At 33.9% G+C, this 138,388-nt stretch overlaps 10 protein-coding genes and 1 long non-coding RNA gene across 26 annotated transcripts; 4 read left to right on the top strand and 7 right to left on the bottom strand.

Moving 5' to 3' along the window:
• Positions 1–20,424: 20,424 nt before the first annotated feature.
• Positions 20,425–21,362, top strand: LOC110801733 (ethylene-responsive transcription factor ERF037). Its single transcript, XM_022007144.2, has one exon. It carries the CDS (start codon positions 20,618–20,620, stop codon positions 21,275–21,277), a length of 660 nt encoding a protein of 219 aa, XP_021862836.1. The 5' UTR covers positions 20,425–20,617; the 3' UTR covers positions 21,278–21,362.
• Positions 21,363–35,055: 13,693 nt separating this feature from the next.
• Positions 35,056–41,510, bottom strand: LOC110801779 (ruBisCO large subunit-binding protein subunit beta, chloroplastic). Of its 2 annotated transcripts, none has more exons than XM_022007196.2 (15): positions 41,370–41,510; positions 39,674–39,929; positions 39,436–39,561; positions 39,031–39,168; positions 38,834–38,929; positions 38,480–38,722; positions 38,157–38,391; positions 37,640–37,809; positions 37,473–37,550; positions 36,879–36,950; positions 36,687–36,791; positions 36,494–36,586; positions 36,300–36,392; positions 35,546–35,669; positions 35,056–35,459 (listed from the first exon to the last, which is right to left on the bottom strand). In XM_022007196.2, exons 2-15 carry the CDS (start codon positions 39,911–39,913, stop codon positions 35,446–35,448), a joined length of 1,827 nt encoding a protein of 608 aa, XP_021862888.1. In that variant the 5' UTR covers positions 39,914–39,929; positions 41,370–41,510; the 3' UTR covers positions 35,056–35,445. The 2 variants fall into 2 exon arrangements, with proteins under 2 accessions (XP_021862888.1, XP_021862890.1); XM_022007198.2 differs by having other exon boundaries at positions 39,674–39,924; positions 41,370–41,482.
• A 2,075-nt stretch (positions 41,511–43,585) lies between these two features.
• On the top strand, positions 43,586–59,681 carry LOC110801742 (ankyrin repeat-containing protein At2g01680-like). 12 transcript variants are annotated; one of them, XM_056843274.1, is made up of 11 exons: positions 43,586–43,767; positions 44,814–44,909; positions 45,117–45,431; positions 45,545–45,789; positions 48,460–48,764; positions 48,854–49,019; positions 56,785–57,195; positions 57,359–57,783; positions 57,919–58,120; positions 58,410–58,505; positions 59,017–59,681. In XM_056843274.1, exons 7-11 carry the CDS (start codon positions 57,084–57,086, stop codon positions 59,676–59,678), a joined length of 1,497 nt encoding a protein of 498 aa, XP_056699252.1. In that variant the 5' UTR covers positions 43,586–43,767; positions 44,814–44,909; positions 45,117–45,431; positions 45,545–45,789; positions 48,460–48,764; positions 48,854–49,019; positions 56,785–57,083; the 3' UTR covers positions 59,679–59,681. The 12 variants fall into 12 exon arrangements, with proteins under 12 accessions (XP_056699252.1, XP_056699249.1, XP_056699257.1 ...); XM_056843271.1 differs by having other exon boundaries at positions 44,814–45,431; positions 48,460–48,523; positions 48,603–48,764; XM_056843279.1 differs by having other exon boundaries at positions 44,814–45,431; positions 48,460–48,551; positions 48,681–48,764; positions 48,897–49,019.
• A 453-nt stretch (positions 59,682–60,134) lies between these two features.
• Positions 60,135–61,922, top strand: LOC110801726 (uncharacterized). The gene is made up of 2 exons (XM_022007135.2): positions 60,135–60,355; positions 61,032–61,922. The coding sequence occupies exons 1-2, from the start codon at positions 60,143–60,145 to the stop codon at positions 61,851–61,853; spliced, it is 1,035 nt and encodes a 344-aa protein (XP_021862827.1). The 5' UTR covers positions 60,135–60,142; the 3' UTR covers positions 61,854–61,922.
• Positions 61,923–63,374: 1,452 nt separating this feature from the next.
• LOC110801743 (early nodulin-like protein 7) lies at positions 63,375–65,087 on the bottom strand. The gene is made up of 2 exons (XM_022007153.2): positions 64,807–65,087; positions 63,375–63,941 (listed from the first exon to the last, which is right to left on the bottom strand). The coding sequence occupies exons 1-2, from the start codon at positions 64,997–64,999 to the stop codon at positions 63,574–63,576; spliced, it is 561 nt and encodes a 186-aa protein (XP_021862845.2). The 5' UTR covers positions 65,000–65,087; the 3' UTR covers positions 63,375–63,573.
• A 1,681-nt stretch (positions 65,088–66,768) lies between these two features.
• LOC110801778 (probable inactive ATP-dependent zinc metalloprotease FTSHI 2, chloroplastic) lies at positions 66,769–76,628 on the bottom strand. Its single transcript, XM_022007195.2, has 11 exons — positions 75,031–76,628; positions 73,490–73,662; positions 73,094–73,195; positions 72,832–72,996; positions 72,158–72,298; positions 69,909–70,067; positions 69,717–69,802; positions 69,008–69,086; positions 67,586–67,708; positions 67,353–67,409; positions 66,769–67,237 (listed from the first exon to the last, which is right to left on the bottom strand). The coding sequence occupies exons 1-11, from the start codon at positions 76,343–76,345 to the stop codon at positions 67,013–67,015; spliced, it is 2,625 nt and encodes an 874-aa protein (XP_021862887.1). The 5' UTR covers positions 76,346–76,628; the 3' UTR covers positions 66,769–67,012.
• Positions 76,629–77,729: 1,101 nt separating this feature from the next.
• Positions 77,730–81,314, bottom strand: LOC110801751 (CASP-like protein 3A1). Of its 2 annotated transcripts, XM_056843270.1 has the most exons (4): positions 80,956–81,314; positions 80,774–80,814; positions 80,029–80,164; positions 77,730–78,273 (listed from the first exon to the last, which is right to left on the bottom strand). In XM_056843270.1, the coding sequence occupies exons 1-4, from the start codon at positions 81,049–81,051 to the stop codon at positions 78,058–78,060; spliced, it is 489 nt and encodes a 162-aa protein (XP_056699248.1). In that variant the 5' UTR covers positions 81,052–81,314; the 3' UTR covers positions 77,730–78,057. The 2 variants fall into 2 exon arrangements, with proteins under 2 accessions (XP_056699248.1, XP_021862853.1); XM_022007161.2 differs by having other exon boundaries at positions 80,774–81,309.
• Positions 81,315–83,620: 2,306 nt separating this feature from the next.
• On the bottom strand, positions 83,621–89,591 carry LOC110801758 (nuclear pore complex protein NUP35). Its single transcript, XM_022007171.2, has 4 exons — positions 89,321–89,591; positions 87,950–88,549; positions 87,741–87,852; positions 83,621–84,251 (listed from the first exon to the last, which is right to left on the bottom strand). Exons 2-4 carry the CDS (start codon positions 88,519–88,521, stop codon positions 83,946–83,948), a joined length of 990 nt encoding a protein of 329 aa, XP_021862863.1. The 5' UTR covers positions 88,522–88,549; positions 89,321–89,591; the 3' UTR covers positions 83,621–83,945.
• A 1,222-nt stretch (positions 89,592–90,813) lies between these two features.
• On the bottom strand, positions 90,814–93,564 carry LOC110801761 (uncharacterized). 2 transcript variants are annotated; one of them, XM_056843269.1, is made up of 3 exons: positions 93,320–93,564; positions 92,137–92,193; positions 90,814–91,179 (listed from the first exon to the last, which is right to left on the bottom strand). In XM_056843269.1, exons 1-3 carry the CDS (start codon positions 93,389–93,391, stop codon positions 91,000–91,002), a joined length of 309 nt encoding a protein of 102 aa, XP_056699247.1. In that variant the 5' UTR covers positions 93,392–93,564; the 3' UTR covers positions 90,814–90,999. The 2 variants fall into 2 exon arrangements, with proteins under 2 accessions (XP_056699247.1, XP_021862868.1); XM_022007176.2 differs by having other exon boundaries at positions 92,137–92,199; positions 93,320–93,551.
• A 17,232-nt stretch (positions 93,565–110,796) lies between these two features.
• LOC110779752 (GATA transcription factor 12-like) lies at positions 110,797–112,368 on the bottom strand. Its single transcript, XM_021980437.2, has 2 exons — positions 111,973–112,368; positions 110,797–111,824 (listed from the first exon to the last, which is right to left on the bottom strand). The coding sequence occupies exons 1-2, from the start codon at positions 112,186–112,188 to the stop codon at positions 111,108–111,110; spliced, it is 933 nt and encodes a 310-aa protein (XP_021836129.2). The 5' UTR covers positions 112,189–112,368; the 3' UTR covers positions 110,797–111,107.
• Positions 112,369–136,469: 24,101 nt separating this feature from the next.
• LOC130460044 (uncharacterized) lies at positions 136,470–137,622 on the top strand. 2 transcript variants are annotated; one of them, XR_008919886.1, is made up of 6 exons: positions 136,470–136,547; positions 136,633–136,670; positions 136,775–136,906; positions 136,988–137,101; positions 137,244–137,291; positions 137,523–137,622. It is a non-coding gene; the product is annotated as an uncharacterized lncRNA (long non-coding RNA). The 2 variants fall into 2 exon arrangements; XR_008919885.1 differs by having other exon boundaries at positions 137,244–137,616.
• Positions 137,623–138,388: the final 766 nt, after the last annotated feature.

The following is a 138,388-nucleotide window of genomic DNA, read 5'->3' as shown; positions in this document are numbered from 1 at the left end:
AGAACCATATTTTTAGGCGGACCCAGATCCGCCCCAGATCCATTGGGTCTGAAAAATTCAGACCCATACCCAGATCCAATGGGTCTTATGGGTCTCGGGTCAAAAATGGGTCTAGTGTTATTTGTTTATTCTTAACGTTTTTGTCTTAGAACATTTTTCCGCGCCATTAATTTAACTGATTTACCATCACATATTCACATTCGATACATAAAATATCACAATTCGCAAATTAGTGCAAAAAACTAATGCATGCATGTATCTAATAAGACTATGTCTAATTTCTAATAATTGATCGGGTCCATGGGCCGGATATGGACCGGGTCTGGGTCTGAGAATATTGGACCCAGACCCAGATCCGTTTTTAAACACATGGATCCAAATCCGCCCCAGATCCATTGGGTCTCAAATAATTAGACCCAGACCTTTAAATATGGGCCGGGTCCAACCGGGTCTGGACCGGGTCCTGGACCCATGCCCATCCCTAACTATGATACACTGTAAACATGGTGACCTTAAAAACACAAGTACATGGCATTCATAACAAAACCTTATTAAATGGATCATGTGTTAATGTAACTAGCTTTCAACATGATTAGTTATATCCAAGCATTTTTTTTCTGGTTACAGGATGCATACTATTCACCTTAAAAATATGTTTCGCATTTAATAAGTTTAACTTAGATTCAATAAGCTTGCTTTCTTAAGTTTATTCTCTTGCAATTAGATCTAAGACGTTCCAATCAAATTCAGTTAATTAAGTTCTTTTAAGTTTTAATTAGGTCCAATAAGGTTACCTTTTCAAATTTATTCTTTTACAATTAGGTCCAACAATTTCAATCAAATCCAAACAAATCCAGTTCACATAAGCTAGTTTATGGAATTTCAAGTGAAAAGAACACAGAAATACAATTTTTGTTCAAAACATCAATTAATAATCCATAAAACTATTTGAATTTAACTATTTACCCTTTGTTGTCTAATAAAACTAAATAACATGACTTGAATTATGTTTGTTTATGATATACGGAGTAATTTTTATTTTTTTATTGCAACATTAAATTAAAGAGATATTGATAACCCAAATTCTTATATGAGACTGTCCTCACCATCAACTGGGTGAGACCAGTTCACACTTGCGAATTTAGGTATGTTACTTCTATAGTTTAGACATGTTACTTTTTTATATATAATTTTAGAGTAGGTATTTTTTTTAGTTTAGGTATGTTACTTTTATAGTTTATACATGTTACTTTTTTTATACGGAGTAGTTTTAGGGGAGATACCTTCTTAGTTTATGTATGTTACTTCTATAGTTTAGACATGTTACTTTTTTTTTTAATTTTAGAGGAAGTACTTTTTTTAGTTTAGGTATGTTACTTCGTCTATAGTTTATACATGTTACTTTTTTTATACGGAGTAGTTTTAGGGGAGATACCTTTTTAGTTTAGGTATGTTACTTCTATAGTTTAGACATGTTACTTTTTTTTTAAATAATTTTAGAGGAGGTATTTTTTTTTAGTTTAAGTATGTTACTTCTATAGTTTAGACATGTTACTTTTTTTTATAATTTTAGATGAGGTACTTTTTTAGTTTAGGTATGTTACTTCTATAGTTTAGACATGTTACTTTTTTTTATACGGAATAGTTTTAGGGGAGGTACATTTTTAGTTTAGGTATGTTACTTCTATAGTTTAGACATGTTACTTTTTTTTTTTTTTTTAATTTTAGAGGAGGTACTTTTTTAGTTTAGGTATGTTACTTCTATAGTTTAGATCTGTTACTTTTTTAATAGTTTTAGGGGAGGTACTCTATTGGTTTCACGCTCGTCACACCATCAAGTTGATGGTGTGACTGGTCTCACAGGAGACGCACTGTATTGGTAATCATATCCAAGAGAATCACATACTCACGTTGACCTTTTTCCATTTAGATACTACTCGAATATATCCAACTTGTTAAGCTTAGACAAGGTAAACTCAAAATAAATCATTTTCTTATTTAAACTACCAACCATTTTGTTATTTAATTAAGTTGATTTAATATATAATTGTTACTAATCTTAGTAATATAAATAAAACATACAAAGATGGTGAGCCATGTTTGTAGGATGAATGCTTTTGAATGTCGCCATCACGTACAACAAAACCACTTTCTCTTCTTTACCTTTCTAACTTACTTGAACAACATAGTTTCAACGCTTATAGTTGCGTTAAAACATGAAATTTTAGGCGAAATTTAGCACAATTACTATATCATCACAAGAATTCCTAACATTAATCTACAAAAACAAAGAAAACATTCAAAATAATATATTAAATTAACTCTATATATATACGGAGTATGAGTTAAAAAATACAAATGATCCTTGGACAAATACGTTTATGTTAATATACTCCGTACTCACTTGGTACATGTAAAATCCATTGTCACATCGGTTTTAACATTTTAAAATAATTTAAGACTAATTTGGCCCAATTTGTGACTGGTTTGGGCGATTGTAAAATAGTGTTTTTCTCAAAATGGAGATGACATACTCACATACTTTTTCTGTTTCGCAATAAATATATCATTTTGACATTTATACTCGCATACTTTTTATATATATGTACGTAATAAATTTTATCCGTAGTAATATATTATTTTAATAGCCATTAAGAAATTCAGCCTAATACGAATATCAACGAGTATTTGTGCCAAGGTGGGGGGTTGACCCAATTGCAAAAAAAAAATCCCTTTTCTTTTTACATAAGTTATGTAATTAAACAGAAAAGAAACTAAAGTATACTATAATAAATTAATAAGCGAGAGGGGATTTGACCACCTAACTATATATGCTAAGATCATCCTACATAGTACTCCGTGCATATATACTCCGTATTATTTATTATTTATTATTTATACGATACGAAGTAATAGGAGTTTAACTCGTGAATAGAGTAGATTTTCTAATGTACTTCTTTTCTTTACCTTTTAAAAAGAAATTGAAAAATACTTGGTTGATTCCATTTGACACTTAATTAAATGTCATGATATATCTAATACTGTAATATACTCCGTATCATTTAGGTAAGAGGTGGTGATATGGCGTGTAGGCCCTGTTCGGCAAAAGTAGCGGTAGCGGGTAGCGGGTAGCGGTTCAGTAGCGGGTAACGATTGGAGTAGCGGGTAGCGGTCAATAGTAGCGGGTAACGGTTAGCTGTCAAAGGTAGCGGGTAACTGATATGAGTGTTCGGTAAAAGTAGCGGTTGATATTATAAAATAAAATAAAAGGTGAAATATTATTTAAAACTTTATTATAAATTTGTCAAACGCTACCCGCTACCTTAAACGCTACTAATTTTAACGTTTGATAAAAGCTACTCAACGGCTACCTCTACCGCTAACCGCTACCTAAATCGCTACCTCGCCAAACACTTACAAATTTTACAAGTAGCGTCTTGACTCGGTCAAAACGCTACCCGCTACCTCAAAAGCTACCGCCGAACACGCCCTTAGGGAGTAGTAAATTATGAAGCGGTCTTATATAAAATTTGTGGCTAAGCCTCTGTTATGTTCACCTTATTTCCACTATTTTATGAAAAATAATTTCAGATAAATTCAGATAATATAAGCTCATGAAAAATAAGGGTTACCCAAATACAATTTATAAGTTCATAAGATAATTTCAAGAAAAATAAGGGAAGATCGGGTAAATTAAAGCACCCTAAATTTTGGAGAAAAATATTTTAACCATTTGAGTAATTGACTAAAATTATTACGAAACCTTGGCAAAAGAGGTATTCTTGTTGACTGACTTTTGAAGTATTCATGCACAAATTAAATAGTTGTAGTACGTAGGAAGGAACATAAGTCATTAGGTAACCAAACTCACTAATCGATCACTTATTTACACCTTTGGATTTCTTTCTATTTCAGCAACTCCATTTAATCTATGTTGAGAGAAAATTGTTTTTAGGTATTTTCAAACTAATTTCGGACCAACTTAATTAACCAAATAAATAACCAATTTTTTAGGGAACTAGTAAATCGATAACTGATTTATAACTTTTAGATAGTTTTTGCTCATTTGGAAAGTTTTAGCGGTAATTCTTAAATGCACCTGGTCCACTCAAAATTTATTGTGGACCATGTTTAAAAGAAGGTTAACAACTTGTTTTTTATTTATTTTGGCATGTTTATTAGGATGATTATGAAGAAAGAAAACATCAATATGTAGTAAAATGAGTGCTAGGGGAAATTATTGGTTTTGGTCCACACTAATATTATTGTGGACTAAGTCCACGCAAGAATAATCCAAATTCTAGATGACCATAAAATCGTTCTTCATCTACATTATTTTGGGTGCGAGATGGAATTTGGAATACTAACACCCCTCGAACAGTGGCGGATCCATAATAATATAATAGTGGGTGCACAATGTTTTTTCTCTTTTTAGTGGATGCAAATGGTCAAAATTGTACAGGAAAAACTACAAAATTTTCTAATTTTACAGCAAAAAAATTCACAAATTTGCATTCAAGTGAGGTCAAATAACCCCAAATCTTAAACATTAGCTCCGCGACTGTCTTCGAGTCAGAATGCAAGTGTACAAAGTTGAATACGAGTAATAAATCCCATCTAAGCCACCCTGACTCAGTTTCAGTTAGCACCCATATTATTGTTGAGTTAGAGTTGTACAGTGCAATGTCTTGGTCCAGTGCAAATGATCCCACCTCCAACTACAAATTTGGGAGTTCAATCTTTACTATCGGGATTTCGAGGAAACTTACCATTCTCCTTCATTCTCAAAATGTCTAGGCCGTTTACCTGAGCGAGGTAAAAAAACCGAGTTTTAGGTATCTATACAACTATACTCAGATACAAGGCACCCATTTCTTGGTTACTCCTATCTGCTAAACTAACTCCAACTTCCATAAAACCTACTAGTTAGCAAATACTAAACCACATTCGGCTAGGCATATTTGGGCCATCAAATCAGGCGCAGGGGGGATTATGGGCTGGCCCTTTTAGTAAAATCATAGAACTCAATAACACTCCCAAACAGACAAAGTTGTTCATGTCCCTGAGCCATCTACTAATATAGTACCCGCGCGATACACGGTTTATAATCACAAACGAAAAGGAAAAGAAGAAGGAATCCTAGAATCATCATCTCACTTAAAAAAAAAGTTAGAGTCATCCGCAAATTGAATTATACACCCGGGTGCACGGAGAGCATTGTGCTCCTTGTTCAAAACGACGTACTCCGTAGTTTTAAGCATTATTTACATTTCAAGTAATTAAAAGGAAAACGACCTAGGACTTTAATGACTTTACACATTACTGTTATTGTTGTCAATCCACCTCAAGCTCCGTTCTATTAGACTTATTTTGATTGAACTTATATTATCTGAATTTATCTGAACTTAACTGAACTTAATTAAACTTATCTGAACTTAACTAAACTTATTTTGTCTTAAATAAGTCAAAATAAGTCGAACAGAACAAGACCTTAGTCAAAATTCTGGCCAATTAATCATTAATCATCTCCTAATCAACCGTTCATCATATTTTAATTAATTAATAATTTTAAAAAATATTCAAAAATCAAAACTAATTAAGTTTGAAATACGAAAATACCAAAAAAAGAAAAATCAAAACAAAAAATAAACTCCCTAAAATCGGGAGGAAGTCTTTGTCACAAGTGACTTGTGTCCATATGGACACAAGTGAGTACCAATACAGAATCTGGAGTACTATTACAGAATATGATAGTACCAATACAAATTATGTGAATACCAATAACACAATATGACTTGTATTGATGGTACGTACTTCTAACGTAGTAGTAGTATTGCATTCTTGGAATGCACTTGGTAATTCTCAAATCGAGTTGTAAGATTTTAATGAAATTCTTTAATCACTCGACACTCGTCTGTCACTCTGTCTCAATCTCTCATGATTATTGGAAAATTCAGTCTGACTTTATGACCTTACAAGTTACCAGATCGAATTGCATGTTTTTTGTCATATTCTTGCTAATGGTCAGTGTTAATTTTGAATCCTCAACTCTGCATTGTGTTATTGGCTAAGTTTGATATTCAGTATCAACATTCCTTAACTATTTTATTTATGTGCTTCACTTACCTTCATCCGGAAATAGTAGTTATGTATATTATTTTAGGTTATTTGAAAAATAAAATGCCACATTTCCATGTGCTTCAATATGGCTTTGGTGAGTGGTGGGTGGGTATGGATAATGAAAACTAAAATCCGCCATGGGTACGTCGGGTACCCGACCCATTTATTTCTAAAAAATCTGCAAATTACCCGCTTTAAATGTAACGGGTCGGCGGGTCAGCGGGTCGGGTAATGCGGGTCGGGTATTTTTGAACACCCCTAATGGGTAGTGGATAGGTGGTGTATTTTTAGACGAACCCGACCCATATCCATCCGCCCCGTCCCATAGCCACCCACATCCATCTGCCCCGCTCCATATCCTCCCACCCCCACCCCTCTTTAGTTCCCACCTATTTTTTAAAAATTTCAAATTTTCCACTTAGGTTTTCAAGTTTGTACATTATAATACATAGGCCTTTACTAAGGGACTAATTAAGTAAAACTCTAATGTTTTTCACATGTAGTGGTATTTTTACAATTACAAAAAATTCGGCGGAAGTTGATGTGGAGGAGGGAATGGATAGAGGATATCCAATTGCACAATGGGTGGATGTAGGTGGGTAATGGATATCCACGTGGGTGGTGAAGTGGGTGTAGATTTCAGGTTGTAGCTACGTGGGTGGGGATGGATTTGGAATATGTATCCGCCATGGGTGGTTGGTAGGTGGTCGGTATGAGAAATTTAGGCGGAGGTGGATGTGGAGGAGGGGGTATATGAACTCGCCCAACCCCATTGTCATCTCTAATGGTTTCCTCTTGATGATTGTTGAAAGATTATTGATATGTAGACAAAAACTATGTGCAATTAAAGAGATTGATATTTTATTTTATTGATTTTATGTACTTTCTGAGGAGATGATTTGTTTTATGTTTATGGCTAGGTTGGCTAACAAATTTGGTTGACGAGCGACTTCCTATGTCGATTCATGTTAGCGTAAGGCTTTGTTGAATTGTTGTTAAGGTTGACAGTAATCATGTTGCTAATGTCTATAAATAGCAGGCTTCTTAAAGTTGTCTCTTGCAAGAATTGGGTACTTTAAAATCACATCATTAATTAATAGAGGTGAGCGAGGCGGCATGCTGGCAAACACATCACAGCGCCAAATATGTACAATTTATTTAAAAAAGAGTACCATTTCATTAAAAACGGAGTATTATTTCGATTAAAACATGTACCATTTCATTGACTTTCTTACTGTTAATAACATACTGCAATATTGAATTCCTCTAATTAATAAGAAAAAAATATACTTCTCTCTGTTTTTTTAAGTTGCAACAAGAATATTGTATGTCTCACAAATAATACCCCTTTGTTGGAACTAAAAATAAAAAAAACGGAGGAAGTGCCTGCAATTTGAAATGTGTTTCACTATTTCTTATTAAAAGAGTAAATGAAAGTACGTACGTAGTACAATTTACAGAATAGTTAAAATGTTAAACATATATTCTATACGAGTAATTAATTATTGTACATTTGTGCTAATAGTGAAAATTATGCTAGTTTGTCAAAAAAAAAAAAAAAAAAAAAAAAAAATTATGCTAGTGTATCTCTTTCTCAGTGTACGTGTTTGATATATTAATGATTAGATGTAGAGGACAGAGGTTGATAACATGATCATGATAAACAACAATGGTGTAGTTGATTAAGAAACCAATTACGGGATCGGTCGGTTCAAGTCGGGTTTTCGAGTCGGGTTAATTGTTGACAGCTCTACGTACGAGTAATTCGTTATGGTACATTTGTACTAGTAGTGAAAATTATGCTAGTGTATCCTTTTCTATTGTTCAGTGATCATTGCACCAACAAAGTGTATCCATCTAAGTGTACCTATTTGATATATTAATGATGATGTACAATAATGGTGTAGTTGATTAAGAAACCAATTACGGGATCGGTCGGTTCAAGTCGGGTTTTCGGGTCGGGTTAATTGTTGACAGCTCTACGTACGAGTAATTCGTTATGGTACATATGTACTAGTAGTGAAAATTATGCTAGTGTATCCTTTTCTATTGTTGAGTGATCATTGCACCAACAAAGTGTATCCATCTAAGTTTACCTATTTGATATATTAATGATGATGTACAATAATGGTGTAGTTGATTAAGAAACCAATTACAAGTTTTCATTAGCAAATCATTAGCCACACCTTAATACGTACGGATGGAGTAATCAATAGTCGGCCTCAACATTGGATTTGGACAAATCATGTTGTTAGTTAAATGACCAAGATAGAAGGATATTGCCGAGAAAATCAGTAGGGGTGAATCTTAGACAGTTTAATTAGGGGGCTAGTAGAAAAATTAGTAAATATAATACTTTATAAATTAACATACTCATAATTTGCCACTCCTCCGTTGCAGGTTTATAGTGACGAATGTCCCTCCAAGATTATCACAAATAATTGTTAAGATCCCGAATGGAGATGTTATGGTTCGCGCTTAGAGCTTAATATCTCTAACTCCATCTTCTGAATAGAATATTCAAGGAAGTATTTATATGTTTCGCGGGAAAAAAAAAAAAAAAAAAAAAAAAAAGTGGCTTCAAGTCCTAATTGCTCAGACTTTTGTCATACTCTTCCACTTAAATGGAAAGTCTTAAGTTAATACTCAATAAGACTATTGCTCAGACTATTGCTCAGACCAGCGCTAATCTTGCTCTTAGGGGTAACATAGTCGAACATACGCGTAGTGCAAACACGTAACATCACAAATTAACTACTGCAATTTCTCACAATGATGTCGGTTTTCGGTATTACACAACAACACCTTAACCACTACTCCAATTTTATTTTTGTTCATAATTAGAAAACTAATTACTCTGTATATTATATTTAAATTTGGGGCTTTGTTCTGTAGCTCACCCCGTACGCCCTCAAAACAGCCCCTATTATAACTTGATTCACAATAGGAGCAACGTCATTTGCAGCACCTTAAAAAGAAAGCAATGAACATAAAAAAGGAACAGATTGAAATAATATACTTCCTCCGCTTTTATTTACATGATACAATTGCATGTTTGACACTATTCATACAAACTCATTTGACTTCCTTTTGTGATTTACACAAAAGAGAAAAAAAATAGTTGTGTGGGTTTTTATTAGATTCGTCTCAATAAACATTTTTTAAATATTAAATTTTTTATAATTTTTTTCTTATCCATAATGGAATATATTATGTTTGAATCGTGCATTGGTAAATGTGGCTAAATAATGTGTAATTTAAAAAAGAACGGATGAAGTATATTTTCGCCCTTCCATTATTATGACTAGAAATTTAGCCCGTGCGATGCACGGATTCTATTAAATTGTTAATTTAAAATAACACTCCTATACATACTTGATTTTGGATGAATTTTATTTTAGATTTATTTTTTGATTATTTGAGTGCTTGATTTTGGATGGAGTTGTATATATTAGTAATTAATTAATTAAAATATCTACATGGCACCTAATTAATTATCTACGTGGCACTCGATTTTTTTAATTCAAAAATAAATTAGAAATCTTATTTTTCATTGGCCGAAATCATTAGTAATCTTAGATGACGCTCTAATATTTCAGCAAATATGTCTCATTTATATATATATATATATATATATATATATATATATATATATATATATATATATATATATATATATATATATATATATATATATATATATATATATATATATATATATATATATATATATATATATATATATATATATATATATAATATATATTATATTAGATTAGATTATTACTCTATCACTTTCTCATTAACAATTTTTTTTTTTTAAGGAACTTTCTCATTAACATCTTAGTGATAATTGCATAGTGTATTCATGTATTGCAACACTCACGAAGGTGCATATATATGGTACATGCATATGTTAGTAATATGTAATCATGTATAAATGTTATGGTACATGGAACTCAAGGCATTTTCTTTGAATGCGGCAGACAACGAAATCCAATTTCTTTATACAACAGCACAATATCTTCTTTCACTTTATAAATTCAAAGAACAAAATCTTTTTCCCTTTAATTAAGACCTTATTTATTTATTCATTTTTCATTTTAATTAACTTTTTTAGAACCTTGATTTTAGTCTTTGTTGAAAATATATATATAATTGCCGACAAATCCCTTTACGTTTTGCTTTACATGAATCATGCTACTTAGAAAAGATCTAGGGCCCTAATTAAATTAAATATAAATTTAAATGAGTTGCACATTTTTATTATTTTTTTAACAAAAAGAAAGTAGAAAAAGTGATATTTACTGTACACAATAATGCATATATTTTTTTGGTGAGAAAGATGGGAAATATGCATCAGCAGGGATGTATAGGGCTCCATTCTATTAGACTTATTTTTACTGAACTTATATTATCTGAACTTAAGTGAGCTTATCTGAACTTATTTTATCTGGAAAAAAAACTTATTTTGTCTGAAATAAACTTATTTGTGTGTGAAAATGTCTGGAAAAAAAAAACTTATTTTTGCTGAACTTATATTATCTGGACTTATTTTGTCTAAAATAAGTTAAAATAAGTCGATCAGAACAAAGCCTAAATGTCTTGGCCTAATGGTTAAGATTGAGTGCTTGTGTATAATAGATCTCACGTTCAAATTTTTCTGCCCCATTTATAATTTATTTTCCCTTGTGACTCATTCTTAAAAAAAAAAAAAAAAAAAAAATAGTGCATTAATACACATTATTGAATTGGAGTTTTGATTATTCCAATTTCCAAATGTTTTCATTCTATTTATAGTAGGCCATATGCCCATGCTTTCATAGGGCCCGTTGTAATTTGTCTTACCTTTGGGCTCTTAAGAATAACTTGGCCTTAGGACCAATGTCACCCAAAAGCAATGGCAAAAACAAAAACAAAAAAATAATAGAGAGGGCAAAAACAAAAAGGAATATTACACCTTACCCTCACAAAGGGTAATGAACCTCTCAACACGACCCCGGTTAAAAAACACTGGTACACCTAGCTCTATGTGTACAAATTTTTTAAGGATATATTCCGTATTATAGGTAAGAGTATAATTTTTCTTAAATGCCATACTAGTTACATAAGGATATGTTGTACCAGTATGCTTTAATTTCACAATCAATTAAGTTTGGCCTAGGCCGTTGTAGAAAGGATTTTACCTTTCAACTAAACGGTTTGGGGTTTAATTTTCACTAGGGACACTTTAGGAAATGGCGAGAAATTTACTTAATATATAATTGTAGTACATTGTTTTTTGTTTGTTTTGATGCGAATGGACCACAGGGAGCTAGCAATATAAATTACAAATGGTGGTGGGATAATTCGATTCTGAAACATATCGTACACATGTCCTGGCTCAGTCCAAATTGGCCAATACTTTAATAATATTTGTAGTAAATTGTTTTTGTTTTGTTCTACTACGAGGAGTTTCCACCATCTTCGACGAGTGAATTAATCTCCGACGGGAGTTTGCATGGGTACCTCGATTAGCAACATCCCTCTCAGCTGAGATTTTTTCCATACTTAATGTTCGAACCCAATACCTTAATTAATGAATAAGAGACCTTTAAACACTCACGCTAACCCCGTTTGTTATATTTGTAGTGCGTTGTACTTGTATGAATCATATCACTACACTCTTGCAAGTGCAACCAATGTGTACAAGAGGAGGGAGGGACAGATTCCACGATCCACAATCAACACTAAGTTAGATTCTACAACAACAAAAAAAAAAAGATTTTCCAGCTATATATTTCTAGCTTTAATTGTAGCATTTCTAACTGTATTTCTTTATAAGGTCTTGTTCTGTTCGACTTATTTTGACTTATTTCAGATAAACTAAGTTAAGATAAATTCAGTTCAGTTAACATCAGATAAGTTCAGATAATATAAGTTCAGCAAAAATAAGTTTTTTTCAGACATTTTCACACATAAATAAGTTTATTTCAGACAAAATAAATTTTTTCCGATAATATAAGTTCAGATAAATTCAAATAAGTTCAAATAATATAAATTCAGTCAAAATAAGTCCAATGGAATAGAGCCTAAAAACACAGAACATTTCCAAGTCAAAGAACATGTTCTATCATGATTTCAAAATTTCCACAATTCGTTGAAATTGTTTGATTTCCATGCGGTTTGAGAGCTGTTTATTCGAATGAGTTCCACAATGCGAATTTCTTATGAATAAACGAAAACGCATAGAAATATAAAGTTAATTTTTGGTGCAATATAAACGAATTTCTTAGTTTTGGTGACAGGATGTGACGCAGTCAGAAAATATCAAGAAAAGCAAGCGCTAATCTTTAGAACTTTATTTTATGACGCAACCATCCTTTCTCTGTCAGGATGAAGCGGATTCGAACTTATGACCTATTGGATACTGACCATAAGTCTTAATCATTATATAAAGACCTTATCTATTCTAATATTTTAAAACACAATGTTTGCATGAAGTGATGCCACGTGTCATCTCTGCCACGTGTCATCTATTTTATATTATTTTATTTTTTGTTAAATCATCATTTATATTCATCCTTTTCAATCTTCTCCTTAATTAATTAGATATTCATTTTATTTCAAAAATAATTTTATTTGTTTTACACTCCAAATATAATTTCTTAATACTACAAATGCTTCACGTTTTAATTATTACTTCAAAATTTGCGTATCCTACTTTATATTACATAAATAAATGATGTACCAGAATGTTTAAATTAAGAAACTCGTGCATCGCACGGGGTAAAAACTAGTTAATACATAAAAGTTGAAGGTGAATATAAAAAATTATATATATATATCGCACGGGGTAAAAACTAGTGAATACATAAAAGTTGAAGGTGAATATAAAAAATTATATTCTATATATATATATATATATATATATATATATATATAAACCAGAGATAGTAATATGTAACTTTATTTTATGTGAGTTTTTATTTTTTTTACCAGAAATATATAAACTAGGCCATATTCATATATTTCATATGTTTACCAATCTTCATAGGGCCCTTTATAATTTGTCTCATATTTGGGCTGCTTAGTGCTTACAACAACTCATCTCTTGGCACAAATCATGTGACCCGAAAGGGAGAAAAATATTATTGTGGAAAAAAGTTACTAAAAGCCTAAAAAAAGGATATTCCAATTTCCCATTAAAGAAGGAAAATGACTTCTCCAACTTCTTCTTTTTTATTATTTTTGTTGTCAATCTTCTCTTTAATTTTCGAAGTTTGTCCTTTAATTTCCGTCCAAAAGGAAGTTTGTCTACTAATTAATCGGCTTTCTATTATTTATCCCAGTTTTTTTTGGGTGCGTATGAGTCACAAGGGCAATATATATTACAAGTACAGGCGAGAGATTCGAAGCTAAGACATATCGTAAAATGTTTTTTACATTCACTTTTATATTATCACATTAATATTTTAATCTTCTATCAAAATTTGTGTTCAATGATTATTTTAACCAATTAAATACATTGAGTCACTTAATTTGTCACACTTTTTCATTGGGAAATTAATTTTTTCTCATTTTCCCAATATCAGAATTTTGATAAAAGTGAAAACATTATAAATAAACGTAATTTGGCTTGTTTAAATTAAAAAAAATTAAAAAAAATTCAATACACATTAATTAGCCGTTAAAATGCGTGCGAAATATCAAATGTAAAAAACAAAAAGAAACGGAGGAAGTAGTATGGTCAACTTAGTAAATATCAACTAGCTTAGCTAAAAATCATTTATCGGCTAATTAATGTGTATTGAATTTTTTAAACTAGGGGGTCGATGGCAAGATAACTAAAAATCAAGTCCGACTATATCATTTATCGGCTTACCATGTGTGTTCCGGTAAAAGTTAAAAAATACCGGAAGTATGAAGCACATGCACAATTACATGATAAATTGTCCCTCTATTTTAACATATTATTTCATGTTCTAATTTCTATTGAAAGTCAAGCTTTAGTGATTTAATATTAAGATTGAAATAACTTTTTAAAAATATAGTATTAAAATTTAAGTAATGTGATTCTCGACTCTATTGATTTTGTCATGGTGTAGTTTATGTACACCAACATTAGCGAACGATCGAGTGGTCATTAAGGTATAGGATTAAGATTTTTTTTGGTAAAAGGACTTTTATTAGACAAGATTTATAATAAGCAGTGTTTTATTGGACAGGTTCAATACGCGGGTCACAGTAATCCAATGATAGCCCAATAAATTTGTAAATTAAAGGTTACAAGGTCATGTGTACTCACATGTGCTCACTTTTACCATCGACCCCCTTTTGTTCCATCATAAATTGATCGTCTTTTACCTGACTCGCACGAAATTGGTGGAGTATATCGTATTTCCCAATAACTTATTGGGTTGGGAGCTAGATAGGTATCTGTTGTGCCCACGACTCTAGCCTGACCCGACCTATTCTAATTTAGTACGAAGTTAAATTTGGCTTGGTGGAAAGGTTTACGGTTCAATCTTAACAAAGATACTTTGGGGATAGGGATCCGCTTATCTTCCCCTCCCTCTTCTCAAATTGCCTAGCTCGCTAATTTGGGTTGAGTTAATAGAAATGGAATTTGGCTTGGTAGGTCATTTAATCTTAAATTGATTTCCTAGCTTGTTAGGGGTATAAGTTATTAAATGTTGAACTATATGAGTTTCGACTGGAATGCGGAAGACGATAGTTATGTTGATAAAATGTATTCCGTGTAGGGCTACAATTGAGCCGAGTCGAGCCGACAATTAATGGTATTGAGGTAATTAATCTTGTTAAGAAATGTTAGTGTTCGAGGATGTTCGAGCTTGAACGGTTTCTTTTTAATCGAGCTAAACTTGTTTAACAAAATATTTGTTCGGGCTCGACTTGAACTTGCTCTTTTGTATTTCGAGCTCGGGATCTAAATTGAACGAGATTTAACAAACGAGTTTTGCAACTCATTTTCTTTTTGTGAAGATAAAAGAGAAATTTAAATAGGTACTCCATAAAAAAAAGTTGGACTTTACGACAATATATCTTATAATCTACTACCTCCGTTTCAGAAAGTTCTTTACGCTTTGGAAAATGTGTCCAAAATATGAAAACTTTGACCGTAAATTCTCACTATTATATACATCAAAATATTACATGTAAGATCTTGTTAGATTGGTCTCGTTATTCATTGTGAGCATATCAACTTTTTATAATTTTCTCACATACGAAATTGAATATATTAGTAGTTAAATATTGCATTGTAGACCGTGCAAATAGTAACTGTAAAGAATTTTATGAAACGGAGGTAGTATTACTATATACTAAAAGAGACACCAGGAATGACACGTGTCATCTCCTGGTGCGATTTTTTCCCGCCAAAATATTTTTTTATTTTTGTACTTTAAAATTAGTAAATTACATTACGTTTTTTTAGGAAACTAAGATAAAAATATATTTTAATTACCATAGATGTGTACTGCATAATATACTATTGGAGGAAAGCTAAATCAATATTATTTTTTCCTTTATGATATAATTTTATTTATGTATTAGTATAACTTTATAATCTGATAAGAAATATAAAAAATATTGATAAATGAACTTCTAATGTTAGTCTACTATTAATAATATAATACATGGTAACTGGTAAGTAAGAATGTTAATTAAAAAAATAATACATGGTAAGTAGACTAATATATAAGTTTATTTATCAAGATTTTACTCAATTCAAAATATGTTGTATTTGACTAACTCGGTTATGCTCGGGTCTTTTCGAAAATTAGTCTTGAGTCATTCGGGTTTGGTTAACGTTGTTAGATCGTTCTACATACAAGTAAACGACTATAATTTTTAACTTTGTATAGTAATATGCAAATTTAATTAGTTCATTTGAATATATTTTTTTACACAACTTTGAATTTACACTTTTTCATATATCCTTTTTACTTTCATGTTTTCCAAATATCACAAGTCTTTTAGTTACTATTAAAATAATAAATTATTTTAGTAGTAACCGTGCGTTGCACGGGCCCTAAACTAGTTAATTATAAGATTTTGAGGTATAATATAATATGAACACACATTTCCAAAGGATCCAAAACGTTTAGTTCACGTTGCTATCAAATTCCTATCTCAACTCCATTAATTAAGGAGTAAGGACACAAGTCAATTTTATTAGCTCTTTGAAATAGCAATTCATATTAGTATTATTTTTATTAATTATTACGGAATATTAGGCTAAACTATATTGTCAAGAAAAGGCCGAACACACTTCTCTTGCAAAATTGGTGTTAAAATACAAGTCCAAATAGTTGAATTGAATTAATTTCAAAGGAAATCAAACATATTACAGTTCAAGTTTTGAGCAAAATATCTTAATGCTATGACAAAATGGACATACTAAAATAAAATAGAATTATATATGTTGGTGCCTAACCATGACAAATAATTCAACAATACGTACCAACCTCGTGTTGTGTAATTAGAAATAGTCCAAACATTCCAACGGTAGGATTGGAAACATAGCAAAATATCTAGAACAATAGAAACAATATATGGAGTCAGGAATTTTAAAGTTGAGGTGTCGTCAATTAGTAAAATGTTAATCCCTTCTTGTTTTTAATTGTATCACTTGGACCGATACATTTGGCAGAATGCCAGTGCATCATTTGACATTATGAAAATATAAGAATGCCAGTGCATTATTTGGACCGATCTATTTGTACAAATTATAAAAAGTTGATATTATGAAAATATGGAGTATGTATTGTGACTAATTCAACAACATTTTACATGATAATATTTCATTATTATATACTGGGTTAAAAAAAGTCAAATTTGATATATAAATAGTGACAAAGTTAAAGTGATGCAATTGGGGGGAAAATGGAGGGAGTAGAGTAAGGCAAAGGAAAACTGGTAAGAACAACAAGTTTAAATAAAATTTGTTTTTATTTGAAATATCGGGTGTCCATTCATGATCCAGTGTAATTTCGCCATCGATTATGAAGAGGCCAATAGAAAAGAAATACCGACTTTCCAGTCATGATCTAGTGTGATTTCGCCACCGATTATGAAGAGGCCAATAGAAAAGACGGAAAAATGAATAAAAAGGGACAAGGAAAAGTAGAAAATATGGATTATAAAGGGTAAAAGGATGACACTCCTATAAGGTTAGAAAAAGGTGGTAAAAATGAGCTTTTATTGATGGCAAAATGAGTGTAAAAGTAACGGACAAAATCAATATTGTAAGAAGACCTAACGGACTAATCGATGGAGACGTACGTGTGCGTAGTTGCGTACTACGGTAGAGTCTATTCCCTCTGTCTCAGAATAGTTATTACACTTTTTTGGGCACACGGTTTAATGCGATAAATAGTAGTGTGGTTATCAATTATTATTTTATTGAAAAAGTAGATGTGATAGGAGTTAGTAGGGTATTTTTTAAATTGAATGAGAGAGGGTGTGGGGACAAAAAAAGATTTAGTGGGAAAAGAGAGACAATATAATAATTGTGGGGTCATTCCTAATTTAGAAGTGTAACAACTAACCTGGGACGCACGAAAAAAGAAAGTGTAACAACTAATCTGGGACGGATGGAGTATGTAATTATACAACTATACAGAAATTTTAGGGGTTGTAACTAAAAATACGCTGTACAATTTCCGACTGGGGGGTCAGGTCCACCCCAACCCAAACTAAGATCCGCCATTGCCCACTGTACCATGCTATAGAGTCCTATTTATGACCCTCTATCGCGTTAGTTAACTTGAGCCGAATTCGACATGGGATAAGCGAATTTAGGTTAAGTATCGATGAGAAATCTTATTAGTTAATTGTGGTTACGTAGTTTGAAAAGAATTGAGTTTTGCTTTAGTTGAAATTAAGAACAACTATTAGTACATCGAATTGTAGATTAGTTAATTGTGGATACCTAGTTTGAAAAGAATTGAGTTTTGCTTTAGTTGAAATTAAGAATAACTATTAGTACATAGAATTGTAGATGAGGATGTTAAGGGTAAATAGACTGATAGGTAGACCTGTAAAATGGGTCAACCGGGTGTGGTTATTAATTAAAAAAATAAAAATTTACCTTCGGCTCTTCGGGTTGGGTTAATTCAGGTCGGTCACTTTCGAGTTCGGGTTTATAAATGATTGTTTAAAACCTAAAAATTTCGGGTTCGGTTCGAGCCAACGGGTTGAGCTAGAGATTCTAAAACGCGTATTATATTTTCATTAATTTGTGTAAATAAATATAAAAAAAATATGCGCATAAATTAACAAAATTTCATACACAAGTTTATTTAGTTAAATTCAACCATAAAATGACGTATAATTCAAATCAAAATGTTGAATTTAAAGTTTGTTTTGTATTCTTTTTATTGAATTTTAAATTCTCATATGCACAAAAAAACATATATTGAGTACGAAATAGAATAGGTAATCAGTAAACATTTCTTTAAGTATTTTACTTATAATTAATGCTATAAGGAGTATTATACTATTATGCCATGGTTATTTTAATAGTTAATCTATTACAAAGACATGTCATGCTATGATTTTTCCAATAGTTATGACTTACTTCGATCAACTAATTTTCTAGATCAAGACAAATTGGGGAGTATTAATTACACATGTTACCTAGTTTATTGCTGAAATTGTTCATACGTCAATAAACCTTTTTTTTTGAAGGATCATAACTCATAAGTCAATAAACCTCGTGAAACAACTTTGCAACACACATTGGGAAAGTCTAGTTTGCCCCTCTATCCTTCTCCCTACGGCCTACGCCGGCCATATCCAAATTAGACCCGATCATATTGTGCCTAACCCGAAATAATAGATTTTGGATAGAACTTTTAGACTTGTTTTCAGGCCTGAGCCGATCGATTTAATTTTACTTTTATAGTGGCTTTGAGCAACTTGAATTTTTGTTATAAAATTGGTCATACGTAAAAAGGACCTGAAAATCGCTTTTCTTGGTCTGAAATAGCAACTTTTGCGTAGAAAAATTCGGCGTATTTGGCCCAACCCGACACAATGGGTATAATTTTTCGTGTGGCCTAGCCCTGCCCATCGTTTGATCCGGTCTAACCCAAACTGTGAGAAAAGAAGTGTTAAATGAGTAAATAGGAAAGACGACCTAACGTTTAGACCACTTTTATGCACTGGAACCAATTTATTATGCACTTTAACTAATTAGTTAACCACTGAAACCAATAACTTAAGTCTGAAATTTAATTAGTTAAGCAACGAAACCAATTAGTTATGCAACCGAACCAATTAGTTAAATAATGAAACTGATTAGTTAACCAATGGGATCAATTAGTTAAAATTTTAGGAATTTTAGTTAATAATAAGTTTGTTAAAAAATAATAACTATTCGACTCACAAATTTAACTATTTGTCTTTATACCTTAACTATTTTATTATTCAATTACTCTGTAGTTATGATTTTATTACTTTTAGTTATTTTTCATTAGTTTAGTTAGTATCGAAAAAGTGGTCTAACCGTTAAACGATCTTACACAAAAAAAATTTGTTTGTATTCAAGCTGGTTAAGATTAAGTCAATTTTGATTCAGGTTTAAATCAAATATTCAAGTTCATATTTAAATTACATATTTTAAGTCGAGTCAGTTTTGTCGAGTCCAGAGACAGGTTTTGGATCCTCTAGAGTTCTAAAATAACTCTACAAGGTAGAGTTTGAGCATATCAACCATTGAATGAAAAATCAATGGTTCATATATTATCTTTCCAAAAGTTTTCATATTTTTCTGATCAATATGAGCCATTGATTTTAAAATGTATGGTTTAGATAAAACTATACCTTGTACTCCCTCCGTATTTTTTTAAGAGATACACTTGGCCGGGCACGGGTATTAAGAAGAATAATTAAATGAAATAAAATAATAAAGCAAGTGGGGTTGAATAGATATTTTAATAATTAAACATGTGGGGACCATGTCATTTTGGTGGGTGAGGGTGGGGTGGGTTTATGAAATTATTTGTTTAATAGGATGGTGGGTGATAGGATATATTAGATATTTAGATGTATTATTTAATTAGATGGTGGAGTTGATAAGTTACTAAAGATGGCAAATGTATCTCTTAAATAAATACGGCTGAAAAATGCAAGTGTATCCCTTAAATAAATACCAAGGGAGTAAAGTTTTATTAAAACTCTAGAGGATACAGACTCGATGAGACGACGAGACGTTACCCTATCGGGGAAGGAGCGCGTTTTATTATCTTAAAAAATTCTCCACCTAATTTAGGCTGCCCTAATTAGTAATTTTACTTCTCACACTCTCTCTCCTCTCCTCTCTCCTCATCACTCTCTTAACAGCTTCCCCTGCTTTATATACTCCACCTCCTCAACCTTCCACATTGTTCTCTCTCTGTAATTCCTCCTTCATTCAGACATTTCATCAAACACCTTCTCTGCAACGCACTTAACACTTAACCCTACTGAACACTCTCTAAAGCTAACATCAATGGCAGACGGCCATGAAAGAACAGAGCCTGAGACCTCCCAAAATGATACTACATCAACTTCATCTTCTCAAACCCCTTCTGGGTTACCCAACAACAAGCGGAAGAGAGAGAACAGCAAAGACCCAGTTTACAGAGGAGTGAGAATGAGGGCTTGGGGAAAATGGGTGTCCGAAATTCGGGAGCCAAGGAAGAAGTCTCGAATATGGCTCGGTACTTTTAATACACCAGAGATGGCGGCGCGTGCGCATGATGTGGCGGCGCTTTGTATTAAGGGTAACTCGGCGATTCTTAACTTCCCTGAACTGGCTAAGTCGCTGCCTCGACCGGCGTCGAATTCTCCCCGTGATGTTCAGGCTGCTGCTGCGTTGGCCGCCGCGATGGTTTCCCCGTCGCCGTCTCAGTCGCCTGCGGTTTCGTCTTCGTCGTCGGAGGTTAATGGGCCTGAGGAGGAGCTAAGTCAGATAGTTGAGCTTCCGAGTCTGGAGGACGAGGGTGCTGACTCGGCCGAGTCGATGAGTGAGTTAGTGTTGGTTGACTCGGTGGAGGAGTGGGCTTACTCATCGGTTTGGACGGACGAGATGATGTTGCGTGACTTCCTGTATGAATCGACGGCTGACATTTCATTGGCTGATTACGGGGTAGGATATACATATTACTGATTTAATTGAAAAAAAAAAAATGTTGTTCTCTTTTTGAGAGACTGGAATTTTCTTCCTGTTAATACCAAAAACAAATGTTAGTTTCTTTTTTTTTTTTTTTTTTTTTTTTTTTTAAAGTTTTATTTGATAGTTTGTATAAATATACTAGGATAAATGTGTGTTGATATATTTTTTTTGTGTGAAATATCCATGCAAATGTCCAAATGAAAGCTGAGTTTTTTTTTACAAAAAATAATTTAATTTCTTGTGTTGTTCTTTAATATGTGTCATAGACTCAAAGTATAAGTTTCCACCTAAATTTAGGTCCAATTGTTGAGTTGACTAGTTATGTGTTCATTTAATGTTCAACTAAATTGCCAAAAAAATATCATCCCATGTCAAAAGATAAATAGAAATTGCCCAAAAAAAAAGGTTCAACTAAAATCAAATTTGTGGAGTGGAATGTAGAATCATAGATCACATGTTTGATAATACTACATTATTTTAATAGTAATCCATACTACATTAACTTGAATTTACCAAGACTTGTATAGTTGTATGCATGAGAAAAGTAGGGGATTTTTATGAATCCGTGTGGTGCACATAGAGCATGGTGCATCAAAAGAACATATTTGCATAAGCAAAAGAACATGACACTACGACAAAAGAACATGCGATATAATATTTTACTTTTTTCTTATAAAAATAATATGTTATTTTACTATTTATTAAAAACCTAAATAAAAAAATACCCATGTTCTTTTCTCGTAACTAGATGTTCTTTCAATTATATACTAGTGTTCTTAAGGTGCACTATGCTCTATGTGCACCATGGTCCACCTTCTAAATTGTGGATTTTCATACACATTTAGGAAATGTGCACACGGTAGAAAAATTACTTCAATAAACATAAGCAATACAAAATTACAGAGTACTCCATATAACGCAATAAATTAAATTTTTAAATATTTTACGTATGTTGTAAAAATGACTTGTACGTGTACTCTAAATCGCTAATACATTACACTGTATGAATGTATTCTTAAAATTGCCCTTATTGGTCATTCATCCAAAGAAATAAACATCGTCTAAATACCTATTCCCTCACTTTTTCTTCACACCTACCCCGAAAAAGAGGAGAAAGTCCAAATACATGCCTGGCATGTATTTGCAAAAACATGCCAACCCCAAATAAAAAGGTAAATGTAAATGTTAAATATTTTTGGGGGGAAATGTATAACGGAATTGTAAATTTGTAAAACGGGGTGGTGATTTGGCATTGATGAGTTGGTATTGGTATTACAAAAATGGTATTGGTATTACAAAAATGGTACTAAACTTTTTTTAAATGAAATTCATTTTCCTTAAATGGTACTCGTTTTGTACTAAATTTTATAAAGTGGTATTAATGTCACAAAAATGGTGCTAAATATTTTAAAATGGTATTCATATTACAAAATTGGTACTCAATTTTTCTATATGGTATTCATTTTAATGATTATTGATGGCACGTTGGCAAACACACCTCAGTAACGGGATCCAAGTTGGCAAACGGGGTTGACTATTCAACAATTTCAAAATGGCTGGGAAATTACAAACAAGCCCATGGCATGTATTTCATAATACATGCCTGGCTGCGATTTTAACGCCCTCGAAAAAGAGTGCACATAAACGAGGTAGTTGTTTTAAATTCGTAAGCTATCAGTTTGTCGCAATTAGATAATCATAGCTAATTAGGGCCACATTTGTGGATGTTATTGTTCTATTGTTGAGTTAAATGGACCGAAAACAATACTCTATCCGTCACAACAAATGGTCAATAACCAATAAAATGTGAAATAACTTCAATGTATAAGTAATTAAAGGATTTATTAGTTGTAAATAAAAACAAAATGTGATTAATAAAAAATACGAATACAAATCAAAATGGGACAAATCAAAATAGGAGTACCCATGACAACAACAAAAGGTTAACAATATCTTTAAGTTAAGTAGAATTGTTGAAATTTAGGAGTACGAATATTTAATTATTTTAGGAATTATAATCAATTGCATAATTAAAGGGATTGTTGAATCAATGTATTGCGTAATCATTACGTCTTTATGAAATAAAATAATCAATTGAAAACAACAGTGGACTACCGATATGAATATCATACTCCTTTCGTCTCACTTTACTCGTTTTATTTTACTGTTTTTTCTGAGAGATTTTTGGATCAAATGAACGAGGCCGGGAGTATTAATAAACACCGAAAGAGATGCTATTGATTAAATTTACAAAAGTCTTGTGCGCACTAGGTGCACAATAATTGTACACCAAAATAATTTTTATCCATTTTTTGTAATTTTAACCTAGTTTTGATTAACTTTTATATTAGTAAAAAAAACGTTGATAGATAAACATTTTAAATAGTTAAATGATTAATTTTATACATTATTAATGATTTTGAAGAAATAAGTTTTATTAAAATGAAAAAAATTATCACTAAAAAATGGATAACTTCTACATATATAAGCTTAACTTTTAAACATTTTGAGTTAACTTTTACTCTGGTGTACAATATTTATTGTACAACCCTTGTAAACAAGAATTTGTGTTAACTTTATTACTCCCAAGCTAATTATCAAATTTACTAAACAAAATACACTAATATTGAAGTAAATATTTACGTATTTGATCAGTCAAAGTGAGAGACATATCCAAAGCATATCCAAGAAATGATGGATATCCTTTCTTAGATTTGCATCTTGAGATAACATAGTATACTAACAAATGCATTAGCAACTAACACGTAACAAGTAACAACTATGTGCATTTTTACTAAACTTTCCAATATGGCTAATATTATGATAATTTTGCCTTAACCCTTAATCTGGCCTTAAAACGGTCGTCCAAAATGATTAGTAGCAATAATGTATTACCTCGATCTATTTTTTAAAGTTCTTTACACTCATTGTTTGTACGGATCCCAATGTAATATTTAACTACTAATATATCTAGTTTCGTATTTGAAAAAGTTATAAAAAATTGATATTTTGAAAGTAGAAAATCTAATAACATCTTACATGATAATTTTTTATGTATATAATAGTGAGAATTAGTACTACTACCTCCGTCCCGTTTAAATCTGTTCCTGAAAGTTGTTTACACTTATGCTTTATTCTAACTTTGGACATTAAACTTTACTATCCTACTCCTCTTACTATACAACATTTATCACTTTTCACTCAATTTCTCTTATTTTATTCATTTTTCCTTACATCCACCCACATTTGTACACTCCTTTACTTACTTTATCCATATTTTATTACATTCACCCGTCTTTTTACCCATTATTTCCTTGTTGTCTTAATATTTGTGCAAATAGTAACCGTAAAGAACATTATAAAACGGAGGCAATATAATAGTGTTAAATTTTCATATTTTTAGACACATATTCCAAAGCGTAAAAAACTGTCAGGACCTGTGTGAGCAGTAGATTAGTAGGAGCCGTTGGGGTAGTGATGTTAACACTAAAAAAAAGGAAATGGGGGATTAGCAATTCAGCATAGCATAGCTTTAAGGAGACAGCAAAGCATTTAAGAGGATATGATAACGACTTTTACTCGTTTTGGTAATAGTCTTTCTCTTATTGTCTTTTTTGCCCTCTATTTATCCTTTTTACTGCTTCTATTCTTTTGCGCAGTCTTCTCTTTTTTTTATTTTTTATTTTTTATTTTTTATTTTTTATTTTTTATTTTTTATTTTTTATTTTTTATTTTTTATTTTTTATTTTTTATTTTTATTAAAAGAGTGTTCTGGCAAAACTGATAAATATGCCAGACAGCCAGACAGGAAGGGAAGTAAACAGTAAAACAGGGATTTTGACCAAACAATTACCACCAAACATATTCTTCAACTCAAAGTAAATATCGGAGTATGAAATAAATCAGATTATTCACCGGCTGTTTTTAGAGCAGAGGTGACAAAGACAAACTGAGCTGATTAACATGGGCTCGGTCCGGCCAGAAAGTCTCCGGGTTTTGTGCAGAAAATTTTGGCCCGGTTTCCGGGCCCGACCTAGTCTGATCCGGACTTTTTAAAAAATTGTGGCCTTTGGACAACGTAAAACAACATTTTTAGTTATAAATTTGGCCCAGACTGAATGACTCTAAAATCTCGATATTTATAGCTGATTTTGAGGCGCAAAAATTTGGCCCGACCCGACACAACAAGCATATTTTTATGCCCTTGGCCCGTCCCGAACCCGGCCGACTTTTGATCAGGTCTATGACAAATTAGTCGTATGGATCATTTTCGGACAAGGTAACACTAGTGTATGGTGTACCTCAATAAACCCTTTTCTTCAATAAGCGCTCTAATTTACCTCAAAAAACCCTTTCCCCCCCTAAACTCTAAGGGGGCGTTTGGTTCGAATGGGATAAAGGGAATGGAATCAACAAAGGGAATGAGGTGGAAAAGAATGGAAATCCCTTTGATAAAGTGTGTTGTTTGGGTAAAATTGTGATTTTTATTTCTTCCTTCTCTCTCCTTAACTACACCACACTCTGCCATCCATGGACCTCCTCCGCCGTTCCCCATGATTCCGCCGTTGCTCCCCCTGATTTCGCCGCCGCTACCCCTGATTCCGCCACCGCTCCATCGTAATTTCTCCGCCTTCGCCGCCGCTACACCTTAATTTCTCCGCCGCAAATCCACCCACCCCCCTTTTCGCTGCCGGCCATCTCTGTTCTCACTCTTCTTCTCTAGGTCTCACCACCACCATTAAATTCAAGTTTAAGGTTTTAAAGGTCAAATTCGACCTTGAAAACTCTAGATCTAGGGTTTTCATGTTCGAATGTGACCATCTAAAATCATAATCATGACAAGAGATGTATTTCCAAGGTAAAATACTTTCAAAATTCTGGGATTTGAGGGTTTATGGAGGTGGTTTTCGAATGGTGTGTGGCCGGAATTTCGTGACTGTGTCTTTTTCTGGTGGGTTTCGTTGGGGTTTCGAATGGTCAGGTTAGGTTTTTGGTGATGGATGTCGTTTTTGGGGCTGGCATCGCTGGTGGCTGGGGATGGGTTCAAGTGGGCAAGATATGGTTTCGTGGGTGGGGGTGGTGGTGGTAAGGCAGCGATGTATGTGTTGGTTGGGTGGTCGTGGTGGAGGTTCTGAAAACGTTGGTGGTGCTAGTAGGGTAGTCGTATAGGCGGTGCTGACGAGGAGTTGGCGGGTCTGGTTATGTGTTGGTGATGGGGGGAAAGGAAATGGAAATACCATGGGGGGGGGGGGGGGTAAGGTATCAACATAGAGGATTTTGGGGTAATGAGGGAGGTAAAGGGAATGATAGAAATGGCACAACAAACAATAACAAAGGGATTCATTCTTGTTCATTCCCTTTCCCTTTACTGAATACCCCCAACCAAACGCCCCCTAATAGCCAAACATCCCGTAAGATTAACTTGATTCTCGAATTCCGGTTGTGTAATCACTAGTGTATGGTATACCTAAGAATCGAGCAATTTTGTTACTCTCGTTAGAGCCAATTATAAATGGACTTGTTATGTTCACCTTATTTTCATTTATTTCAGGGAAAAATAAGTCTAGATAAGTTCATATAAGATAACTTCAGGAAAAACAAGGGTTTGCCAAATACAATTTATAACTAAAATAAGTTTTGATAAGTTAAATTAAATTATAGATAAGTTCATACTACCTCCGTTTCAAAAAGATCTTTACGCTTTGAAAAATGTGTCTAAAAATCAAAACTTTGACAATAAATTCTCACTATTATATATATCAAAAATTATCATGAGATATTTTGTTAGATTCATCTCAAAATGTATTTTATAAATATTAATTTTTTATAATTTTTTGCCATACGAAATTGAATATTTTAACGGTCAAACATTGCACTGGAGTCCGTGCAAATAGTAAGGCCCTGTTCTGTTCACCTTATTTCCACTTATTTCAGGAAAAATAAGTTTAGATAAATTCAGATAAGTTCAGTTAAGTTCAGATAAGATAAGTTTAGGAAAAATAAGGGTTGACCAAGTACAATTTATAACTAAAATAAGTTTTGATAAGTTATAATAAGTTCAGATAAGTTCAGTTAAGTTCAGATAAGTTCAGATAATATAAGTTCAGGAAAAATAAGTAGAAATCAGGTGAATAGAACGCAGCCTAACTGTAAAAATCTTTTTAAAACGGAGGTAGTATAAAATAAATTCAGGAAAAATAAATGAAAATAAGGTAAATAGAACGCAACTTTAGTAACTATCCTTGATTGAGGATAATGTTAGGGACTTAGGGGCCGGGTGTTACACTTACCAATAGGGAAATATCAATAATATAAGTAGGCTTCGTTAATCCTGTTATTATACGGAGTATTGATTAATAATTGTGATGCGAGTGCAAAATAAGCACTATCATTAACGTGAGAGAGAATCTTCATAATCTCAATGATGTAATAATAAAAATAGACTTTAACTTATTCATCTTTCATTCATAAGGAAGTACAAAGTCAAATATTACTCTTACATACTTTTTCTTTAACCAATTGGGAATAAATAATAATGGAATTAATAAACAATTCTTGTCCCTATATGTAAAACACATACCTAACCATAATTATTTAATTAAGTTTTTTGATTGAGGTGACAATAAATTTTAACTTTTAAGAGAATGCAACAAAAATCATCCTACATTATTGAAGACTATATATGTGAACAATGTATTTATAAAGGATGTGTTTCCTTCACCTTTTAAAAAACAAGTTCCGAGTCATATAAATTCTAATAAGTTCATATAATTTACAATTAAACCTCATCAGGTTTAATTATAAGTTTGCCTCTTAAGTTTACTATCTTGGAATCAAGTCTAATAAGTGTCAATCAAGTCTAACAAGATCCACTAAGTTTCAATCACGTTAACTTCGTTCCACAAGTTTCAATCAATATAACCCAATAAATTCAAATAAATTCAAATAAGTTTAGGAAAAAAACGATACTTCATATTAGTTGATATTTAATTCCAAGCTTACCAACACATAAATTAACTTTAAACATTATTTTATGAATTATCAAATAAAAAAGTTACAACAAAGTGATATTTACAAAATATACTTAGTATATTAACAAAAAGAACCTATATGACCTGATTTCTTAAAATAGTTAAAATAGAGTATGTAAATAACGCAAAATTTTATTCAGACACTTATCATAAATTACACATAAATTACACTTTTCGCATTTCTTAGTATCCGTATTTTTCATCAAATGAGACACTTATTTAGAAGCGGAGGGAGAAACAAATTGGGAAATGAAAAAGGGAATAATTTTGTTTAATTTATTATCCTTCTGCCAAAAAACAAAAACATCAATGGAATCTTTCTTCTACGATTTCCACTATTGCCCATTTGCCATTACTTTCTGTAAATCTTTCTCCTGAGAGAATCAAGGATACTTTATCTAAGTCTATAATTATTTCACCTCATTTTAACTTAAATTAAATTGTATGGACTTATTTTATACAAAGTTATTTGTGTGTTAAATTATCTAATTTTTTATTTATTTAACTTAATTTTATTAAATATATCTGAATTTATTTTATTTAAAATAAGTCAAAATAAGGTGTAATAAACGAACCCAAGCTCTTCGAGCATATTCCATGTTTCCGTATCATACACCTTGATATATGCAAGAATATGACGTGGGAAAAGTGTAGATTATTAGATTGTATACCAAATTACCATAAATTACTGGACCTTGATATTAATTTTAAAATTAATTAGTTCGGTCCAAACTCACATTGATGCGATAATAAAATTGACTAACTGCAATCACCCAAAAAACATATGCCAGCACACAATCTCATTACAAAATTCGTGGTTTTCCTTAAATCCCTTTAATTAAATAGGTATGTTAGCAATGACAACACAAGTAAAGATGACTGTGGGCCGGGTCGGGCTTGGCTTCGTGCCGAGCATACGGGCCGTGGGCCTAACCGTGTCGGGCCCACGTCAGGCCCACGTTGTGCCGGGCCGGGCCGAAAAGTTAAAAATAAGGCCCAGGCTCGGCCCAAGCCCACGTGCTTTCGTGCCGGGCCGGGTCGGGCCGTCGTGCCTCAGGCTAATTTGACTAAATTTAACGTGCTTTACTGTGTCGGGTCGAGTCGTGCCGTGCCTTGTCGTGCTTTTTCCAAAAAATTAAGGCCCACGGCCCACGACTTGGTGCCCGTGCCGGGTCGTACTTTTTGCGTGCTCGTGCCGGGCCGTGCTTTTTTCGTGCCGGGTCGGGCCGGGCTTCGGGCCGACCCGGCCCACAGCCATCTTTAATATTGACAAGTACATACAATTAAGGATGATGTCTTAATATAATGGTCAACACTGAGAATCTATGTACGATATATCTCAGTTGGAATCTTATTTTATACAGACACCCACATTTGTACTTTGTATTTTCCATGTCCCTACTAAAAAAAAATAGATACAGTTTCACGAATTCTGCTCAAGACTCGCTATTTCACAGAAGGCAAGCGGTAAATGAGAAATTGTCCCATATCACACCTATTTTATACGTACAGTAATATACTTTTTATTTTAAAAAAATACTCTCTAAAATATTCAGGCGAATTATAGGCACTTCATCCATATCAGGCAACACCGCAACCCTCCACCGTCATTTTGTATAGTACTCCGTAGTTATACATATGTTTATAACTTATAATTACTAACATGACAACTTAAGGAGTACTTGTGACTTGGAGGTGGTGTACTTGTAACTTAACCAACATAAGTTGGTGGAGTTGGCGGGAAACTCACCTTGTGATTTGGAGGTCACAAGTTCGAGCCCCATCAACTGCGAAATGCTTGGGAGTGGCTCAAGCGATGACCTGCGGATCGGAGTTGGGCTGGTTAACCTGTGCTAGGTGCTGGTTCAGTTAGGGTCCCTTCTTCTTACCTATTAAAAACAAAAAAAAAACTTAAGGGGTACTTATACGCACTAAATGTATAATAAAATATACGGAGTACTAGACAAGTAGATGTCTCTAACATGATCATTATAAACAATTTTGGTGCGTGAGAGCAATGGGGAATGTAAATCTTGAATGTGATTAACAAAACTATCACAAGTTATAATAATTAACAAATCATTAGGCAATAAGGGTAAGCTATTACTCCGTACGTTGTAGTAGGGGTGAGCAAAAATTGGCCGGACCAAAAAAATGGACCGGACCGGATCGAAGGCAATCGGTCCGGTCTCCGGGTCGAGAAATATCAAGTTTCGGTCTTTGGGCCGGACTGATTTTTCCTTAATAAAATATAATATAAACTATTAAAAAATTTGATTCTCTCCTTTAATATGTTGTAAATATTACTATATTGTGATATATTTTATTTTAGCTTACAAAAAAAACATTAAACAATTGGTTTTTATATATATATTTTTTACTTTTTTACCATATTTTTTAGAAAAAATAAAAAATATATAGAAATAACCGGTCCAAACCGGCCCGGTCCCGGTTTTGGACCGATTTTTCCGGTCCGGTCCGGGTTCATTCCAAGCATAATCGGTCCGATTTTCGGGTCTTGAATTATCAAAATTTCGGTCTTTGGTCCGGTCCGGATTGATCTGGTCCGATTCGGGTTTGGACCGATGAACACCCCTACGTAGTAGAGTGTAGTTAAGCAAGGTAGTAGATGATTAATGTAAAATATGGTTTAGAATATACCACAAATGAGTTACATTAAAATTCTAGCTTAGTTATAGCTAGGGGCCTAGGGTTGATAATATGTGCATGGCCATAATAAATGTTAGTTAGGTGGTATGTTAATGTTGATATGAAAATGACAATTAGGAAGCTCAACTCAATGTGTTAAATTAGTAGCAAATATTGGTAGCTAGCTTAGGCCATTGCAAGTGTCCCTTTGAGACAAGGTTACTATATATTGATGTGGCTTGTTTAAGACCTTACTTTAGTTTAGCCTCTTTATTTATTATGTGAGGATTCATGAGAAGAGTGGTTTCTTGTCAATAAAAAGTTAGTTTTATGATGGTTATTATGGCCCTACTTTAAATTATTGTCCAAAAATGACTTGTAAGATGAAAATGACCAATTATTTTGTAAGTATATAGAACCCCACTTTTTTTGTGTGATTGTTTGAAAGAGTCATGTACGGACATCATGAATCTAAGGGGAACACACTTCATTGCACATCAACAGCTAAATATTAGATGTATTGTTCCAAATAGTAAATACCATGTAAATAATTGAACAATTTTGGTTTTGTGACTTTTGTCATTTACAAATATAAGAATGAGGTAATGTTCATGCCCCTTTTTTTTAGTAGATATTGTTTACTAGGAGATATTTTTTAAAGACCAAAGTTTCACACACATATAGGTGGGCGGCGTGCCCCATATTAGATATGTTTTACAAAAACATATCACCGACCTAAACGACAAAATAGGGATAAGACAAGCATTAAAACATGTGCCATTTTTCAAAGAATTAGATGCCATTTTTCAAAAACATATGCCATTTATAAAAAACGGATGCCATTTTCCAAACAAATCTAATTTTGTCCTTTAGCGTTTGTTTTTAGCCTATTTTGTCGTTTAGTGAGGTGATATGTTTATGTATAAACATATCAGATATGGATTTATACTTGAATATAATACTTCCTCCACAGATAGAGGTTTTATTAGTACGTGTATTGTTAGTGTCGATCATACATTGCATGTTATGAAAGATAAGTTGACGCTATTATTATCACACATGACCCAAACCAGGTGAAGAAAACCAATTCAAGATCACCAAATAATAGGCGTCTTGATGAAGTTTCAACAATAACACATACATAAGCAATAGCTAAACCTGTATTTAAAACTCATATGTATCACTCTAGGGCTGCATATATCATAACCGTTGAAACTTGGCTATATTGTTGAGGTGGATAGTGATGAAGTATATTGTTGGTTTTTTGGGCAGGAAGTACACATGTTCAATTCGATCATTATCAAACAACATTTATTTAATAAATCAACAAAAAGAAAAAAAAAATGATGTTTTTCTATACTTAATCATGTAAGAACAAGATCAATAAAAATACATACCTCTTCCATTTCTTTTTAATTGCACCATTTGAGATTTCACGCTTGCCAATGCACTATTTTAACCACTAATATTTCTCATTGTACATTTGAAAAAATTATAAAAATTTGATAATTTGAAAGTATATTTCGAGACGAATCTAACAAGATCTCACATGAATATATTTTTCTTTATATATAAATCACAAAAAATAACTGTATAAGAACATGTGAATAGTGATAAAACCCAAACGGTGCAATTATTAAAAAATAGTGGAAGTATATTATAGCTACATACGACCATTATTAGAACAAACAAAATATAGTACCATTGATAATTTACTTAATTGATTGATTAAATGTTTTTTTGGTTCTACTACGAAGAGTTCCCACCGTCTTCGGCGAGTGGACTAATCTCCCGCGGGAGTTTGCATGGGTACCTCGATGGGCAACGTCCCTCGCAGTTGAGATTTTTTCCATTCCCAAGGCTCGAACCCGAGACCTTGGTTAAGGAGCAAGAGGCCCTTAACCACTCATGCCAACCTCAATTGATATTGATTGATTAAATGTAGAATGAGTCCGCAATAAACGACGTGTATAATGTAACAGTGCCATTGATTAGAAATTCGAAACAGTTAAATTTACATAACAACCACTTATTTTTAGTACGGTATGATTCCTAAATAGTATAGTGCCATTATAATGATGCCATTTTAGAAGTCACCTCCATATTTGTACGTACTTGAATACTTGATCATTAACTAACCACATATGAGGCATGTTTCTATTGGTCAAGTAATAATTGAAGTCACTTAATACAAGATTAAGACCTTAATTTGTTATATATGGTATCAAATCATGATTTGATCTTGATCACCATAATGAAGGTTTGCGTAATAAATTATATTAAATGTCAATGGCTAATGAATGTTAACAAAAGCCAAAAAACAAGGCAAAAAAACAAGCTTGGTCAAGCTAACATAACAATTATCTCTCCTATCATAAGCTGCTTATTCGGAACCAAATTGAGTTTGACCTAGTGGAAAGGAGAGCACCTTCCAGTCTAAAGATTTGGGAGTTCAAATCCCGTTATAGCCATTTTGATGATGGAGATCCCCTTACCGTTCACCTAATCCCAAAGAGTCTACCCTACTATCACGGTTTGAGTTAACCGCCAGGTTGCCGGGTTCTGGGCCTTCTGGCCCAATAGTAAATTGCTTACTCGAAATCAACTAATGCTCCTACAACTAGCTTGATCATAAATCACTCGGAATCAAGCTTGCGATAACAATGACAGATCTTGAATAATTTAACTATGTACATAACATGTGGGCCACTAGAAGAATTAAACAATATAATATAAAATTTATGTAACTTTACTATTTTAGGAAGGGCCGAAACTAATTTTACACTATAGAATTTTTCGCTTCGGGGGACATGGCTATTGGTTAGCTAGACCGGGCAGAGAGTTTATCCCAACACGCTAAGCTTTACCTAGTGGAAAGAAGAACACCTTTCAGTCAGGTATAAGTTCACAAACAGGGGCATTCGGGGGGGGGGGGGGGGGAAGGGGGAGTCCTTACGACCCTTAGTAGACCTGTCAAACGGGTTGGTCGGGTTGTAAAAAATTATTTTCGGGTTCGGGTTGAATCGGGGCGGTTACTTTCGGGTTCGGGTTTACAAATGCTTGTTCAAGACCCATAATTTTCGGGTTCGGATCGGCCCAACGGGCTGAGAGATTTTAAGACGCGCATTATATTTTCATTAATTTAGATGATAAATATACAAAATATGGGCACAAATTAACAAATTTTCCTACATAAGTTTATATTTAATCAAATTCAACCATATAATGGCGCATAATTCAAATTAAAGTCTTATTACACACAACATAGTAAAAACAACGTGTTTATTATTGCTTAAATTTTCTCATGATCTCATTTTATTACTGTAAATACAATGATTTTCAATCGGCCGGTCCAAAACGGATTCGGTCGGGTTTGACCCATTACTTTTCGGGTTGCTCGGGTTCGAATAAAATCGGGTTACAGGTCACAAAATCTTGTCCAGGATCCATTATTTCCGGGTCGGATTCGGGTCGATTTTCGGGTCGGGACGATTGTTGACAGGTCTAGCCCTTAGCCATCATAAAGAGTCTAGCCTGATATCCTGAGCTCGGTTAATCCGCGGTGGGTTAGGGCCCGTTGTTGTTATAGGAAATCACTTAGTCCGAATTTAGGATCCGATTGACTTTGTAATAGTTAAAGTTTAGTGGACTATAGTAAGGGCCCTAAGGGGCTTAGCTTGGTGGTATAATATGGGGTTGAGTATGAAAGTAAGTCCACTACATTTGCGCGCAACCAATTATATCTCAGAGTGGGTGGTGTAGCTGGTGTTTGTCGTTTTGAGTTTCATAAAGTTATAGTATTGATTTTGAAAAGTGACAACAGAGATGGAAAACTGACTCCGAAAGAATGAAAACTCAAAATTTATGACGACAGCGAACATGAAAATCTCGACCTGAACAACTACAGCCCAACCCACAGACCCACCTCGACACAACCCGAAAAAACAAAACCCAGCCCAAAAAAACACCGAAAGAACATGTTTCGGCCCAAAAAGCCCGCACCAAAATAATGGGTTTGGACACGAGTTTTGTGTAAAATCCCAGCCTGTCACAGCCCAAATATTGATCACAAAATTGCATGGCAAAACAAAATTGAGAAAGTAAACAGTTTGTCTATTTGAGCAGCTTCTAATCAGTTCATCACTTCAAAATTGGCTCTGTAATTGTTAATTTTGTACTCAAAATTGGGATAAGTTAGCTTCACACACTGGTATCACCACCTACATCTGCCTACATCTCAAAACTGCTCAACAAAATAACACCAAAACTCCCACTAGCCATCTCAAAACTGCTCAACAAAATACCAAACACCAACAAGAAACACAACATCTTGTTTCTCAAAATTTCCTCATCATTCGAATTGTGTTTTTATTCCGATCCTGATATTCAACAATCCTTGTCAAAACACATGCAGTTCTGCAACTTTGATGGTTATTCACCAATTATGGTTGAAGATTGTATTCAGAACTGTATACACAGAGCTTAATACCCAAAACCTGTAACAGAAAAATGGTTTAGAAAAGATGAGCTTAATTAAACATGAATGAAATCAGGAAACAGAAGAAAACAAAAAGAAACGTACCAGAGTTGTCCATGGGGTTTTCAGCAGGTGCAAGTTCAGGCTCTGGGATTTCAGTAACTACGGCATCTGATGTGAGGAACGTCTTTGCTACAGACGCAGCATGCTCCAAGCAACACCTTACCACCTGTAAATTGCAACACAATAATGCAGAGAAAGAAAGAAATTAACCAATTTGGCCTTAATTACTCATTTGACATTGGAAATGAAAGATAACATACACCCATACATTACTTTTCATCTATTTCCTATCTTAAGAGTTAAGATAACGACACCTAAGCTAGTAAAAAAAACAGAATTCTCAAAACCCCCCTAGTTTCCCCCTTCACGCATTCACAACCGTTGATTTTAGAAACAAACCATGCATTTCTTTTAAAAATGAAGAGGATCCTCACACGGTGCTTATATTAAGCTTAAAAAACTATAATTATATATATATATATATATATACTTTTTTTTATTATTATCATTACCCTATTGCCTCAAAGAGGCTCCCACAACAAGCGGGGTAAGGGGGGGAGGGGGTCAGACGTACGTAAGTAACGTAACCTTACCCCTGCAATTGCAGAGAGGTTTCCAATTGACCCAAAAGCGATAACTGGACAATAACGGGACAACCATCTTCTACTTCATGGAAAGGAAGCGAAAAAGTTTTAAGAGCCATTTTGATTACATCTCAAAGACAAAAGAACAAATGAATCTTTGGCTCCATCAGAAATGGAAAAGAAAACTATAATCGAAATAATAAAAATAAAACCTTAGCAGGATCGATGATTCCAGCAGCCATCAGATCCTCGTATTTTCCTGTTGCAGCATTGTATCCAAATCTTGGGTCATCATTAGAGAGCACCTGAAAATTATAAAAGCATCAGCCAATACTAGAAGGATTTCTCAATTCCACTGTCACCATCATGTTCTATACAATAACTCAAATATGCCTTGTATTTTGACCTTTTCTATTACAACAGCTCCATTAACTCCTGCATTCTTGGCAATCAGATCCAGTGGATAACTAAGCGCTCTTTTGACAATATCTGCTCCAAGCTGAGAATTTGTATGAATTGTGTGAATATCAGTTCATCTTAAAAGACAGAGATAAAATGACATTATTATGATCAACAATGGTGGATTTGAATGAGAGAACCTTTTGCTCTGCATTTCCAAGAGTTGCCTTTATGGCATCAACTTTAGTTGATAGGCGCAGTAACGTGCACCCTCCACCTACAACTATACCTTCCTCTACCGCTGCCTAATAAGATTATAAGTTTCTGAGTCAGTTCTCGCCTAAGCAAATTAATAGGATGGTTATAAAATCCAAGGAAGTAAAAGAGGATACCTTTGTTGCACAAAGTGCATCCTCTACTCTCAGCTTCCTTTCTTTAAGCTCAGTTTCAGTTCGTGCTCCAACCTGTGGGAATAATCAACAAACATGGAATAACCGAATAAGTGATTTTAGGAAAACTGTCTTTTGGACTTCTTTTTTATCAAGAAGCTGCTAAAGCTTGTAGGAAAAAACAACACATCAAGCAACTACGCGGAATGTGTTTTTCAGAAGCTGTGTACGCAATCTGGATTCAAAGAAACAATTTTTTTAAATTTTTTTTTTTTACTGGGAGCTGTGAAAATCCAGGTGCTGTCTTTAGAAATATAATTTTTAAGGTAGCTTGCCGTTGTAATGGTGTAATGAGAGATTTGCTTTGCGTAGTTTAAGTTGTTTTTTTGAGGATCCTGCTCTCAACCCTTCCTAGAAGGTGGGGGAACTTGGGCTCTGAAATCTGTGTACCTTGTTTAGGAAGAATGGTGTACTGGTGATATGTACTTAAACTTCTCTTTTGGTATTAATATAATCTTTTATTTACCCAAAAAAAAAAAAATAACTGTCTTTTGTGGAAGAAAATTTTGAAACATTTTCAAGCTCATGAAAAGTTACCTGAATAACAGCAACACCACTGGTAAGTTTAGCAACTCTTTCATTTAGTTTGCCTTTTTCATAAGCCGAGTCTTCGTTCTGAAAACCATTGTTATATATACATCAGGTTCAAAAAACTCCACAGTTTAACAACCTAATTAACAACTGAAGTTTAATAAGCATTCTACCTCAATTTGCTTCTTAATCTGAGAAATTTTCATAGCAACTGCTTCTTGTGTACTTCCATCCCCAACAATGGTAGCTGTTTCCTTGGTGAGCACAATTTTTGCAGCATGGCCCAACACCTCTTTACCAGCTTGGTCCAATGACAAACCAACCTCATCTCTGATTACAGTTCCTGTTGATTAATCAGTTAGCTCACTGAAAGATGAGGGAAATTCGAAGCAAAAATTGTTTTTTCACGTAGTGACTATAATAAATTCAACACTAATTTTTCTTTGATACAGTAACCATTTTTTGAATAAAAGTAACCCTATGTTTTTAAAAGAGAATCGTGTCATGATTTATAATCACATTATTCAAGCACACCATGTACCAACGATACAAAGTTATACTTTTTCATAATGATTCTAATAAACACGTCAAATAAATTAGAAACTAGTTGTTAACTTTTTTTTAGGCATGGTCCACAAAAAATTTCGTGTGGACCGGGTCCATTTAAGAATTAGTGTATTCGGGCAATACCTCCGGTAAGGACAGCAATATCGTCAAGATATTGGTGCCTCCGATCTCCAAAACCAGGTGCTTTCATTGCAGCAATCTTAAGAGATCCTCTGAGTTTGTTTACAACTAGGGTTGCAAGAGGTTCTTGCTCTATATCTTCCGCCATAACCAAAATTGCGTAGTTGTTTTTAATTGCATCTTCTAAGACATTAACAAGCTCTCTTGCATTTGTAATCTTCTTGTCAACCATCAGGATCTACATAGCAAAACAACACATTAATCATCCTACCTGAGTAGATATTCGTCACAAATAGGTACAGAGTAATAAACTTCAAGATTTATACCTTACAATTTTCATACTCAACAATCAATTTCTCACTATCAGTGACAAAGTACGGTGAGAAATAGCCACGGTCAAATTGCATTCCTTCAACAACATATAAGCTGTCTGTAGCACTTGCTCCTTCTTCGAGAGTCACTACACCCTTGCGCCCCACTTTGCTTAGAGCATCGGCAACCATATTTCCTATTTGATAGTTGTTTCCAGCACTAACAGCAGCAACATCCGCAAGTTCTTTGTCTTCAACCTGTAAAATGCATAAAAAATTCATCGCAAAAACCAGCAACAGACTTGTGTAGTTGTGTTCAGCTCTCGAGCATCAAATTGACAACTATTAATGGAGCAGGAAACAATTTACCTCTTTGGACATCAACTTCAACTCAGATATCAAACCTTTTGCAGTATTTTCAATCCCTTTGGCTATTTGTATAGGATTAGCCCCAGCTAACACAATCTGAAAAAAATATAATCACTTATCAGTGAGGAAGGTGGTTCGATGCCAAATAACATGCAACTTTCAGAGGCATACAATGATTATATGTAGCATCCTCACACCTTAACACCTTCGTTAATCAAACCTTGCGCTAAGACTACTGATGTAGTAGTCCCATCACCAGCTAAATCATTAGTTTTTGATGCAGCTTCTCTTACAAGCCTAGCACCAATGTTTTCAACAGGATCTTCAAGTTCAATCTGCATACAAAATCAGCTTATTGATGTCAACAAAACTAGAGTAACATTAAAGAGTTCTAAACATGAATATTGATGTCAGCAAAATCAGCTTATTGATGTCAACAGAATCAGCTTATTGAATCTCATCTCCGACATGAAAATAATATATCCAGATTAACGTTAAAGAGTCCTAAACAGCAATGCCGAATACAGCATTTCATAACTGAAAAAGTAAAAATCACAGTAGCATTTCAGCACTAAAAGAGCTTGTTTATTCAGAGTTCATACCTCCTTGGCCACAGTTACACCGTCATTAACGATTTTAGGAGAGCCATACTTGCTCTCTAAAACTACATTCCTTCCTTTAGGACCGAGAGTAACACCAACAACATCTGCTAGCTTATTCACACCCGCCTGATATTTCAAATCAGACCGAAAAATCAACAATGTCAGAAATTAAACCAATACACAATTGCCATCAATCCATCATTATACCAGCAATTCAAACAATACTCCAAATACCAACCTGTAGTTTCCTAATAGCAGCACCATTTTTATTGAAATGCAATCGTTTTGTTGCCGCGTTAATCCTTAAGGAATACCTTTTCCTTGGTACTACATAACTTTGATTCCCTCTTAATGAAGTCGACGATATGCAACTCAAAGAAGACAATTTATGTGATGAGATGAAACTTTTCTTGTCAATTTGGGTTCCAACAGATGTCAAAGACCCGACAGCGGACATGGTTACGAAAGTTGATGCCATTTATACACTGTCTGTCCTGATTGAAGAAATGCAAGTTCAAATTAACATCAAAAAAATCCATAGTAGTGGATTAAACACTTACCATAGTGTGAAATTCAGTAATTAAGAGTCTTAATTGAGATATCTGACCAAATTAGATATGAACAATAAATGGAAACCCAGGATTTTATGACATGGGAAATGTTAATGATGGAAGAAGTGCAAGTTCAAATTAACATCAAAAAATTCCGGTCTCACTCCTCATGAAAAACCCCACTCCATATATTCATAAATATTGGATTGAACACTACATTTATAGTGTGAAATTAAGTAATTAAGAGTTAATTTGAGATTTCTGACCAAATTAGGATATGAACAATAACTGGAAAACCAGGATTTTATGACATGGGAAATGCTAATATAGATTGAAGAAGTGCAAGTTCAAATCTATCTATACCTAATATTTAAAAAGGATAACCATACATGATTAGATGACACGTGTCACGATCATTCTTTCATCCATGGATTTTTTTTTGTTAGATGACACATGTCACCTCCTTCTTTCATTCATGGAATTTTTAATTTAATTTTTATTTCCAATTTTTCGTGTTGTTGTTTGTTATACGAAGCATTTCACAACTTCAACACATCTTCCACTTCATATTCCTCATCCTACATTAATTCATATTCAACCTCTACTACTTCATCTCCCTCTTTAACACTTAATATTAATTCACCATATAATTTATATATTTGTTCAACTTAGAAATTGATCACCTCCATATAAATCATATACTCTAACTAAAATCACAAGCCCTCAATAAAATTAACACTTGAAAAAACGGCTTAACAAACACTATATAATTGTCAGTTCAAAGAACGGGCTCTAAAGCTAGTTAACATAAAAAATTCGGTCTCACTCCTCAAGAAAAACCCAACTCCATAAATTCATAAATATTGGATTGGACACTACAATTTAGTGTGAAATTCAGTAATTATGAGTCTTACTTGAGATATCTGGCCAAATGAGAGAAGAACAATAACTGGAAAACCAGGATTTTGTGACATGGGAAATGCTAATAATGATTGAAGAAGTGCAAGTTCAAATTAACATCAAAATAATCAGGTCTCACTCCTCAAGAAAAACCCAACTCCATAAATTCATAAATATTGGATTGAACACTATAATTATAGTGTGAAATTCAGTAATTAAGATTCTTAATTTGAGATGTCTGACCAAATTAGGATATGAACAATAAATGGAAACCCAGGATTTTGTGACATGGGAAATGCTAATAATGATTAAATTGCATCTTAATTCAGGAGAATTCACTATAAGTTTGTAAATTAAGATTGAAATGCAACAAATAATAATATAACAGCTACATTTAGAAGGTAAGTGGATAAGTTTTGAGCAAACTACGTTTGAGAGAAATGAGGAAGAGGAAGAGGAAGAGGAAGATGAAGGTACACTTACCCGTGAAATTGGAGAGGAAGATGAACGTTGTAAGTGAAGTGAAACCAGGTTTGTAGAGATAAGGGTGGTCATAGGCTCATAGATAACGTTTAAACTTAACATATTGAACCATGGAAGATTCTAGATGAGGTGAAACGGGTCGTCCGGATCGGGTTCTGACTTTAGTCCTCTACGGAGTATCTCTATACAATATTATGTACATGATTGTCAAACTTTGCTTTTTATTGTAGGTACAGTACTGTCGAGTTACTGCATATGCATGTCGTGTTGATCATGTTGGATAACGTCATATATGAAGCATGCAATCGTTGCCTCAGAAGCGCTATCATTTTTCAAGGATTTCAAAAGTGTCAATCTTACAATCTCATTAATGTTGTAACTATTCCAAATAACTATTTAAATATGTTAAGATCTAACCCATGAAACATCACGTGTGAGAGTCCCACATTGATAAAAGAGAAGAGAGTTAAACACTTAATAAGGCCAAGGGGCTACTCCCCTTATTGCCATATGGTTTTAAGGTGGAACCTCATTTGGACTTGTTAAGTGGGCTCTCTCTTGATGACGGGTGCGTCCCAGGCCCGTATTTAACAAAATCCTTTTTTATACGGAGAGTAACAATACTACATGACCTTGCACAACACATTTTATGTTGCTTAGCTACTGAAATAAAGTCACTACTTCAACATGTTTTAATCTAATACTATGACTACATAAACTTTTGAATTAATTAGCTCATGTTGTTTTTACATCTTAACATATTTTCTTGACGTTCATGCAGCATAATGGATGCAATCGGGTCATGGAAAAAGTATTCTCATGTTTCGGAAACAAAGCTTTTTCAAGGGTGCTATCTCCACCAATTGGAGATTTTAATCCTGAACATTCTTATGTTGTTGGTTATATGTGTTGCACATCGATTGAGCGGAGGAGTGCATGTGGTTAAATAAGTATATTGCGAGCAAAAGAAGAAAGTGATACTGAGATTTTGATATAACATGTTAGTTATAACAAGATAATTATACTTAACACACTTTAGTAATTTACTTATGCATAATTTGGTTGATTAGTTGGTTGATTGGTGCCTATTACAAGGCATATTTGTACGTATGTGTTTTGGGAGAAGAGGGAAAGCTTTTTACATGCTGTGGAATAATCGTTGAAATGTCAAAATATTCTACAATTTTAAGTTTTCTAATATGCACGCACGCATCGCGTGCACATAATACTAGTACTATAAATTAAAGGGCGTTATAAGAAAGTTACGTGATATGTGACACTTTACTTGTGAAATTTTTTCGCTCTGATTTGAAATATCAGACGGGTGGTCGGGACCGGGTTCTAGTGCTTTAAGGCGTTTATAAAAAAAATTACGCAAATCTGTACTCCCTCCGTCCCATAATATAGTGCCCGTTTGACCAAAATCACGATTATTAAGGTAAAAGATAATATTGATAAGAAAAACAATAATTATTTGTACTTTTAAGATAAAGCACATATTAGTTGGCTTTATGGAGAGAGAAATTAGAGATTAAAAGTGTGTACATAATAAATAGGTCTAAAAAAGACAAAAAATCAAGCACATAGGTTGAATAAAAGTCAAAAAGTACAATTTTCAAAGTAAAAATTAATGGTTTAAAATAGAAATATGCACATCATTTAGGGACACAATTTTAGGAAAACAGGCACTATATTAGGAGGGCGTCAAAATGGCAGCCAGGCATGTATTATGAAATACATGCCATGGGCTTGTTTGTAATTTCCCAGCCATTTTGAAATTGTTGAATAGTCAACCCCGTTTGCCAACTTGGATCCCATATAGAAAAATTGAGTACCAATTTTGTAATATGAATACCATTTTAAAATATTTAGCACCATTTTTGTGATATTAATACCACTTTATAAAATTTAGTACAAAACGAGTACCATTTAAGGAAAATGAATTTCATTTAAAAAAATTTAGTACCATTTTTGTAATACCAATACCATTTTTGTAATACCAATACCAACTCAGCAATGCCAAATCACCACCCCGTTTTACAAATTTACAATTCCGTTATACATTTCCCCCCAAAAATATTTAACATTTACATTTACCTTTTTATTTGGGGTTGACATATTTTTGCAAATACATGCCAGGCGTGTATTTGGACTTCCTCCTATATTAGAGGACGGAAGGAGTAATAAAAAACATTTACTTTTGAAAAGATCGTTAAACAAAAAAAACATTTCCATTTATTCAGTCATATTTGAACTTATTTTGAACAGAGTAGTGTTGAAGGATCGAAGGACTACACCAAAACCAAGCTCACTATGAAATAGAGTTTGTGAGAAGTTCTAAAAATGGGGAGGAATCTTGGAAACATCTGATATCTCCATTATCACTGAATTCATCATTGTAAGTTCCATTACAAACACTGATTTTATATTCTGAATTTTTGCTATTTTTTTTTTCAGATTTTGTTAAATAGGAGTACTCAACTGCAATTTTGAATTTTGCGCAAGAAGTTTGTGGGTTCTTTAATCCGAAATTGAGTTTATCTGTGAATTCACGAGCGCTGAACTTTGTAATTCTGAGAATTCTGGATGAAAATTCTGTTTATTGAGGTTAATTTATTGAACATCGATGTTAATTTCTTTTAGTAGTTTTTCACTGCGGAATTTGTTTGTGCCAGAAATGTGTTGTTTTTTGGATGCATATTAGGCATGTGAAGTATGATTGATTAATTTTGCAACTCATCATTGTAAGTTAAAGCCTGTTTTGTTGAATATTGGTGTATATTTGTTGAGTTTTGAATTAGGGGTTGAGGTTCTTCACTTTTAGTGTATTTAGGGCTCCGTTTGGTTTGGCTAAAACATTTTAAAGGAAAAATACAATTCCAAACTAGTTTTCCTTTGTTTGGTTCCTTACAAGAAGAGTCATATAGAAAATAAAATGGGAGTAGATGGGTAAAGGTTGAGGGGAGAGAGAAGAGGGAAATAAGGAGTAAAAGTGGTTTCCTTTCCTTTCAAAATGGAAAATATTTTCCACCCATTTTTCATTGTGGGAATTTTCTTTTACGCACCTTGCCAAAACAAACAATGGAAAATGATTGAAAGAGAAAAGTAATTAAAAACATTTTACACCAAACCAAACACTAGGTGTAAAATTTAGGCAGTATGTCAGTATGTGAAGTCTGATCCTCTATTTTTAATTGCTAGTGCTTGGGATGCGTACACCGAGGATGCTGTTTTGTGCTTGATTTGTTGAAGATTGGTTTTGACTTTTTAGGTGTTTAGGAGTAAGTTAACATGAAAATTTTAAAACATAAAATTTATCACAATACTTTGAAGTTTGAAATAGTACTCCAGTTAACATGAAAATTTTCTTTAAGATGCTTGATAGAATAGTGTTTTTCACCTGGGATGTTTCTTAATTCTTATCCTTTCCTTCTTCACTTCCAGCATCTCACTAAGTAGTTTAAGCATTAAGCAGTCTACCAAATCGGGATATCAGATTGCAGCGGAAGTACAATTCTATGGAGCTCCCATTTGGTGAATGTGAAGAAGCTAATGTGCTCTCTTTTCTATTTTGATAAGTCATTATTTGATGCATTCTGTATGCCATTATGTTGCATTGCTACTCTCCTTTAGTATTACCTCTTCCGAATTCCTGTTCTGCTTTCAGTACCGTGATCTCCCCTTATTGGAGCATTTTTCTTTGAGTCATGTCCTTCTCTTTATAATTCGCCATGCTTTGGTTGACAGGTATTTGAGCCAATAGATGTGAATCATTCGACCCGTCTTTGAGGGTCGACGTGACTGGAATACGAGGAGCTTATTTGGACTGAGCATAAAATCAGGAGTATCTGCATTTGTATAGCCAACGTGATACAGATCAGGGAGATCACGGTACTGAAAGCAGTGACACTAAAAAATGCGTAGTGTCAGGCATGAAGAGCAGATGAAGATTAGATTAAAGATAACAAGTTACTGTTTCAGACTAGGGTGTTGGTGAAAGATGATTGTGAGATCGTTCAACACTGAAGGGAAGGTGTCTTTAAGTTGTTGGTTCGTTTAAAGGTAATAGTAAATATCCCTATGATGCTTCTGTTGCAGGATAATCAACTCTTAAAATAATTTTTTCTTCTTCTATAAGCGATTTGATGGTTGAGGTTCATTTATTTGAATGACAGGTAGCTAGTCAGATCATATATTGCCTCCAAGAGGAGGAATTGCTGGTTAGGATGAAAACAATCAGGGATTCTCTCTTCCTTTTCTTAGAGCTTGAACAAGGCGAGACACTCAGTTTAGTTGTGCATGTTTATCCGGAGGAATGGACGCATCTCTTCATGGCTGGTGGTGGAGGACGGGTGTCTCGAGGAGAAAACTTCAGGGATATTTCTCTCATTCTGGGAAAACTTCAGAGGGAAAACTGATGGTGAGTCTCTTTCTAGGCAATTTTGGGTCATTTGTCTTTTTAATGCATTGCACTGAACATTGGGGGCTCTTATTAGTTTGTGCGCCGGCAGCACAGTTTGTTTTCCTGTATACGTCGGTGGAAATTTATACCGAGGTCTCTGCATTTTAGGTGTTCAGCTGCAAGATATTTGATCTGCTACCTATGTGAACTATACATGAATTGAACCAGTTAATTTCACTCGACAGAGTAGGTTATATACTCCGTAACATATGTTAGTCAGGTCATTAGATAGGAGGTTGATATTGGAAAGAAACATTAGTAAAACTAGGCTCTTGATGTACAGAAATTCATTTTCTTTGTTCGATTCCGCTGTTAATTTTAATGGGGATGATAAGATAAATTAGCCTATGTGTATCCTCTGTTTTGTTTCCTTAAGGCGCATGTTATTATGTCAAATGCTCTATATTACAAAGAAAATCTGAAAGACACTGGTTGATTATAAAATTGTCCATTTGCTTGCTATGAGGTGAAACATACATTCACACATACATATCGAGAAGAACCCTCATCTAGAAAATACCCTCTATTTTAGGGGAAGGTGGAGTTTCCTCTGAAAATACCCTAATTCTAAGATGGAGTTTCCTCTGAAACTAAGGTCTAGGAAGAGCTTTGCTCAAGACTTGCTTCAACCTTTTCCTAAGATGAGTGTCTGACCAAACACTGTTTACGAAACATACAAAAACACAGGAGGAGGCCCAACTTTCCAAAACCAACACCCGTTCTAGCAGGAGCAAAACAAGGCATAATTGCAAACAGTAAATACACCACCCAGAAGAATTCAGTACAGGTGACTTATGCTTCTTGATAGATTTTTCCTCAGCCCCTTGTCCTCCTTCGATACTTGAAAACGGATGAACAAAACTTTCGATACACATTTTCACTCTCGTAGAGTAGTAATGCTTGCCGGTAAACTTACATCCATGAAACTCAACCTTCCTTATCCTGTTCTCTTTTGGATTATACCAACCCGAACCATGCTGGGCTCCCGGCAACAACAATTCATGTCGCGCTGTGCGATAAACCAGAGGAACACCGCTTCCATTTGGTACATTGCACAAATTTGTCCAAGATTCTTTCATTCCATACTCTTTCATAATACATAATTCGAGATGAGGATAACTAATACCTCGTGATAGCAAGAGGCATAGGCATCCATTTACCTCTCCAAGCACTATAATGTAGGATTTTAATATGTAGCTTTGCAAACAATACTTTTGATCTAATGTATCTGGCACCGGCACTTCACCCCATTCTTCCTTCGGAAGGTCAAAGTTCAGGATCATTTCCCAAGAATATTCGGGAATCAGTGGATCATACTTGGTAATGTTCCAGTGTAAGTGGTTGTTGGTCGGGATTCCTCGGTTGTATGCTCGGATATACAACTTCTCTTCCCAGTTCCCAGCGAAGTTGTGGACATTGTTCTTGAAATCAGGCAAGGCAATCTCCCTCCATGTATGGCTGTCTTTCATCAAACTATAGATGAGAGCTGTTTTTGGAGTTAAAGATATAATCTTAAAGCAATGGCTATAATTATCATAGCCAAACCCGTAAACCCTGAAGTTAAAACGTTGACTTACATAGCGTGGGTAAGTTGGATTTTCATAGTTCAGCTGGTAATCTTGATAATGTTCCTCGCAATAGTAATTGTAAGAACCATACCTATAGTTTATGCAAGGTAGTAACTTGAATCCCGCATGCTCTTGTTCAATAGCTGGGTTGCAGATAGCAATGTGGTGCGTCCCACTTAAGATCAAAACCAACCCATTGCAAGAGCCAGCAACCACATCTCTCCCAAAGACTACCTTTTTTGTTCCACTTCCGTAGATTTTTTTGTATTTTTTAACGCTATAGAGGGATGGGTTAAAAGACGGAGGCAAGACAAGCTTGTTTATATTGAGTTTGATGTCATTAAGTTCAAGGTAAGCACGATAGAGGGCACGGACAATGGTAGGGGAACCATTTATCGTGACGGTACGATAGATGGTGAGGATTAGAGAGCAATTGTAGGAGTTGACTTTGAGGGACGATTGAGATGGAGTTTGAAGAAACTTGGGTTTTCGATGAGATTTTTCCAGGACCTGCATACGCATTTAAACCGAGAGTGCGATTTTACGGGCAAATGTGATAGGGTTATTATAGTCATTTCCACGGGAATGTTTTTGGATCCCATAGTGTAAAAGTAAAATGGATGGTTCATTCTTTCTTCGTTCAAAAGAAGAAGAGAACTGATTTGGAAGAAAACTGGTATTGATGATTTTGGTGTGAAGCAAGTGTAGTTGAGAGATGGTATTTATTGGTATATGTATAGAAAGATATACTTGGGATCCAAGCTTCACTTTGTCCTTTTCTTAGTTGCTGTTATCGTCAACTTGAATTATGCCAGTATTTCATAATGATCCTGAATGACTTGGGGTTCAAGCATCTGCTTACAAATCGTCAACCAACCTATTTTAGTAGTAAACTCATTCCTTGTTTCTGGTTAGAAAGAGAGGGAGGAGGGTACAGTTGAGAGTTATTGTTAGTTTGTCAACTTTATCAATCATTCATGTATTAATTGTCAACAAAACAACTACATTGAAGTGTAATTTTGACAGTTTTCTTGGGTGTTTGTTTTTTTTCATCGATTAGGTTACCAAGATTGTCTCCAGCTAAAATCACAACCTACTTGGCATTCACAGACTTGTTCGTGAGCGTAAGTGCTACTAAATGCGCAGTCTTAGGTACGGTGACCAGATAAATATCAGGTTATAGATAACAAATTACTGTATCAGACTAGGGTGGTGATGAAAGATGATTGTATCAACATTCAGCATTGGATGGTGCTCTTACTGTTCTCGGTTTGTTCAAAGGCAATCCTAAGGCAATTGGCTTCAAGAACTGATTCAATGGTGTCATAGTAGATCTCCGTATGCTCTATGGTGCCTCTGTTGCAGGTAAACTTAATTTCTTAGAAATTACTGCTGTAGTATTTTATCTATGAGGCATAAGTGAATTTTGTGTTTGGGTTGCTGGTGAATGGCAGATGGCTAGTCAGATTTTTTAATGGTTGAGTTATAAACAAATAGGGATTTCTGCCTTTCTGGGAGCTCAATAGGGACACCCAGCTTGGTTGCACACGTTGATTCGAAGCGTAACTGGTGGTGGTGGAGGTCTACTGAGGAGCAAGTTTCAGGCAAAGCATCCTAATGGTGAGTCTCTTTTTTCGGCAGTTTTTGGCCAGTTGCTTTGAATGCATTGTACTCTACGTTGATGGAACTTGTTAGTTTGTGCACCTGTAATGACACACTGATACTCATCGAATCTGTCCTTAATTCCTGCATGCCTCAATAGGAGTGTTACTGGTATCTCTGTGTTTTAGGTGTTTAACTGTAAGTTATATGGTCTGTGTGAATTGTGCATAAATTGAACTCGACAGATAGATAAGATGTCAGAGTAGGTTACATATAAAATGTGTGATCACGTAATCATACATTTTTATCTAGTGACCTGAGTAATCCCTCATTCTGCTTCTTGATAGATTTCCTCTGCTCCTTCTCCGTCAATACTTGTTTCAAATACACATTGGTTGCTCTGGTTGAACCTAGAATAATGGCCATCATAGTTTATGCATGGTAAGATCCTGAAACTACGCTCGAATGCAGGGTTGCAAACAGCAATGTGATGCAGCCCACTTAGTATCAACACCAACCCATTGCAAGAACCAGCAACCTCAAATCTCTCGCAGACTAGCTTCCCGCCACTACTAGCAAAACTCAGCTGGTTATGACAAAATGTGATCAAAAGAGAGAGAGTTTGTATTGATGATCAAAAACTAATGAATAATTATTACAGTAATGAAGGCCTTTTATAGCTTAATACATTCTAGAAGCTACTGAAATCTGTTACAACTAACTCCTAGAAATAAGGAAGCTATACTAACTGAAAGTGCCAGCGTGGCAACTCTCATGCACTACAATGTAGTACGTACTGAACCAATGCTCAAGCTGATCAATTGTGCAACATGTATAAGCTTAACAGTCCCCCTCAAGATGGAACATCACAAGTTCCAATCTTGGACAATAATAGTTGAAACTGTGCAGATGAAAGAGGCTTGGTAAAAACATCTGCTAGTTGATGTTCAGTGGGTAAGTAAGCAAGATGTAGAAGGCCTTCTAACACTTTGTCACGTGTAAAATGACAGTCAATCTCAATGTGTTTCGTTCTTTCATGAAACACTGGATTCCTAGCAATGTGTAATGCTGATTGATTATCACAGTGAAGGCTGATAGGTTTAAGATTAGAAACTCCCATGTCTTCCAATAAGTTAACCAACCAAGTTACCTCAGATGATGCTGCAGCCATTGCCCTATATTCTGCTTCTGCAGATGACTTAGAAACTGTGTTTTGCTTTTTGGATTTCCATGAAACTGGTGACCCCCCTAACAGCAATACATAACCAGTGATGGACCTTCTAGAATCTGGACAAGATGCCCAATCTGAGTCTGAGAAAGCTTGCAACCTGATACACTCTGAAGCTTTTAGAAGTATACCTTGTCCTGCTGTGTGTGCCAAGTATCTCAAGGTGTGTTGTAGAGCTGTAATGTGAGGAAGTCTAGGATTTTGCAAGTACTGGCTTAACAACTGAACTGCATAGGACAAGTCTGGTCTGGTATGAGTTAGAAAGTTAAGTTTCCCAACCAGTGATCTATACTTCTCTGTGTCAGTGTACAATTCTCCATCTGATAGAGTTAGCTTTACATTAGCTGGTAAAGGGGTGATTGCTTTCTTTGTGATATCAAAGCCACAGTCACTGAGCAATTCTTTGGTGAATTTCTTTTGGCTAAGAATGATACCTTCAGAAGAATAGCCAACTTCAATACCTAGGAAATAGTTCAGCTTCCCCAAATCTTTGATACTGAACTCTTGGTGCAAGTATGCTTTCAAAGCAGTGAGTTTGTTGTGATCTGTACCAGTAAGGATGATATCATCAACATAAACTGCTGCTATATTAATATGACCTTGTTGTTTGTGAATGAACAAACTGTAGTCATGCTTGGATTGAATGAACCCCTGTGTTTCAAGAGCAGTCATAAGCTTTTCATGCCATTGCCTTGAAGCTTGTTTTAAACCATATATGGACTTGAGCAGCTTGCATACTTTGTTATCAGGATTATCAATGCCTTCTGGTACTTGCATATACACCTCCTCTTTTAAATCTCCATGGAGAAATGCATTGTTAACATCCAACTGGAAAAGAGGCCAGTTTCTGCTAGCTGCAACAGCAATCAAACACGTGACAGTTGTCATCTTTACTACTGGACTGAAGGTCTCTTCATAGTCAATCCCATACTTCTGGTTGAACCCTTTTGCAACTAATCTGGCTTTACACCTTTCCAGAGCACCAGTTGACTTTAACTTGACTTTGAACACCCACTTGCAGCCTATAGCCTTTTTTCCTTTAGGTAGTTTTACCAATTCCCAAGTAAAATTCTGATCAAGTGCATCGAGCTCTTTCTGCATAGCTTCCACCCATAGTGGTTGTTTAGCTGCTTCATCATAAGTGAGGGGTTCTGTGATGTCACAAAGATGTGATAGGAGAGCTTGGAACTCTTCAGGATAAGTGTCATAAGACACTAAATTGCACCAATGCTGAGTGAACTGAGCTGGAGAGATTGGTTTTGAATTTAGGATAGATTGAGATGAGTAACATTGATAAGAATCTAGATAAGCTGGTTTTCTGTGTGTTCTAGTGGATTGTCTAGGTGGAAAGTTTGTAGGGGTATTCTCAGATGTAACATGTTCATGAGGAGTAGGTGGAGTGGAATCAACATCTCCAGAAATAGGTGAAGAAATGGATTGAGTGTGAGTGGAGGGTGAGTTTGGAGATGAATTTGGGAAAGGAAATATAGTGTCTTGTGAGGGAGATTCTTCCTGAGGAGTGGAGAGTGAGTTTGTTGATGGGAATATTGTGTCTGGGGAAGAGAAATCAGGTGTATCAAAGATTACAGGAGAGGAAATAGCAGGTAAGTAGATGGCATGTGTATAAGAATTGTTTGGAGAATTGTGTTTGTGATAGAGATGAAAGGGAAAATGTTTTTCATGGAAATGAACATCCCTTGATACAAAGAATCTATTTGTATCAAGTTCTAAAACCTTGTACCCCTTCTGAGAAGTAGAGTATCCCATAAAAACACATGGTGTTGCTCTATGGTTCAGTTTGGTTCTTCCTACTCTAGATGTGGACACATAACAAAGACAGCCAAATGTTCTCAGATGAGATAAGTCAGTAGTCTTTTTGTGCAGTCTAAAATATGGAGAATCAAGATTGATTGATTGCAATGGCATCCTGTTGATCAAATATGCAGCACATAACACACACTCACCCCAAAATCTGGCTGGTACCTTAGATTGAATATACAAAGCCCTTGCTGTTTCTAAAAGATGTTTGTGTTTTCTTTCTACCACCCCATTCTGTTGTGGTGTATCACTACAGCTGGTTTGATTTAGGATTCCAAATTTCAGAAACAGCTTTTTCATATCTCCTTCACACAACTCTTTAGCATTATCAGATCTAATGCATTTAACCATAACACCAAATTGTGTCTGAACCATATTGAAGAAATTAGTCATAACAGCAACAGAATCATTCTTATTTCTTAACAAGTGTATCCAAGTGAACCTGCTGTAATCATCTACAATTGTCAAGAACTGATTACATCCAGAAGGTGTTTTTACAGAATGAGGACCCCATACATCAAGGTGAACCAACTCAAAAGGAGCAGTGGTTTTGATGCTACTATGAGGAAAGCTAACTCTAGTTTGCTTAGCTGCAGGACACACTTGACATATTGTATCCTGTATACAAGTAGTCACCTCACACTTAGGGTTTATTAATCTCAACTGACTAAAGGGAAGATGTCCTAGTCTTAAATGCCAAAGTTTAGCATTGTCTACAGAGCTAGAACAGACTGTATTACAAACATGTTCCTGTTTCTTCTTCTGCAATTCTGCCACATTGTAAAGACCTGACCTCACATCACCAAGAGGAATCAAATTCCCTTTCTGACAATAAACAAAGCACTTATCATGAGTAAATCGAATTTCACACTTCAAATCTTGACACAGCTTGTGAACAGATATGAGATTATATTTGAAATTTGGCACATATAGGACATTCTGTAGAGTAATGTCAGCATTCAAATCCACAGTGCCAACATGTGTTACAGGAATTTTGCTGCCATCTGGTATGGTTATGTATGTGTTGGGTATGTCAACTGGTTTGCAAGTAGAGAATTGGGACAAATCATGACAGAAATGGTCTGATGCACCACTATCTAACAACCATTTAGAATTAGATTGTGAGAGTAAGCATATACCTGCCATCATAGCAAGGCTAGGCTGATTTCCAGAAGCTGGTTGTTGTTGCTTAGCCATCATATCCAAGAGCTGCTGATATTGTTCTGTTGTTATAGTGGGAGCAGTAACAGTTTGTTGCATACCAGATGTTTCAATATCAGATTTGGTGCCAGAAGAGAATGCAGCTACTTTGGAATCTCTGGAACCTTTGAAACCTGGTGGATAGCCATGAATCTTGAAACACCTATCCACACTGTGCCCTTGCACTTGACAATGTGTACAAAAATAACTGGAACCTGTTCTTCCATATTTGTTGGTGTTGCCAGATTGAAAACCACCATTCTGCTGTGTTCTGAAAGTTTTGTTGTTGTTGTTATTCCAATGATCTCCTCCAAAACGCCTCTTTTCAGCTGCAAAAGCTAATGTTTCCAGTTGTTTGTTAGACTGAGAAACTTCTCTGTGTCTCTCTTCTTGAGCAAACAATCTGTATGTCTCAGATACTTTGGGCAAAGCAGGCACCATCAATATATTTCCTCTAATGGTAGCAAACTGATCAGAAAGTTTCATCATAAATTGCATCACCATCTTCTCTTGTTGTCTGTCAAAGAACTTTTTAGTAACATTACAAGTACAATTGTTACAAGTGCAATATGGAAGTGGATGAGCTTCCTCAATTGCATCCCAAACTGACTTGATCTCAGTGAAAAATTCTGAAATACTCTTATCTCCTTGAACAATTTCAGCTAGCTTTTGTTCAAGAGAATAGATCTGAGCCAAAGATGCAAAGCCAAACCTCTCCTCTAAATCAGTCCAGACATCTCTAGCTGACTTCAAAAACATCACACTCTTAGCAATTTTATCATCCAGATTGCCTAAAATCAAAGAACATACCAAGTCATTGCACCTTTCCCAAGCCTTACTCTCCACTGAACCAGGATCAGGTTTAGTATAGCTTCCATCAATGAAGCCAATTTTATTCTTAGCTGAGAAAGCAAGCAGCATTGATCTCTTCCAACTGGTGAATCCTTCACCATTGAACTTGAACGTGACCAGTTGAGTGGAATTCGCATCCGAAGGATGAATATAATAGATGCTTGCAGGATCTTGATTAGGAGGAAGTGTGGAATTGCGCCTCGAAGTCTCTTCATTGGAATCGAAATCTTCAGCAGCCATTTTTCAGAAATAGTTTTGGATCAAAAACAGTAGAAGAAAAACAGAGAAATTGAGAAAATCAACACAATCTGTGAATCAGAAAGAATTTGTGGCAAAAAATTTCGAAGAAAAACAGGAAAATCTTGCGGAATTTCAGAAAAATTGAGCCAAGAATCTTTGATTCTGCTCTGATACCATGACAAAATGTGATCAAAAGAGAGAGAGTTTGTATTGATGATAAAAAACTAATGAATAATTATTACAGTAATGAAGGCCTTTTATAGCTTAATACATTCTAGAAGCTACTGAAATCTGTTACAACTAACTCCTAGAAATAAGGAAGCTATACTAACTGAAAGTGCCAGCGTGGCAACTCTCATGCACTACAATGTAGTACGTACTGAACCAATGCTCAAACTGATCAATTGTGCAACATGTATAAGCTTAACAGGTTAAGATTTGATCACTATAGAATAATTATTACACCCTAAATAAGGCAAGAATCTTATTGGTCCATGGTAGTTTATTGTTACCGAAAATGTGATAAGTAGTTTTTGTTCTTTCGAATGTCATACGGAGTAGGTATTATTAACATTAACGAATCTAGTTCTAACTTTAGTAATTTTATAAAACTCAAACTCTATTACTATAATATTTACTTTTATCTTAGTAATAATACTCCGTATTTGATTATTAATATCATTTGTTTGATTTGTCAGCTTAATCTCCTATCAAACTGTCTACACTTGCTCAATACTTAACTGTCAATCTGCCATTATTTTCATACGTCTCCCGCACTTGGGGCTCCCTTTGTTCGCCAGTTTATTTTTCTTGGGTAATTTACTTTATTAAATTTTTTTATTTAAAAAATTAATGAAATTAAAATATATAGCAGTCAACGGTTTTAGACTTTTAAATTAAGTTAACTAGCTTTTGAGCCTGTTCATAGAACGGACGGTTGTATAGTGGTTGTTCAGATGTCTTTTGAAGTTTTAATTAGTGAGTACTTCTGATTTTTGGTAATATATGAATTAAATAGAGGCGTAATTTGATGGTTGGAAAAATATAAAAATTATATGTTGAATAAATACTGGATGTTAAAGGGGTGAAGTGGAAGAGACTAATGAGTATATTAGATTATTTATAACTTGATGTTGAATAAGGAAAATGGAGTGGAAGAGGCATTAGAAGTTGTAAATCATAGAAACAATAAAGATAAATTGAAAAAAAAAAACAAAACAAAATGATGGATGAAAGGAGAGATGCCACATGTCTTCTAATAATGAGATGCCACATGGCTTCTAATAATCTATGGTGTTCCTTTTTAAATAATAGGTATAGATGGTTCAGAAAATTTTATAGAAAATTTTACATAAAGAATTATATAATTTAGGAAATTAGTATATCTATAATAATTTAGTATATAAGTTAGAAAATTTTACTAAGTTATAGTAATTTAGTAAGTTAGTATATACTAAGAAAAAAAATAATCTCATCGCAAAAAATAATCTCATCGCAAAAAATAATCTCATCGGAAAAATTATATTTTACAAGTTATATAATTTAGTAAGTTAGTATATTTTGAAAAATGTAAATGTAAAAATGATAGTCAAGCGTTTGAATATCTGTCTGCTTATTGCCCTGTCGCATGGACATACAGGTAAAATGATTAATTTTATTCCGTACATATGCAATTCTAGTTTGGATATCATCTTGTAGGAATTGAATTTGTTTTTACACCTTTTGACTTTTGTTCTACAATAATATCAATTATAGTTAAAAAAAGGCAATTTTTTTTTAACAAATACATGTAAAAACCCTTTTCCCTTACAAATAGCTTTGTTTAAAGTTTATTAAACTGTAGAACTCCGTATAATCTTATGTGGCGTGACACATAATTTTAAGGAAGTAAATTAACATTATTTTGTGTGATTAATTTACATTATTAAATGTTTTTTTATCTAGAAAATAAATGGAAGTAAAATATGTACTCGTAACTGACAACGACTTTTAGACGTGTTCATCTTATACTTATTGCTTGATCAGAAGAAAAAGTAAAAATCACCTACAGAAAGCAATCTTAGACCAGACCAGCAAATAGATAAATCAGAACAGACCACGTGAAGAGAACAAGGTCTAAATTAATACAGTAAATGGGTCGGATCTAGGTCTACAGTATTCTTGTGGGTCTAAGTCAACGTATACTTGCTATGTCAAAACAAAATAAAAGTCAACGTATATTTCGAATTCTTTGGTCTTTAATTCCTCCCTTCCTGGCTGTTTCTGAGTTGACAAAGTCTCCTCTTGTGTGTTAAAAAAAGAAACAAATAAAAGACAACTGGATCATTCATTCATTTCAAAGATAACTTCTTAATTGTATATGCTGGTTTCTTAGCTCCCTTGTTGTTTTTTCTCACACACCACAAGTCCACAACACCAAAATGAACTCAGTTGACATCTTTGCAGCTATCATTAACAATGACAGGTTACGATTCGAGCAACTAATCAACGAGGATGAATCCTCCATTGATCAAATAAATGAGCAATCCTGTGATACCACACTCCATGTAGCGTCCAGATATGGGCATGCACATTTTGTGTCTCAAATAGTGAGTTTGAGACCTCTTTTGGTTGAGGCTCTAAATGTACACCGAGAAACTCCGATTCACGAGGCTTGTCGCCGTGGAAGTCTAAACGTGCTGGACTTGCTCTTGGCAGTTAAACCGAGTGTAGCGCATTGTCTTAACAGCAGCAAGGAAAGCGCTATGTTTTTGGCTTGTAAATATGGATACCATCAATTAGTCAAGCGTTTGATAGAGATCGATGTTCCTGTTGATTTATTCTGTCTGCATATTGCCGTGTCGCGTGGACATACAGGTAAATTATTACTCCCTACATAGGCAATTCGGAGAAAAATCGGAGAAAAATACTTTATATTTTTATTTGATGAACTTAACTCGGAACCATTTAAAATTGATATTCTCTTTAGACTTTAAGAGTTTTCACATTATGTTTCAGTATTCATTTCAATTTGTTGCAGACATTGTCCAAGAAATGATAGAAAAATGGCCAAATTTGGCCGAAGAAGCTGATGAAAATGGACTAAACCTGCTACATTATGCTTGTAAATATGGTGAAGCAGAGATAACAGGAACAGTCCTTAATCTGAGTCCTGACCTGGTCCTGTCATATGATAATAATGGCCTCACGCCCTTACATCTCGCAGCAGTCCACAACAATGGAGCAATTTTTAAGGAATTCGTGGCACAAGGTTTCTTCACTTTCTTGGCTTTAACAAAGCAGCATGAAACTGTTCTTCATCTTCTTGTTCGCCATAACCATTATGACGCATTTTTAAGCTTGATGAAACTTCTTAATGACGACTCTAGCCACGACCTCTTCCTCTGCCGCGATCAACAAGGGAACACTCCCTTGCATCTTGCTCTTTCTGGAAACTGCTATCAGGTTCGTCTAAAGTACTACCTATAATTACTACGAGCTGAATATAATTTTTTTACAGGTAAAAGGATGCTGAATGTAATTCTTGGACCAATTAAAGTGCACTAACATATAAAATGCTGCATGTATGAAATGCTGCAGATTGCAGAGTATTTGATCAACAAATCAACCAAAGAACAGCTGTTTGATACTAGAAATGACGCAGGGTTTACAGCTCTGGACATTCTGAACAATTCTGGAGAAGAAGATTTGAGCAAAAGGCATCTAAGAGAATGTCTGTTACAAATCAACTCAAGATTAATTAAGTCGCCTTCTACTGGTGAACCGATCCAGAAATGTGAAGGTAAGTTATGTGATATACACTGTTACCTACCTTTGTTCCTTAATGCTTGACTTACTTATTGTATACCAAAATTTAAAGATTGAATAAAGTAAGAGATCGAGATGAAGTAAAAAAGAAAAAGTGAGTGGTTATAAGATATACATAGTACACTATTACCTACCTTCGTTTCTTATAGTCATCTACATGTAATGATGTGTACACCCAGCTAAGATCTACCATATTCCATACAATCTTCATTCTAAAAAAATGTGTTATTATGTATCAATATTCACTCATTGTTTGTTTGAAGAAATAGTGAATGATGAGCATCCAGAGGACAGGGTTCAATCAAAGAAATCTTCGTCAACTTCTTCAGCTGAAAATGTTGTATCTCAGGACGACAAAGGTTGGTTGCGTTCGGGATAAGTCCTCTAGACCTCTTGCTCTTTTTAGTAAACAAGTTAAGATCACTATTTTGAAAAAAAAATGTCGTCCTAACTAGACCTGGTTATTGGGTGGGTTGGGTCAGGGTTGGTGCGGGGTCGGGTAATGAAAGAGTCAGTTTTAGCGGGTCGATAATGGGCGGGTCAAAACGTGTCGCAGGTCAATAGCGGGCTGATAGTGGGCGGGTAAGGAAAAATGAAAACAAAAGAGTCGTATGCGAATACAAGTGAATACAAAGCTATCCATATAACTTTTTAATATCATAACTATTTTAGTTTTCAAATTATTGTGTTATGAGTTTGACCCTATATGGCTATATTGACCCTGTCCAATACCCAATAAGAACCTTATTAACATGACTCAAACTCTATATCCATTGGGCTACCCTATCCAATCACCAGATCTAGTCCTAATGCTTAGGCAATTTCCATCTTTATATTGTTACATAACATTGTCTGCTATTTTTCTCTCAGCAAAAGCAAGTTATCAAGAGCCCTTATATGAAGCTGTGAAAGCAATTCTCGACGTTCTACAGGAAGATAAAGATCGCCGTAAGAATAGACGAGAGAAGAGGATGCAAGAAATGCACATGGAAGGCCTTCAAAATGCAAGAAACACGATCAACATAATTGCAATCTTAATCGCAACAGTAACATTCACAGCATGCCTAAGCCCTCCAGGTGGATTCTTCCAAGCAGGACCTTACATAGGTAAGCCAGTGTTAGGCGAAACAACAGCATTTAAGGTGTTCTCTATCAGCAATGATGCTGCCCTGTTCTTGTCTCTAGGCATCGTCGTTATACTTGTTAGCATCATTCCATTTCGTATCACACCAATGCGGAAGGTGTTGGCTCTAACGCATAAGCTCTTATGGCTTGCGGTAGCTTTCCTAGCCACGGCATATATTGCAGCAAGGTGGGCTACAACCCCAGAAGTTGAACACCGGAAATGGACGTTCGGAGTTGTATTGTCTATCTGTTGTGTGTTTTTGGTGATAATTTTCGTTGGATTAAGTATTAAGCTGATCAATGACAAGCTGAAGAAGCAGAGAAACCAGCAAATCCTTTCTGCGAGGACGTTTTCAGTGGATTCTGATATGCAAAGTCAAGTTAAATCTGGGTATATCACCTATTAGTGTGAGATATTCTATGTTGTAACACTTCTGACTGTCCACCAACTCAAACCAACTTGAGTTGGTGGGAAACTCACCTTATGACTTGGAGGTCAGAGGGTCGAATCTTATCAGCTGCGAAATGTTTGGGAGTGGCTTAAGCGGAGACTTGCGTAGCTGGAGTGACTAACCTGTGATAACTGCTCGTTCAGTAGGGTCCCTTAGGTTTTCAGTTTGAAATGTATGGCATTCCAGTTACAGGCACAATTTACATGCTTATTTTTGTTTTTGTCTAAATAATTCTTGATTCCTTCCCTATATCAGCTCCTCATTCATGCCAAACACTCCTCATCAGTAGTTTGAAGTGCTTTTTTGTATGAGACATACACAAGCAAACAATGACATGAGTCATAAGCTGCTTGTTCTAGTGAGAGAAAGAATTTCAGTCTTCAGAGTAAAGAGTTGGAGTTAGAGAGAGAGAGAGGGAGATGGGGAGTTCAATCAAGAATAACAACAGCCATAACCATGGCCACAGCCACAGTCAGAGAGGGAATAAGCCGTATGCGTTGGTGCTACTGTTAGCGTTCGGGGCGGCGATTCTAGGAATCATGGTGCTTCACAAGCTCAGAGAGAAACGTATATTTACTCTTCTTGTTAAGGAGAAAGATCATGAGCTCCTCACCCTTCACCTTCTCTACCAGGTTCATTTCTCACTCTTCTTCTCTTTGTTCTTCATACCGCTATCCATCGATATTTAGGGTCCGTACAGTATCACTAGTAGTTTTCAGTTTTTTTATTTTGTAAGTCATGTGATTTATATTGTATCATGAATTAATAATCATATCTACAGTAATCACGTTGGTGTTGAAAACTGGCAATAAAAAAACTAGAAACTACTTTTTATAGTTTTCATATTTTGGTTTTTAGTTTTATAAAAAACAGAAAATTGAAAACAAAAAACGACACAGAGGAGTCACAATTAATTAATTACACATGGAGTATTAAAACTAATAATCTTTTAGCATTTCCGCATGCAATTCTATTAATATCAAGTGTTCATTATAATACTAATGACTTTGTTCTCTTCGCCTAATTTAAGGAAATCCCGAACTTGTTATAATAGCTATACATGTTCGTTGAGATCAAATTTGTCAGTAGAACTTATACCACTATGCATACCGGTGCAATTCATTTAGGGTACAGTATTGAGAGAAAACTATCTTAACTTTTGTTGTATGTTTCCATCAAGAGAAAACACGAAAATACCAGTGCAATTCATGTCGCTTCAGAGTAGATCGATTACTGGCAGTAAAACTCAAGTAAACTGCCCCATGACTGCTTTCATATATATATGATATACATCTGCTTTTGTTGCAGAGAGAGAAAGAGTTCAATGAAGAAGCTCGAAAGAAAGTAGAAGAGATGAAGAACAAAGTCTATTCCCTAAGAACCCAGAAGTTGGAACTGGATAGAAGGGTGTCAGAAATGGAGTCAACAATTTCATCTCTCAACGACGAAAGGAAGGTGATAGAGTTGACAGTTGAGGAGAAAAAGAACAACATTCAACTTCTAACAGCAGGGATTGATTCAGATGCCCCTCAAGTTACTGCTTTGAAAGACATTATAAAGATGAAAAATGCAGAAATTGAAGATCTGAAACTCCAGCTAGAACAACAAGATGACAGTGAATATGATGACAACCGGGATTATTCAGAATTTAGCAGTGATGATTACTCTTTTAGCGAGTTGAATGATGTGAAAGATGGTGGAGTTGATTTGAAGAAACAGTATTCTGGAAATGAAACAGCAGATTTTCAAGTTGAAGAACAGGAGGAACAGAAATTGCAGGAGAATGAAGCAGAGATGAAGATGGGAAACCCAGATGAATCATCATCATCTGTGACTGGGTTTGGAATTGGATCGAGAGTTAGAAGGAGACATTCAAAGGGGAAGAGGAAAGAGATATTAAGAAACAGGGGATTGGGTGATGAAGAACAGCATAAGTTTGAGATAAATCAAGCTGATAAAACAGAGTTATCTGAGGTTATTAAGAAACTAAATGAAACAACAGAGACTGGAAATGATGGGCAATCCAGAAAGGAAGGAGATCAGTTGCCAAAACTAAATCAAACAGGGTATGATGAAAAGATGCATAGCATTGATGCTAAGAATCATGAGACCGGATTGATTACAATGTAGTTGTATCGTTTTGGCTTTCATGTATGTCAATGCATAACTTTGTTTATCAATATTAATAATTATTATGTATTTGCCACACTTATAAAAAGTTTGATATATTTAAAATATACTCCGTACATTCATCACTTATATCGAGAAACAAAACATGCATATATGTCACTAAATACTGACTCGGGGAGAGTGATGGATAGTTCAGTTGGTTAGAGCTTCCATCCCGGTTCCAGGTGATCCCGCCCTTGTGACTCATTTGCACCAAAAAAACTAAATACAAACTTGATCATAAGTTTTATTATTTTATTTCTTTAGATAAGTTAGGATACAGTCTTGAGATTTAGATAAGTTAGGATAAAATGTTTTTTGTCAAAAAAATTGAGACAAAAACAAAAACATTTTATATAATAATATTTGTTTTTATATATGAGTAGAAAATTACGTTCAAAGTAAGTTAAGTGAATAATGCAAAAAGTCAAAATAATACAACTATTTAGAAACGTGTATGTAGTAGATATCATAGTAACAAAATGTCCAGCGCATCTCATGTAGGACCAGCCACACCATCATGTGACGCGCGTAGCTAATATGGAGAAAGTTATTGACGGGTGTTACTTGACTTTCTATGCTAGTGTTACTTATATATTATATTCGCTGTTACTTTTCTTGTTTTTCTGCAGTTTCTTGAATTTCATGTTAGAGGTTCCTTGTATAGACTGATATTACTTGATTTTCTATCCTAGTGTTACTTATACATTGTATTCGTTGTTACTTTCTTGTTTTATTGCAGTTTCATGTTAGAGGTCCCTTGTATATACCGATGTTACTTGACTTTCTATGATAATGTTACTTATACGTTGTATTCATTGTTATTTTCTTGTTTTACTACAATTTCTTGAATTTCATGTTCGAGGTTCCTTATATAGATTGGTGTTACTTGATGTTACTTGACTTTCTATGCTTGTGTTACTTATACATTAATTGTTTTCCCTGTTACTTTTCTTGTATTATTTCTTCATTTCATGTTAGAGGTTCTTTGTATATACTGATGTTACTTTATTTTCTATGATGATGTTACTCTATATTCTTTGCTGATATTACTTTATTTTCCGGGCTTTAAACACGTTGGGCTTATTTATAAGTGTGAACATGTCACACCATCAACTTGATGGTGTGACTGGTCACATATAAGACTTGAGGCAAAATGTAATGTAAAAGCAAGTCAATTAATAAAACATTGCAATTAATGTCAAACCCTAAAACGTACCCAAAATAATCTTGGGTGCATAATTAGGATTCCGAATCCTCTAGAGTTTTAATAAAACTCTACAAGGTAGAGTTGTATCTAAACCATACATTTTAAAATCAATGAATTATATTGATGAGAAAAAATATAGGGAATTTTGGAAAAATAATATATGAACCGTTGATTTTTCATTCAATGGTTGATATGCTCAAACTTCTTGTACACAATAACCTACTTGAAATAGCCTAAACATTAAAATTCCTCATAGTGCAAAACATACCCCATCAAACAAAGAACATTGAAATAGATATCATTGTAAAAACTAGTATAAATAAAATATTTCAATGTCAATTAATAATAATAATAATCAAACTAACAAACCCCTAAAACGTACCCAAAACAATCTTGGGTGCATAATTAGCTACACAAATAACCTACTAGCTAGAAATAGCCTAACATTAAAATTAAAACATAATTAATCCATCAAACAAACAACATTGAAGTAGTAACAACTAGCCCTAGGAATGCTGCTGAGACTTGAAGCCGTGACTGTGGTGAGCCAGAGGTGTATGCCTCGGCCGCCACCGGTGTCGGAGACTCAGCTGCCTGTTGATAATACGATTCCGGTGGAGCAGCCACCGTAGAAGAGTGTGGTGACATGACATCAACGATCAATCGTTGGCCATTGCGGCAGTTATCACCGGTCCCGGTGATGAAGTAGATGAATCCTGGACGTTCCAACTTAACGACGGTGTTGCCGTCGGTGTATGTTGCGGTGGCTTTGCTAGTGTCACAGTGGTAGTAGCCATATTTGTCTACTACTAGAACTGAGTCGTTTTGGTATTGAAAAACTGCACCACAAAAAAATATGTATAAGTTATCAGTTTTTTGTTTTATGATTTTAAAAGTCGTATGATTTACCATAAACTCACTTCAAACAAACAAATTATCAATTTATGACAAATGAGAAATAAACATACTAAAAATCACAATAACATTGTACTACGTAATAAATATTTAAAATAAATGTAGAACATCGCAAAGTAACTTTAGTTGCCAAGTTGATTTTCAGTTTTATTTTTTATTTTGAGATTTTAAAAGTGGTATGGTTGTAACTCAATTTTGAGATTTCAAAAGTGTTGTATGATGTAAAAGACGGTAATAATTACAAATGTTACACCACTTTTATATACATCAAATGAAAAACAAACATACTCGTATAAAATCACACAATAATAAGGTACAAAACACATGTAACATGCATATAACATCGCAAATTCAAGTAAAAGACAGTAATAATTACAAATGTTACACCACTTTTTTATACATCAAATGAAAAACAAACATATTCGTACAAAATCACACATAATAAGGTACAAAACACATGTAACATGCATATAACATCGCAAATTCAAGTAAATTAAAGACGGTAATAATTACAAATGTTACACCACTTTTATATACATCAAATGAAAAACAAACATAATTATATACACACGTATAATAAAGGTTCAAAACAAAATGTAGCATGCATATATCATCGCAAATTTAAGTAAAAGACAGTAATAATTACAAACGTTACGCCACTTTTTTGCATATCAAATGAAAAACAAACATACTCGTACAAAATCACACATAATAAGGTACAAAACAAATGTATGTAAGTCTGTACGTAAATTCATGTAAAATAGTAATTGAATAAAAAGAAAAACATACGTAAAGAATCACCAACATGGAACCTCTTAGAAGCAGCCCATTGATCAAAGAAAGACGTATCATTTCCATCAGGAACACGCCAAGTGACATTACCACCAACATTAAAATTCTTAAACCCAACAACACCTCCTAATTGCACCCCAATCATCACACTAATCATGATTAGTGAAGCAACTCCCATGTTAATCTTCATCTTAAAGAACAAAAATTCTCTCTAATCACTCTCTTAATTATCTTTTTAAGGAATGAAAACTGATAATAATATATGTGATTAATTAATTATGTGATTAAACAAGATGGCTATATTCTATATTTATAGGGGGGAATTAAAAACGGTTTGAATTTTAAAGTTGAAAAAAAAAATGAGAATATTAAGGGACGTGGGAGAAGTTATTAATTAAGGGGGTGATTTTGTTGTTGTTAACTTTGACTTAATCTTTAATTTAGGAAGGAACGTGCTTTAGTGCTTTGAATTTTTACCGTTTGAAATTAGTTTTACCATTCAAACTTTTTTTAAACTACCAACAATTATCTATCTGCTCACCCTCTCTACGAATTTTTAGTTAATTTGTTTAGATAACGGTATAATTTAATAATTTCATTATTTTATTAATTAAGAAAATATGAAGTGACCTAATTTTTGTATTTTGATCTATATTCAAGATTTAAACTGAAAACTAAAACGGGCTTAGCTAGGTCATTTTGTGCCAAAGGTCGTTTGATAACCTTGTATTTTCTCATGTTAAGAGGTCCGGGAATACAGTGGCTCATCGATCTCGTGGGAAGATGAGACACTAAAAGTAATTCTGAGTTTCTGACTAGTTTTGTATGAATTCTTTCCTCCAAAGTATTATAAATTTTGCGAAACTTTTTGATTCATCTTATCAAGTACCTCGGCCAAAGCCAAATCCAATGCGTAAAGTGGGAATAGGTTGTCTCATGCAAAGAATTTTTACTTTAAGGTCTAACTTCACCCAAAAATAATTATACTCCCTCTGTCCCTTAATACTCGACCTGTTTTGACCGGACACGCTTGCCAAATGCACAACTTTGACCACCAATTTCTTTAACTACATATTATAATAAATTATAAAAAATATTAATATTTTGAAAATATATATTAAGATGAAGCCAACAATATATTATATACTAACATTTGTTTTCATATACTAGAAATAAAATAGGGTCAAAGTGAATTATGTAAATAGTGCAAAAAGTCATACCGGATCGAGTATTAAAGGACGGAAGGAGTAAGATCCTTTCTCGCAAATTTTGAGTATAAAAGATCAATTTGACAAATTTGTCTAATTATTATTGACATTAACACGAGTAATATATGTATTTCACAGAAACAATTAACCACTAACAGTCTAACACCTTATAAAGTAGAGATTACTTATTACCCCTTTTGTGACTGCCTCTATCCTTCCTTTAAGCATAAGACATTAAGGGGGGAAATACGTTGATCAACAGACTGAAATGATAAAAAAAAAATTGCTATTTCTCCTTTAATATATAGATTACAACTAGATTAGATCTCGTGCACGCACGGATTATGATAATTATTTTTACAAAATATTTAACTAAATATCCCAAACTACTGCATAATTATAAAAAAATCTCAGCATACTCATTTAAATTTATTTATCTAATATGCATTTTATATATGTGTAATATGTTAATTTGATCGACATATCGAGGTAATATATTTTTCATTACTATAATACCGATTTGACTAAAATATTATCAAAAAATATTTAGCAAAATTATTATTACGTGATATCTATTATTTCCATAATTTATTAACCTTTTTTCCATACAAAGATAGTTTACAAAAAAGTAGAGAATAAAAATAAAATAAAAAGATATATATTTTTGAAAAATATTTTAGGCGGGAAAATTTTACACCAGGAAGTGACATGTGTCATTCCTGGTGTCTGTTTTAGTATATAATAATAGATAGATTGTAACACTGATATTACAGCATTGCATTTCTTAATAAACAGGACTGAATTTCTTTTTCTTTTTCTTTTTCTTTTACAAAATTTATTTCCAAAACAAAAATAGGATAGCTAGTACAAAGCTAAGGCACTAGCACATCTTCGCAATGCTGAGATTACAGAGAGGTGGTTTCCCATTAACCCGTGAAACAGACATGATCAAAGGAATAATAGAAATCCGGAGATCAAAAGAAATGGTTGAATTTTCAGCTTAAAACTTTGCTTGCAATTTCAGCTACTGCTTTCTGATTTGTCATCATTTCTTGAAACTGCTTACGCTTCTCAGCTCGGATGTCAAGTATAGTAGGTGCAATGGGTTCGAGAGACCCGTGCATTTCAACAAGGTCAAAGAATTCTTTCTTTGCCAAACTTTTCTTCTTAACCAGTTCATCAACCACGACATCCACGAGCTTCCGGTTTCGGTGCAAGATCTGATAGCAGCAAACCATTACATACAATACAAGAGCCAACAGATAACCCGACCCGGCCCGGCCCTAACCCGGCCCATTGAACAGGTCTAAAACCACACTATTGAAAACACTATACCTTTTTTACGCGCTCATAACACAAGTTGACTATCCTTTGGGCCTCCAGATCAATGTCCTGATAATTTAGATAGATTGCAGATTAAACAAGTATATACCAGAATCACGAATAAGGAATTTTTCCCATCAAAAAAAGAAGGGAATAAGCAAATTCATACAAGTTTGGATTCAGCATACAATGACAAAAACTGAGCTGAAAATTCAAAACTAAGAGGAGTTGTTGGGAATACATACATTGATTTTTTCAGCAACCCAGAAGTTGTTTAAACCATGATGCTTTTCAGACAGGCCACCAAGAACAAAAGTTCGAGCTGCAGACCGAGCATTATTAGCTGTTTCAGCCCATATGGTGCTCAACTGCAACAGTTCGTTGCATTTTTAGTCATATATACAGCATTTTTTACAGGGACAAATGAATGTGATGCAATATTAAACCAGATACTATTATCGAGTACAGTGGCGTATCCAGGTTTGCAGTAGAGGGAATGCAAAAAAATTACATATTAATAACAAGTTTCTCTCAAAAGAGCAACCTAGTAAAACTAATGAATGAATACAAGTACGAAGTCGTTGAGCTAAATAAAAAACTACTAAATTGTTGGCAGCCTAGATTCGAACCCGGGTCTAGCGCATATCATTAGGCTTCTTTTACCATCAAACCATATTACTTTTTATAAGGTTTAGCTGCTTATTAATAATTTAACCTCAGCCAACCGGGTGTGTAAGTGTCTACCCATGGTACACACTGCATCCGCCCCTGATCGAGTATCATTATAACAATTCTCTATCACATCGATTTTTCCCTCGCTTTTCTTTTTCTCATCTTATTCAAATGTATACAACTTTACCCTTGTTGGCTATTAGGTCAAGCGAACCGAAAATCGACAAAATTAAACCACCACATATAGACATTTGTCACGTGCAAAAAATGTACAGTTGTTAAAGTTCAGGAATAGATAAAACCGTAATGAAAGAAATTAGAAGGAATCTTTTAGTAAAGTTCTCGACTTTGACGGGAACTTCCTGTATTAACGGCCTAGTGACTCAAGGGACTCTCACTTTCAAAGCAGTGTCTTCAAATTTGTAACTTATTCTTCAGAGTAAAATCAATGACATAAAGACCTTTCTTCAAACAAATTACCATACTAACTTGTGCAGAAAAAGAAACTGAGTTAATTTGTGATACCTTGAACAATCATATAATGGACAAAAACTAACTGAGCTGCTCAAGGGAAGCTTTTTAACTATGGGCCACAAAGAACTAATAAGATATCTAGCTAAATTGGCCTTTGTTTCAAATATACTGTCAAGCAACAGACCAGTCAGTTTCCTTTCGGAACAAGACCTAACAGAAAAGTCGTTTTGCACTAACAAGGGTTAGGTTAGGCTAGATGAACCTTGTTGCGATTAACGGAAGTCGACAATTGAAACCAGTCACAAACACTCAAATTAAACCAAGAGAAAAAAGAAAAGATATTTTTGGAAGGCAAACATTAATTAGCAAGGGGGGGAACATCTAGAAATAGACATTTGACAGATAGGGAGATGGGATGCACAATAAGCCGTCTACAGATTTAAATTGGCACAACATAGAGAAATGAGGGATGAGTTTTAGTTTTTCAAGACATCACACCAACCATGCTGATTTTCCCTTACCTGGTCTTCACCGTGCCATATCTCGTCAGCTGCTCGAGATGCTAACTGAACTGTAATATGATCCAAAAGGGACTGCCGGCTGCATACAAGAGATAATAGAGAAGATGAGTTATAGTTGTTACATTTGCTAGCTTGTGAGTTGCACGTAAACGCACGATAGGCATTTTGTATTACTGTTAAACTACCAATGCTTTAACTATTTTTATGGCATTATTAAAGAGGCGTGCCACAGTACCAGAACTGACAAACGGCATATAAAACCAGACAGATTCTTTACTATTACTACTTTGACTTGGATACTCGTGTCGGATATGGGCTATGTGTCCAAGACTCCAAGTGTCAAACTGCTATTTTGTGGAAAAATTACATAATTTTGGCCCAAAATGAAGTATGGAAGTGTCCATACTCACGTCAAATTGTTGACGATCCAACACGGGTACTTCAGGTGAAATGAAGGGTCCAAGTAATATAGTTATTACAGAGTATGACTTAATTTGTTACTTCTCCCCCCTTCACTGATTACTACTACTACTATAACAACATGTTACGACTTCCCCCTTCGCTGATGACTTCACCTACATCTCTTTTATGTGGTATCTCAGAAACAACCTCATACACATTGGCTATTCTGCAGTTCTTCTGTTGTAAATATCAAAATAGAATAAGGACAATGATCACTGCAGAAATAGTAGTTGAGAGCGGATCATACCTCAGCATTCCTTCCTTAAATTTGATATGATCTAGTTTAGAACGAACATAACCAAGTTCCCTCCCAGCCCTAGGAGCAATATTCAGCTGCCAGGAAACAAGAGAAAACTTGAATATGATATCCTAATAGAGAAACAACTTCCTCAATGAACATGATAACTGAAAAATGATGAAAGCAATGTCAGGAACATACAAATTCTATATTTCTAAGATCAGGAAAGTTCACAGCTACTACAGCTTGTGCTGCTTCATTAAGAGCTATTCGCTTCCACATTTCAAGACTCCTATCCTTCCTGTCAAGCATTCCTCTTTCTTCCAATTGTGCAGCTTGTAATAAATCATCTGTTGTTATCTGCATTCCGCAACGAAATCATGAGTAATATTTTTAGAGCCAAATAGTGGCCAACTTCAAACAGCCAGTTGGCCTTGCCTACGTGGGGTAGCATTTCAATGGAGGTTACTGGGAGAGTTGCAGTCAGGTAAATCTAGACAGCTTTGTCAGTGCATTTTGGATTTTAAAAAACATTCAGATGTATTTCTTTCTCTGATAAGAAAATTAAAACCTTTATCCAAAATTTTCAAGTTTGGGGTAATCCAATGGTTTGTTGCCTGTCATTCTGCTTTCTTTCTTATTTGCTCCTGAATATTGCAGTAATATCTTGTGGTAATATCTGTCAAGTACACTCCAGTAAACATGGAAGGCTGCAGACTTGAAACATTGGAAAATCCAAAATGTAGCAAGAGAATGACATTGTACCTTGCTCCGTGTATAGAGAAGCTATGTGTTTGACTGTTTGCATTGATGAATGTGATTCTTGGGAAGATCACAAGTGATTTTTCATCATCAAAATGGAAATTATAGTAAAAAAGGTTTTCAACTTCAAAGTAGTACAAAAACAGAGAACCTTTACTCCATATATTTCTCCTGTTAATCATTTTCAAGGCTTTCATTGTTTCACTTTGGTAAAAATATTGAGTTTAAGGTACGTGATTTGCAATTACTTAGCTTTTCTTTTGAATATGTGTATAGCTACTTAAATTTGGATTCTGAATCTGTTCTAGAGACTTGAAACACTTTTTTTTTACAAGACTTTAAATACTATATAATCTTTACTTTTGAAACTAGCCAATGTGAAACCTAACTATGTTGGATATTATATATGCCTTTTATGTTTAATACGGTTTATGTTTATTTTATTTTTTTAATCTTCCGGGCCCCCTCAACCATCAAGCCCCCTGCTCAAAATCATTTTTTCATAACTTAGATTGTTTTTTATTTCAGAATTACACGTTATGAGTTGTATTGTCTCAACTATTATGTCTTATGAGTTCTCAATTATTATGCATCAAGTTCACTGAACCATAAAATATGAAACTTAATAAGAGGACTTCACGAGAAGGGGATGGAGAGTGACGACGTAGTTTTCCTTTGTTTGAATAGGATTTGGGGAAGAGAAAAGGAAGGAAATGGAAGTATCAATGTCCTCTCTAAACAAACTAAATCATCCCAAAGATGGAAAGATTTGTAGGAAAAACACAACCCCATTTCTCGCTCCCCTCTCCCTCCACCATTCCAAACACGCCATATAAGAGTTAAGGGTCATTGAAGTTGACCCCCTTAAGTCTCCTTTATTTCTAGAGACTATCTACGGTAAAATATTAACATATTTACGTACATACTATAACCAATTTAAATTTTCATAAGCCAGGTTCATGTTATTTCTGCTTTTGGAGCAAGTCACTGTTGAAAACCCTAGAAGTCAAAGCATTGGTTTTGAGGGTCAGCTTTTCTAGGACCCCGAGCTGATCATTATTCATTCACAGAACCCAAATTTGGTTCTTTTCTATAACTATTAGCTAAATATTTTGTCGTGCCTTTCTAGTCGCATCATATACCTTTAAGAGTGTTTGGTTGGGAGGAAAACATTTTCCAGGAAAAGTGGTTTTTCCATTTTCCTTTGTTTGGTTTGTGAAGGTTGAAAAATAGCTTTTCCAAGGATGGAAAATAGTTCTTTCAAGGGTGGAAAACATGTTCCTTTAGTAAGGAAAGAAAACCCATATTTTCATCCCTACTACGAAGTATTTAACTTCCTCTTTCTATCCTCCCCCTTCCATTTCTATTTTCCTTGTCGTCTCTAGCTTTCATTGCAAGAAACCAAACAAACGGAAAATAATTTGCAATCAAGTTTTATTCTAATAAGTATTTTCCATGGAAATTCTTTTTCATTGAAAATGTTTTCCATCAAACGAAACGGAGCCTAGATTCTTTTCCTCTGTGTAAGTTTTTATTCCAGTTGTGCCAAAATTATCAGCTGAATAATTGAGATCTTTAGTATGTCATTTCAAATATTGTTTCATAAAAGCACTGAACTTTATTTCCATGTTCAAACTTTCACTACAGGCCCTCAAACTCCAGCCGTTTCAGAACTGAAATTAAATTACCTCACTTCTGCCATCACGCAACATACTGAGAGCAGCAACCTCGATAATATTTGCAAGCTCTGCCCCTACCATACCATCAGTCATACTAGCAACAGCCATATAATCCACATCCTCAGCCAGTGCTTTCTGGCGAGCATGAACCTGAGCAGAAGACGCACAAGAACAGTAAGTAGGCGATGAAGGGAGAAGTATGTCCAAGAGAGAAACAACTTGTAAAACTTATGCATATGATCTAGGAAAATTTGATATTGTCGGTCCCAACTATGGGCAATTTACTTGAAAAGGTCTCATCTTTTGATTATTTCAGAGCGATCCCAACTATAGCAAGTCCTTTCCAAAAATAGTCCCTCAGTTAAAATTAAGTGTTATACTTCGTATAACTTAATTAAGACTCATAACTCTCATGCAATATCATAGTTTTTAATTAACTGAAGTTAATGGAATAGTATGATATGCTTAAATTAACTTAATTAACAGTTTAATTAAGCTAAAGGACCATTTTGGAAAAACACACCTCAAAGTTGGGACCACTCTGGGATAATCAAAACTTGGGACCTTTTAAAGTGAAGTGACCATAGTTGGGACTGTGAATATCAATTTTTCCTATGATCTAAAAGTAGACTTTGTTGTCGATATCTGGCTTATGAATTCATACAAAAATAAATCTGACGCACCTGTAGAATTTCAATACGCCCTTGAAGACTAGGTTTAGGAATATGTATCTTCCTGTCAAACCTACCAGGCCTGACAAGTGCAGGATCTAAAATGTCTGGTCTATTTGTCGAAGCAATAGTTATCACGTCCCCTCTGCCTTCAAACCCATCCAAGGACACAAGCAGCTGCCATTGATAAAGAAGGAAGGTAAATAACTAATATTATGGTAACTTTCATTTCTCTTCTTCACAAATATAAATGAATTGAGCAGGAAATCTCAACCTGATTTAGAGTAGCATCACGTTCTTGTCCACCTGAACCCTTTATGAGACCACGCTCCCTCCCAACAGCATCCAATTCATCAATGAAGACAACTGCTGGAGCCTATCCAAGTCCCAAACCATTTAAGACATATTATTGTTAACTCATATTTTAATCTAATACCCATTTATGAGTGTTATGACAGAAAAGATGATCACGAAAAGGAAAAAAGTGACAAGAACTTCAGTAAGAATATAAAGGAACAACTTAGTATTCACAACAGAGGATGAGAACTGTCAATATGTTTATGCAAGTACTATAACATATTCTAAGAGTATCCAGAGATGTTAAACTCAGATACAAAAGGAACTTTCACTCAGGGAACGTATAACGCTAAGGTAGAAAAATACTGCTTACATTATCTTTTGCTTCTTGGTAAAGTGCTCTCACACGAGAAGCACCAACACCTACGTATATCTCCACGAATTGAGAAGCAGAAATAGAAAAGAAGTTAACACCAGCTTCACCTGCCACAGCTTTTGCTAACAGTGTCTTCCCAACTCCAGGAGGTCCGCATAGAAGAATACCACCTTCAATAAGTTGATGCAACAAATTATCAACACTTAAACAAAAGAGACAATGTTCAACACTAAATTCACTTTATCAATTAAAACCGACACCAATAGCAAACAAATGTTCCATTTGGTACCTGGAGGTTTGAGTAACATGAAACTACACTGATATCTTAGGTTTTTCCTAGGAAATCCTTATGATTGGAACTATGCAAGACAAACTAAGGAGTTTAAGCCATCAAGAAGAATTAGACAAGGGAATCTTCTACTGACCTAAGACTTTATTCTCTGTACAGAAAGACTGTGTAATTAATAGATGAAGCCAGTCCAATCAAAACCTAGAAGCCTTCTCTATTACATGGAGTGGCCTCATCTACTGTTTGCAGTGACCTCTTTTCTGTTTGGGGAAGTTAAAAATGAGACTCTTGATGTAGTTAAGCAAACACTTGGACTTTTTTAAAAAACAGCATAGCCAAAAAAATTATTTAATAAATAAATCCTCAAAGAGAAGAACAATTTTCTGCCCAAATTCCTCACAAAATTCCCCTGAGATTTTTCATGAATGAATCAAAAACATATACTTCCTCTGTTCTCAATTAAATGACACAATGAAGTATTAGACTGACTTCTCCACCTTCGAAATAAAATTATAGTGCTCCCACTTTCCTACAATAACTGCTTATTAGACTTTTCAAAAATATTAAGAATTATGATTAATTAGTGAGATTTGACCAATAGCGCATTAGCATTACGGAGATAGAGAAAGATAATCAGATGGATATGTGTTCATTAACCAAAGAGCCAATGGAATAGTATGGCGTAATTTTGTCTTTGTAAAAGATCATTTTCTAAGACACAACTATTGAGGAAATATATAAACTAGGAACACAAAAGTTTGGATGTCAAATTGATCAACTTACGACGTTTTTGTTTGCTTTTGTTGTCTGATTGGATACAATCGGACTACCAACCTCTTAAATGTCCAGCATATGATTATTTTGTCCCCAAGATTTTAATCAGGACAATGTTTTCCGGCCAATCCACCTTTAATATTCACACTAGCCCTTTCTAGACAAGTTCTTAGTTATAAAATGCATTCAATCTTCTAGTCCAAATTATTACAAATCACCAGAAGCTTGAAGCAATAGGCACATACATGACTGAGCAATCTGTTCATGCAGTACGGTCTAGTGAATGTGAAAATGAAGATCATTTACATAATGTATGAAAAAGGAATAGAGGACCTCATTATGTAAATAATCACTAAAAATGAGAAAAGGAATTTAAGTCATCTTAGCCCAAATTTAGTATACAACACATAACAAGCCAAAAAAATCAGGTACATATCAAATAGAAAACACAAGACAACTTTTCAGAAAGTCAGACCTGGTATCTTGACTCCTCTTCTGCGATACATTTCTGCATGTGTGAAAAACTTAACAATCTCTTCCAGTTCAAGTCGTATTTTACCAAGCCCAGCAACATCTGAAAACTTCACATCAACATCTCTCTCCAAAAATTGAGGCGGTCTTCTGTTGCGTGCTCGGCGAACACGAGCACCAGACTTCATAAACTGTGAAGCCATCTTCATGTAAGCGTTTTGCTCACCATCTTTCCCCTCTTCTTCATCATCTTCACCCTCCATTCCTTGCATTCTTTTCTCTAGCTCCCTCATTTTTTTCCTTTCCTCTGCCTCGGCCTTCTCAATCTTTATTCTATCCTCATAATCCTTCCTCTGCTTCTTATAACTAAGAACAACGGTCCGATAGAATATGATGAAGAACACAACCCCAAGGGCAGTAGCCACATTAGAATCTCTAGCCAAATTATTCCACATATAACCCATTTCCTTGTAATTCCTCCGAGCTTGACGCAATGACTGTTCTTGCTTCGCCTTCTGCAATTCCCTTCTCTTAGCTCTCTCCTCGATTTTGTTCTGCTGTTTTATCGCCTTCTCCATCATCTCCCTTTCCTCCCTCATCGTCTTCAAATCCTCTCTCCTTTGCCTCTTCAACTCCTCCCTCATCTTTTTCAATTCTAATGCCTTTTTTGACAGTGGCTTTGTTTTGAAAAACGAATTAATCACCCAAAAGGGCACCCTAGACAAGAACCCTAAATACGGAGAAGGAATCTCTGGCTTCTTAACCGGCGGATTATACGCATTCACACAAAATGAATCAATCTTCAACTCATCCCATTTACTCCAAAACCTAGGATTACCCTCCAAAGAGGGCAACACAGTCCTCAAAACCCTAGAATCATCCAACACAACCAGAACCCACTCGGATTTTTGCCTCAATGCAGCATTATGAGGCTTAATTACATGCTTAAGCTTACCCTCCTCCATCAAATTCAATACATCAGTAAAGGGTAACCTATCCCTAACTACAGGCAAATCCTGTGACCATGATTTAAACTGTTCTGGGGTTAATGCCTCTATTGTTTTCTTACTACTACGCTTCCTTTCTGCAACTTTCGCCGCCACAGCTGGTTGTGGCAGCGCAGTTGATATCACTGTAAGAGTGACAGACAATTTAAGCAGTTCCAACCCATTATTACTTTTCTTGTTCTCGTCATCATTTTGTGAGTTTTTCGACAATTGACATGAAATTCTTGGGATTTTACTAAATGGGTATTTATGTTTTTGAGACTTTGATGGATTATTATTGAACAATGGAAATGTCTGTTGAATTAAAGCCATGAAATTAACTACAAATTCTACAATTACCAGGTATTAACAAGAAAGAAATACAATTGAGAGAGAAGGAGCACGAACTTGATTGAGGCGCACCCTGAAAGTTGTGAATTGGTGCAGCATTCTTGGATTAGGAGTAAAATTTAATGGTGAATTTGAATTTTCGGAAGGTTTTAATCAGCTTGGCTTTGCAGGAAAACTGGGTTTAAGGTGAGATAGTGAAGCGAGCAGGTGACTATGAGTGCCATAGCCGTCAATAGAGATAGAGTTATGACTAATGACTATATTGAATATAATGGATTATCTCATGCTACCTCCATTTCAAAAAAATCTTTACAGTTACTATTTGCACGGACTCCAATGCAATATTTAATTACTAATATATCCAATTTTATAAATGAAAAAATTATAAAAATTTGATATTCTGAAAATATATCCTGAGACCAATCTAACAAGATCTTACATGTAACGTTTTGATGTATATAATGGTGAGAATTTACGGTCAAAGTTTTTATACGTTGGACACGTTTTTCAAAGTATAAAGAACTTTGTGAAAGGGAGGTAGTACGATACAATTTATTTATTAATGTTTGGGTGTAAAATTGAAAATTTATGCGTAAAGTGAGCGAGTAGAGAAATAGAATCAGATAAGAAATGGGACAAGTAAATAGACATCTAAAAAGAAACACGGGCAATCTTTTAAAGACGAAAGAGATATACAATTCGGTTATATCGCCAATCAGGTAAATAAGTAAACCTAATTATGAAATTGTATTTACGATGATGGAATGTTTGTTTAGAGGGATAAGGAGTAAGGGATATGAACACGGGGGATAGAAGAAATCTAATGTTTGTTTAGGGGATGTGGATAATAATAAGATGGATAGACACGAAGATAAAATTTGTTGTAGTAAATAGTAGGTAAATTTATTGCCCTTTCTAATTACATTGCACTTATTAACATTCATCTATTCATAGACTATCAAGTGATTTTAGATGATTGAAACATCATATAAACATAGTGAATATTTTGAGCTGGTAGATTTTTTGGGTCTCTATCCCTCGTTAAAACACAATAAACATTACAAATCATGCTTGCGGAATGACATGCTATCATGTTAATGACAAGGCCGAGTGGGACATGATAAAGTTTTGTTGATTTAAACTTCGATCTACTACATTTATGATCTTACGTCATGTTTTATTCACTACATTACATCATGTATTTTTTTTACTTCAATTATTTCGTTGTTATAAATTCTAATGATAGCCAACTTTGACCGCATATTGAACATATTGGAGCTGATTGTAATGGTCATATATATGCAAAGTGATAAAGATCGCAACTTGCAACACAGATATGTTCACAAAAGAATTGGTGAATCAATAGTAAGTAGGAAGTTCATAGTTTCTTCATCAACCCTATGACATTCTCAAGTACATATTGTTCTCTAGAAAAATCAATCCTTGATGAACTAACAAGCTTCACAACACAAAACATTTGAACTAATCTACAATCTCCTTCTCCTTCATATTTTCTAGATAGGATCTTCAAATGATTCAATTTAGTCAAGAATATTGATTCCAAATTCCCAACATCAACAATAAATCACTTAAACAACAAATTATGCAATGACTAATTACCACAATACATCTCCAAATCAGAATCTCATTGTTCACAAGAAATCACAGGAGTTAACTAACTGGTTAATTAAGGGTCAGTAACAGGTTAGCCAAATAACATCAAGAACAGCAGATGCGGCGAGGAAGAAGCAACTCAAGAAGGTGAAAACAATGGAGGCAGCAACGCGATTACAGAAGGTGTGCAAGGGTTTGCAGAAGTTGGGCAGAGCTGTGTGTTTGATTCCTGTTCTGTTCAAGCTTGTTACCCCTGAAGCAGCTGATCCTGCACTCATCATAGCATATGCAAATATCTGCTTCCCAAAAAAAGTGATGTAGAAAAAATAAATCAGTAAATTCAATGGAAAAAAGTTTTATTACTTCTGCAATATTAATGGACGATAATATAAAATATTAGAGCTGATCAACATGGGCCCGGCCCGAAAATTACCGGGGTTTCGGGTAGAATATTTCGGCCCGATGTTCGGGCCCTGTCCAAATTTTTTTTTTTAAATGCGGGTTTTGGACAACATAAAACAACAATTTTTAAGTTATAAATTTGACCCGGCCCGAAATGGCCCGAAAGCCCGCTATTTTTGGCCCAAAAGAACGGGTTTTTGCACACAGATTTGGCCCGAAACTTGGCCCAGCCGACATAATGTGCAGATTTTTTATGGTCGCGGCCCGGCCCGGTTCACCTTTTGATCAGGTCTAATATAACTTAAACAGTTTAATCATAACTTGGTTACATCATGAGTTTATATAATACGAAGTATTAGATTCCTAAACTAACACAACTAGAACCCTAGATATACCAACTTTAACATGTTGAATAACAACGAGTTACTATATAAAGCAAGAAGTATATATAAAAGAAGCACAATGAACATCAATGTGATTGATTACTTATGCAATCTGCAGTTTAGTTCTGCAGTTAGTACAGCAGTTTAAAAGATCACTTATCAATTATGCCCCCATTTTTTATAAGTAAATTACATTCATGCCCCAATTTTCATACTTCCTCCGTTCCACAATAGATGCATCATTTCTCATTACACGTATGCCAACGCGCTTATTTGAACATTAATATCTCTAAATGCGTATAAGTAAAATTATAAAAAGTTGATATTTGAAATCCTTGCATTAATGCGAATTTAACAAAATCTCACTTGACTATGTTTTTTCTTACACAACAGTGAAAGAAATGTTGTCAAAGTTGATTAATGAATAGTGCACAAATGAGAAATAATGCATTTATTGTGGAACGGATGAAGTATGTAATTAGGAAAAGAAGTGACATATTGAGTATGAATGAGGGTAGTTTGGTAAAGTCAAGTGGGTAAAGTTGACAAAAATAGAAAGGTTGCAACTAAAAAGAAACGTTACAAACTTACAACTAAAAGATAACGGAGGAATTGAAGTGAAGTATTAGATTTTTCAGAAATAGTTGCATGGAAATTACATATAAGGAGATGTAGACTAGGATTGAATCTCGTCTATATCATATCATTGCTAATTTTTAAGCCAAAAGCACAGAAATTAGTAATCCATAAGGTTTTTGATTTGTGTTGACTCAACAACAGTCACAGAAACCAAATGCACAAAAAGCATCAAACAGCCAACAAAATTAATGTTGTGTGTTTTCCATGGAAGATAAAACAAAAATGCAATCAAAGGCAAAATGCATAAAAAACACACTAAAATTTTCATGCAACAAAGATGCATTTTCAAATTTCATTGTATGAGGATAACACTACAAGAATTTGCATCTTTAACGACAACCTAATTACGACGGGTCAAAAATTCCGTCGCAAAAGCCTTTTGCGACGGGGCTAACAACCAAACAATGACGGGAATAACCGTCACAAATGTCTTTTACGACGGGTTTACGACGGGATTTCTATTAACGACGGCCCCCTTTTATGACGGGTTCGCGACATGAAATCCCGTCGTTAATCAACGATTATTGGTCTTTCGCGACGGGATTTCCCGTCGTTAATAGTACAATTTCTTGTAGTGTAAGAATTAATTAAGAATAATCCTAAAATCACAAAGATTAAACACTTGACCTGATCACCAGCATACATAATCCATGCATATTTCTGAGAAGGTATAACAACAGCCTTCTTTCGCAACCTCGAAACACTGATCAACAACTGAAGTAATGAATGAGCTGCAGCTGTTGCTGAAACTCCAACCAAGTATCTGTATATAGTTTCCAAAACTCAAAACTCAAAACTCAAAACTCAATACTCAAAGAAAATTGCATAAACAGTTAAAATAAATGTATCATTTTTATCCAAAGCAATCAATTCTGCAAGGTTAATTAATTAAATATCTACTACAACAAAGTTTTTATTTTGTTTAATATTGCTTTCGATATTCATTAGTTACAACGTTCTATTTTCACGTTTGTCAATAAATAATTACTAACAAATATATCACTGAAAAACGCTCTAATTTAAGGAGATTTACACAATTCAACATAAACGAGCATAAAAATGGACCCACTAAATAAATACATCCCCGATTTTTAATACTCGCAACGTTTGTGATTTCTACACTATTCACATATTATACTTTGACCATTGTTGTTGATTTATACGTAAGATAAAACATAGTCATGCATGTGGGATCTTATTAGATTCGTATTAACATGTATTTTCAAAATATTAACTTTTTATAATTTTTTGTTAAAAAGAATTAAAGATATTAATGATCAAAGTTGTGCAGTGTCATGCGTAAAAGTGACCAACGTTGCGAGAAAAAATGAACGAAGGAAATAACTTTTTTTTAAAAAAAAAAGAGACTTACTCAAAGGAATCAGCATAAGACCAGTGAGAGTAAACAGGGAGCTGAAAACCATAAAGAGAAAGAGTTGAAGATTGTTTAGCAGTAACCATTAGAGATAATCCCACCATTGAACTTATTAAGCAAAACACCCTAAGAATTAAATGAACACCATCAATTGTTGCCGGCTTTACTTTCCGGCTTACCGGAAAAGGAGAAGGTGACACTAATGGACCACCCATCTCCAACCCTGCCACCGCTTCTGGTGGTTGTGTTGCCGGGGTTTTACACTCCTCCGCCATTGATTTGTATGTATGTTAGTTTGAGTGTTGTTGTTGTTGTTGTGATGTGGGGTTTTTGGTAATGCAAAGATTAGATCTTTATAAAGAAATTTGAAATAAGGTTTGAGGTTTCTATGTTTTGAAAGGACAAATTGAAGTGGAGATAAAATGTGAGGAACTACTAAATACTAATACTTCTTGTTAGGGAAATGAAATTATCACGCATGGTTTTGCACTTTGGTTTTTTTTTTTTTTTTTGGTAAGTTATCTATGTTCCACTCAACTTGTTTTTGCTAAATTTTGGACACGTTTTTCTTATTAATAGTACTTCAAAATGATCATTACAGTTACTATTTAAATAACACAAATTCTTATTTACAAAGGGTGTACAATATTTATTGTACACCGGAGTAAAAGTTAACTCAAAATGTTTAAAAGTTAAGCTTATATGTGTAAAAGTTATCTATTTTTTAGTGATACATTTTTTTCATTTCAGTAAAAACATATTTCTTCAAAACCACTAATAATGTATAAAATTAATCATTTAATCATTTCTATCAACTTTTTTTTAACAATATAAAAGTTAATCAAAACTAGGTTAAAGTTACGAAAAAATGGGTAAAAGTTATCTCGGTGTACAATAAATTTATTGTACACCTTGTGCACGCAAGACCTTTTGTTTAAATAAATATTAGGATAAAGGGTGAAAATTAGGTATAAAGGTGGGTGACATTATAAAATATGGATTAGAAAAAAAGAGAAATATGTAAGAATGTGGGTGAGTGTAAGAAAACAAATGAATAAAGTTGGAGAAATTGAGTGGAAAGTTGTAAATATGGAATAAGAAGGATAAGTTATTAAATTTTCATGTACAGAAATAGTATAAAAAAATAATGTAAATAATGTTATGAAAAGTGTAGAGAGCATTTTGAAATTGAGGTAATACTTTCATACTTGGATCGTGTTGTGTTCAGAAAAAAAAAATAGGTTTTGAAAGTTTGTACAAGATGTAATACAACTAATAACAAGTCTAAATATGTGAACGAGATTCATCTCCGCAATGCATAAACTTTTATTTGTACTATCTCCTAAGTGAAAAGAGAGGGAGCAAGAAAATGTTTATAGTTAAACATGGTATTCCCTGAAAAAGCCTCCTTTTATTAATTGTTGATTGAATACGTATCAATATGTTAATCTAAAGTGTGTGTATAGAATAAACTAATGAACTAAAGTGCATTTCTTTTCCTTTTTTTATTATCTTAAACACATTGCACTCGTTGATCGACTTGTGTATTGGGCATAAAACGCAATCTAACCACCACCCATTTCATTTCTGATGTCACGTTTTAATCCCTTTCAATAGAAGGTAATCTTTGATACAGGTAACGTACTTTCTTAAATGTCTCTTAAGTCATATGGCTACAATCTATAAGAATAACAATTTTATGAATTATTGTTTGGAAAGTTATTGTGAATTTTGTGATGGCTACAAACTTGTCATGTTTCTAGGGTTCTAGCCACACTCCTTGAAAATGATGATGGAAAAATAAGAGTTGGTCTTCTTTGAGAATCTTGTAGCCAAAAAAGGGAAAAGAAAGATGATAAGTTTGAAGTACTCGTGACTAAATAGTGCATAGGAATCGTTACTATGTTTGTTTGTTTGTTTGTTTAGGAATGGTGATTTGTGCAAAAATGATTCTTTGTTTGTTGGTTGAATTTCAAATCAACAGGGTATTCATGTTCTGCACCTGCTGAAAAGAGATTGGTAATATTGAGTTTTCAGTGAAAAAAGTCTCGACTTTTCACCAGGATTTCACGTTCAACCATATACGTGAGTCTTTGTGTTCATTCTCTCCAGTGTTACCTTTCTTACGTTCATAGGCTACACTTTTATAAAAACAAATAAAATAATTGGAAATACCAAGTAATCTGTAATATGAATGTTGTAAGAAGAGAATAATACAAAGTAAAGTTGTAATGTAAGTCATAGAATGTTATGAGAACTTTGTATCGGTTACGGCGATTCAGTCGGGCAGTGGTGGACCTTGAACAGTGTTACGAGGGGGCCGGTAGGAAAAAAATTAGTAGAAAAAAATTAAGCAATATATTATTTATTATATAATTATACACAGATTTTAGGGGGTAATTAAAATACACTACAAAATTTTCCGGTCGGAGGGGGGCAGGCCCACCCCAACACAAACAAAGATTTGCCCTTGCAGAGTTGCAGTCGGGTCATCTGTCGGTTACGTGTCGGTACAATTGTACGAGGATATTGTGCTCATGGCAGCCTCATGCAGATTGGATGTGTGTTTTTTTCCGGATCAATTCGGCTTTTGTCGGATGTCAGTTGAATCGGTTTAATTTTTGACAGCCATAGTACTATCGGTATTCAAGAAAGCATAAGTCATCGTAAAAGTCAAATCAAATCAGTTCGTGTTGATCTGATCTGTGCATGTCACATCAAGTTCATGTTCCTCTTGGTAAATTCATGTCTTGTGGCCATATCCAGTCAAGGGTTGTCACCTCTTGGTAAATCAAACAAGAGCTTAATTTGTGTACAAAAATGTACTACTATAAGTGCAAGACATACTATGTTGCTTCCATATCTTCAATGGAGCTTTTCACTAAAAAAATTAAACATGCGGAGTAAAACATTGGATAGGCATCATTTTGACATGATGTATAGCCTCTTCAATTCCCCTTTCCAACAATCTAAAATGTGATTGATTTCAATCCAAATTCAAGAACCAAAAGAATGATTTAAAAAAAAGGGTACAAAATACAACATTTTGCCTCGTTGCACATACATTGCTTCTCAACAAAATACTGCTGTAATACAAAATAATACTACACCATAGGTTTCCGGAAAACAGGAGCTTGAAACTGTGTTGAGTTTTGTGGGGGTGTACGATCTAGACACCAAACATTAAGTCCATGACTCGAGATACGACAGATTTCGCTGGCGAAGCAATTGCACCAGATTGCCTAGCTGTACTTGTACCATTCTGAAGATAGTAAGGATGATGACCCGTATTTGACCGGAATTGCTCAGAATTCATACCAGATGATGAAGCGGGTAACGGCATGAATCCTTGGTTGTTGGCCCTTTCATCGAGAGCTTGACGCTGAACTGGATCAACAAGCTTCACTCCCACAATAAGGACTCCGTTAATTTGTGAGCCGTTCTTGCTTAGTGCTTTACGGGCATCAGCACGATTCTGCAAATAAGAAAGAAAGTGGGAGCTGTTTAGATATATGAACCATGCAAGCTAGCCTTAAATGACAGAAAATGGAGGGCACAAATGCAACAAAACACTATCGGCAAATGGTGGGAATAGGAATAAATCTAAGTGTTATTTGGTACGGAGTAAGAAAATAACATCATGACGTCCATGATAATGGAATTTTGTCACAAACGTGGTGTTTTTCTTTATAAGTTTGCATTCCCACCTAATACCACTCCCCAAATGGTAATGGATGTTGAGTGAACTTGCATTGCATGGGAATGGATATTGATTTTCCTTACAAATTTACTTACAAATTCATTCCCATTGATACCCTTTATGGCCAGTTACTACACGGGCCGATAAGAAATGCACCAGAAGCATGGATTGTCTAGTGGAGATATCACAAAAATGGCAAGCAAGAAAATATGCAAAGTCAGCTTAAATCATAGAGATATGCTAAGTGCCAGGTTAGTAGCTTAGGTTAAGTGCTTAACCAATGAAATAGTGCTAATTAACAGAGATTATTGCAGCAATAGCAGAAATAAGGATTAAAATATTTATGACAGCTTAAAGATATTGTATTAGAGATCAGTTTAATCAACTAATACAGGTATTATCACTCCTCAAGGTGATTCCTCCCAACTGTGTTTGTCTCTACAATTCTCAATATCTGATTCCTTACAGCTCATCCCTATTTATTACAGAGTATTACATACTTGCTTAATACGAAGTACTCCACTGCAAAACCGTTTCCTGATTCTAACACAATCCCTTAATTTGCGGCAGGCCATATGTCATACGGTCATACCCATTGACTGAGCTAGTGAGCTGTTTTCCCTTTCCTTCTAGAACACGTTTATAGGATAAGAGGCCTAACTGAATTCCTTGCAAGATAACAGGACATGGGTTCTCAGAACAAATTGCCTGAAGAAAAACTAGTGAAATGAAAATACAATGAAGCGAGGCAACTCAAAGTCTCGAGTTCGAGAGGTCAAATGAAGGCGAGAGAACAAAAACAAACAATTCTCTCCCGATTAATATTGGGATTTTTTTTACTAAAATCCACACCCATCAGTCGCGTGGACCTCAGACAAAGAAATGAGGGAAGAGGGGGGTGAGGGGGAGAGAAAGAAATTCATCAAAAAAAAAAAAGAAAAATGGGTAGGACAAGATAGTATAAGAGGTTGAATCCTTCAAGTCTTCAACAGACCTTACCGATATTATAAGAGGTTGAGTCCTTCAAGTCTTCAACAGATTTTACCCATGAGAGACATTGGCAAAAGGATCGATCAGCCATTGGAACATCAAAAAAAAAATGGGGCTGATATTTTCAGAAACCAACAGAAGTTGAAAAGAAACTTGGGACATGAGATGGATTTAAGATTGCATATCCAATAGCCAAATACCCAGGAGACACTCTGCCTAGTCCAAAGCTTTAAAAGACGCTAAAGTCAAATAAATTGCTGAGGCAATCTCCCCACCTAAAACCAGTCGTAGTTACAGAAAGTAGTGATATCAGTGATATGAGGTTGTAGCCTCTTCCCTATCACAAAGGGTAAGGTTGTACACACCCAAACAACACCCCCCACCCGGCCACCCCTCCCGCCCTCTCTCTTTCTGACCCAAGGTGGGGCCACTTTGACTGCTACATCCTTACATTTGTTATTACAGTACTCCGATTTCAAAAATATAGTCATAATTTATGCGGGGTTCCTATCGCCCGGGCTCCCAGCTACAAATGCAAGCGGAACAAGCAAATATATGTCATCGCAACAAAAAGACCCGGCTCAATATTACATGATATAACCTAAGACAAGGACTTTATGATAGATGTTTTCTATGTGAGATCCAGCATGTGAGAAAGTCATAGAAACCTAAGCAGACAGATAGTACAACCAGCAGTAAATCTGTTAGAAGGCTTTGGCTATGATGCTTAGGTATTGGGCATATTGGCAAAGAAGGAAAAGAATGTTACAAGTAGAAGAGAATTACAGACTTAATTTGGAGTAACATAAGCGGTAAATTCGGGAAAAAAAAAGACTATAGTATACTGCACTTCTCCCACCGAAAAACACTACAGTATTAAAAGTAAATAAAATTTGAGGCTCAAAGGACAGAGAGCTACCACTAAAGACTACAGAATGGCACAATTACAGAGTTGCCGGCTAATGAATAGCTGGATTCTGCCAATGTTCTCTCCCTTGCTAAATTTTCGCTACTCCTCTTCTCTAGTTGTCTATAATACATATCTTCTAATACTCCAAGAAAGAACTGGAAAAAGGCAACCTTAAAGTTCATACATATTGAACAGCATACAGCGGCAACCAATACCTTCACCTTACCATTTCCTACTACTGTTTACCTAGAACCTAACTTACTCAAGAAACATGTTCAACTTCCATGGTCTCGTGGCAATCCACTTATCTACCAGTAATATACTACCGATTTTCACATCGTAAGATTCAACAAAAATATGATCATACCTCGGTATTCAATGACATTATATAAAATAATCGAAACATTCTACTTATTCAAGGTAAGGATATTGTCTAATTAAGGGAGGTTTGACTAGTCCATTCAAAAACAAAGAAAACCACCCAGACGTTTGGAGTTATCCAAGATTCCAAGGATTTGCTAACCATGAAAGTCCTAAATGACCTTGCTCTTCTCCTACTTCATTTACTTTACTTTCCAAGAGTAATCACAACGACAGATCTCTAAATCAATCTATGGAACGGCCAGATTTATATGCTTAAAAGAGAAAAACATCTCCCCTCTTGTAACTATTAATTGAGTGAACACTACCTCCACAAATATCAGACACTAGTATACTGTCCTGTGAACGAACTCAGGAAGACACTAAGAATTGAAGTCACAAGTGTACAGATTTGCTTTGACAAAATACAGAAATCTTTTCCATGAATCGTCACTAATTGACCTATGAGTATTCAACTGATGAAATGACTGTTTTAAGGTAGAATACACAATTACACATCTAAAACGAACTTCATATTTTCCATATTGAGGTGTCCTTAAAATCACTTCACCCTGACTTTTACCTTTTCTCCCTCCATCTCATCAATCTCTTCTGTCTTTCCCAACACTTACTCTTGCATATATTTCTCTTCCAAAGTGTCAAGATTATCTTTGAAAGGAGGAAGTACTAGGCAATAGCTTCTTTATTTTAGGAGGGAGGGTTACCAATAAAATCCACCTATGCTCTAAAAGGCTGTTACCGAACAAGAATTCAATAAGTCCCAGTCATTGCCTCAGCATTCGGTTGTAAACATGATCCATATTATCATGAAACAGACAAGGAGGCATAACAATTGTTAAAATATGGTCGTAGAATATATGTTTTCAAATTACGCATACATACACTTAATAGCAGGAGTCGGGAGGGGGAACAAAATAACCACTAAGAGAAGCATTCTTAACATCACATAAGCAATAATACAAGGTAACACCAGAACTGGATACCTGATAGAGAATGTGCATCCAATTAGCATTTCTTGGTCCTGGAATATGTTTTAACACCACACCACACTTTTCAAACTCCCGTAAGACTAAATTGGTGTCACCAGGAGAGAACCTGTTAAAATTGGTGTTTGAAAGTAAAGAACACTGCATAAACTTTTAAATAGACACCATGTGCATACATAGTAGTTAAAACGAACGTCATAACATACCCATAAACGGTGACCCATTCTTCCTCATTGAGATTACCAGTTGGCGGACTACTCCTTTGCATCTCAGGCCTCGCTACTTCCCTGGGTGCAGGAACAGTAATCAAAGCACCTGGTTGAACGACTCCCTCAACCGGGGAACCCTTTCCTTTCTCTTCTTGGTCACTGGTGCTTTTACCAGTAGACCACCAATTCATACTTGGGGACCCTTGTTGATTTTGCTGATTTGCTGTCAAAGCCATTGATGTACTAGCCTCAGATTTACTTTTAAGCGGTGTTGAGAATTCTCGGCCAGAACTCTGAACAGGAGTTCTAGGATCCGACCTAGGTTCAGGAGACATTGGATAGTCCATAATTCCAGATTCCGGGGTGAAGTCCGACCGGTCTTCTAAAGAAAACATTGGCGGAGGCGGAAGATCAGAACTTGCAAAATTTTCACGCCATAGGGCAGAGACTGCCGCTGCCTGACCAGGAGTTGAAAATTTACCCCTCCTAGAAGAAACAGGTGTAGCTAAATCATTGAAAAACAATGACTGTCTTCCCGATTTAGGAGTTCTTCCCAGTGTTGAACTCATCTTCGGGTAATAGTATTACACAAACCCTCTGCAACCATAAAATTAAAAAATAAAAACCAAAACAGTACAAAATGGAGTAAATTAGTGTATGGACAAAGCAATTCACCTCACCTAAACTGAAATATGAAAACCGATGAGCCTCTACAATGAGCACACAATATGCAAAAGGCTTTCACTTACAGTATATTCAAATTCGATGAAATGAGGACAAGAAATAGAGATCATATTCTTTCTTAGTCAGGCTGTCAGAAGGTGTGGATATCTATTTAACAATTCTCCCCATTTGTAGTACTAAACTCTTTTTAGAATGGAAGTACTTAATGCTTAAAGGTTGATAAAAAAAATCCCTCAAGTTCCTTGTCAGTTCATTGCAAATTCCACTAACTTTTCAGAAACTATTCCAATTGTCGATCAATCCGAAACTAAGCAATAATTTCCGCCAATTGGGAGCAGGAGAAGGGTGGAAATTTCTATTACCCATTTTTTTCCCAATTTTTTTCTAACAATTCGTTGATAACTATCCCATTTCTTATGAATTTCCTTTGTTTTGCCACCAATTGCTTTAAACAAATCAGATACCATATTCTAACTCTAATAAATTCAAATTCCACAAATAATTAAAACCGAAAACATGCATCAAATGAGGTATATAGCATATGAATAAAAGCAGCGAATCAAGGTTTATCAAATTTCAATTCAATTAATATGCGAACAAACAGAAGTAAAAATAACCGCAATTAAATTGCATTTGCACTGAAAATTGAGCTAATGTGAGAAGAAATTCGAGAATAGAATTTACCTAACCGCGAAAAATAATTGGCAGGAGGTGTGAGAGCTAGGGTTTAAGAGTGTTAGGGTTTAAAGATAGAGGCGGAAGAGATAAAGCTCGAAAGCGAGGGAGATATGGCGGCAGCGGTGGTTGAGGCCTTGAGGGTGAAGTTCGGCGGCGTTTTCCGGCGATAGAGGAGGAGAGAGAGAGAGAAGGGGGGAATGTTGAGTGAGTGATGAATTGACGATTCAAACTGATCGGAGAGAAAGAGAGCGAGGGAGAAGGGAATTGTAAAGTGGAGTTGCAAGGTTTTCTGTTTGAATTTATTACAAATTGACAAAATTGCCCACTTCTTTCTAAACTTCACTTTTGATCTTTTTAACCACTCTAGTAAATTTTTGTATTAGAGCAACTCCAACGGTAATACTGTAGTAAATATTAAGGAACTATTAGAACGGAGTACAATAAAATATACTCTGTATAGCTACAAGCTCACTGTAGGAGAAAAAAAGATAGATAGCTTGCAAACTGGGGTAGCTCAAACAAGCTACAAGCTTTATTGAAAAAACTCTACTCAAAATGTGACATGCGTATAACAAAATTTATTTTATATATTTATTTTTATGGCATACTACAACGTGGTATAGGCTTGTAGCTAACCATTGGAGCACCTTGTAGCTAGAAAGTATAGTAACTTAAAATTTTAATGTGGCAACTGGCAAGACAAGCTACGTACGATACCTTATAGCTTACCATTGAGTTTGCTCTTAGACGGTCATGGTTATTGTGGCCACCTATAATAGACTATAGTACTCCGTATTTCACTTATACACAAAATTAATCGAAAAAGTATGAGATAACTTTGCATTTTTTGCTTCACTTGAAATGTTTTTTGCTAATCTTATGAAAGAAAGCGCAATTATACACCGAGCCTAAGAGTGTTCAATTTATGAAATTTATAAATTCAATTTAGATTAGCCTTGATGCCTTGGAGAATTTCAAAATTCATGTATCAAATATTCAAATGTTATGATGGCTCGTTCTTAAAGGATTCTTAAAGAGTTGTTTTTAGCAATAGGCTTCTCTGTTTAAGCCTTTTCTCCTCCCCCCCCCCCCCCCCCCAACACCGTACTAATACGTTTAATTACTCAATCGCGACCAATATATCATTTTCCCTTCTAGATTTAACGTTATTTGTACAAAGTTTGTGTGTCAATCGGAAGTAAGTTTGCTACTTGATGCACACAACTCTTCTTCGTGTTAGATGTCTTTGTGTCTCAAGATGAAAATTGACTATGGAGGAAGATAATAATCGTATAGCAATTACCTAGAACACGTTATGGTTACTTGTGCGAGTCTAGCTAGATTTTCATAGATAAATGAATTAATGAATCGAAGGGGTGGACCTACTAGAGCTTCGACCAACCATTACCGGACGTCCAGATGGCTCTCGAAGGGTACAACTTATATCCAGATGAATCACCTGATACTTGTAATTTTCTAGATTAATACAAGATGAAAAGTAAATTAAAAAAGCGTGGTAGTTTAATTAAGACATAACAAATAAAAGGGCCAATTACATATTTTAGTTACATATACTCCCAAAAATATTTCATGCACTTAAAAAACCTACTAATTATTATTTTTTGTAAAAAGAACTTGAACATATGTTATGATTTTGTTAATGAAGTTTAAACATAACCAAGAGTCTAGAAAGGGGCAGTAACAGGCTCCTTTTGCCTAAGTTCATCAGGGGATTGAATTAGAAGAGAGTTGCATAAGCAATTGTGTGCCTTTCCTAATTTATTCTTTTTTTCAACTATAATACTATTATTAACTCCCATTTCATTTTCTTCTTCAGAAATCTGCTCCATTCCCTCCCTCAATCCCTGTCAACAAACATTATTCATCATCAATTTCCAAAAATATATCCAAAGTTTAAATTTCATATTGAACAACCAAATTAGAAGGGGCAAATCAATTGAATCTCCCCTCGGGTAACAAGATCTCATATAATTATACTTTATCTCATGTACAAATCAACAAATAGATCATATATAGTAAACTTTGTGAATAACTCAAAAGTTCAATTGTTGTAACTAAAAGTAATCGGAGAAAATATATGCTCCATAACATTCAAAGAAATTTTCTTGTCATAAAAGACGGTCTGACATATTCTAGTTCTTTAGACCGGTCTTACATAAGTTGAACAAAACATAAAAAGTAATTGAATTGATATTAAAAAAAGAAGTTTGATAGAAGAGTATTCATAATAAACTATAAAAAAAAAGGAAAGTTTGGTAATATTAATTCAACATTTGACCGATTTTCTTTCATTAATCCCACCTAAGACATATTTTTTAATAATCCCACCTATATTACCCAACGACTTTTATTGGGCTTAAGTGACGATGAAGTCAACGAGATGGTGATGAATTGATGATGATAACTGAATATAACGAGGGAGAAGAGGGAGAGAGAGTACTGCCACGTGGGGACATATTACCGCCTATAACATGTTTATGACATGTTCGGCCCAATAAAAGTCATTGGGTAATAAATGTGTGATTATTAAAAAAAAATGTCATAAGTGGGCTTAATAATAAAAAAAATCGGTCAAATATTGGATTAATATTACCAAATTTTTCCAAAAAAAATGACTAATGTTTATTTGTTTAAGTATGTTTATTTAGAATATTAAAATACCAAACAGCCCAAAAGACTTATCATAGGCCCAATCCAGTTTGACATAAATTGGATCAGCATGTTGACTCAATGCCATTTTTGGATTTATCTGGCCCAATTAATGTTTGTGAAAATGTTTTTAAAAGAAGCTAGAACTTTACCTGAATGAAGATATCTGAGGCATTTTCTTGCTCAATCTTAATTTGTATTGCTACTGCCTGTTCCTATGTGTAAATCGAGTGGAGTTGTTAGACAATGCAAATTTTACAATATATGGATTAATAAGTAGCAAATAAATTCCTAATTTTTTATTTTTTTCTTTCCATATGTAGAATAATCGTTAAATTACTACGTATGATCATATGAAGGAACTCGTAGAATAACCATCAATAAAAAGAGGTAAATCGATTATATGTACATGTACGTAGTGGCGAAGTTAGTAATATCGTTAAGTGGATAAAGAATAAAAAGTTAATTTACTCCAGGTAAGTGCTAAGTTTCAAATATATTAACGCATTTTCCCTTCTGCATTTGCATGCATTTAAAGCGACACATGTAACCGATTTAGGTAGGTGGCCGGAGAAATAAAAAGTAGCGTTCGAGACATTACGAGTAATAGTTTGAGTTATATCTTATATATAATTAAAGGAGCAATTAAACAAGTGCAACTATTGTGTCAACCAAAATATTTTTGTAATCATTAAAAGTAATTTAATGTGTATAATCAAACCGGTACTCATAATTTTTAATTAAACCTAATACACAGACTTTGTAATTAATACAATTTGTGGAAGTAATTGAGTCAATAACTAAACAAAAACCTTAATTGTTTAGGTTATTGAGCCTAAATATAGAATGTTAGTCTATTCTTTACCTAGCTACATGTATATTGAGAACGAAAAACAATCACTACAAGAATTTGTATCTTTAATGACAACAAAATTACGATGGGGTCAAAAATCCGTCGCAAAAGTCTTTTACGACGGGGCTAACAACCAAACAAAGACAGGAACAACCGTCGCAAATGTCTTTTACGACGGGTTAACGACGAGATTTTCCATTGACGACGACCCCCTTATGTGGCGGGTTCGCGACAGAAAATCCCGTCATTAATCAACGATTATTGGCCTTTAGCGACAGATTTTCCGTCGTTAATGGTACAATTTTTTGTGGTGAATATAAGGGTCAATTTCCCCTAGATGCATACATTCATCGACCAAGAATCAAAGATGGATACGGGAACAAAGATATGGATCTGGTATTGTACCAACAAAGAAGATAGAAAGATGATTAAGTTGAGTTTTTAATCCAAATATTAAAAGAAGTAGAAATGTAGAAAATTACCTTAACATGGTTGATTTGTCCAGGGCTCAAGGTCTTAGGCTCCATTTCAATGGCACAAGGCACACAAGCCATGACGATGACGATGACGACGACGACTTAATTATTATTTTTAAAATAATAATTAATTCTAGTTAAAGAGGATCGATATTGATTACCTTCACCTTACAAAGTTATGAGCTATATATATGATATAAAGTTTTTCTTCATATTCTTAACTTGTACGTAGTATATATATATATATAGAGAGAGATTATATAACCTTAATTAGGTTAGTCGTCAATATTGGTATAGTTCTATTTAATTTCCTACTAATTAAGTTCACGAGATACTGAAAATTAAATTGGAGAGAAGGACATTCAACCAATAATAAGAAGATAATAACATATCTAAGGTGTTATGCTCAATTCATTCGATTCTCGTGCCCTAACACACATACGTATGTTTTTTATTGTATGCAAAAGCTATTATATAATTGGTTGACTTAAAAATGAAAGTATATGAACTTCACAAGCCATTTTCACCAGCTGGATGTTGTTTACCCTTTTTTACAAACTTTTTCTGTATGGTATATGTGAATATATGTGATCATGACTTCTACATAAATTTTATGTCACGCTGCAGAAAAAAAAATATGTGGAGAATATGTAATTTACCGACATAGATTTTCAATTTTTTTTTTTTTTTTGGGATGAAAAAATAAATAAAACAAAAAAGGAGACCGTCCTCACGAGAGAAATATAGACTTTTCGATCTAATGTCTATATACTACGTTATTACATTTAAAACTGAAATAACATGTAAAAATTATAATATAAATGTGATGCGTGTCAATATAAGAAACAGATAAGTTAGATAGAGCTGAATGCATATAAACAGATTGATTAAAATTGTAAGAATTTATTTAATTTAAGGTGCTGGATTTATTAAAATGCTTCTTTGGGCTTTCATATTGGGTAGGTTGTTATTATAATCTATATTCTATAAGTGTAAAGGGTATTTTTAGTAATCCAAGAGGGACACCAAAAATGAATTTACTAAAATAACCTCAGATCTTCACTTATATAATAAAGATATTAGTATATACGGGTCATATGCCGGTGAGGGGTAGCTTGATTGGTAGGCGATCGAATCCTCGTGGGGATATGTGGACTATGAGAGAGTGTTGGGCCATTGAGCCTAACAAAGGTCAGTCCATCTTCATGCTACATAATATATCACTTATGCCTTATGGGTAGACATCTATTAAATGGGAGTTTTTTCGCTGGATGAAACACGAACTTATCTAAAATAGATTTTAAGAAACTGATTGAACATGATTGACCTTATAGGATATGATCAAATCTGATTGACCTAATAAGACATGATTAGACTTGATACAATAGATTAAACTTGAAAGAGTCAACTTATGGGACCCGGCCAATTAGAACTTATGGACCTGATAGGACCTAGATTGCAACTTATATGAACAAAAAAGCATACTTACATGAATTATGAAGTTTTTTTTTTTGACATAAATTTCTAGTGTAGTTATATACTTATATGACCATATCTCAAAAACTTTTTTTTTTAAAAAAAAAAAAAAAAAACTAAATAAGAAGAATGATCCTACTGAACCAGCATCTATCACAAGTTAACCAGCTCAGCTACGCAAGTCTTTGCATGAGCCACTCTCAAAGAATATTTCGCAGTAGATGGAGCGCGACTCTGTGACCTCCAAATCACAAGCTGAATTCCCCAACAACTTCAAGTTGGTTATCTCAATTAACTCTTGATTGTAGAATTATCCAAGAGTATTGTTTTTTTGTGTACCAATCGATTCACCCTTAGGGCTAATCCGAATACGGGGAGAGTTCTGAGTAAATAGGTTTCAGTTTCCTCCCAATTGTTATTGTGGGGGATCGAACACGTGGTACTCCACTACTCCCTACCAAATTCAGCTTCAATCACCACTAAACCAACAGACAATTGGTGGAGTATTAACCAAGAGTATTTAAATGAGTACTCTTATACAAATACAAAAACCATCCAGAAAGTCCATTGTCATTAATTAATAAACTAATTAAGAATAATCAGACTCACAGAGGGACATGGGCTGTGTCTATAGGTCTAGCCATGTGCCCACCCAGCCTAGCTATATAAGAGTAGTAGTTAGCCACTTCACCACACCCTCCTCGTACACTTACCGCGGATTTAATTAATATATTAACCCATACTTTAGGTTTCCTTAATCATCTTGTTTAATTAATTAATAAGTAATTACGTTTTCATGTCTTACTTGTTTGTTACATGTACAATTTTGTGTTTGTGTGCCTAATTAATAATGTTAGTAGCACACACATAATGCATAGTGCAAACGAGGAGCTGATTCGATCAATTCTTTGATTGACTTTACATTTGGAGTACTTTGACCATAATAATTTTGGTCTAGTTTAGCAAGTGCTTTGTTTAATTAATCAATTAATTAGGTAATAATGATGAATTTTGGTCTAATTTGACTAATGTAATTAACTAACCATTAGGCTAGAAAATAACGACTTTTAGGTGTAGATCTAGTGTGTTTACAACTTACGTTTCCCAACTATATAAGTTTCATGATTGACAACCAAAATCTATGTTATTTCTATATAGATTTAACAATTAAAATCGTTTTGTTCGAATTGGTTATTATCTGTATGTAAAATGAAAAGTTAGCTACTCCCTCCGTTTAATTAAGATTCATATGGAATAGACAAATATTATGTTTATTGTGTGAACACGTACGTACAACAGTAAAGAAGTTTATTACAATTCTTAATTACTCTAATAGTTTTGAAAGTGTATTCTCTTCCCTAGTTGGATGAAACCTGAACTTATCTAAACTTACTTGAATTTAACTTATTTGAATATTTTGGACACGTGTAAACCTAACTAATCTGGTAGACTTAATTGCAATTTACTGAACCTGGACAGAGCTGATTATAAAAGAGTAGTTTTATAAAACTTGATTGGAATATATGACCCAATAAGAGCTGATAGAAGCTTATTGTAACTTATTTAAACTTATTTTCACTTATTAGACTTGAAACATAATTTTCAAGGTGAAGAGAACACACCCTGTATAAATAATCATAATTCATACTTAAAGTTATTTTATTAATTAATTCAAATTAGTCGAGGGCCACCATCTATTATTAAATTTTATATAATTCTGTTTGACACCATGCTACCTATAGGATTTCGGACTAACATTATATTGTTAAGCACATTGTTACTTGAGGTCCACTCTTATTGAATTTTATTACCATGTGTACATTTATGTAGTTGGGACTTTTATGTTTGATAAAACTAGTTGAGGTCCAACTTAAAAGGGACAGGCATTTTTGTGTCTATATGAAGTTTCTTATAAGAAGGGGAGTGTAAGCATATTATGTGTTACTCACATATGAGTTGTTCTATTTTATACTTCCTCCATTCCTAAATAGTGGCACCGTTTTGACTTTCACGTTTGTCAACGCATAACATTGACCATTAATACTTATAATTATGTATTAGTAAAAATTATAAAAAGTTGATATATTTAAAGTATATATTAAGAAAAACCTAATAATACTTTATATAATAATTTTTAGTTTTAATTATTAGTAGAAAATTGAGGTCAAAGCAAGATAAGTGAATAGTGTCAAAAGTCAAAATGGTGCAACTATTTAGAAACGGAGGAAGTATAATATAGCATTTAAGACGAAACCTCATTTGACTAGTAAGTGAGCTAATTTGATCTCATCATCCTTCATGCATGAGTGCATGCATGGCCTAGTTATCCTCAGTATGGTTTCAGGTTGTGGTACGTACTAGAGATGTTTTCAGGTTATGGTACTAGAGTTAATTATTTTGCCTTGTTTAAGAATCGGATTTGTCATTTAGGATGCGTTCTCTTCACCTTAATTTTTAAAAAAATGTATTAGGTTAATATTTAAGTTCAAATAAGTTGAATCAAGTTCTACAACTCAATAAGCTTCAACGTAACATGTTTTGTAAGTTTGATTATCTCAATTTTACTCTCTTGCAGTTAGGTCTTATCAGGTCTAATAAGTTTCAACCATGTTTGATCAGGTCATATCAAGCCAATTAGATTTAATCAGTTCCAATAAATTCAAGTTTCATCCAGCAAACACTACAAGAATTTGTATCTTTAACGACAACCTAATTACGACGGGTCAAAAATCCCGTTGCAAAAGCCTTTTGCGACGGGGCTAACAACCAAACAATGACGGTAATAACCGTCGCAAATGTCTTTTACGACGGTTTTACGACGGATTTACGACGGGATTTCTATTAACGACGGCCCCCTTTTATGACGGGTTCGCGACAGGAAATCCCGTCGTTAATCAACGATTATTGGCCTTTCGCGACGGGATTTCCCGTCGTTAATAGTACAATTTCTTGTAGTGAAAGAGATCGAACAATTATTATCTTCCTTCAGTTCTATTGTCAATCGATTTCAATTGATTTTGAAACTAGCCTCTCTAGGAGCCTAGGATGTTTACTCTCCAACAACAAAGTCCCCAAATAATTGTCCAATAAAAAGTTGGTTTATTTACAAGTAAAGTGTAGTAAACCCTTTAACTTTTAGCTTCAATTCGTACTAGCTGCTCAAAACTTGCCACTACCCAAATTCGGCAATCGTTGTATATTATGGATCATTAAAATTGTTGACCCAAATTTAGCAACAGAATACTATCACTACAAGAAAGCGCTTGATTACCGACTAAATTTACCGACTGCTAGAAAAGTAGTTGGTAAAACAAAATTTACCGACCACTAAGGAAGCGGTCGTTAATTTACCGACCACTTTGGAAGCGGTCGTTATTTTTTACATTTACCGACCGCCTATATAAAAGTCGATAAATTAGCGACTTCTCCCCCATGTGTTCCGACTAAATAGCAGTCGGTAAAAACCTGACTTTTTCCAAAATAAATTCAACATTTTACCAACCGCTCAAGCAGTCGGTGAAAAGTAATTTACCGACCGCAGACTAGATAGTCGTTAAAATATCATTTACCGACTGTTGGAACAGTTGCTAAAAAACAAATTTACCGACCGCACTTAAGATAGTCGGTAAAAAGTAATTTACCGACCAACCTAACAGTCGCTAAAAAATTATTTACCGACCGTTTTAAGGGCGGTCGCTAAAAATTATTTACGAAAATAAAAATAAACAGGCCACTTTGGGCTTTCTCATCCTAAAACCTAGCCCATATAAAAGGAAACCTTACCCTTCTCCCTCTCCTCTCAGCCGTTCCTCTTCCTTCTCTCCTCTCATATTGAATGTCTCATATTCTCTACTCTTCTTCTTCTAGATTTGAGGTCTATAATTTCAAGGAACAAGAGAGATTTGATGTTTTTTTTTTGGTAATATGGTTTTTTCTTAATTTGTTCTCACTTGCCTTTGATTCCTTCTCTTGCCTTCGATCTCGTTCTTCTCCACTCGTCTCTTTCCTTTTTTCGGATTCAAGGTGAAAAAAATTCGAACAAATAAAAGATTTTCCGGATTTAAATTTAATTTTTGTTGCATTTGAATATTTGATTGTTTTTCTTTTGTTTTAGATATGTTTGGTTCATTTCGCTCATCACCGCACTTGCATTTCCATCGCCGACAAATAATCACCGGAAAAGGTTGGTTTTTAGGTTTTAGTCAAAGAATGGAAGATCACGATTGATGTTTTATGGTGAAAAAGATTTGGGTTTCTGATAAAGAATCAAAGATTGATGTTTTTTAGTGAAAAATCCAAGTCTAGAGGTTTTTGTACATGATTTTTATGTTTTAGTTGCAGATCTGGATTTTTTAAGATTATTCTTAATATTAGTCTTAATTTTTGGGTGGTTAATTTTTTGCATCCTTGTAATTAATTTAATTTTATTGAGATATATAACTCTATTTTTTTGGATTGGATTTATTTAAGCACCCTCTTTATAAAATTGTTATTTTATTTCTATATGTGTATGTTGGTAATTAATTCATACCCTTTTTCTTTGTTCTAGTAAGTTAGTTTTAAAATATTGAAGATGAAATTGGTTAGTGTAAATCAGAATATTCAGCAAATTTAAAGCAGATATGTCTTCACTCATACTCTGCTTTAGTGGAGAATTAGGGACTAATCAACAGATTATGTATATATGGCATTGGGTTGTGCCTTCATGCCAGTGGGTTTGGAAAGGCATATAACGCAAACTCAAATTATTTTGTTTGGAAGAAATCAAAACCATTGGCTGGTTTTCTTTCCAGTTAGATGGTTTTGAATTTTTTTTTTATTTTTTTAATTAAAATTACCGACTGCCAAAGCGGTCGGCAATTTACTAATTTACCGACCACCTAAGCAGTCAGTAATTTACCGACTGCTTAGTTGGTCGGTAAATTAGTAAATTGCCGCCCGCTTTGGAAGTCGTTAATTTAGCGACTGCTTTAGCAGTCGCTAAATTACCAACTGCTATGACAGTCGCTAAATTAACGACTGCCAAAGCAGTCGTTAAAGTGTCGACTGTAAAGGCAGTCGATAAATTACCAACTCCTAAGCAGTCGCTATTTCAGACGGTAAAGTTTAGCGACCGCTTTACAGTCGGAGTTTTCTTAATTACCGTCCAGGTGAACACTGACCGATCTTTTACGACCGTTGGCGGTCGCTAAAACATTTACCAACCGTATTTCGTGTTTTACCAACTACTTTTGGCGGTCGGAAATTAATCAATTTTTTGTAGTGTATTACTTTAAGGGCCGTTTGGTATCGTTTTTTGTTTTCAGTTTTTTACAAAACTAAAAACCAAAATATGAAAATCACAAAAATTAGTACGTAGTTTTCAGTTTTTCGTTGTTAGTTTTCAAAATTAATATGATTACTATAAGTATGATTATTTTTAGTTCATGATTAAATATAAATCATATGACTTATAAAACTAAAAAAACAAAAACTGGAAACTGGCAATGATAGCGAACGAACCCTAAAATAACACGTAGATTCCTATCGGTTGTGGTTATTAGGGGTCGGCGTTCTCTTATCTGATCCTTCCCTCCTATTTCCAAGAATCTGACCTACGAAACTGAGTTGGTTTACCTGTGAGAGATTGTATTCTTAAATATAAGTTAGTATTTGTACCTAAGAAACTTGACTAGTGAGTTTCATTATCTTTCAACTAATTGCAAATTATGGTAAGAAACAAATCGATCACCTAATGAAAGTGGAGTACTACCCAAACCCGGGTCACCAATGTCTACACTTAATCTAATTCATTAAATTATTACCATACATGATAATGACCGTACTAAGTAAAACTATATATTAAAACAATTAGTGGTTAATTAATTAAATTAAATGAAGAACATTTAATTTAACTCACTTACAAAAATATGCATGTGAATTGACAGCAATAATACCTTCTCCTGTCAAAATTAATAGATGATCAGCAATCATCAAATTGTCCTCTTCAGTAATAATTGGTGGCACAACATGTATAATAACATAATGACTAATGTTTTGACAGAAGATTATAATAATATGATTAGTTTAATTAAGTAAGGTTAAAAGGAGGTTTAGCATGTATTAAAAAAAAATGGGATTAGATTAAATTTTACACTAAAGTCTATCAGTTTGTCAGAAAATTAAGGTGGAGGAAAGAGAAGTTTGAAGAGGGGGAATGGGTAATGGGAGCAAGAGGGGACAAGAATCATTTGATTTTCATACCAAATAACATGGAAAGATCCCTAGACAAAAGACACTCAACCATGGCTCATTTTGGATAGATTATCTTATTTTAAATTAATAACTTTACATAGCTAGAGTAAAATTTATAAGAGTACATGAAAAAATAAATATGGATACAAATTTAGTTACGCTTTGTTCTTTTCACCTTATTTTCACTTATTTTAGGAAATATAAGTTCAGATAAGTTCAGTTAAGTTCAGATAATATAAGTTCAGGAAAAGTAAGAGTTGACCAAGTGTAATTTATAACTAAAATAAGTTTTGATAAGTTCTAGTAAGTTCAGATAAGTTAAGTTCAGATAAATTCGGGAAAAATAAGTGAAAATCGGGTGAATAGAACGCACCCTTAAATAATCTCGTGCTAAACGGACTGATTTAATATTTTCTATCAGGTCCGAAATTTTTTTTTCTCAACATTTGAATAGGAGTCACTAAAAAAAATCGTTTTATAGAGACGAGGGATTTTGTCTCTAAATAGTCCAAATCCGTCTCAAAATGATGATTGGAGACGGATTTGAGACTGAAATGGGGCATCTCTGTAGAGGGCGTCTCAAAAAAGTTTGAGACGGATTTTGGCAAGTCCATTACAAATTTGAGAGGAAAATTTTGAAACTCTATATACAATCCCATCTCAATTTTAGTTTAGAGACGAAATTTTAGTAATCCATCTCAAGTTTGAGATGCTTATAGTTTCCGTCTCAAATTCCGTCTCTAATCATCCATAATTTTGTAGTGAGTATATGTTCAGTAATTACTTTATATTCATTTCAACCTGTTTTTTTAGTACAAGTATAACTTTTTATTATATAGATCATTTATTTGAGCTAACATTTTACATAAATTTTGCAACTTTTATTACCTTTCTTGTGAACTTTTGAAGTTAAACCGTCATTTCTAAGAAGTTTGAAGTGAAATTTGAAAAACTAATGGTAAAATTTGCTACTTCCTCCATTTCGGAAATATCGCACCATAATTGACTTTTACTACTCTAACTATTACTTTGACTCTTAATATCTCAAATCGTATGCAAGTAAAAATTATAAAAAAAAATTAATATTTAGAAAATATATATCGATACGAATCTAACATTACCCTAATGTCTAAAATTTCCTTAAGTATGAATCACAAAATATGACCAAAGTCGCGTCGTAGTGTAAATAGTGTAAAAAACAAATGATACGGTATTTCCAGAACGGAGAAAGTATTATTATTTAGGAAAATTTGGTAATATTAATCCAACATTTGACCGATTTTCTTTTATTAATCCCACCTACGACATATTTTTTAATAATCCTACATTTACTACCCAACTACTTTTATTGGGTTTAAGTGAGCGGTAACCGATGAAAAAGTCAACTAGATGGTGATGAATTGATGATGATGACTGAATATATCGAGAAAGAGAGTACTGTCTCGTAGGGATATATCACTGCCTATAACAGGTTTATGATTTGTTAGGATCAGTAAAAGTCATTGAATAGTAAATGTGGAATTATTAAGAAATATGTCGTAGGTAGGCTTAATAAAAGAAAATCGGTCAAATGTTGAATTAATATTACCAAAATTTCCTACTTCCTCCGTCTTTTAATATTCGCAACGTTTGGACTTTTGCCACTATTCATATAATCTACTTTGACTATTCTTAGTGTTTTTTATATAAGATAAACCATAGTCATGTGAGATCTTGTTAGATTCGTCCCAATGTATATTTTCAAAATATTAAATTTTTATAATTTTTGCATAAAGAGAATTTAAGATATAAATGATCAAAGTTGTGCATTGGCATGCGTAAAACTAAGGAACGTTACGAGTATTAAAAGACGGATGAAGTACAAAGTATTATTTATTGGATAATAAAAAGAAAAGGACATTTTGATCAATAACACAGCTAAGTGATACACTCACGTAGCGCATGTGGCAGGTTCCTTCGCCCCCACATGCATGTCTTGGTTTCACATGTACGTAGGTCATCCTCTGTCCATGCACATATATAATTCGATTTTGTCTTTATTTAATTTTTGTGGGGGCAAATATAATAGTATTATAAAATCACAAGTATGTACAATGCAATGTACTTGACATTGTACCATTCTGAGCCTGCAACAAACTAGTGTATATCAATGCATCTATATATGTTTTTATCTCATCGATCTCCTTAATTTGATGTCTTTGCATTGCCTATACTACAATGTGCCTTACATGTACGTACACATTATCAATCCATAATATCTCTAGTATGGTACTATCGAGGATAACACAGTTATCTTATATAATAGAATATCGTACTCTGTATGTAGTAGAGTTATGTTATAACTAAACTATATGATATAAGATAGAAGTCTATATGAATTAGGAAACCTACAAAGAGTAGAATATCTAATTTGTATTATAAATAGAGGCGTATGCCCATGAAGAACAGACAAGACATAATACACAACCCAACATTATATTTTCCCATCAATAATATATTTTAAGAGATACTCATGTTATACACTATATATACTACGAATCGGATACTTCGTATAAGATATTGCATTTGCGTTCTATTCACCTGATTTCCACTTATTTTTTCTGAACTTATCTTATCTAAACTTATCTGAACTTAACTTAACTTATCTGAATTTATTAGAACTTATCAAAACTTATTTTAGTTATAAATTGTACTTGGCTGGCCAACCCTTATTTTTTCCTGAACTTTTCTTATCTTAACTGATTTGAACTAAATTGAACTTATCTGAACTCATTTTTCCTGAAATAAGTGAAAATAAGGTGAACAGAACAAGACCTTAATACGTACGTAATATAGAGTATACTCCGGATATTTTACACAGTTACCCTTACTATAAACATGTGAAAGTGAAATGAACCGATAAATTTCGAATGCGTTATTGCAAATGGTTCACATATCATGATCAATTGTCAATCGTTTAATGCATTTTTGTTAGACTATGTTGGTAGATAATAAGGTTTTCGAATATATTATGGTCCACAACATCATGGTCAATTCTCAATCGTTTAATGTATTTTTGTTGACTAGGTTGATAGATATGAGGTTTTCTAAAAATATATTCGGGCTTGTTTATTTATGACGCTAATTAACATGCTTTATTGGTGTAAAGATTTTGTTAGTACCAATAAAATAAAAGTTTTATTTAGTGATTAGTTGTGTATTGGTAGTACCAATAAAGTATGTTAACGTTCAACATGAACCAGTTTGGATGTTTCTACATGGTTATTTGCGTATTTATGTGTGTAGATCGTTGTAACAGGATAAATTGAGTTAATTTTTATCTAGCGTCGTCAACTATAATATACTTGTAGATAATATTATAGTACAACAAGGAGGTATTGTAGTGTGAGTTATATAAGCTACAAAACAATTATAGCATGTTAGTTGATTTACTTAAATCACTTAATATAGCTAGGGGACACTCATTTTCAACAACATCTTCTCCATCTTTATGAATTGAAGAATCTTGAGTATAGTATCCGATTAATATAATGTGTTAGACATGCTTGCTTGGAAATTAAGATTTTCTCACTTTTCTCATTGCCTATTCTACAAAAACAAAATATCGTATGAAAATATGTAATCATGGAGGATCTTGTTATATTCGTATCGATATATATATATATATATATATATATATATATATATATATATATATATATATATATATATATATATATATATATATATATATATATATATATATATATATACTTTTTAAATATCAATTTTTTATAATTTTACTTGTACATAATTCGATATATTAAGAGTCAAAGTTGTGTGTTTGGAAGCGTAAAGTCAACATAGTGCAATATTTAACACTACAAGAAATTGAACCATTAACGACGGAAAATCTCGTCGCTAAAGACCAATAATTGTTGATTAACGACGGGATTTCCTATCGAGAACCCGTCATAAAAGGGGACCGTCATTAATGAAAAATTCCGTCGTTAACCCGTCGTAAAAGACATTTGCGACGGTTGTTCCCGTCATTGTTTGGTTGTTATCCCCGTCGTTATTAAGTTGTCATTAAAGATACAAATTCTTGTAGTGTAAGGAGCGGATGAAGTATATTTTATGGTAGAAAAAATTGGACTTTTTTATTTATTTTCGTCGGGTCTATTGAGTTCAATTCAGTTAATTTCGACTTGTTTTAGTTCGATCGGATCAATTAAATTTAGTTCAGTTTTGATCTATTATTCAATTTAATTATGTTCCGATTTATTGAATTCAGTTATAAGTCAGTTCAGTTCAATTTAGTCCGAAAAAATGGAATCTTTGAGAAAATGAATTTAGACCTCAGAGTGTATATTGATCAATGTTCATTTCGTTAGGTACAAAAATGGTATGTCAATATCTTCGTGGTGACCACTAATTGTACAGTACGGTAGTGGAAATATAATTCCAATGATAACGTTTGAAAAAGTTTTTAAAAAAAAAATCTAATGATACATTCACGCATAGAGCACGTGATCTCCTTTGCTTGGATTACTAACATGGGGAACCTTAGTTTGGGTAAACCAACTACCCACATATTCCAAACCTAGGAATAATTATCTTTTGCAAAATACATGAAATTTATAATAATTAAGATGATAATATTCTATTAATATAACACTAAACTTGAGTACTTTGTATAAAACTCTAGAGTGGACCCCGTGGTAGGACAGCATATTGTCTAGGATCAGGTGGACATATTTTATGACCCCCAAATGCAACTCTTTTCATATATTTTAATTTTGTTTAATTAATGTTAATTAATTTAAAAAATTAGCAATTACCACTCTATTAGTGTTTTCTGGTTACCTATCACACTAGTAATGGTGCATCATATTCTGATTTTTACTTATTTGAACTGGTTAAAACTTTATTATGTGTAACTTGATCTTGATTAGTTTTTTTTTTTTTTTTTAAAAGGAAACTTGGTAATATTAATTCAACCTTTGGCCAATTTTCTTTTATCAATCTCACATACGAAATATTTTTTTTATAATCTCACATTTAATACCCAACGATTTTTATTGGGCTTAAGTGACCGGTAACCGGTGAAAAAGTCAACGAGATAGTGATGAATTGATGACGATGACTGAATATATTGAAAGAGGGTACTGCCACGTAGGGACATATTACCGCCTACATGCTACAACAGGTTTATGACCTGTTGGGCCCAAAAACGTCGTTGGGTAGTAAATGTGAGATTATTAAAAAATATGTCGTAAGTGGCTTAGGGCGTGTTCGGCTTTAGCGTTTGAGGTAGCGGATAGCGTTTTGACCTAGTCAAGACGCTACTTGTAAAATTTGTAAGTGTTTGGTAAAGTAGCGATTTAGGTAGCGGTTAGCGGTTGAGGTAGCGGTTGGGTAGCTTTTGTCAAACTTTAAAATTAGTAGCGTTTAAGGTAGCCGGTAGCGTTTGACAAATTTATAATAAAGTTTTAAATAATATTCTTGCTTTTATTTTTATTTTATAATATCAACCGCTACTTTTACCGAAAACTCATATTAGTTACCCGCTACTTGACAGCTAACCGTTACCCGCTACTATTCACCGCTACCCGCTACTCAACCGCTACCCGCTACTCAACCGCTAACCGCTACGGCTAATTAAATCGACCAAAGATTGAATATTACCAAATTTTCCTTTTTCTTATCCAAAATTATCTTAATCATCTGATTGATTCCTCGGGTGCTCAAATTTGTGTTAGTGGCATTGTTTTATCCAAAATTCAAGTAATTGACCCATCTTTCCTAGTCAACATACTACATTAGTTAAAGTTATTTACTCTTACTATTTGCACGTAATTCAATGTAATATTTAACCACTAATATATGCGATTTTTTTTCAAAAAAGTTGATATTCTGAAAATACATAGCAAGAGCAATTTCACATTATCGTACATGGTACGGAGTACCATTTTGATATGCTATCTCCTTTTCATAAAGATATTTACAGTTACTATTTGCACAAATATTAAGAGAAAAGTAGAAAATTTGGTTGAATATAATAAAATATGGATAAAGTAGGAGAAATGTGTGAAAAAAATTGGTGGGTGTAAGAAAACTATGAATAAATTAATAGAAAATAATTGAAAAATTGCAAATAATGTGGGGTAAGAAGGGTAATATGGTAAATTTTCATGCCAAAAAATATAATAAAGCAACGTGTTAAAAACATTATGAAACAAACTAAAACGAAAATTGTAAAGAACATTATGTAACAGATTCAAAACAAAAAAATTATTTTGAAACGGATATAATACATAATAGTGAGAACTTACGGTCCAACTTTTCACATTTTAAACAGGCGTATATAACTTTCAAGAACTGACGTAGTAGAATGTTTTAGGTAAATTTTTGTGTTGATAGTATATCCCTATTACTTAGGCAAAATGTCGACATTGTGCTCTAGTTCAAAAGGCATATACTCGCACCCCCAACACCCAATGCATTACTAATATTATTACATTACATTGATAATTTAACCTATCCATATCATTCCATAGAAACCCAATCGTACCCACCACGATGTATCATCCTTAAATAACTCACTAATATAACTTCACTGAAATCCAAGTAGAGGAATAATCATATATTTTTTTTCCCCAAACAAACCCTGAAATTTAATTTCTATTGGCTTATTCTCTTTACTCTTGATAATCCCTAAGATTATTTTATTTTTATTAATTTAGTATTAATTAGTTAATTGGCCTATTATATTAGAGTATTAAAGTGATGATTAAATATTTTTCCTTGGAGTAAGTGTGTACTATTTATGATTATTTACTCCTAACATTAGGACTACCGTCCTCCGTTGTTTGAGCAGCTGCTTCCGGCTAACGAATATCTGTACAAGATTATACTCTTTTCGTCGTCGTTGCGCATTTAATGCGTGCGCTAAGAGTGAGTTTATTCTTAGTCTGAAGAGAAGTCCGGATGGAAATTTGAAGTCAGACTTTTGATATAATGTTGTAATACTACAACAATTTTTGAGATAAGTTTGAAAATTCAAGATCTCTATTCTTTTCTCCAACCAAATCAAATCATGTCACAATATCACACACAAATATAGATATATAAATGAGGTAAGTTTTGAGATAATGTGTAAAAATAGGGTGAAACTTGTGCGAGTCTGAATAATTTAAAAATAAATATGTAGAAATTGTAGAAAACCGATGGGATATAACTTGAAGTTTGAGGTTGATTGTGAGGATACACTCATCCTAACAATAATAAATGACGGCAATTGTAATACATTTAAGCCAATATAATGTAATTTTTAATAACGCTAGTTAAGTATACAGTTTTATAAACGAATTCGTTGAAATGTATACCAGAAATCCGGAACTTAGAATCATTTAATATTTCGATTATCATTGCCAAAGTATTACGTACATTTAATTGAGTCCACCATGAAATATGAAAAGGTCAACACAAAATGAATTGAAAAATGAGTTGAATAGAGTTTCAAGGACTTTCCTTCACTCTTGGTTCCCATATCTTTTTAAATAAATCCCTCCTTAATTCTTCCCCTCTAATCCCAATGCCTTGCTAATCGTTTATCAAAGTCATCAAGCATGGAAACATGTGCTATGATTGTAATTAACTAAAATGAAAATATTGCAATGACTTTAATTTTACCATTCATCTTGCACAGTGTTTGTTTGAAGTGAATTGGGGAACTGGAATACGATTAGAAATGAACGGAGAAAGTTAATTTCTTTTGTAATGTTTAAGAGAATCGTACGTGCAAGTGTTTTATGTCATGTACAAATGAATGTCTTAGCCTATTTATAGGCTCCTAAAGTCCTATAGACATCTATGTGTAGAAAATTCTTTACCTCCTTCAAGCGTGTGTTTTTAAGCTTCTAGAGAGTTCCCACCTCCAATGAACCTTGAAGTATACAAGGAAGCTTCTAGATTTTTACAGAGTATATATCGGGATATGTATGAACGTCCAGTACTGGGTTACGAGATAAACTAAGGCACAAGGTGCTATGCCATCATTAGGGAAACATGACTCATCTAAGTATTGCGCTTGAAGAGTGTCGCATGGTGCGTGACTAGACAAAGTAGTCAGCACGTGACATGGAGTAGTAAATAAATGATTGGGAAATTGCATAAACTAAAATAAAAATAAAAAGCTTTTTATAAAGGGATTTAAAAAGAAAGTGGTACTCCCTCCCTCCCTCCCTTAATACTCGCACCGTTTTGTCTGGACACGCTTATCAATGTACAACTTTGACCACCAATATCTTTAACTACATATTATAAAAAGGATTTTTTGTCATTTAACACCTTAAAAAAATTAGTTTTTGTAATTAAACACCTTACTTATTTTTTATTATATTTAAACACCTTAAAAATCTAAAAATTTATAAATCAACACCGTTTAACGATTTCCATAAGAAAAAAACGTTGATTTTTAACCATGCTATAGCTTCCAAAGCATAATTTGATGGTAGAAGGGGTTGTTTACCACTATATCATGCCTTGGGAACTTTAACATAGTTAAAAACTAATGTTTTTTCTAATAAAAATCGTCAAGTGGTGTTGATTTCTAAATTTTTTTGTTTTTTAAGGTGTTTAAAAACAATAAAAAATAAGTAAGGTGTTAAATTACAAAAACTAGTTTTTTTAAGGTGTTAAATGACAAAAAATCCTTATAAAAATTTATAGAAATATTAATATTTGGAAAGTATATATTAAGATGAAGCCAACAATATATTATATACTAACATTTATTTTCATATACTAGAAATAAAATAGGGTCAAAGTGAATTATGTGAATACTGCAAAAAGTCAAAACGGTGCGAGTATTAAGTGACAGAGGGAGTAATTTTTAAGGAATGGAGGGATAATATTTTATTATGGTAACTCCTAATTCTTGAATTTACTCTGCATTATATATGTCTTCCATATTAAATATATATATGTACCCCGATTCTGCAGTGCATATGCGTATAATGCTCAAAAAGTCAAAATTGGGACAACAACATGTGATTTCAATCTTTCTAAATTCTAAGCACTCTCCTTCCTCTCCCTACGGTACCTTTAATTGTTCTTGCTTACTCATTTTCCAGACTTAGAATCCAAGCTACAATTGTGACTTTTCATGTGAACCAATAATATTAACTAGAATTTACCATTTTAATAATTACTTTTGAATATAAAGAGGTACTCCATATTGTACAACTTATGTACTACGTATTATGTTGTATTTTTTCTTAATTTTATTTTATAAGGTACGATGAAAAATCCTACTGAACTGTTACATCGTATAAGTATTTCCAGCCAGTTTTGCAAGTCAGATTTAATAAAAGTGAGGAGATTATAAGGAAAATTCTCTCCTCCAAAGAGCTTCTAGTGGAGTTTGATTCTCATACCTTGAGGTTATAATGCCAAACTTTGCTCGGTGTATTCTGTTGCATATATGCTTGTTCTTTTAGTACTCCTATTGCTTACCGTCCGATTCTTTCGTAGCAATCGAACAACATTACAACTTTTACGGTGTATTATACAATCGGTTGTGCCAGTATCAATATCAGCCATTCAGCCCGAACCATATAATTGTCAATTGTGTATGCCCCTACCTATAATAGTTTTACAAAACATAAACTCTTCATAGTATTTGCATAATTCAGCAAAAAAAGTAACAAAATATTAACTTAGAACAAGATTAAGAAAAGTAGAAAAAAATAGAGTAATTGGCAATTATTAGAGTACTTGCTATCACTGTCTACCACTAATTATTTTAAAATTTCTCATTATTTTCCCGCATTGATCAAAGATATGAAGAAAAAGGGACAAGGATATACTCATACTACTACTGGTAAAAGTAAATGTTACTGATTTGAATTTAATGAACCCTATTTAATTTTTTTGGGAGGAGTAAGATTTTTCTAAATTGTCAAAATTTAGGGAAGAAAAAAGAGTGGAAGTTTCATTCTAAGAATCAAAAAAAAAAAAAAAATACTACACTAAATTAAAATTCAACCACTAATTAAAGTGATTAAATTTGAGAATTAATTAAGTATGATATGATATCATATCATATCATCTGCCGGTAATCATTTCCTCCCAAATGGTGGTGAATGAAGTAATCCTCTCCACCACCTCCGGCCATCATCATATGGTGACCGCCGCCATGACCACCACCAATGTATTGCTGCTGTTGATGGTGTGGTTGTTGGTGATGAAGTGGTGGTTGGTGCCTTTGACATTCCTTCTGTCGTCGGAGCTCCATTACTTTCCGGTGAGAGTTCGAGTGCTTAGCCGACACAAATGTCGGGCTAGCAGCGGGCCTATACTCAGCCACGAGACGGCCCGACTTGTACCGAACCCCACACGCGTTACACAGGGTTTTCGGTCCCATGGGCCCGGTCCTCCACTGCGGGGTTTTCTCCGCCGCGCAATGCAGGCACCGCCGCACCTCGCCGGTTTCAGGCCCACCACTCTCCCGCCTCTTCGTCAGTGACGGCTGCTTCTTCTGCCCCGGACTCGCCCCACTCTCGGAAGACGAGGTGGCCGGGGAGGGCGCCGACACCATGAGGAGTCTGGTGGACCAGTCACACGGCGGCACCCGTGACCGCTTGCTCCTGGCCTTCCCCGGTACGGTGGTTGTCGGTGGAATTGCGCCATACCTGGCTGCGCCGCCGTGTTGCTGCTGTGGGTTGGTGGGTATGTATTGGAGTTTGTGCAAGTCGTCGGTGGAGAACGATTCCTCCACGAAATTCGATAGCCATTCCAGCTCCGCCATATCATCATACTGTTCACGCATTCCCATAAAAAAAATTAATCAACTTTTCCGCAATATTTGGAATAAATTAATCATAATTTAATTTTTTTTTAGAGTAATAATTACCATAATGTACACTCGAAATAAAACCAAAGAGTAATAAATGTGTTAAACGTACCGGAACGCAAAGGTCGGTGCCGGAAAAGTAAGAGTCAGGGAAAGAAGGAGTGCAAGACACGGCGGAGGAATTGCAGCTGTCGGAAGCGGGAGTAGGGGAGGAAGAATCCATGGAATTTCCGGTAACGGTGTCGAAGAAGGTGTCGGTAATCATTTCATCTCCACCACCGTTAGATAAGTCTAGCAAATCCTCCACAAAAAAATCCGGCGCCTCCATTGTCGTACCTCGTATTCAATAACAAGAGTCTCTGTATTTTATTCAAAAAAAAAAAAAAGGTAAATTAATTGTTGTTACTCAACACTATTGTTGTTGTTGCTATTCTTGTGTGGAGAATTAAGAGTGAGAAAAGTAGGGGTTGGTTGTGAGAGGGGTAATGAGTAATGAGGTAGAAGAGAGTGTTTGGATTTTGAGGGTCTTAAAAAGGGGGGGTCCAAATTAAATTTCCATTTTTTTATTTTTTATTTTTATTTTTTTAATTAGTGTACTACTAGCAAATTAATTTAAATTAATTGGAGTTTAATTAAGTTTAACTGTCTACAGTTGTTCATCTTTGATGGTGAAGGGGGTGGGTTGAGGAGCACTTTTCAATATTTACTAAAATCATTTTCTATATGAAATTACAATTTTGTCCCTCTATTTTAAAGTGAAAATACTCCCTCTTTCCCGGAATACTTGACCTGTTTTCCTTATCGGGCCGTCCCTTAATACTTTCCCTTTACACATTTACCACTAACTACATTAAAATAATAACCCACTATCAACTACTACCTATTAAATTAAATAAGTCAATTCAAGTCCCTTAAACTCTGTGCCGGTCAAACCGGGTCGAGTATTCCGGGACGGAGGGAGTAATATTTATCTTTGCTTTTTGTTTACCTTTGTTGTGATAATTAACAAATGTGTGGTAGTTGTTTGTACTCCCTCCGTATTTTAAAAAGAGATACATTTTGATTGGCACGTAGTTTTATGAGAGTGAGTTGAATTTATTAAAAAATAAGATGAAAGTGGGGGTAGTGGGTGAATTATTTGTTATATTAAATAGATGATGTGAATAAGTGTAGGGACCACAAGAAATAGAGAAATATTAATATAATTGGAAGTGGACAATAAAACATGTCAAAAAAAAAAAAGTGTATCTCTTTTTTAAATACGACTTTTAAAGTAAAGTGTACTCCGTATATCTTTTTAAAATACAGAGGGGGTATTTACTACTCCGTAAAATCCTTTTCTATAAGAAATTACAATTTTGTCCCTCAATTTAAAAGTAAAAAAAAAATTTACTTTGTTTTTTGTTTACCTTTGTTGTGATAATTAAAAAAATGTGTGTTAGTTGTTTGTAACAATCAATACTGCAAAAAAATCGGTTTGCCATGAATTTTTGTTTTTTTTTTCCCTTTCAATGCAAAATGCTTGACTTGATACTCTAGCCTTTCACTTTTTATCCTCCTTTTACATGGTGCTAATTATTTTTACTCAAATTTTGATAGTAATTTTTTTTGGTCATGGTTGTTAAATTCAAATGAATTTGTTGCACACATGTCAAAACAATTCCTTGTCTTGTTGTTATCGAAAGGCTATATTAATTTATAGGTTAGTAGTTAATTAGTTATGTTAATTTATGGTTGTACTCACTAAATATGTTTTCAATATATAGGGGGGAAACTTCTTATATGAAAGAGTATATGTATTGATAAAAAAAAAATCATTACTTAATTACTCGATGATCCCAAAAAATCTTACACTATATGGAAACTAAACTATGATTGATGATTGATGAAATGTAAAATGTTAGCAACTACGGTAAACATGCCTATAATTGACACGACACGAGTATATGACCTTAGAAAATTCAAGAACAAAAAGTACCATGTATAACATAACAAATCGTATAATGTTGGGTTATAATTAACTTTTATGTTATTGATTGAGTTGAGTGCAATGTTATCAAAATTCGGACATGCTATTCCAATTGTGGTATTTTTTAGTATATATATTGAAAATCTCTAACTGGATGGAGAAAGTTGCTCGACCATATATTTATTAGAGCTTTTCTTAGTTGAAAACCTCTAAATGTTTTAAACTACTTTGCTTAGTTGTTGCCTCAATTTAATGTTGGACAAACTTGTTTGCAGTGGCGTATCCAGGATAGATTGTAGTAGAGGGTATGCAAAAACAATTACATATTAATGACAAGTTTCTCTCAAAAGAGCAACCTAGTAAAACTAATGAAAACAAGTACGAAGTTGTTGAGCTAAAAAAAATTACTTATTGTTGACAACCTAGATTCGAACCCCGGGGCTTATCATTAGTCTTCTTTTACCAGCAAACCATATTACTTTTTATGAGTTTTATCTGCTTATTAATATTTTAACCTCAGCGGCTCAGCCAATAGAGTGTGCAAGTGTCTCACTCATTATTTTATGCTGCTACAGTAGATGAGTATAACTCAAAAAACACAAATAGTCGTTATTGATCCATGCAAACCCACACATGTCATCAACAAAATATTGAGCCATGCAAACCCACATATCAGCTAACAAAATACTCCTGTATGGTGTATTCTCTCCACCTTTAAAAAAAACATAAGTTCAGATATATTTCAATAACTTTCAATCGACTCCCAAAACAATTCTAACTTACAAGAGCTTATTATAGTGGGTTTGAAGTCACAAGCTCATAGTACAAATCTTTGTTTACTTTATTTGTACTAGGCCATCATTGGGAATTTGGGATGACTACGTGTCACCGTTCGAATGTTTTGACACCGGATTCGTGCGGCGTTATCTTGCCAAACGGGCGGAAAGTGTATCTCAAGGCTTGTGGCCATGAGCGGTTGCTTGATTCCTAATGGAACTCTTGCCTATTGGCAACAAGAGCGAGGACCGAAGGTCGATCAGAGCGTTATGTGCGCATAGCAGACATAAGCGGGGCCGACAAGAGTGTATTTGTTTTGGGAGACTTTTTTGAATCTGGGAAGCTTAAGAACGAGCGATAATACAATATCAATACAGAATTACCACAACGCTAGTAAATAAACAAAATAATCTCTAGCGTGGAGTATTGGTTCATACTCCTTGCAGAGGTTTATTTTGAATTAGCTAAAAATTTCCAGCAAACACTGGATTGACAGACACACAATAATCATATCTAAAGTCAATAAAATTATTTGAACTTTTTAAAAAAAGTCTTCGTTAAGCAAAATATAAGTGAACAAAAGGTTGAATTCTAACATCAGACCACCATCGAAAATTCGTAATGGAGTTCTAGCTTTGTCCATGTATACAAACAACCTCGATAGTTATAAGGATATTGTTCAAAATTCTATAATATGCAAATATTTATGAAAGTAGAGGTGATATGTAAGTGCAAGAAAGTTGATCAATACGACATATGAAGTAGACCTTACTAAAAGGCGGGCAGAATTCGAGCCAGACCGGGCCCGGAAATCGGTCGGAAATATTCTACCCCGAACGAACCCGGTAATTTTCGGGCCGGGTCGTGCCATGTTGATCAGCTCTAGTATGTAGGGAACAAGTATAAATGGGACAATGAATGGGAGTGTAATTAAGAGAACATTATTAGCTGAAATTCAACTCCTTAAGAATCGATAATTTGCAGGCTTTGTCACACTCCTATGAATCCTATCCCCATTACTGTCCAAGTTTACAGCCGGATTCCTCTGCTCCCCCTGTTTTTATTATTATTCCTTCTACTTGGGAAATGTGCATTTCTTGCTCTTTTCTACGTTTTCTCCCCCTTGTACAACAAATAACATGATACTCCCTCCGTATTTATTTAAGAGATACACTTGACCGGACATGGGTATTAAGAAAAAGAATTGATCGAATGAAATAAAATAATAATGCAATTGGGGTTGAGTTGATATTTTAATAAGTAAATAAGTGGGGACCATGTCATTTTGGTGGGGTGGTAGGTTGGGTGGATTTATAAAATTATTTGTTTAATAGGATGGTGGGTCACATGGTAAATTAGATGTACTCGTATTATTTAATTAGATGGTGGTGTTGATAAGTTACTAAAAATGGCAAGTGTATCTCTTAAATAAATACGGTCGGAAAAGACAAATGTAACCCTTAAATAAATACGGAGGGAGTATTAACAAATAATGTTAGCCTGTTTTCTCAATAACACCTTAAACTCGAAAATACCACTAACGTTATACGAGTTGTTGTTTTTCCCCTCGTTCCCCCTAAGGTGGTGTTTTGTTGAACCACTATCAGGAAAAATAAGTTCATAGTTTTATACTTTATACGTAGTATTTTGTGTAAGATACGCTTATGAAAGTAAGGATTATATATACAAGTGTAATTTATGGATAAAATAAGTTCTAATAAAACTATATTTGGAAACACTAATTGGGTATGAAAACTAATAAGGACAAGGTAATTGATATCGAAAATATGGTGGCTGGAATGAATTGTTTGGTTGGACTACGAGTAAATTTTTGGAATATATTACACTATCTTTTAATTGAGTGGGATAGAGTAGGAGACCCTATTTTTTTTTTTTTGGATAAAAATGATACCTTGGATTAGACCTGATCAACTATAGTCTGACTTGTTGGCTAACTCGACCTGTCCCGAAAAAGTATGGGTTTGGGTAGCCTAAAATATGCATTTTAGACAAAAACTCGAGCCCGACCCGACGAAGCACGTTTCGTCCCGCAAAGTGGCACCAAATTAATGGGTTTGAGCATGATTTTTTGTGTTAAAGTACGGCCCGACCTGAATTTTGATCACCTCTACCCTAAATCAATTTAAAAATTGTTTGGATATATTTGTCGGGCCATAATAGGATCATATTATATTTGGATAATTTACTTTTCCCCAACCACCTTATTATGTTAAATTAAGAAAAGTTAGACTTTTGTTCAATTAAGTTTCAATTCAAGTCAAAACCAGGCCAGAAAAACTCATGTTTAATTTACGTTTTAGCTAGGAGTGTAAACGAGCCGAGCCGAGTCGAGCTTTACCCTGTTCATGTTCATGTTCATTTAACTTATGCGAGCTCGAGCTCGAGCCCGAGCTTTTAACCGAGCTCAAAAATCTGTTCAAGCTCGGTTCGTTTAAAAGATTTTGTGTTCGCGAACTGTTCGTGAACGGCTCATTTATTAATCGATCCGAGTTTATAAACGAGCTTTTTTCATGAACGAGTATTCTTAAACGAGCTTTAGAGTACAACCACTTGAAAATCTAACAAATTATAATCATATCTAATAATAAAAATTAAAGTACATTACTTTATTTGATAAACAAACTAATAATTTAGAAAGAGTCAAAGAGCACTAATTTAGCAATTAAAATTTTATTTCAAAGTATTTTTATTCTATTATAGATTTCAAAAGTCAAAAACATGATTTTTATTTAATTTGAAAAACGTATATATGGTAAAATATGATACATAACATAATTAGACGAATTTGTTCACGAACATAAATGAACGAGTTGTTCATGAACTTAAATGAACGAGCATACCTATGTTCATGTTCAAGCTCGTTTATTAAGCGAGCTTCAAAAGTTGTTCAAGCTCGGCTCGTTTAATAAATGAACGAACATGAACGAGCTTTAAACGAGCCCGAGCCCGAGTAGTTTATTGACCGGCTCGGCTCATTTACACCCCTAGTTTTAGCCCGCTAATCAAACGTATCTAAATAGAAAAATCAAGAAATGTTAGACTTGATTTTTTGTTAATTCAAGTAAAAATCGGGTTAGACAAATTCATGTTTAGTTTACGTTTTAGCCCGGTAATCAATCAAATCTAAATAAGCTTGATCAAAAGGTAGTCGAACTAGGTTTGAACTTTTGAGTGAAACTTTCATAGAGGTGTTGATGGTAAGTATTTTGAGTAATATATTTTTTCCATAAGCTATGATACAAAGTAATCAGTGGTATCGTATTGAAAATACGAGGTAACCCTTAGATTACTACACCAAATGTGCATATGTCATAGACTCATGGATCGTATTTAAAATACAAGGTAACCTTTAGATTACTACACCAAATGTACATATTCCCTCTGTCCCGGAATACTCGACCCGGTTTGATCGGCACAGAGTTTAAGGGACTTGAATTGACTTATTTAATTTAATAGATAGTAGTTGATAGTGGGGTATTATTTTAATGTAGTTAGTGGGAAATGTGTAAAGGGGTGAGGTTGGGGGAGAGTAGATGTTGAATTTTTAATTATTTTTTGTATGGAGTAGGGGGTAGGTGGATTAATAGGGATGGAGTGAGAAATAATATAATATTGTTAGAATATTTCCATTTTTAGAAACATGTCAAGTATTAAAGGACGGCCCGATAAGGAAAACAAGTCAAGTATTCCGGGACGGAGGGAGTATGTCTTATGACTCATACATAGAACATACTCTACATACAATACCCAGATATCGGTTATTAATTTAAAACATAATATACAATTAAACGACAAATGAAGTACAGTAAATGTAAATCGATCCCAAATTTTAAATACAATTGATTAAAATTTTACCAACTAAACTGGTTTAAATCCAACCAAAAAAAACATTGAAATTATCCTCACTAAGGAGCATGAGTCTATAAATAGAATATATTCCTTAACCCACGTTAATGCACGAGTGGTACAGCTCAGCGCCATAGAAACGACGCCAATGATCTCCTCCACTTTCACTTTCACTTTCTCTTTTTTTTTTTTTTTTTTTTTTAATCTCTTTAACCGTCTTATTATGCCACGTAGGATAATGCCACATAGGATTTGGTTCAGTCCAAATCTCCAATTACCTTGGCACTTGGATATTTTGGTCTAGCAATTTGGGTGCATCATTTAGTTCTATCTAAAGCTCAATACGTTAATACATTATCATTATCATCATCATCATCATCATCATCATCATCTTGCGCAATTGCAAAACAAATGCCTATGACACTAGGAAAATATACCCTCCTCCTTCAATTGATAAATTACTAAAAATCTCAAAAAAAAAACTGTGTTAGGGACGGATACTTAAAATGTTAAATTCAGAGTGTGTTTAATTGAATTCAACTCAAAATTACATGGACTTAATACATTTCAATTATAAAATACTGTAAAGTGCGATCTACATATCAAAAGTTTGAAAACGTGGATACAAATGAACAATCTTGGGTGATAAATTCTCAAGAGTGATATCATACTTCGTATGGGCAAAGTTTTTGAATCAATGAAGTCTTGGCCTAGTGGTTAAGGCTGAAGTCTTGTGTACGATAAGTCTCTGGTTTGCACCCACCCTGCCCTGTTTGTGAGGCTTATACGGACATACACACCCAAAAAAAAGTATTTGACATACTATCGTAATATCATCTATACTGATATTTTAAAATATGCATGCCACTTGTCACATTTTAAAACTTTATTAATTTATTTTAAAATAAAAATATTAATGGATTGTTTTTAATTTTGTTTACTTAATTAAAAAACTCTTAATATTATAATCTTTCTCCATCATATCTTAAAAGAGAAAACTTACATGCCACTTGTCATAATTTTATAACTTTAAAGATATATTAATAGTCTCTCCTAAAACTTTAATTAGAAGATACAATGGAGTAGTATTTATAACCTCCATTTATTCATCAATTTATTCATTTCACTTCTCCTTCAACTTTTTCATAAACATCTTTGTTATACAAGCCCTATAAAAAAATGATATTTTTCCGCTTTAAAGGTGACATGTATTGGATAAACTAGCTTCTGAGCCCGTTCAATGAACGAGAAATTATATAGTGGTTGTTACGCTATCTTTTAAAGTGCTATTTTTGTTGAAGAGTTGTGATTTCAGTTGGCTGAAAGTTGAAAAAAATATACAAATTAGATGATGGATTAATATCAAGTGTTAAATAGGGGGATGGGGTGGGAGAGGTTATATGAATTAAATGGTTTGATGTTGAATGAGGAAAATCAAGTGGTGTGTTCAAGCTGTAAAATAATTCGTATAATAAACCACAAAAGGAAAAATTGAACAAAAAAACAAATTAATGGAGTCGAATAGCGATACATAAGATGAATGACACTTGTCATCTAATAATATATGGTCTTCCTTTCTAAATACTAGGTATAGATTAGTTTTCGAATATCAAATCTATATAAACATAATAGTAAAACACACACAACCGATACGTCGGAAGGGATACAAACTAGTTATGTCTCCCAATAACGATAAAAAAAGTAAAATAAAAAAGTTGTTCCGGTAGTAGATTTGGAACGGTTGGAGGACTTAACCTGGGATTGTATGTATCGTATCCGACTGTGACCTGTACAGTAAAATGGGTTAACTAGCCTCGGGGTGGTCCGAGCATCACCCCTCCGATGCTTAAGTCAGTAATGCAGATTGCTCTGCAATTAATGAATGGTGGAATGATTGGTGAGTTTACGTACCTTTGGCAATAAATGAGGATCCATATATATAGGCGGGTGACCCGTACGGATAAAGATCTGGAAGATCTGTACAGCGACCCGTATAGGATTACGTGGCATTACCTACATAATCAGGCCGACTGGACCTAATTAGGTTAGAATGCCGACTGAGACTAAAAGTCTCTGGCTAGCCTTTTTTACTATTCTGCACATAAGGGGTATCCTGCCGGTATACCGATAGGACATCCCGTATAACTAGCCCCCTCAAAATAACTGTAGTATGTTTACAAAAAATCTAGTCAAAATTTAATTAATGGTGTCCCCATAATTACCACAACAATGCAAAAAGGGAACAAAGGTTAGTTAGAAGTAAGTGCTTTGTCAAATGGGTAAAATGTGGATAAGGATTTGACATTTGTTAATTTACCCTTCCATTACTCTATTTATTATCCTCTCACTATTTAAATTACCCCAATCATTTATATTATCCTTTAATATATTATTAGTGGGGAGCCTCTCCAATCTTCTTTGTCCTAAAACAGAAAGGTAGGTTCCTTATATTTTCTTCTTTTCATTTATTTTATAGATTTTTTTTTTGTATTATAATTTTTTGTAAATTTGTTTATAATAAGGGTACTATTGGGGGCCAAGCACGTGACAAAGGTAGAGGTGGGTGTCAGCCATCATGTGACATCTTTTATGGGCTTTTTTTTTTTCAATAATATATATTTAAACTAATTTGTCTATTTTTTTTATTTTTTTATTATTCCTTCTTTATTTTTGTGTCAAGCAAGTTTGTTGCACCATGTTAAGGAAGCTAAGAGCGGTGGTCAAATACACTCTCACCACTCCTCCCACCCCCACTCCCAACTTCTTTGTAGGTTCTCACACGTGCGCCCACTTGTGTAAACCAACGTGGCAGCACGTGTAGAAAGGTCACGTGAAATGGGATTCATGCACGTGACTTAAGTGAATTAGTGTAACTTTGACCTAGACCTTATCAAAATGGGCTCGGCCCGCCCGCTGGCCAAAATATTTGCGGGTTTGGGCAAAAAAATTTGGCCCGAATTTTTAATTTTTTTTGGCGGGTTAGGGAAATATAAAGCTACAGTTTTTAGTTATAAGTTGGCCCGGTCCGAATTTGACCAAAAAGCACGGTATTTTTGGCCCGAAATAACTAGCATGGGCACATTTTTTGCCCGAATCTTAGCCCGGCCTGACATAGCGGGCTGATTTTTAATGTCCCGGCCCGGCCCACCATTTGGTCAGGTCTACTTTGACCTTTAAGGTTTATTGAAAGGGATGGATAGATTTACAAGTTTGACCCTTGAGGGCCTTGACCTTCATATTATGGTTTGATTGAGCCCAATAAAAAGTCCAATCCACTAGCAATTCTGTATTTGGGTATTACAACTGTTGTTAATGAATTGCCAGAAGAGGCCGGTTTACTACAACACCTAACTGGTCTTTTCTATAAGGTGAATTTGATAAATGGACTGTCTATGTGATTTTATATGGTATGTCTTTTTTGTTTGCCCTGTTTGTTATTTTAGTTCGTTTTAAAAGGTTGTCAATTATTATTGTATTTAGGAAAATTTGCCGAATACAACCTAATAAAGTTTTCTATTTGCCAATTACAACCTCAAATTTCTATTTTTGCCAATTACAAACTTAAACTTGTATATCCATTTTAAATTACAACCCGAAATTAATTTCCGGCAAAAATCAGCGGAATGTGATGTCATAATGTTATTAAAAAAAATAATTACACACTTTCTAAAAAAAAAAATTAATCGATAAATAAGAATTAAAAAAAATAAATTAAAATAATCGAAAAAATAATTTTTTTTTACAGATATTATGTACTTCATAATTTTTTTAATAACGTTATGACATCATCTTCCGGTGATTTTTGCCGGAAAATGGTATCGGGTTGTAATTTAAAATAGATGTACAAGTTTAAGGTTGTAATTGACAAAATTAGAAATTTGAGGTTGTAATTTGCAAATAGAGAACTTTATTAGGTTGTATTTTGCCAAATGAGTCACATTGGCAATCCAAATTATAAATTGGAGAGGAGGATTCGAACCTAATACCTATCGTACGCGGATTCTCAATCTTAATCACTAGGCCAAGATCTCATTAGCATTGAACCAGATATATAAAAGTAACTAGTGTGCGGCCTGAGCGTTGCCCCAGGTTTTTAACATTTATTCGGGTTTATTATTTGTAAATATGTGCCTATATAGATGGTGTCGTCTTCGAATTGGCGATGATGACACAAGATTAGCGACCGGTCAACAACCTAACCAATATGAAACCACACACCAGAAAATCAAAACAATCCTCAATCCTTTTTTCCATCGTTAGTTGATTATTCACTTAACCTCTGTCATTGTTTTCCCTCTTACTCATTATTACACTCTATTACCCAAAGCTTTTTTATAATTTGAGACCTAAGTTAGGGAAGTAATAAATTTTACATTTATAAATTAAGTAATAATTTTTTTAATTTTTTTTTGCATTCACTTTTATTCAATTTATTATTTATATAGAAAGACACACATAAGTTGTAGTTGGTTAAGATTAGGGGTGTAAATGAGCCGAGCCGAGCCGAGCTTTACCCTGTTCATGTTCATGTTCATTTAACTTATGCGAGCTCGAGCCCGAGCCCGAGCTTTTAACCGAGCTCAAAAATTTGTTCAAGCTCGGTTCGTTTAAAATATTTTGTGTTCGCGAACTGTTCGTGAACGGCTCATTTATTAATCGAGCCGAGTTTATAAACGAGCTTTCTTAAACGAGCTTTAGAGTATAACCACATGAAAATCTAACAAATTATCATTATATCTAATAATAAAGATTAAAGTATACATTACTTTATTTGATAAACAAACTAATAATTTAGAAAGAGTCAAAGAGCAATAATTTAGCAATTAAAATTTTATTTCAAAATATTTTTATTCTATTATAGATTCCAAAAGTCAAAAACATGATTTTTATTTATATTTGAAAAATGTATATATGGTAAAATATGATACATAACTAGACGAACTTGTTCACGAACATAAATGAACGAGTTGTTCATGAACATAAATGAACAAGTTGTTCATGAACTTAAATGAATGAGCATACATATGTTCATGTTCAAGCTCGTTTATTAAGCGAGCTTCAAAAGTTGTTCAAGCTCGGCTCGTTTAGTAAATGAACGAACATGAACGAGTTTTAAACGAGCCCGAGCCCGAGTAGTTTATTGACCGGCTCGGCTCATTTACACCCCTAGTTAAGATGCTAGAAAGTATAACTTTTAACAATTGAGGTTTGGTGTTCGATCCTTGCTACATGTTTTTTTTGGTTGTAAATGACATATCATGATGCTGATTATGGTGATGTGGCGAAATAAAGAGCGGTGTACAAAACACGTATACTTTCGTAAGAACGTCTTTTAATATATTACCAAGTAGGGGTGTGTGTGTGTTTAGGGGTTAGTAAAAGGAAAAAGGGGGAAATGAAGAGTCTTAAAAACTCAGAACATTGGTGGATGCTAAATGCATTTGCATAATAAATTTACCCAAATGTTACAAATTTGTTCTGACACATTCACTGGTTAGCTCATACATAGTTTTAAAAGCCCAAATATGTATACTATCCTTATCCTTTATGGGCCGAATACATATTTGTATTAATGAAAGTTCACTATCATCACATAACCACCATTAGCCCAACGTCTTCTATTAGTGTTCATCCGTCCATCACCAAGAAGTGTGATAAACTAGTGACTACCCTGGTCGGGTGTTGCCTTGGGATACTACATTATACGTTATAGCCTCTTGTTTAACGATGAAACATTGACGTAGCTAGTAATGAGATAAATTTGGAAAAATAAACCTAAAGTAAAAATTAGGAAATTTTGATACCGACAGTCCCAAGTTCCCAACTATGGTCACTTAACTTTAAAAGCTCACAACTTTTGATTATTCTAGAGTGGTCTCAATTTTGAGATGTGTTTTCCCATAATGGTCATTTAGCTAATGTTAATTAAGTTGATTTAAGCATATCATACTATTCATTTAACTCCATTGAATTAAAAAAAATATGATTATTGCATGAGAGATATGAGTCTTAATTAAGTTATATAACACTTAATTTTACCTAAAGGACTATTTTTGGTAAGGACTCTTTATAATTGGGACCACTCTGAAATAATCAAAAGTTGAAAATTTTAAAGTAAATTGGACATAGTCGGGACCGTTAATATCAATTTTTCCTAAAGATTAATATATTTTTCTCAAGGAATTGAGGTAAGTGAATATCCAGCCTACTATACTCTCTTGCATTGACAAAAAAGAAAAAAAAGAAAAAATGACGTATAACTATCTCAATACATATTTTAAAGTTGGAGTTGTTAAACATAATGTAATATTAACTCGGTGGATAAGTCCTTATTTTTCATTTTATATGTAAAATAATTGTAACTTGTTTGTATTTATTTGAACTTATTGTGTACGGAGTAGACCTGGTTATTGGACAGGGTAGTCCAATGGATATAGGATTAGGGTCAAGTTAATAGGGCTTTTATTGGGCAGGGTTCTTATTGGATAGGGCCTTTATTGGACAGGGTCATTATAGGGTCAAACTTATACTACAATTATTTTGAAAATTAAAATAGTAATGATACAAAAACTTACGTGTATAGCTTCGTATTTACTTGTACTTGCACTTGCACATGGCTCTTTTGTTTTTCATTTTTCATTGCTCGTTTATTGACCCGCCCACTAATGACCCGCTATTGACCAGCGACCCGCTTTTGACCCGCCCATTACCGACCCGCTAAAAATGACCCTTTCAATACCCGACCCTCTTTTGACCCGCACCGACCCTGACCCGCCCCGCCCGATAACCAGGTCTAGTACGGAGTACTTGATTTGGTGTTTTTCATATCCAAATCTAAATTTATTTGAAATAAAATTTAGTACTAGTAAAAAAAAATATTAAAGGGACATAGTACATCGCTTAATGAGACATTATGACATTTAACATTAGGTGATTATTTATAGCTAAACTGAATTTCACTAAGTATTTATTTGCCATCATGGCATATTTAAGTACTTGTCATATCAGGTGGTTGATCAACCAATGAACCAATTAGGTTTTCCTTTAATTCACAAGTAATAGCACATTAATACTTGAGTAAACTACTTAGAAAATTCAATTACATAATTAGAAAGATGTTGTGAACTAAATATTGTGCGGGTTAAGGCTTCGTTCTATTCGACTTATTTTATCTGAACTTATATTATCTAAACTTAACCGATTAACTTATCTGGATTTATTTTATATGGGAAAAAAACCTATTTTGACTGAAATAAACGTATTTGTGTTAAAATGTTTGAAAAAACATATTTTTCTGAACTATTATTATCTGAACTTATCTAAACTTATTTTATCTAAGTCAAAATAAGTCGAACAGATCAGAGCTTAAGGCTTGACAAAAGCGCAAGCTAGGTACACTTGACACAAACAACGTACATCACCAACTTCGACACGACATAAATCACGCAATATTATTATATTCGTTGTATATTCTGATAATATGATTCGGTGTATATAATAAAAGCGACATTATTGTATAAGTACTCCCCTATTTAACCAATTTGGTTGTGCTCTAATGATAATGATGAGCATAAAATGTCGTTAATTTTGTGTTGCTTCACCAAATATCCAACATCAATCTCCAAAATAATACCTCCGGAGTAGTTCTAATCTCGTTGTCAATTCTATGCTCAAGAAGATTACAAAAACGGGTTGTTTTCAAAGGTACGTGTGAATCGTTGCTAGGATAATGAGCAACCAAAATCAACCCACATACATTACATCAAAACAACCACTATAACCTCTAGAGCTGATCAATATGGGACCGGCCTACCGGGTTTTGGGCAGGATATCTCGGCCGATTTCGGGCCCGCCCAAACACTTTAAAAAAAAAAAAAACGGGCTTTATACAACGTAAAACAACAATTTTAGTTATAAATTTGGCCCGGTCCGAAATAACCTGGAAGCCTGCTATTTTTTGCCCGAAATAGCGGAATTTGGACGCAAAATTGGCCCTAAGTTTGGCCCGGCCTGGCCTGACAAAATGGGTAGCTTTTTATACTCTCAACCCGGCCCGAATCCAGTCCGACCCGCCTTTTAATCAGGTCTAATAACCTCACATCATAATCCAAGTTTATACTGTCAAGTTCAACTCTCTGCAATATTTCTTCTATCTCGAGATTGTCATTGTACACCATCCGAAAGGATGATTCAGGTAATCTGTCTGTTTTTTATATCTCTAACAAAATAAATAAATAATCCAAGTTTATATTAGTGGTATATTTTAGATGAATGATAATCCAAGGTATATAGTGTAATATTATTTGAAATGTCGAAATTAAATGTAAAAAGTGTCACACGTATTGTCATTTCACAATCAGTAATAGGGTTTGCGATGGTTAGTACGGAGTAAATACTTGCAGATTTCAGAGATACTACTACGGGTAGACTTTACCACTTACCTGACCCTGATAATGACGTTGCTGTATTACTCTTTTGCCAGACCCATTAACTACCCTTTTTCTTTCTTTCTTTTTTTTTTTTTTTTTGTTTTTGTTTTTGTCTTTTCAATTTGTTCTTATTACCCGTATAACTCTATTGACATTGTACTCCTTTCGTCTCTAAAAGATTACTCCAGTAAAATGCAGGTCCGGCCCTAGGGGGTAGGCGAGGGGTGCGACCGCCTAGGGCCCAAGGCGGAAAGGGGCCCAAAATAATTGTCTATCCAGTAATTTAGTACTAGTAATAAACAACGCATTAAATACACATGTTATTTCTTTGGCTCATTGGTAAAAAGTAGCTTCTAAAGTTTTGATATCTACTAGAGGTCTAGGGTTCGACTCCCCGTATTGTTTTGAAAGGGGCCCAAATCCCTTATTTCGCTTGGGCCCTCAAAATGTCAGGACCGGGCCTGGTAAAATGTGCAAATAAATAGATAAAGTGTGACAATTAAAGCTATGTTATGTTCACCTTATTTTCACGTATTTCAGGAAAAATAAATTCAGATAAATTTAAATGAGTTCAGTTCATTAAAAATAATTGTTGACCAAGTATAATTTATAACTAAAATAAGTTTTGTTAAGTCCTAATCAGTTAAAATAAGTTCAGATTTCAGATAAGATAAGTTTAGGAAAAATAAGTGAAAATCAGGTGAATAAAACGCACCCTAAGGAAATAATATAAAGAGAGCAAGTGAAAAAAAATTACGAAGTACTCCGTATCATGCAAATAAATAGATACACCTTGTAAAAGAATACGGGGCATGTCTTTTAGGAGCGGAGGAATCAATCTTTTTCCGTTCCTTAATATACTCCGTAACTCCTAGTCCTAAAAAAAAATATAAAACGAGTGATTGTAAGAAAAAATATGAACCAAATACTAGAGAGTATGTGTATGCAAATGTGTATATATCAGGCTATACATAATTAAATTAAGAAAATTTTAAAAAAATGGTTTACAAAAGGTATCATTAAATAATATTCCAATTGTTTCTGAATAATTATATTACATCATTTCGACATTGTCACTATTTATATACTCTCTATGTTTTGACTTGGTCTTTTACTAATACATTCAAAATTAAATGTTACGGAGTATTATGGAATATGGCGTTGGATTAGTGGCAATGTATATTTTTATAATATAAACTTTTTATAATCCATAATATTTACTAATAGACAATATAGAGATATATGGAATAGTGACTAAACTTATACATCACATATGTGTGGCAGTCAGAGTTACTCCGTATGTAATTATCCAGAAATATAGAATATATATAAGTACTTTCTCCGTCCCAAAATATTTTTTACGTTTGGTATTTTCCACGCGATTTAACGACTAATTAATGTGCATTGAGATTCCTCTATTTTTTTATTTAAACAATGCAAATTATGTTTATTTATAATGTTTAATTTCCCTTTTATGAAAAATCTGACATCGAAAAAATGAAAAAGATTTAAAGTCCAATGGAAAAGTGTGAGAAATTAAACACCTTAATGAATTTTATTGGCTAAAATTATCGTTGACACAAATTTTGATAATAATATTAAAACATTTATGTGATACGTATTAATATAAAAAAATTATAAATAATATTTTAAAACACTCCAAATAAAATATGTAAAAAATATTTTATGACAGAGGAAGTACATAACATCTACTACCCCCGTCTCAAAAAGATCTTTACGTTTTGAAAAATGTGTCTAAAAATCAAAACTTTGACCATAAATTCTCACTATTATATCTATCAAAAATTATCATGAGCTGAGATATCTTGTTAGATTCATTTCTAAATGTATTTTATAAATATCATTTTTTAATAATTTTTTCCATACAAAATGGGATATATTAACGGTCAAATATTACACCGGAATCCGTGCAAATAGTAACTGTAAAGATTTTTTTTAAACGGAGGTAGTAACTACGAAAAATGAATGGAACATTAACAAATAAAGGGACGGCCGGTATATAAAATTTTGTATGAGGTCAAATAATGAAATCAATGTGGACAAAATTACACCTTGGCCCTGTTTGGTAATCAGAGTTTAGCGGTTAGCTGTTTACTGTTTGGATTAGCAGTTAGCTGATTAACTTTTTGTTTAGCAGATTTGACTACTGATTTGACTAGCTATTTGTATAAATGTGTTTGGTAACACTTAGCTGATTTCTAAAAGCTGATAACTATTTTATTGTGTTAAATGACATTTATAGACATTGATTTTCAATAATATTAACATTTTCTTAATAATTAAGATAAATATTTTACTCGTAAATTGTAATTTACGGAGTGTAACTTTGGGCAAAAAAAAAACTAGTGGTAAACCGGTAATACAACAAATGATTACATGATGTGCAGCTAGTTTATTGTATTTGTGGCATTTAGTAATTTATACTTCTCTGTATTAATTGAAAGCAAAGAAAAAAAATAACAAAATATCAAAAACTCCAAAAAAATCTCCGAAAGGAAAAAAAAACCACCGTCCTTCTGCCTCTCCTTTGCTCCACTCAATTTGGGTTTCATTGTCAAAGATAAATAGTCTTTTCGTCTTCATTGCAGTTCACCAATTTTTTTTTCAAGGTCATTTTTAATACGGAGAACCATCTAATTTCTCTCTCAATCTTCAACGCTTTGTTCATCTATACCCTCTTTGTTTCAATGTTAAAAACAATTATTAATCTAAACTCACAATTAAAACTTACATTGAAGAAAATTTACAAAAACATATTAAGCGAAGTATCCGTATAAGAAGGATAAAGAAAAAAAATCAAGATCTATTAATGGAGGATACATGGTAGAGGAAAAGAGAATGAAGATGGGGATAAAAGTGACTTTTCACTTTTCAACTTCAATCCTCTTTTGGAAACGCTGCTCATAGCAACGTATTTGAAATTGGAGGATTAAGTCCAATCCACTCTTTCAATCCTCCTTTTACCAAACACCACTATTAAATAGTTTGACTAGTCAAACCTCTAATAGTGATTCAAACCTCTAATTTTCCTCCAAGACTCTATCTACCAAACATGGCCCTTCTAAAAAGGATGATTTGATTCATTTCAATTATGGTGTTGGATTTGTTGACACGATAAAATATGTTGCATTGTTTAGGTAACAATAATTTTCCCAATATTTAAGAACTTTAGGAAAGGGAAGTTGATATAATCAATGTTGTTCATGTTAACGTTATACATTTATAGTTTTATACGCGGTCATGCATGCAAATAATATATGGAGTACTTTGTATTTGTATTTGTAATTTTGTAGTAATTATGGTGTGTTTCACACTTTATTGTTTTAATTGATAGTGTTATAAATTGGGAAACATGAAATGCATGTAGATTATACGATCGTTGGCTGGTTGCATGATTATCAACCGATTTTATATTAGTTGTTCTATTGTATTGTTTTAGAGTCTGGATCTTCTAGAGTAGAGTTTTCTACGAGGTAGAGTTGTATCTAAACCATACATTTTAAAATCAATGGCTTATATTGATGAGAAAAAATACGGGAGATTTTAGAAAGATAATATATGAACCATTGATTTTTTATCCAATGGTTGATATGCTCAAACTCTACCTTGTAGAGTTATTTTAGAACTTTAGAGGATCCAAAACCATTGGAGTTTTAGTTAGCTAACAGCCGAGTAATATTGACTATTTATCGATATGATCGACCATATGTGAACCTTAACTTAATCAAACAACTCATTATCATGCTAGAAATTTGGTGTTTCTAACATTTTGAAATATTTGACTATGAATTCTCATTAGTCTATTCTCTGTAAGAAATAATATAGTCGTGTATGATCAAGTTAAATTCGTTTTAAATATGTATTTTTGGAATATCAATATTTTATAATGTTTACATGTGTAGAATTAGAGATATTCACATTTTAAGTTATACTCCCTCCGTATTTATTTAAGACATACACATGGCCGGACACGGGTATTAAGAAAAATAAATTGAATGAAATAAAATAATAAAGCAAGTGGAGTTAGGTAGATATTTTAATAAATAAACAAGTGTGGACCATGTCATTTTGGGGGTGGGATGTGGGGTGGGTTTCTGAAATTATTTGTTTAATAGGATGGTGGATCATGGGGTAAATTAGATGTATTATTTAATTAGATGGAGGAGTTGATAAGTTACTAAAAATGACAAGTGTTTCTCTTAATTAAATAAATACGGCCGAAAAAAACAAATGTATAACTTAAATAAATACGGATGGTGTAATATTTACATGTGTAGAATTAGAGGTATTCACAATTTAAGTTATATCTTAAAAACCATGAAAAGACAAATAGAACAATCTTTTAAAGACTACTCCCCCCGTCCCAGATTAGTTGTTACACTTTCCTTTTTCGTCCGTCCCAGATTAGTTGTTACACTTCTAAATAAAGAATGACCCCACAATTAGTATATTGTTTCTCTCTTCCCACTAATTTTTTTTGTCCTCACCCCCTCTCTCATTCAATTACAAAAATACCCAACTAACTCCTATCACATCCACTTTTTCAATAAAATAACAATTAATAACCAAACAACCACTTATCACCTAAAACTTTGTGCAAAGGTAAGTGTAACGACTATTCTGAAACGGAGGGAGTATAACTAATTAAAATGCCATAGTTACGATGGAATTGAATATTGCTATTGTTTTAAAAAAAAAAGCAATTATCAAACAAGACCGACATCTAAAAATGTAGATGCAAAAAATCCATCATGCAAACAATTAATTTCTGTATTATAAGTCAATTATATTTAGTAAAATAGTAGGCATAATTTATAGAAAAAAAATCTAAAATAGAGACGAAAATAGTATGGGACAATAAATAGGGAGTATGGGACAATAATAAAATATTGTTGGAGAAGCTAAGCTATAAATCGAGAGTCGAGACGCATGCAAGAGACTCATCATTCTGTCCTCTGTCTCTTTCTCTCTCTAGCTTCCTCCTTTTTTCTGAAACATTTCTTCTTCCCTTTTTGTCCTTCCATTTCTATGTTTAATTACCTTATTTGCCATCCTGTCATGCTTCTATATTAACTCCTCATTTCCCACCTATGGTGTAGCTATGATCATTGCTCAAAGTTATAACTTTGGTGGTAACTACTCAATTTTTTTACATCAAAGTTTGGGCGGCCCCACTTTCTCTGTTTTTAGAGGCTTAGATACAATAATAATTCTCTGCTTTTAGTACTCGTAACGTTTGAACTTTTAACACTATTTAGGCCCTGTTTAGTTCACCTTATTTCAAGACCTTATTACTTATTTCAGATTTAATCAGATCAGATCAGACCAGACCAGATCAGATCAGAAAAAATAAGTTCAGATCAGATCAGATCAGACCAGACCAGATCAGATCAGATCAGACCAGACCAGATCAGATCAGATCAGACCAGATTATTATGATGATGATTATTATTATTATTTATAACATTGCTATTATGTTTAATATTTATTACTATTATTGCTTTAATAAAAAAGAATTTTGTTGTCGGTGCAATTAAAATCTATTACTTAAGGCATAAAAAACATTAACAAAACATTCAAATTCATCATGTCCAAATTAAAACCATTAAGTCCAGATCAGAAACGATATGATCAGGTCATGTCCATATTAAAACTGATTTTTATAGATCAAAACTATTACGGAGTATATATCTAGACCAAAACTGATAGAATCAGATAATATCCATATCATAATTGATCTGTACAAATCATGTCCAGATCATGTTCAAATCTGCAAAGATCTTGTCTACATCAGAACCAATTCTTACATAACCAATATGTTCAGATCAAAACCGATTTGTACAGATCATGTCCAGATCAGAATCGATATGTCCAGATTATAACTGGTCTAGATATCGACTCTGTACAGATTATGTTCAGATCGGAATTGATATGCAAAGATCATGTCCATATCAGAATTGATTAATAGTGATCATGACCAGATCAGAACTGGTATGTACAGATCATTACCAGATCAGAAATGATATGTACAGATACAGATCATGTCCAGATCAGACCTGATTTGTACAGATCATGTCCAGATCAGAACTGAACTGTACAACTCATGTCTAGATCAGAATTGGTCTGTACAAATCATGTCCAGATCAGAATTGATGTGTACAAATCATGTCCAGATCAGAACTGATCTGTACAGATTATGTCCAGATCAGAACTGAACTGTACAGATCATGTCCAGATCATATCCAGATCAGAACTTATATGTATAGATCATAACCGATCTATCTAGATCATGTCTAGGTCTATCTAATATAAGGAATAGTTAAATCATGAGCAAAGTCAAATAAATAATATCAATATTATAAATTTGTGTAACATTTATTTTACACGTAAGTCGTTTAATATTAATAAATGTAGATTTTTGTTTAAACTTAATTATGAAGAATCAGATCAGATCAGACCAGATCAGATCAGATCAGATCAGATCAGATCAGACCAGATCAGATTAGACCAGATCAGATCAGATCAGAAAAAATAAGTTCAGATCAGACCAGACCAGATTAGATCAAAACAGATCAGATCAGATCAGATCAGGAGAAATAAGGTGAACTAAACAGGGCCTTACATATTCTACTTTGACTATCGTTGGTGATTTATATACAAGATAAAATAGTGTTGTGGGATCTTGTTAGATTTGTCTCGATGTGCGATGTTAAAATATCAACTTTTAAAATTTGTAATTAAAGGGATTTAAATATATTAATAATCAAAATAGTGCATTGGCATGCGTGAAAATGACAAATGTTGTAAGTAAAAATGAACGAAGGAAGTAATACTTTTGAAAGTAGTACAATGTACTAAGTTACTCCTCATGTATGTATTTCATATGAGAGAGCGTTGTATAAGACTGTATTGTAAGTTATTTGAATTTGTTGGAACTTATTTGAACTTATTAAAATATATTTTTAATAAGAATGTGTATTTTATTGCAACTTTTTGTATAGTTATTTGTATATTAAAAGTTTAAAACAATTATAGTGTCGTTCTTTTAAAGGAAGATACTAAGATTAATCCTTAACTTATAATAGTACTCCTAATAAAAGAAAAATGTGATTATTGGAGTTAAAAACATAGATAGGCTTTCTTACCATAAAAAATGACAACTAGATTTGGAAAATTTACAAGCATCACATATTCAACATACATTGACCTTTTTATAATCATGATGACAAGTGATCTCCTTTCTCGCAAATTTCAATCGATTCGAAACAAATACTCCTCCGTCTCTTTTTGTTTTTTACGTTTTTCTTTTTGAATATTTCAAAATGTTCTTTAAATTTCCTTTTATATTATCACATAAATAACTTAGTATTCTATCAAATTTCGTATCCAATTATTATTTTAGCCAATTAAATTTATTGGGTCATTTACACTACAAAAACAAAGAGCAACCAGGGCGATATTATTCAAGCAAAGAGGGCGAGTATTTAATCGCCTTTAAATAAATAACCAACCAGGGCGAGTTGTTGTCGTTGTCTTATGTAATAACAAAGAGGGCGACTTGTTTGATATTGCCTTTTTTGATAATAATACAAGGACGAGTTTTAAAAGTCGCCTTCCTTGATCAAATAACTGGACGAAAATAATACGAAGTAAAACATAAAAAGAAGAATCTCCAAAACATAAACCCCTAAATCCCCAAATTCGTTTTTCAGGAGCCAGTGTTTAAGATAATCCCTAAAATCCCAAATCCGTTCTCCCAAAAAAATAAATCAATAGATGCTCAGATATTTCGTTGCTCTTGATTCTCTCCCAAATTCCTTCATAGATTATCCTAATTTAGTCGAAAGTGGTTGAATTTCTCAACTTGTTTATGCTTAGTTCGTAACTCCGAGGGATTTGTTCGAAAAAAGACGGACTTCTGCTGAGATTTGTTTGAGAGAAGAACGATTTCTGCTGCGATTTGTTCGAGAGGAGACCGATTTTTGCTTACTGGTATCATCTACTTTCTCTGATATATTTTTTTTTAATTTTTTGTGTGGTTTTTGCTGGCACAATTTCAGTTTTTGATATTGCCTTCAAAGAAGTGCTTGGATATCTGTGGGATACTATATACGAAGTGTAACTTGCAGTAAGGTGTTTTTTTTTCATTATTGAATGTAGAAATTGAAAGAGCTCGGTTTATAGAGTTTGAAGTTGGTTTAATGTGGAGGAAAATTAAGATGTTAATGGCGGTTTTCTGCAATTTTTTATTGGTTTACACGCATTAATATCTATATGTTCTTTCATCTTTGGTCTCCTCTTCTTCGGCTGATGATGTTTTACATGGTAAATTCAATTACTCATTGTATCTTATTTGTGTGCTCCAATTGCTGTTTGTTGATCCTTGAATGGAAAGGGACTATGTGTGGTATTTGTAAGGTTTGTTAGGTAATAGGTAGAGTCTTTGCTAGTATAATGTTTTGTTATTGGCAGTGGGAAGGAGTTACGATATTGGTTTTAGTTTATTCAAATGCAGCTATGGTGATACTAAAAATGGATTCTGTTCACTAGATTATAAAGGATAATAATCTACAGTTCCTGATTTACATATGCAGATGAGTATCATGAATGTGACTATGTGACTGAGGTTTCCTCTACACAAGCAAATGATATTTGAAAAAAAAAAAAATTCTTTCCTAGGTTGTATAATCAAATCTCAGATCATTTGAATATTATCATTTGTATAATCTGAATTTGTTACCATAACATGAACACGCCAGGAAACTTGAATGACTAGTTCCTCTTAATGAATTTATCTTTGTTTACATAATTAGAAACTTGAATGAACTAAATTATTTCTGCATCTCTAAAGTTCATAGAGTTAACTAGAGCCCATAATCTAGCTTTAAAGACTAGGCAAAGGGACTAGTGTCTGTTGTATGAAATTTCCTTCTGCAAAAAAAAAAATTAAAGTGTCAAAAGTGGTATAATGGACAACTATAAATGAATAAACGAACTTCTAAAAAGAAAAATAAATTACCTTTTAGGAATGCATTGAACCAAACACTGGTAAGGATATAGAGTTCATTCTGCGATTGAAACAAACAACTGGTAACGAATATGTTTGAGTTTCTAAGTTGCTAGTTTATGCTACTAGTTATATGTATTCAGGACCTAATCTGAATTGGTTAATATTTAGTGGACCTTAATATTTCTTCTTAATCTTGGTCTTGACCTTAATTTTCTCAATTTACTTATGCTCAGTTTGCAACCTCGGGGATTTGTTCGAAAAAAGCCCGATTTTTCCTTCCATGCTATTTTCTCGATTTGCTTGATGATTTGGTCTCAAGGTGGCAGAGGGAGCTAAACTTTGTGGAGCTACTAAAATCATTGGTTTGGATATTAACCCTGCTAAATTTGAAACTGGTAACCTTTCCCTCCTTGAGTTTGCATCTCTATTTTACATTTACCTTATCAAATTTATGTCCCTGAAATTCATGTTTTGAGATTATGTATACCACTAATAATTGTTCTATCATTTTCATTATGCTTTTGGTGATGTCATCAGTTCATCAATGAACCCCTCTCTTCTCTTGGTGATGTCATCTCTGCTCTTGCAACTAAAACAACCCATGTTCCATACAGGTCTATTACATGTTTCTCTATAAGCACATTTTCCAAGTTATTCAGGACTTCATCACCTTAACTTGATTGTTTTGTTAATTTCCAGAAACTCAAAGCTTACGCACATGCTGCAGAGCTCTTTAGGTGAGATACTTTAGCCCAATATTTATCGCTTAAGAAGGATCAGATTACAACTAAGACTTGTTGAACCGAGATGTGGCTGTAAGTTATCTGTCTTATATATCCAGATTAGTCCTAGCGCTGCAGACATAGGGGAGACTTTATGCTCCCTGAAATTTGCTAGTCGAGTCAAGGAAATCGAATATGGTCTAACTCGCAAGCAGACAGATAATTCTGAGCTCCTCAAGTATAAGCATCTGGTATGTTCTATGTGAGAGTTATTTAGAATAATATTGTTGTTGAGTTTTGCCTGCTGCTTATGCTCATGTTTCTTTTAACAGGCTGAGAAACCAAAGCATGATGAAAAAGAAGCAAAGAAACTGCAGAACAATGTATAATCTTTACAGCTAAGGCTTTATGCCAGAGAGCATATCTGCAGAAATCTCCAGGAGAAGGTACTGTACTTTCAATTCAATATATTGTCATTAGCTTTTAGGTTGCTCTTGTGAAACTTATCACATGCATAGCTGTGGTAGTAGTATGACCGTTGTTTTTAGTGATACTCGTGTGTATGTCTAAGTCTTGAATATGTGACAGGTGCGAGACCTTGAGAATAGACTGGCAGAAGAGAGGAAAACTAGACAGGTACAGGAAAATAGAGTTGCTTCTACGATCAGACAGCCAAGACAGGCACATAAGACCATGGAGAAAAGGCCTCCACAAAACCTCTACCTTTTACGTCTCGTCTCTTACAGATTTTCTGATTCTTCTCTCTTATTTTAGATTCTTAATCCACCATGTCGTTAATTGCAAGTCTTAATTATCATGGATGACTCTTGATAAATTCTGGTTCTGAAATACTCCTATACTGAGCAGGTTATAAAGGAGATGACAGATGGGGGTGCTGATCGACTACTACTTCGAGTGTGTGGGCATGTCATCTTTGGTGGAAGAAGCTTCTTCTTACTGCTGGAAGGTATTTTTCTCTGTTCATCCTAGAAAACATAATCAAATTCGGTGGTTAGCATGTTAGTCATTTAGCATCTCAGAACTTCCTGCATGTGATATCTTTGTTTTTTTTGTCTTTAGTTATCACTAGGCGTAAATGACAACTTTACATTGCGATTCTTGATATTTAGAAGATTTAAGTTTATTTGTTAAAAATGAATGCTAAGCTTCTTTCTATTTGTGGACTTTTTGTTTGTTATGCGTTCTGCATGGTTTTTTGCTTTTGCTGAAGCACTGCTGCTTCTTAATTCACGCAGACACTACGACTACGACTGATAAATGAAAGGGTGTAGTTTGGAATGAAGTTCATTACGCTGAAGCTTCTAATCATCTTGTAGCAACAAGGATACAGTTAGGAAATTATTCTACCCCAAAAATGAAGGTTGAGCAGTTCCGGATTCTCGATTTGCACTGAATTAGGCTAATCACATTTTATCTTTGGTCAGTTGTTAGTACTTATCTTTATTCCCTTGTAATAACTTTTAGTGTAATTACAGTATGTGAGTAAAAAAAATAGAGTAAATTTGTTTTTCTGGTCTCTCATCCCTGTTCCCTAATTGTTATTTTTTTTAAAATAAAAAGGAGAACAAAGAGGGCGATTTTTTGATATTGCCCTTCTTGGTATGGAACAGGCAGGGCGACTTTAGTCTGTTGTTGTGTTTGGTATTGAACAAAGAGGGCGATATAGCTGCCATGTATGGGTTCGAGCAAAGAGGGCGGAAATTATGGGTTGC

The sequence above is a fragment of the Spinacia oleracea genome, chromosome 4 (assembly GCF_020520425.1).
Source record: "Spinacia oleracea cultivar Varoflay chromosome 4, BTI_SOV_V1, whole genome shotgun sequence".
Taxonomy (NCBI): domain Eukaryota; kingdom Viridiplantae; phylum Streptophyta; class Magnoliopsida; order Caryophyllales; family Amaranthaceae; genus Spinacia; species Spinacia oleracea.
This window is presented reverse-complemented; position numbering and strand designations above follow the sequence as displayed.

Excerpts from the sequence above, each read along its gene's own strand:
- LOC110801733 (XM_022007144.2), top strand. The coding sequence starts at position 20,618 with ATGGCAGACGGCCATGAAAGAACAGAGCCTGAGACCTCCCAAAATGAT.
- LOC110801779 (XM_022007196.2), bottom strand. The coding sequence starts at position 39,913 with ATGGCATCAACTTTCGTAACCATGTCCGCTGTCGGGTCTTTGACATCT. Across the intron at positions 37,810-38,156 it reads TATTGCTGTCCTTACCGGAG|GAACTGTAATCAGAGATGAG; the intron begins GTATTGCCCGAA and ends ATTAATCAACAG. Across the intron at positions 37,551-37,639 it reads AGATTAAGAAGCAAATTGAG|AACGAAGACTCGGCTTATGA; the intron begins GTAGAATGCTTA and ends AATGGTTTTCAG.
- LOC110801742 (XM_056843272.1), top strand. The coding sequence starts at position 57,084 with ATGTTTTTGGCTTGTAAATATGGATACCATCAATTAGTCAAGCGTTTG. Across the intron at positions 57,196-57,358 it reads CGTGTCGCGTGGACATACAG|ACATTGTCCAAGAAATGATA; the intron begins GTAAATTATTAC and ends AATTTGTTGCAG. Across the intron at positions 57,784-57,918 it reads TTTCTGGAAACTGCTATCAG|ATTGCAGAGTATTTGATCAA; the intron begins GTTCGTCTAAAG and ends GAAATGCTGCAG.
- LOC110801726 (XM_022007135.2), top strand. The coding sequence starts at position 60,143 with ATGGGGAGTTCAATCAAGAATAACAACAGCCATAACCATGGCCACAGC. Across the intron at positions 60,356-61,031 it reads CCCTTCACCTTCTCTACCAG|AGAGAGAAAGAGTTCAATGA; the intron begins GTTCATTTCTCA and ends CTTTTGTTGCAG.
- LOC110801743 (XM_022007153.2), bottom strand. The coding sequence starts at position 64,999 with ATGAAGATTAACATGGGAGTTGCTTCACTAATCATGATTAGTGTGATG. Across the intron at positions 63,942-64,806 it reads CCATGTTGGTGATTCTTTAC|TTTTTCAATACCAAAACGAC; the intron begins GTATGTTTTTCT and ends TTTGTGGTGCAG.
- LOC110801778 (XM_022007195.2), bottom strand. The coding sequence starts at position 76,345 with ATGGCTTTAATTCAACAGACATTTCCATTGTTCAATAATAATCCATCA. Across the intron at positions 73,663-75,030 it reads AAGAGGAGTCAAGATACCAG|GTGGTATTCTTCTATGCGGA; the intron begins GTCTGACTTTCT and ends AACTTATTGAAG. Across the intron at positions 70,068-72,157 it reads TGCGTGATGGCAGAAGTGAG|ATAACAACAGATGATTTATT; the intron begins GTAATTTAATTT and ends TGCGGAATGCAG.
- LOC110801751 (XM_022007161.2), bottom strand. The coding sequence starts at position 81,051 with ATGGCGGAGGAGTGTAAAACCCCGGCAACACAACCACCAGAAGCGGTG. Across the intron at positions 80,165-80,773 it reads TCTTATGCTGATTCCTTTGA|ATACTTGGTTGGAGTTTCAG; the intron begins GTAAGTCTCTTT and ends AACTATATACAG. Across the intron at positions 78,274-80,028 it reads TTATGTATGCTGGTGATCAG|ATATTTGCATATGCTATGAT; the intron begins GTCAAGTGTTTA and ends TTTGGGAAGCAG.
- LOC110801758 (XM_022007171.2), bottom strand. The coding sequence starts at position 88,521 with ATGAGTTCAACACTGGGAAGAACTCCTAAATCGGGAAGACAGTCATTG. Across the intron at positions 87,853-87,949 it reads GAATGGGTCACCGTTTATGG|GTTCTCTCCTGGTGACACCA; the intron begins GTATGTTATGAC and ends CAATTTTAACAG. Across the intron at positions 84,252-87,740 it reads GGATGCACATTCTCTATCAG|AATCGTGCTGATGCCCGTAA; the intron begins GTATCCAGTTCT and ends TCTTATTTGCAG.
- LOC110801761 (XM_022007176.2), bottom strand. The coding sequence starts at position 93,391 with ATGGCTTGTGTGCCTTGTGCCATTGAAATGGAGCCTAAGACCTTGAGC. Across the intron at positions 92,200-93,319 it reads GACAAATCAACCATGTTAAG|GAACAGGCAGTAGCAATACA; the intron begins GTAATTTTCTAC and ends ATTTACACATAG. Across the intron at positions 91,180-92,136 it reads CCTCAGATATCTTCATTCAG|GGATTGAGGGAGGGAATGGA; the intron begins GTAAAGTTCTAG and ends GTTTGTTGACAG.
- LOC110779752 (XM_021980437.2), bottom strand. The coding sequence starts at position 112,188 with ATGGAGGCGCCGGATTTTTTTGTGGAGGATTTGCTAGACTTATCTAAC. Across the intron at positions 111,825-111,972 it reads GCACCGACCTTTGCGTTCCG|TATGATGATATGGCGGAGCT; the intron begins GTACGTTTAACA and ends ATGCGTGAACAG.